At 31.7% G+C, this 138418-nt stretch overlaps 27 protein-coding genes, 1 long non-coding RNA gene and 2 pseudogenes across 40 annotated transcripts in view; 27 read left to right on the top strand and 3 right to left on the bottom strand.

The window, feature by feature from the left end:
• LOC126854615 (DNA excision repair protein ERCC-6-like) overlaps nt 1-3889 on the bottom strand; it is a 6304-nt gene extending 2415 nt beyond the window's left edge. The window contains exons 1-11 of one of the 2 annotated variants that reach the window (XM_050601541.1): nt 3724-3889; nt 3546-3637; nt 3119-3366; nt 2723-3036; nt 2560-2637; nt 2255-2384; nt 1922-2074; nt 1534-1661; nt 1067-1221; nt 551-865; nt 86-280 (exon numbers count right to left, since the gene is read on the bottom strand). In XM_050601541.1, the coding sequence (XP_050457498.1) occupies nt 86-280; nt 551-865; nt 1067-1221; nt 1534-1661; nt 1922-2074; nt 2255-2384; nt 2560-2637; nt 2723-3036; nt 3119-3366; nt 3546-3593 (1764 nt within the window). In that variant the 5' untranslated portion in view covers nt 3594-3637; nt 3724-3889. Of the gene's footprint in view, nt 1-85; nt 281-550; nt 866-1066; nt 1222-1533; nt 1662-1921; nt 2075-2254; nt 2385-2559; nt 2638-2722; nt 3037-3118; nt 3367-3545 lie in introns of both variants that reach the window. The other variant, XM_050601540.1, reaches the window with a different exon arrangement.
• Nucleotides 3890-4577: 688 nt separating this feature from the next.
• Nucleotides 4578-6617, bottom strand: LOC126854574 (protein Cep78 homolog). Its single transcript, XM_050601463.1, has 4 exons — nt 6174-6617; nt 5820-6007; nt 5329-5718; nt 4578-5243 (listed from the first exon to the last, which is right to left on the bottom strand). Exons 1-4 carry the CDS (start codon nt 6442-6444, stop codon nt 4818-4820), a joined length of 1275 nt encoding a protein of 424 aa, XP_050457420.1. The 5' UTR covers nt 6445-6617; the 3' UTR covers nt 4578-4817.
• A 2893-nt stretch (nt 6618-9510) lies between these two features.
• Nucleotides 9511-27740, top strand: LOC126854573 (high affinity cAMP-specific and IBMX-insensitive 3',5'-cyclic phosphodiesterase 8-like). 7 transcript variants are annotated; one of them, XM_050601457.1, is made up of 20 exons: nt 9511-10901; nt 13055-13150; nt 15161-15255; nt 19776-19835; nt 19969-20159; nt 20468-20527; nt 20601-20667; nt 20759-20926; nt 21153-21367; nt 21632-21786; nt 22350-22477; nt 22585-22692; nt 22817-23016; nt 23260-23538; nt 23809-23935; nt 24028-24165; nt 24442-24606; nt 24699-24828; nt 24908-24975; nt 25221-27740. In XM_050601457.1, the coding sequence occupies exons 1-20, from the start codon at nt 10799-10801 to the stop codon at nt 25287-25289; spliced, it is 2622 nt and encodes an 873-aa protein (XP_050457414.1). In that variant the 5' UTR covers nt 9511-10798; the 3' UTR covers nt 25290-27740. The 7 variants fall into 7 exon arrangements, with proteins under 7 accessions (XP_050457414.1, XP_050457413.1, XP_050457412.1 ...); XM_050601456.1 differs by having other exon boundaries at nt 9511-10552; nt 10721-10901; nt 24699-27740; XM_050601455.1 differs by having other exon boundaries at nt 24699-24975.
• Nucleotides 25856-38582, top strand: LOC126854575 (protein lethal(2)essential for life-like). Of its 2 annotated transcripts, XM_050601465.1 has the most exons (4): nt 29409-29537; nt 31193-31444; nt 36767-36988; nt 38194-38582. In XM_050601465.1, exons 2-4 carry the CDS (start codon nt 31193-31195, stop codon nt 38302-38304), a joined length of 585 nt encoding a protein of 194 aa, XP_050457422.1. In that variant the 5' UTR covers nt 29409-29537; the 3' UTR covers nt 38305-38582. The 2 variants fall into 2 exon arrangements, with proteins under 2 accessions (XP_050457421.1, XP_050457422.1); XM_050601464.1 differs by lacking the exon at nt 38194-38582 and having other exon boundaries at nt 25856-29537; nt 36767-37114.
• LOC126854576 (uncharacterized) lies at nt 37166-39306 on the bottom strand. The gene is made up of 3 exons (XR_007688124.1): nt 39126-39306; nt 38005-38117; nt 37166-37249 (listed from the first exon to the last, which is right to left on the bottom strand). It is a non-coding gene; the product is annotated as an uncharacterized LOC126854576 (long non-coding RNA).
• A 6218-nt stretch (nt 39307-45524) lies between these two features.
• LOC126854748 (putative odorant receptor 92a) lies at nt 45525-47409 on the top strand. Its single transcript, XM_050601758.1, has 5 exons — nt 45525-46321; nt 46493-46592; nt 46679-46789; nt 46967-47122; nt 47199-47409. The coding sequence occupies exons 1-5, from the start codon at nt 45525-45527 to the stop codon at nt 47250-47252; spliced, it is 1218 nt and encodes a 405-aa protein (XP_050457715.1). The 3' UTR covers nt 47253-47409.
• Nucleotides 47410-48287: 878 nt separating this feature from the next.
• LOC126854634 (putative odorant receptor 92a) lies at nt 48288-50098 on the top strand. The gene is made up of 5 exons (XM_050601567.1): nt 48288-49102; nt 49341-49440; nt 49575-49685; nt 49811-49966; nt 50045-50098. The coding sequence occupies exons 1-5, from the start codon at nt 48288-48290 to the stop codon at nt 50096-50098; spliced, it is 1236 nt and encodes a 411-aa protein (XP_050457524.1).
• Nucleotides 50099-51032: 934 nt separating this feature from the next.
• On the top strand, nt 51033-54940 carry LOC126854633 (uncharacterized). The gene is made up of 10 exons (XM_050601566.1): nt 51033-51209; nt 51563-51795; nt 51884-51983; nt 52167-52436; nt 52529-52570; nt 53145-53717; nt 53996-54228; nt 54308-54407; nt 54531-54800; nt 54878-54940. Exons 1-10 carry the CDS (start codon nt 51033-51035, stop codon nt 54938-54940), a joined length of 2061 nt encoding a protein of 686 aa, XP_050457523.1.
• Nucleotides 54941-56126: 1186 nt separating this feature from the next.
• LOC126854632 (uncharacterized) lies at nt 56127-57905 on the top strand. The gene is made up of 4 exons (XM_050601564.1): nt 56127-56911; nt 57197-57296; nt 57572-57727; nt 57852-57905. The coding sequence occupies exons 1-4, from the start codon at nt 56127-56129 to the stop codon at nt 57903-57905; spliced, it is 1095 nt and encodes a 364-aa protein (XP_050457521.1).
• A 2722-nt stretch (nt 57906-60627) lies between these two features.
• On the top strand, nt 60628-62903 carry LOC126854668 (odorant receptor 13a-like). Its single transcript, XM_050601604.1, has 5 exons — nt 60628-61409; nt 61632-61731; nt 61827-61937; nt 62148-62303; nt 62775-62903. Exons 1-5 carry the CDS (start codon nt 60628-60630, stop codon nt 62826-62828), a joined length of 1203 nt encoding a protein of 400 aa, XP_050457561.1. The 3' UTR covers nt 62829-62903.
• A 1803-nt stretch (nt 62904-64706) lies between these two features.
• LOC126854631 (uncharacterized) lies at nt 64707-71697 on the top strand. Its single transcript, XM_050601563.1, is given in 14 exon segments — nt 64707-65235; nt 65354-65453; nt 65693-65803; nt 66123-66278; nt 67993-68183; nt 68386-68485; nt 68606-68716; nt 68860-69015; nt 69996-70798; nt 70919-71018; nt 71107-71217; nt 71303-71332; nt 71334-71462; nt 71589-71697. Coding segments are annotated over 14 exon segments (2700 nt in total). The 5' UTR covers nt 64707-64708; the 3' UTR covers nt 71664-71697.
• On the top strand, nt 66068-69369 carry LOC126854669 (odorant receptor 45b-like). Its single transcript, XM_050601605.1, has 6 exons — nt 66068-66278; nt 67993-68183; nt 68386-68485; nt 68606-68716; nt 68860-69015; nt 69203-69369. Exons 1-6 carry the CDS (start codon nt 66204-66206, stop codon nt 69254-69256), a joined length of 687 nt encoding a protein of 228 aa, XP_050457562.1. The 5' UTR covers nt 66068-66203; the 3' UTR covers nt 69257-69369.
• A 678-nt stretch (nt 71698-72375) lies between the features above and the next one.
• On the top strand, nt 72376-76943 carry LOC126854611 (uncharacterized). The gene is given in 11 exon segments (XM_050601535.1): nt 72376-73178; nt 73517-73616; nt 73783-73893; nt 73981-74140; nt 74735-74752; nt 74879-75021; nt 75023-75663; nt 75963-76062; nt 76174-76284; nt 76450-76605; nt 76854-76943. Coding segments are annotated over 11 exon segments (2397 nt in total). The 3' UTR covers nt 76908-76943.
• A 518-nt stretch (nt 76944-77461) lies between these two features.
• Nucleotides 77462-79588, top strand: LOC126854613 (odorant receptor 22b-like). The gene is made up of 5 exons (XM_050601538.1): nt 77462-78270; nt 78598-78697; nt 78866-78976; nt 79103-79258; nt 79535-79588. The coding sequence occupies exons 1-5, from the start codon at nt 77462-77464 to the stop codon at nt 79586-79588; spliced, it is 1230 nt and encodes a 409-aa protein (XP_050457495.1).
• A 755-nt stretch (nt 79589-80343) lies between these two features.
• On the top strand, nt 80344-82205 carry LOC126854612 (odorant receptor 63a-like). The gene is made up of 5 exons (XM_050601536.1): nt 80344-81161; nt 81361-81460; nt 81577-81687; nt 81913-82068; nt 82152-82205. The coding sequence occupies exons 1-5, from the start codon at nt 80344-80346 to the stop codon at nt 82203-82205; spliced, it is 1239 nt and encodes a 412-aa protein (XP_050457493.1).
• A 1190-nt stretch (nt 82206-83395) lies between these two features.
• On the top strand, nt 83396-85482 carry LOC126854630 (odorant receptor 83a-like). Its single transcript, XM_050601562.1, has 5 exons — nt 83396-84195; nt 84501-84600; nt 84713-84823; nt 85005-85160; nt 85409-85482. Exons 1-5 carry the CDS (start codon nt 83396-83398, stop codon nt 85460-85462), a joined length of 1221 nt encoding a protein of 406 aa, XP_050457519.1. The 3' UTR covers nt 85463-85482.
• A 565-nt stretch (nt 85483-86047) lies between these two features.
• On the top strand, nt 86048-87926 carry LOC126854754 (odorant receptor 82a-like; annotated as a pseudogene).
• A 284-nt stretch (nt 87927-88210) lies between these two features.
• On the top strand, nt 88211-90163 carry LOC126854652 (odorant receptor 4-like). The gene is made up of 5 exons (XM_050601587.1): nt 88211-89253; nt 89464-89563; nt 89659-89769; nt 89885-90040; nt 90110-90163. The coding sequence occupies exons 1-5, from the start codon at nt 88457-88459 to the stop codon at nt 90161-90163; spliced, it is 1218 nt and encodes a 405-aa protein (XP_050457544.1). The 5' UTR covers nt 88211-88456.
• A 752-nt stretch (nt 90164-90915) lies between these two features.
• LOC126854629 (uncharacterized) lies at nt 90916-96391 on the top strand. The gene is made up of 10 exons (XM_050601561.1): nt 90916-91802; nt 92118-92217; nt 92304-92414; nt 92534-92689; nt 92757-92806; nt 94427-95176; nt 95720-95819; nt 95936-96046; nt 96115-96270; nt 96338-96391. Exons 1-10 carry the CDS (start codon nt 91006-91008, stop codon nt 96389-96391), a joined length of 2385 nt encoding a protein of 794 aa, XP_050457518.1. The 5' UTR covers nt 90916-91005.
• Nucleotides 96392-96821: 430 nt separating this feature from the next.
• On the top strand, nt 96822-98876 carry LOC126854832 (odorant receptor 82a-like). Its single transcript, XM_050601925.1, has 5 exons — nt 96822-97636; nt 97883-97982; nt 98081-98191; nt 98426-98581; nt 98826-98876. The coding sequence occupies exons 1-5, from the start codon at nt 96822-96824 to the stop codon at nt 98874-98876; spliced, it is 1233 nt and encodes a 410-aa protein (XP_050457882.1).
• Nucleotides 98877-99633: 757 nt separating this feature from the next.
• Nucleotides 99634-101712, top strand: LOC126854765 (odorant receptor 4-like). Its single transcript, XM_050601788.1, has 5 exons — nt 99634-100442; nt 100533-100632; nt 100848-100958; nt 101186-101341; nt 101659-101712. The coding sequence occupies exons 1-5, from the start codon at nt 99634-99636 to the stop codon at nt 101710-101712; spliced, it is 1230 nt and encodes a 409-aa protein (XP_050457745.1).
• Nucleotides 101713-102307: 595 nt separating this feature from the next.
• On the top strand, nt 102308-104321 carry LOC126854628 (odorant receptor 82a-like). Its single transcript, XM_050601560.1, has 5 exons — nt 102308-103095; nt 103452-103551; nt 103637-103744; nt 103927-104082; nt 104268-104321. Exons 1-5 carry the CDS (start codon nt 102308-102310, stop codon nt 104319-104321), a joined length of 1206 nt encoding a protein of 401 aa, XP_050457517.1.
• Nucleotides 104322-105321: 1000 nt separating this feature from the next.
• Nucleotides 105322-107354, top strand: LOC126854753 (odorant receptor 4-like; annotated as a pseudogene).
• A 525-nt stretch (nt 107355-107879) lies between these two features.
• Nucleotides 107880-109825, top strand: LOC126854550 (odorant receptor 4-like). The gene is made up of 5 exons (XM_050601414.1): nt 107880-108688; nt 108774-108873; nt 109047-109157; nt 109396-109551; nt 109772-109825. Exons 1-5 carry the CDS (start codon nt 107880-107882, stop codon nt 109823-109825), a joined length of 1230 nt encoding a protein of 409 aa, XP_050457371.1.
• Nucleotides 109826-110407: 582 nt separating this feature from the next.
• Nucleotides 110408-112423, top strand: LOC126854547 (odorant receptor 4-like). Its single transcript, XM_050601411.1, has 5 exons — nt 110408-111219; nt 111290-111389; nt 111535-111645; nt 112044-112199; nt 112370-112423. Exons 1-5 carry the CDS (start codon nt 110408-110410, stop codon nt 112421-112423), a joined length of 1233 nt encoding a protein of 410 aa, XP_050457368.1.
• Nucleotides 112424-113977: 1554 nt separating this feature from the next.
• LOC126854545 (odorant receptor 4-like) lies at nt 113978-116591 on the top strand. Its single transcript, XM_050601409.1, has 6 exons — nt 113978-114382; nt 114778-115217; nt 115743-115842; nt 115951-116061; nt 116135-116290; nt 116538-116591. Exons 1-6 carry the CDS (start codon nt 113978-113980, stop codon nt 116589-116591), a joined length of 1266 nt encoding a protein of 421 aa, XP_050457366.1.
• A 392-nt stretch (nt 116592-116983) lies between these two features.
• Nucleotides 116984-119642, top strand: LOC126854546 (odorant receptor 4-like). Its single transcript, XM_050601410.1, has 6 exons — nt 116984-117349; nt 117760-118196; nt 118754-118853; nt 118936-119046; nt 119126-119281; nt 119589-119642. The coding sequence occupies exons 1-6, from the start codon at nt 116984-116986 to the stop codon at nt 119640-119642; spliced, it is 1224 nt and encodes a 407-aa protein (XP_050457367.1).
• Nucleotides 119643-120254: 612 nt separating this feature from the next.
• LOC126854549 (odorant receptor 4-like) lies at nt 120255-122629 on the top strand. Its single transcript, XM_050601413.1, has 6 exons — nt 120255-120614; nt 121030-121466; nt 121766-121865; nt 121996-122106; nt 122177-122332; nt 122530-122629. The coding sequence occupies exons 1-6, from the start codon at nt 120255-120257 to the stop codon at nt 122581-122583; spliced, it is 1218 nt and encodes a 405-aa protein (XP_050457370.1). The 3' UTR covers nt 122584-122629.
• A 1282-nt stretch (nt 122630-123911) lies between these two features.
• Nucleotides 123912-126773, top strand: LOC126854627 (odorant receptor 4-like). Its single transcript, XM_050601559.1, has 6 exons — nt 123912-124421; nt 124988-125424; nt 125959-126058; nt 126145-126255; nt 126377-126586; nt 126720-126773. The coding sequence occupies exons 1-6, from the start codon at nt 124059-124061 to the stop codon at nt 126771-126773; spliced, it is 1275 nt and encodes a 424-aa protein (XP_050457516.1). The 5' UTR covers nt 123912-124058.
• A 413-nt stretch (nt 126774-127186) lies between these two features.
• On the top strand, nt 127187-135031 carry LOC126854533 (spatacsin). 5 transcript variants are annotated; one of them, XM_050601392.1, is made up of 23 exons: nt 127187-127321; nt 127678-128004; nt 128143-128309; nt 128393-128752; nt 128839-129645; nt 129714-129886; nt 129985-130262; nt 130334-130486; nt 130548-130748; nt 130823-131014; nt 131087-131206; nt 131282-131456; nt 131542-131765; nt 131850-132010; nt 132076-132394; nt 132466-132634; nt 132766-133131; nt 133213-133377; nt 133457-133605; nt 133710-133817; nt 133908-134201; nt 134270-134589; nt 134683-135031. In XM_050601392.1, exons 2-23 carry the CDS (start codon nt 127723-127725, stop codon nt 134882-134884), a joined length of 5385 nt encoding a protein of 1794 aa, XP_050457349.1. In that variant the 5' UTR covers nt 127187-127321; nt 127678-127722; the 3' UTR covers nt 134885-135031. The 5 variants fall into 5 exon arrangements, with proteins under 5 accessions (XP_050457349.1, XP_050457346.1, XP_050457350.1 ...); XM_050601393.1 differs by having other exon boundaries at nt 127202-127268; XM_050601391.1 differs by having other exon boundaries at nt 127202-127310.
• The last annotated feature ends 3387 nt before the right edge of the window (nt 135032-138418 follow it).

Here is a 138418-nt window from a genome sequence, read left to right as displayed (position 1 = left end):
ATAAAAGCAAGATTTATATAATATTATAAAGAATTCATTACTTTTTATTATAATAAAGTTTGTAAAGAGGAAAGAGGAGTCTTACAAATTCTCTGGTGTACAGGAACAAGTCTGGATGATTGCATATCTTTCTCAACGCTGACAATGCGATAAGAAATCTTGCTCTGTATCTTCCAGTGTCATGATTATTTTTCTCATGTAAAATAAAGGACACATCTTCCGAACATAGATACTTTTTATATAGTTTTTTCTGCTCGTCTGTTAAACTACAGAACAACACCTGAAGAAGAGAAAGCAAAAAGAAATAATTAATTTATTTCTATTCAATTAAGATATATATACATGTGTAAATAATGTATAACTCTATATATATGTGTGTATATATATATATATATATATATAAAAGACAAAGTTCATGTTTTCTCAAAAAATAATCTATAATAATAAGAAAAAAAATAAATATATTTAGAAAAAGAAAGATAAAAAAATGAGAGTATAAGTATGTCCATAAAAAAGATAAGACAGTTTTGTTAGAAGAAAATGTAAAAACCTGCTCATTTTTCTTTGGCAAAGTGAGATGATGCTTCACATCATTCTTCGTTCTTCGAAGCATGTACGGCGTGATGGTATCTTTCAACATAGTGGCTACTTGGAGAGCTGTGGCTTCTTGTAATGGTGTAGCATTCGCATAACCGCCACGTGTTATGGGAGTCGCGCAATGTTCCAGGAATGCAGGCAGAGTGCCCAATTTGCCAGGTAAAATAAAATCGAACAATGACCACAGCTCCTTCAGAGAATTCTGCATTGGACTACCACTCAACAGCAATCGATGTGGTGTCGAGAATTGCTTCACTGCACGGCTCACCTGCGAATCAATTGTTTGTTCTCTTGGTTATTATGAAATATATATTTTAATCGATACAAGTAATACTTGCATCTCTTTTACACATAAACAATTATTTGAAATAAACTAATATCATAAAACAAATACAATAAATGAATATATGTACAGAAAATGCAAAAAAAATGTATACTGAATTTCTCCCAATCTTAACAATTAAGTCACCTTTGCTTGCGAATTACGAATCTTGTGGCCTTCATCAAGAATAACATAATGCCATTGATTGGATATGAGCAAATTTTTGTGCCTGAGAACTCCATTGTAAGAAGTAACGAGGATTCCGCCGGTTTGCAAAGATTCTATCAGACTTTCTGGATCACCTGAGAATCATAAATATGATATGATTCTTTTATATTTATTTTTATAATTAATATGTTGATCGTTACTATTTACATCATATAAGAAATATAAATACAAATAAATATAATGGTATAACTAATATATATACAAAAATTATGAAATTGAAATAATTCCACCAAATTTTCTTTTTATATGGTGATAACTTCACTGTTACTCTAATAGTAATGTTTTCAATACGCATTTAAATTTTTTATTAAAATTCTTTAGTAAAATTAATTAACAAATCCTTCGATTATTATAAAATTGATCTTTTATGGTGCATTTACACTTACCATTGTAACCTCCAGAATGATGAAGTACAACAACTCTGAAGAAAGGCCACCAATCATGAAAATGTTTCACCCACTGTTCCATTAAAGTAGCAGGGCATACAACTATAGTCGGTCCTAATCCTCTGTGTCTATCAATTGTGCACGCAATATTTATTTTTTATTATTATTTAATATTATTTAACACATCTTTATATATAAATATTATAATAAATTTATATAATAAAACTAAAATAATATAGACATAAGATTAAATAACAAAAACAAAATAATATAGATATGTTCTTTTTTCTCTTTTTTTCAAGAAAATAATATTCTATAGATCTTGTATGAATTCTACATCACACACAATTTAAAAACCTGTTTAAATTAAGATAAATATATTTAATACCTTCCATTGTGAGAGAGCAATTCACTACAATCCAAACCAGCGAGAAATGCAATAACTTGTACAGTTTTTCCTAATCCCATTTCATCACCCATAAGGCCACCCAATTTACGACTGTGTAATTCCCAGAGCCATTGAACGGCGACCTTTTGATACCTGCACAAATAAAACATTTATAGATAGAAAAAGTGTATTATTAAAAAAAAATCATTAATCTTATATTAATTTAAATATCAAATAAAATCTAAATATTTATATATATATATATATATATATATATATATATATATATATATATATATATATATGCATATATTTTTGGTGTACGTATTTTACCTGTATAAATTTTCCCAAATACATTGTGGTACTTTAAAGATATCATTAATTTTGTGCATTGCTTCATCTTTCGGATAGCATTTTGTTTTCATTCTTTGCTTGAATATTTGGCTATTTCCATCATCTTGAGCTAAACATATTTAAAAAAATAAATGAGATTAATATATATAATAAAAAGAGTAACACGATATAAATAAAAATAATAAGATACCCATAATAAGAAATAAAAAAAAAATAATAGAAATAGAAATAATATGATAATGTTAAGAAAAATACTAATTTATTGTGTGGTAGAATATATATACTTCTCTTTGTGCGTATGTTTCCTGATTTAGCTGAAATTTTTTTCTTTTTAGATACACATGATATCTTATCTTCTGCATCTAAAAAATACTTTGTTATTTAATAAAAATATAAATATATATTTTTCAAATTTTCTTTATCAAACATATCAAATATTATTATTACCCGAGTTATCATCACTAGGAATGTATTCGCTTTCAGAACTATTGTCTATAATTTCATTTGTTGTGCTTGAGCAAGCTGCTTCATCTATAATTTGCAGAGTATTATTTTTTCTATTCTCATCAGCTTTAGATTTTTGGTATCTTTTATTTGTCTTTGTATCAATATTGGATAATTTTGCTTTTTTGGCTGATACTGAATGATCTTTGTCACAAGGAATCTTAGATACTTTTTTCAATTTTCTTTTTTGCTCCGCAAGAATAGCTTGCTGCTTGAAATACTTTTCAAGGTCTAACTGAGAGCCTTTATTGATACCTCTGGAAATATAAAATATGATTATATTTGTTTATCTCTACATACATACACGCTCATATGATAAATATATGAGAAATATTATACCTTTGTTTTTCCTCTAAAATTGATTGCTTAGATATTGCTTCAAAAGGAGTAATCTCTCCAGTTTCGACTTGCTTTTGCAATTTTGCCTTGTGATCCTCTTTGTCATCAATTTTCCCATCTTCTATGATATTCAGTTCTATATTATTCTTTTGTATTTCATCCACCTGCTGATTCTTTGATCTTGTAGCACGTTTAATATGTTCCGATACCTCTTGCAAAATACTTTCTTCTGTTTTGACAGACACTATCTGCAAATATTAGTGATATTATTTTACAAGATATAAAAAAAATTACATATTATTTTCCCAGACTATGTGTATATGAAAATAATTAATACCGGCAATTTTCACATTTTTCATATATCATTTTCTTAATATACTAATATATTATTTAGTACTACAAATCAAATTCAATATTATTTAATTACCTCTTGTAAATTATCGGGAAGTACATCATCTAGCATATTTTTCATCATGTTATTACCAATGTTCGACGCAGTACCATCATTATTAGTTGTTTCTGCCATAATGCGGGATAATATAATATTTCATAGATATTGCATATGATTTATACATTTATACGAACTTGTAAGTGCGAAATCATACATTTTGGTAGACATTCGTTTCATGTCGGATATAAATCACACATTGAAATCACAATCGATCGATTATTCGTGAAAATTGTCATTCCATATAAGTTTTTTGTATAACCACACTTTCTATGCTAATAATTTAGCTAAACATATCGCGTCTAATTATTGTGCATTTCTCATGATTGTTGATTCAAGAAATACGGTAGGTATATAGAACTCTTCATTATCAATAAAAAGCAGTTGGTAACGTCATCGTTCTTCGGATTATCGCCGGATATGTCGAGCTCAGTTGATCGCGATGATTTCTACGCGATATTGATAAGAATAATCTCATACTTTTTGTTACAGATGTCGTTACTTACATATAGTTTAGTTTATAGTTTTCGTATATAAATTTTTTTTTATTCGCGGATTCGTACATATACTAAAAGATATAAAGAAAATACATAAATATATATGTGCCATAGATATAAGATAATAATATAAAACTTTTTTTAGAATACTTTTAAATTTTTTTTCAATATCTATTTGAGCTTGTATGTAAAATGATTTGCTTTATATAATATTAAATATATAATATAAATGTAGGGAAAATAAGCATATAGACAATGTAGATATAAACATAAAACTTTTCAGAATACTTAAAAATTTTCTTCTTTTTCAAATAAAAATACTTATATTTTTATTTGTATAAAAATATTTATTTGTTATATATATCAAAAATATATTAGTTTTTAAAATATTAATTATATAAATAAATATTCATTTGCTCCGTAATTTTTTTCAATTTATTAAAATTAGCTTCTAATTTTCTAATCGTAATCTTAAATACAATCGATATTACAAAATAAACACATACAGGAGGCGTAACTACAAAAATATTTATTTATATATATATATATTTTTTTCAACTATACACTTATATCAGTTCAATATTAAACAATTAAACAACATATACAAATTATATAATTAACATGATTGTACAAAATAAACATTTCTAAAACCGTATTTTTTTTTTATTTAAAGAAATGCGGTTTTTATAATGTATTGTGAAAGAACAATTCTCTTCTGAACGACTGGCTTTAATTATAATAAACAGGTTTTTCCTCAAGATGTTTTTTCCATCTTTATTACTTTTCCCTGCATAGATATTTTCAATTCATTAAATGCATTTTGTAGATTTGCATAAACTTGCTTCTCATAACACATATTTGAATAAATAGAAGTTTGCATAGCAATTTTATTCTTAAGATTTCTGAGTTGGGGTTGGATTTTATGATACGCTTCTTCAAAACTTAAACGGCGATTTTTTTCCTTTATTAGAAGGTCACTTTTATTTTCTAAAATTCTTATTAAATTCCGATTGCTCTCGATCATAAAAGACAGACGTTTTTTCAATTTATCTGCATTGCTCCATTTGACATGATTTCTTTTTATTATATTTTGCAATTTGCATTTTGTATAATTTTTTCTTCTCGCCTTTTGTGTATATATTTGTAAAATACAACTACGTTGAATTCTCGAGTGGGAATGCTAAAACAGAAAAGAAATAATATACATATATATTATACGATCTTTTTAATCATTAATTGAAATGCGTTTCTCATTTTTAACTCACATTTCGATTTTCAGAAAATCTGTTTTCTTTCGATGTACATTGAAACATAGCAGTTCTTGAAATCAAATGTTGCATAGAAGCATGCTCACAGCTTAATCTTTTTTTCATTGATATTTTCTCTCTTTTACTTCTCCTCTTCTTCAGAATTTTGCGAATATTTTGCAATATATCATTAGACACTTCGTTATCTCTAAGATCAATATGTATAAGCACAGTGTTTGTTTGCAAAAACTTTAATATTATTGCTCCTCCATGTTGAGTAATCCCGCAATGTCGTAAACATAATGTTTTCAACCAGCTATCATTCTTCAGTATACGTGTCAATTGCCGCAAACCAATGTCACCAAATTTGTAATTTTTATCGAGTATCAGTACTCGTAGTCCTTCCGCCTAATGTACAAACGTAATGTAAATTATTTATTAAAACATTAAATAATATATCTATAAAAATACATCGTTTCAATAAGGGTAAATTTTTTTCTTATACGTACCATCGTTGTACGAACATTTTCTCGAGATAACATTATTTCCTTCCACGCATTTTGCAACAAATCCGCTTTTCTTTTTTTTAAGAACAATGATAAGTACGTAGCACTTCTATTAGTGAGACAACATGACGATAAATTCAGAGTATGGAGATTTGAATTATGTTGCAAATTTTCTAACAATGTGTAGCATCCTGTAGAATAAAATAGATACGTTGTAAATATGTTGCTGTAATTATGCGTTCCTTTTTAATTAATTAAAGTTTTATAAAAATATTTGAAAATTATTATATTTTAAATACACAAATTAAACTCATTTGATGTGTACTGCTTGAAAATAAATTGTTTACAATGACCAACCTGTATCACCTATTCGACATCTGGCCAACGACAAGTTTCGTAGATTTCGATTATTTGCCAAGCCATCACTGAGAATCCTTAAATAGTTGGCTGCCAAAGGGATGCCATCCAGTGCGAGGCTGGTGATCATCAACGAGTTCTCCAGGCAGACAGCAACAGAATGAACGAACCACCGTAGTAGAAAATTTGTATAGAAAACCGGCTGCTGTCGATCCCTTCGCGTGCATTTCCTGAACGTGCGAAAATGCCAATCCATTTGCCATTTTGCCATTTTGTAAATTTACGTATCATCGTTTATTGGCATTATTTTTAACTTTCCTTTGATCGCCTCTTTGTTGCGTATGTTACCTGAAAACTTAAACTTACTAGGAGTAGTATCGGTAAAAAATATAATTATAGTATTTTTTATTATGCTTTTTAAATACTTATATATTTCATTAACATAAACATTAATTTGAGAACAATATTAAAATTGTATAAAATGTAACTTAATTTTTTTTAACTAAATTTTATAAAAAATTTACATTGCGCTCTAGAGAGTATATTAAATTATTTTGCAAATAAGATGTGTATTTAAAAAATTACTTATATTTATTTTTTTAGTCATTATAATTTTATTTTTCATTTTTCAGAAAAAGCAACAAATTCTTTTACATAGAGAAATAAAATGTAGGTTTAAAAAATTGTAAAAAATTTAGGCACAGATTTTTTATTATACTATTATACTATATATTATACTATATTTATTGTAAATTGAATTTTATATCAAAATGATTTAAATATTACTTGAACAAAAAAAGCATGTTTTAAGATATATTTCTCTACTTGCATTTCTATATTTGAAAACAATTTTAATTATCAATATCTGCTAGTTAAAAAAAATTGTCTACAGAAAATTTTTGATATAATTTTAATATATTTTTGCGATTTACCATAATTTCATGAATTTCTCTTCTGTGTTCACTTTTTCTTTAATTCTTTTGTGGTGACATCGACTGTATACATAAATTTTGGATAGGCTTCGATCTTGCATTATACTGTTCAACAGCGGCGACCAATCTTTCAAATTTATATGTTCGACGCAAAATCGCAAACAATTTTTTTGCAGATGCATTTGTATTATTGGTAAAGGTGTCACATTTTTCTCGCGACATAGTACCTTAATTAAATATCACACGTCTCGTCAAAAAAATAAAAGAGTGCAATGTCAAATAAAAGTAATTAAGTTAAATGATTTATTAATTTCAATTTTACTCATTTGAGTTTATATACATAAATTTTTTTATTTTATTTTATATAATATTATTTTACTTATTAAAATTTTTTAAGATTTTATTATCAAGATATATCTTATTTCATTATAAATAAATTTTTTGATAATAATTATTGATAAGACTAAAATAATTAAATTGTAAAATAAATATCACATGTTTGAATAATCTTTTAATAATAACGAACCTTGTATGTCTGTTCAAATAGCCTACTAGAATCTTTCTCTTTCCAATTTTGCATAATGTTATTTATAATTTTACTTGATCACAAATTTTTACTTTAATATTCTATAACTTTCGTCGAGAGATATATGTTCAGAAAAATATGGAAAATGTCAATCACACGTTGTGAATGCACTAAGAGATCGATATAGTAGTATCGAACATTTGAATACGTACTGTTGACAAAAAGATATTTCAAATTTCATTCCACATATGCATATGTCATTAAATTCTTAGTTTAACTCATCGATAAAAGAATATAAAATATTAAAAAATATATTAAAAAATATGAATTATTAATGTAAAACATGTATTACAATATATATTATGCATATAATAAATAATATATATATTAATATATGTATGTGTATATACACAGAATGTTCCAGAGTTGGCACATCACTTGCTGACAGATGATAGATTCATGGAATTATTTGGTGGCAATTTTTTTCAATAAAATTATCGAGACATTAATAATTTTCGAGTCATAAGCGATAAAAAAAAAATTTACACGAATTAAGCTTTATAAAGTTAAAAAATTAACAAAACTACGTTCTTTAGTTAGTTATAGGTGAAGTTCACGTTAATAGAAAATTTTAATTTAAGGCTTAGCTACAAAAATATACAATGGAAACAATTATAAAAACTTATACACATTTTACAATTGTAATTATAGTATTCAATCGTTTTTATAAATGCATTTCGAGCTGAAAGAACACATTAACATACAAATCTAATTATTAAAAATAACAGATAAGAAGAAAAATACAAATACACAAACTTACGATAAGCTCTTGAGCAAAGATAACTTACGTCACGGAAATTCTAAAACAGCCCTAAATAGTTGCCTTATAAAACGATGCACTGTTAAGCGATTAAATTTACAGTGATAATTCCCTGATCTCTCGTATTTGCTACTCGCAAATTCTACCTATACTCCTTCCTCCTCTATTGTTGTATCAAATGATTAAACACACGTGTATCTACCTGTATATTAATCTCTTTATTTAATACTTAATACTACTGAAATATATATGCGTATCTCTCTTATTAACTAGTAAATTAAAATTGATGATGAAAAACATTTGAAAAGACTTTGAAGGAATGAGATACGCAGAGATTGCGAAGATATCTGTTCGTCCTCGGGAAATCGCACAATTTAGTCAGTGAGTGCGAGGCTATTGTGCTGTCTACGTCTGCGTCTGTCTTCATTAAAAATCTCATGCACACCTCAAAGCGCCGTGTCGCTTAACAATAGAACGCTCGCGATTCAAACCGTGAAACAGCGAAGCAGTGAAACCGCCGTCATTGTTCATCGTGATTGTTATGTGATGTTGCAAAAATTCTCGTCGATAAATTTTCGCTTTCATTTTATCGCCTTCACATTAGCCGCCAAATTACTTCATTCAAATACTAACGTGTCTGGCTAATTTTGTTCCGTATCTACTTCGTAAAGTATAAAGCAAATGATTTTTAAAAGAAAAAATTCTTGCGTAGTGCAACATCGCAAAATTAATCTTGTCAAACGTCATTGTCTTTTTCAGTGTATTTGAATAAGTCAAGAAATGCCGATAGACACGTTTAATAAATGTATGTATGTACGTAGGATATCGTGTCTGGCTTGTTATCATACTATTTTTTATTTTTGAAAAAAATTAACAGCTTTATTCTTTTCTATAAAAGTATCTCGAGATATTTTTATTTATTAAATAATAATTTATTTTTTTATAAAATTTATTTTTATAAAATTTTTTCTATTTTATCTTTTTATTGTTGTATGTAGAAATATATAATTATACATAAAAATTTATTAATATTATTCTAAACAAACTTTAATATGCTAAACAAAGGTTAACACATTAATATATTAACAAATAGACAAATATTTAGTAATTAAATTCATTATCTTGTTTATGATATATATTGTAAATGTATTGTTAGATTTATAATCAAAAAACAAAGTTAAATTTTTTCATTTATATAAAAAAATAGTATATAAAGATTTCAGAACATTATAGATAGATAAAATCTTTTACTTTTTAAAGATCTTCGCCTTTGAGCTTGTTGTGTCTGCTCTGCTTTAATTTGAAATTTTAATGTTTAAATGCCTGTATCTGGATGTAGAAACTGTATGCTTGCATTACTACGAAAGCAGTACCGCTGATAATTATGCATACACAGCACTATTTGCCTACTTCGTGCCCACACATCGCGTAATCGGACGAATTACATGAACGGCTATCTCGCGTAGAACGTTCTCCAATTGCGTACGTTGTGGATCGTGACTGCGAAGTGATACAGCTATTTGAGATGCGCCGCGAAACTTTTGAATTACGTGCAAACACTTTCGGTAGAGAAGATAAGATAAAACAAGCTGGGAAAATTGCGTGTGTGTACAATCCGAGACGTATGACACCGTACGTACAAATTACTATGCTTCGATCTTGATGCGCATTCAATGACAAATTAATTGTCAATGGTTGCGAGTAGAGTTTTCGCGATTTTCTCAAGCGTTATCACGTATCAGCGAGTAAACGTTTTATCTGAGTCTTTAACAAGTGTGCTTTGTGCCGATATTTGATTAATCGACTTGTAAATGAAATTCTAGTGATTGAAAAAAATCTCTGTTGACTGAATGTAAATTTTATTGGCACGTGTTTGTCTCATTTAATTGTGTGACTCTAATGAATCAATTTAACAAATTGTTTCGAAGTAATTCAAAAGCAGCTTTATTAGCACAATCTCCTATATGCACTTTAATTAATGTGAAATAGCTTGCTCGATCAATGTTTGGGTTATGCAAAATCAGTGCGCAGAGGATTGTTTCCTTTGGTCTCAAGATAAGCAAATTGATATGCTATAAGCATGAGCATGCATCTTTGCTTGGTAAGTACAGATTCTATTTAATAGCAATGAGTTTTTGTAATTTTTTTATTTTTTTTAAATCTCATTTTACTAAATTTTATGCAAGAGAAAAGATTCTTTTCTCTCAATTTTATTGTGATAGAAAGTAACCTAACAATACTTGTCGTTACTGTCATCAATGCCCTTCAGAATCTGGCCGGATACTTTTCGAAGTTTCCGATAATGCGAAAAAGGAGGTATTCGGCAAAGTGAGGATTCGTGTTAAAGATGGGAGGCAGGATTAGCATACAGTGCATTAGGGAGTGCATTAGAGGCAAAGTCGAGCAGGAGAAGACCATATCGGAAACTAGGAGTTCTCTAGTTACAAGCGGTAGGTTGTTTTTTTTTCTTTCTTCTTTCTTTTATTAATTAATTATTTTTTTTTTATTATGTCTTATATATACATTTTTTTTTAAAGAAAGAATTTATATTATTATTTTCAAAGCTTAAAGCTTGGAAGTTAGAATCTAAAGCAAAATATATAGATAATATAAAATTGAAAAGATGTATTCATGTAACAATGCAAAGCAATTTACAATTTACATTCTTTTATTAGAATTAAAGTCTCTCAATTAATTCTACGTTGCATTTATGCAATAAATTTAGATTTTTTTTTGTTATAGAAAATATTGTAAAAATAGATGAGAAAGATTGTATTTTTTGGGGGATTATTATTTAATAATTTGATAATATTCTACCATTATTTTATTTCATCGATTATACACATTAATTCATCAGTGATCAAATTCATGATTAATCAACGAATGGCATCATAATGACTGTGTATAAACCATATACGTCAATCTCTAGTTACATTTTTTTTATGCAAAGCTTAAATGCCTTCTTTTTCTGGCTGCATAATGTAATAAAATTTGCATATATTTAGCTCCTGGCCACACATGATAGACGACTGGAGAACGTCAAACATCAAAGCATAGCAATCTTCTCTCGAAGGTCGAATTCTGGGCAATTACGTTTTTGCTCGGTGTTTGCTCGCTGATCGCTTTAAAGATGTAGAAAGCAACCCGTCAAGAATTTATTTTTTAAATGACTATTTCTAGCTTTCTACTCGCTGTGTTAAATTAATCTGTATTCGCATATACATATGTCTTGGTGATTTAATCGATATAGCAAAATTTGTGTTTCAATCGATATGTTGTATTAAAAATTTTAAAGATCTTTGCTTTATCAATTGAAATGTAACCTTTGCTGTATCAATTGAAGGATCAAGATATATATAATATACAGGAAAAAGAGAAAATTTCATATTTTATTTTAATATTATATTATTTTCATTTTTATATAAAATTGTCATAAAAAAATAATTATTTATTAATTTAAAAATAGAATTTGCAATAAAAAATATATAACCATTTCCTTCATTATATATAAATAACATTATTATTTATTAAAAATAATTAGTATGTTTGCAATTATTGTTTTAATATTTAAACTATTGTTTTAAATGTTAGGCAAATTATATAATCAAACATTACGTCAGAAATGTTATTTTATAATCAAAAAAGCTGTCGCGTTTCAATATTTTTTTTTGACCAAACAAAATGTTATGTTATTTAAATTTTATTTCCTCCCTTGGCTTTCTAATAATATCAGTTGATATTAATAAAGTTAAACGATCACAAAGATTAGAGCATTACCGCACGTCCGTGTATCTTTCATGAAAGAGAGGGGAAAGGCGAGGTAGACTTCAGGTAACAGTCATTCTCCTTGACCTAGTCTACAGCTGACCACACTATACGTGTATCGGTTGAGGTCATCGTTCGAGACGTGAATTAATCAGATGTATGAATCCAGATAGCAACGCGACATGTTTCTAATTTTTCGATTTAGGAGTCTGAACGGCGCAACGTCGAACCGGAGTCGTGTAATATTCCATTCTCAAGGCTCTAGAATAAAATTAATTGCTGTTTACGTGAAATGATTTTTGTAATTCTATCTCTAATTTTTTATTTCTAATTCTATATTTAATCCGTACTTATATCAATAATTCTTCTTCAGATGTGCGAGAGCTACGTTATATCATTACTAAACTTATCAATCACTTTTATCGTTAGATATTTAATGAGCAATATTTATGTCTTAACAACCATAATTTTTTTCCAGATAATAATTTTCGTGCAAAGAAACGAGTTTTATTAGACATTAAGTCGCTATATAACCAATGTCGTTAGCTATTGTGCATGTTCTGCAAAGATTACGTAAACAGGCGTTCTATATGTATATTCGTTCCTCTTTATGTGATCATCGTTGTGACGCAGCTTACAGATTTTACACGCAGATTAGCCACATACAAATTCAGATATAGTCGATTTCAATGTTAAATTTTTATCATATTTATTATATAAATGCAGGTTAGGTACACTTGATCGATTATCGATTCTTTAGATAGTTTATCAAATGTTTTAAGACATTAGTCGCTCTAGTAGCTAGTGGCAAGTATTTATATATAGATATTATTTACAGATGCTACAGAGACTGACAGAGACGAAGAAAGTCCATATCTCGCGTTCGACAAGCGCCACTTTGTTGCCGAAGAGGACGATGAGAACGTAGCAAAACGTTAGTTACAATTAATCATTATGTAAATATTATTTAATATCAAATGTACATAGCCGAAAAGCATGATGCTCTCTCATGACGAGAGTGGCACTTATATTTTACGTAATCAAGATCGTGACCGGTTTTATATTTTATCAATATTAATATTTATACGCGCGTATCTCCCTTCTCAATTAACTAATTGAATTAATTTTATTAATATATTTGTTTAATATATTAAATGATGTGAAACTACTTAATTAATATCTACGATACTTTTGTATTCATTTAAGCAAATACATACTTTCTTGAATTTTTATCTTATCAGATTTAAGATTATTGAAGTATTTAAATCAAATGTCTATAGTACAATACACTAATTCTCTTTCTAATTAAAATAATTATTCTTAATATTTAATACTCCATATATAAATATTATAATATCTTTTTCTCTTTCAAGTTTAATAATCTATCTATATTCTGTATATTATTATTATGTTAATATTCTATATATTTTTTTACATTCATTATATATATATATATATATATATATATATATATATATATATGTATATATGTATTAATATTCATTTTTTTTGCAAATAGCATTTTGCTGCCAATTTATTTCAACATACAATTTTTTTTTTTTAACTTAATGTTTGACGTAATACTATAGTTTTGTGTCCGTGTATCGTATTTAAATGCATCTACAATATCTCTAGTCTCCCCGACGACGCTATCGCGTCGCTCCTCCGGGGCCAGTCACTCTCGAATAGAATTTTAACATGGTCGATTCGGTACTCTCGGTCAGTCGCTGTCTTTGGGCCGCAAATGATACATCGTTCGATATTGTACGTGTATATATATATATATATATATATATCGATCTCGCGATTTCAACGGCCGCAAACAGTGTCGGAAGAAATTGTAATGTCATTAACTGTGAAATCTCATGAATTTTGACTTTTTAGAGTGTATATGTTGTGAGCCAAATATATTGTTAAATGTGATGGCAAAAGAAAAATCAAATACTTGAAGAATAAAAATATTTTGCAAAAAAATTAATATATTAATTTCCGTGATTAATAATATAAAATCTATGATAAAAATGTTTTTTAATATATCTATTGAGATTTGAAATAATTAAAATTTATAAACATAAAAATAAAATAAAACTTACTTGATTAATGTGGAGAGATTTTAGTGATTTTTTAAAGGAATAATTTTATATAATAAAAGTTCCTTTTTTTTAATGTGTAAACAGTGATATATAACAATAACATAACGCTATCAAGTGTGACAAGAATAAATACAAAGAAATACAATTTCATACAATATAAAATCATGTAACTCTATGTAATTCAATGATTGCAAGACCGAAAACGTAATTCATGGCATCGCCGCCGAACAAATATTTTTTTCCAAGCGAGAATGAAAACAGTTTGGAAGATGAATTATTTCCAACTCATTTCTTCGGTGCGTCAATAAATATATTTAATTTTAAGCCCAACTTTGATTCTGTTAATAATTACAATACACATACGCGCTTATTATACCTATAATAATTTTGTTTTTATAGTATCCTATTAATAAAATGCATTTTCTTTAAAATAATCAAAGTAACTATTACTCTACTTTACCAATTAGATTCAATTGACTTTTAATTGCAATTAATGATACTGTGACCCATAAACCCCATAAGATATGCGTATTGAATAGACAACCTCATCCTTAACGAGCTTCGTCACTATAATTACTAATGCATTGATAACTGAATGTTAACTGATAGATTAAGAGCGCAATTAGGAAAAAAGAGTTCGATGTACTTGAATAAATATAAGAGTTCGATATACTTGTCGCTTCTAGAATTATGCAAAGCTAAGCGTAGCTCTAGAATCAATAGGCCTCCAATTACAAAGCTATGGTCGCGCTTAGCGACTACCTGTTGCCCAGAATTTTTGATTATTCACAAAACATCTCTCGGAGCGTAATTATAATTGTAACAATAAATATTTAATGAAATTGTTTCAGATAAGACAGATGTGCTTGATATTGTGGATAAAAAGTACGAAAAAACACTTTTCGAAGACATCCCGCATGATGAGAATGGCGAATACTTGACCATTGTAAGTTATATTATCATTTATTGTAGTAAACATAAATTATTTTATTTTTTATAATCAAATTGCATATATTTATATATAGGATAATTTTTTTATACTTCAAAGAAACTAATAAGCAACTTATTTTTAATGTTTTTAATTTATCTTTCTGCCCATTATTCATATATTAGCAATATGCAAAACTTTTAAGTTTTTTCTGTAAAATAAATCTTTAAGTTATAATATTATTAATAAATTATAGCATTAATTAAAATTATAGAGTATTATTATAAATAAATAAGTTTTAATTTTATATTAATATATAATACATTTTCTGAATATTTTCTATAGTTTCCTTCCCGATAAAACAAAAGATAAGATAATATTTTGTTGGATTTTTCGCAAAAGCAAACTTTTATTTTATCTAGCAAGCACGATGAAAAGTGATTAAAGACAATGTATATTAACGATACGTAACGTGACGCGTGACGTAGCTGTATGTTATCACGTTTTTATTAATCAAGCCTGTTATCTAAACTTCTTCAAATTTATAATCAAAGATAACAATCGCATAGGCATTGCTATTTTGTATGTTTTTGAATGCGGATAAGAAACAGATTGTTATATCGCATGGTCGCCGGCTTTTTCTTTTTTAACTTAATATCAATGATTTTTTAAACACATAATTACGCTTTACAGAAATGTAAAGTGGAATTATTTAATAAAAATTTTCTCGCAATATTATGTCTTTTTCTTTGTTTTATCGCGCGTTGCTAGTAAAATATTTAAAAAATAAATATATACGGAAAGAAATATTTATAATATAAAACTGTTATATCAAAATTGTTATAAAATATAAAGTTTTATAATTAAACATTTAATAGGTATTTGTGTTGTATAATTATTTTTATTATATTTAAAAAATTATAAACATAAACAATTTAATATTTACAATTAAACCAATTAAAATTACCGAAATTAATAATCATAAAGAAAGTATCGTCATATAATAATCTCTATTATATACATTCATCTAAATATTCTCTCTAAATGATGGTTTAAACTTGCTACTTTTAATCTGCAAATAAAACGTTATATCATCCTAACTTCCTTTTTATTTCTAAGTTTATTATTAAAATTTATAAAAAAATTTCGAAAAAAATTCTATGAAACAAAAAAAAAACAAAAAAAAAAAGCCATACGGAAGTGCGCGCATAAGTAGATCGAAAAGGGAAGCATGCAAATTGCCTTTACGGAGAATATTCGATTAGAGGAACGTAACAAGAAAAGAAAAGGCAAGGAAAAAAAAAGCGAGGAATAATGTAGCATAGGGTGGCCCTCGCCGTCAGCCCTCTCCGTTCTCATAGGACTTCGTTGTAAAACCCGCAATCAAATCCCTCCTCCCCGCGATTTATACGACAAAAACTACACGAGCATCGATTCTAAATATACATTGCGTTTTCTGCGTTTATTCGCTGACGCGGCCTTTCATCGAGGCCCTTTAAATAATTCGCTCGGCGTTTATCGCAAAGTTTCTCACGGGGATGATGAAAGGGGTGATGCTCGATCGACTCGATTGTCCTCCATTCTACGGCTTGATTAAATATGAAAATCGCTGGGCGCGTTTCGCAAAGTCGCGAGCATAAGCACCGGTTGAATAATTGATTCGCGACGCGCAATCGCGGTAAGCACGATTCCTCTCATTCGGTTGATTCTCTTCGACGAGTCAAGATCTGGCCGCTCCGTGAGCCCCGTCTATAGACAGGTGTCTATAGACTGTCTATAGACGCTTGTATCTCTAGGCAAACAGATTCAGAGACAGTTAAATGGAAAACGGCAATCGAAATCGACGAGATTCTCGCGATTGAGGTATGCGGATGTATCTCATGCAATTGTCATTATTTCGGGCTGTCCGGAAAGTGTCAGGTAAGAAAAGGTGCTAACCGGTTTCGCGTCATACATGTCGGAAAAACGGTCAAGCAAAAAGAAATCAATGACAAACGGTGTGACTTGCACGTCGCGTGTCTTCAAAGTGTAAAGCCGCTTCGCAATAAATTTTTTTCACTTTATTGTCGCTTCCCTTCGTGTTAATCGTTGCTTCTTAAGTGTGCTCGGGGCTTATGTACTCTCTATAGTCGAGTTCAGGTAGAGTGAAACGCAATCAGAGTTGACGCACGACAATTATTCTGATTGAACTGTGGACAGGGAGCGAGATAGATTTGATGTTTCGGGAAAGTTGAGAGAAGTTTGACGCTATAGGTTCAAAAGCGAACATGTTTTGCTAAGTTGAACGAGTAATTTGCGAGACAACCTGTTGACAGGACGCCCCACGAATTTTTTTTTGCACCGCTTCTATGTGATATAAATTTATTTTTTTATTTACTATTTTTCGGATCAGCAATCGATATCTCTATCGTTTTTCCCGATTTTTTGCAGATATTAATTAATAATAATTTAATAAGATAATAGAGTATAACTCATTTACTGTTACATTTACTTCCATAGAAAACAGTGATTAATACCTTGAAGTGACATGCGACAAATCGATAACATGACTACGAGTAACAGTTTTATCACAAGACATTTTTTTCGGACGCAGAACTTTTTCCATCTAAACACGAGCGAACTTTTCTACCCTTTATCTTTATCCAGCAATAAAAAAAAAACGGATATGAGTCTCGTATATTCTTCGTTCTAGCATTCGCTTTCTTTTTTGAATTAGCAATAGTCTGTTCGAAGCACGAAAAAGAGAATTTAATAAAACTTGATGCTTTAAACTGTCTAGAATAGACACGCAGTTACAGACAGATTGTAAAATTGCTTTATCTAATTTCATGTGCTATGTTATGAATCGTGATAATATCCAGAGGCAATCTATAATACTATATAATATATTATATGATGATTACATTTGTAAATTGTTAACGGTTATTTTTTAACATGACAAAATTTATTAAATTAAAAAATTATAATATTCATATGCATGTTATGTATGTGAAGTCCAATATAAATTTATAAAAAATTAATAAACAATATTGAAATTCTTTTTGCACTTAAAATTAAATTACAAATTTCACTTTTTATGTCATTAGAGAAAAACGTACATAAAATGCTTTAGAAAATAATAGATTAATCTTTTTCTTCAGAATAACAGCGAGAAAACACGTGTAATGTCATGTTATTCGAAGCATAGGATAAAAATTATGATATTGCTTATTTATAAACGCTTTTTCAGTCTTATCCCGACATCTCTGCTATCATTGTAGGAACTCTAGTGCGCCAGCACACAGCCTTATCGCAGATAGATTTTTGCTACGGACATATCGAGCGAATGATCTCCTTATCTCTCGATCAATGATCAGTATCACGATGATTGTCCCTTCAAACGTAATGTAATTTTCACAGTAGTTTGATAAAATTAATGATTAGTGTAAAATGTGTGAGACATTTATTGTAAATCGGTTTTAAAAAATTACGAAAAATGCATGCTAAAAATAAAGCATTAATTTATTTATTATGTCGGGGAGATAAATGTCCTAATAAAATAATTAATAAACTTCGAGCTGCCGATGTATCGTTATTCATGCAGCATACAGCATGATGTATCGTTATCTATGCAGTTGCTATTTTACTTTTATCCTTCTCTTTTATCCACGCTAACAAAGCATTAAAAAAAAATGAACAGACAACCGACTCTACCGGTGCTCTTCGTCTGTGGTGAGATCGAGGATAATGACATTGATAAAAAGGAATCGCAAACATGGTGCAGCGAAATTTTTAATATTATGTGCTGGCACATGCGAAAGAAATGGTCTATTAAAAATAGAATGCAACTGGCTGAATTAACTCCGCAACTAATAAGTAGGGTACGAATTTAGTATAAATATTGATACAATATTTTAACTTCTCTTTATACAATATTCATATTTTTTTTGAAATATAATAGATTAAAGAGATTGTGGTAGAATAAATAAATTATTTTTTCGTAAATTGTGTATGAAATATTCTATATAACGTGAATATTCAATGTGCAATAAAAAATATATATATTCTCATAAAAACAGTTAAAACTGCAATAATGTACCTCGTGGTTAATTAAACAAATTCAAGATCGGTCTTTATCATTTTGAAGTGTGTATACAATCAAATTAACTCGTTGTTTTATCGTCACATGTTTATGTAGGTTATAATAATACGATCTTACAATTTATTAATTTACTGCAAATGAAAGATCAAGTTAAGATCCAATTTCGTGAAAATGATAGAAATGTGGAAAAAACTCCACGCTCGCGTCGTCGAGCGCAAATTTACAAACAACTTGAATCGATATATCTGGATAAAGACAACCTAGTATGTATTCGGTGTATTGATATCAATGCATTAATATTAAGTCGATTAGATTCTTTGGTTAAATAAAAACATTACTCAACATACACACACGCAAATTATGGCAAAAACGTCGGTTATTTCCTCCACAAGTGTGTATTTTCTACCTGACATTATATATTTATTATTCAACTTCCAACATTATTCTATGTTTACAGAAGGGGCCTCAAGATTTCTGTGATTATTTATTGACAGCCTGCATACCCAGTATCGTAAACGTAAGTATCGCGATATTCTATTTTTGTGAATTGTAATAAGAGATACGGCTTTATAACATCTTCCGCCGAAGTGTGAGTATTGCATTTTCTTTTTCAATCTTTTATTAAATTATATGATTTCTTTATTGTGTAGGTACTATTAGTATTTAGAAAAGATGATCAACAAATGGATATACTCGCTAGTGCTGCAAGAAGATTGGGTTGGAGCGTGTCGATGGCAAAATATTTGGAAAAAGCGGTAGAACTTTTTCAAAATCACGCTCACGAATTAGTGATTATCGATCGTAGAGGACATCATGCGGATGAAGGCGATGCTATTTGTAGGTGCGTGTAGATTATTTAGATATAATATAATATAGGAATATATGCGTGAAAAATATATATGAAAAGAAATTATATAAAAATGGGAATAAAACTTTGAATAAAATTATTTGTATGTAGGGGAAGCGCGTAATAATATATTGAATTATCCGAATAATGTTTAAATTACAAAAAATATCAGGTTGTATTATTTGCGCATAAAATGACTTTATTTTATTAAAACAAATTTTATTATTTTTTACAATAATTAATTATTTAGATATATTTTACGATATTTTTTTTAAGTTATTTTGTAAATATATTAATTTTAGAGCAATCATATCAAGTCCGGCTTATCACAATTCTACCATAATAGCGCTTGTGAAGAAATCGTAAGTTTCACCAATAATTCATCTTTTGTATTATTTAAATTATACATTTATTAATCTTGTGTCTTTCTTACAGATACTTTATGCTCGATGAAAAAGACAGTATTGTGGCACTAAACTTGTTAGAAACAGGCTTTACTAGAGTAAGCATTTAAATCAATACAAGAAAAATATCATAAGAATTTTTTTCGATAAATTTGAGATATTTCAAATTTATTTTTATGTTTATTTTAGGCACTGATGGAATCTTCATATGAAAATATAATAATAAACGAATTAGTAGGGATATATACTAGCTCATTATTGCCGAGAACACAACTCTCAGCAGCGCATACATTATATGTGGCACTTGATGAGTGTCGCGATATGGTGCATGTGACTGATGATAAAAATATTATACAGGTATCATCAATAATGAATTGGAACTTTTAACAACTAAATTGTAACGTTCAATAATTTATCAATATATTTTCTTTAATTCGCAATATTTTCAATTAAAATAAGAAAATTATATTACTGCATGCATTTTATTGCATGCATTATATTTGTACAAGATTCATATTTCTGTAAATTTGAATATATGCGTATATAGATTATATAATTTCACATTATATATATATATTTTTAGTTTCAAAATAAAATCAGCGAAAAAATATTAGGATATAAAACAGAGGAAATGATGGGGAGAAATCTCTCGGAGATAATCTATTATGAAAATTTTCCTCTTATAAAGCAGGAATTGAGTAGAGGTCGAGAATTCGAAGGAAATATGAATTGTAGGAGAAAAAACAATGAAATGATTACGATTAATTGCAGAATAATTCCGTTTTGTATTACATTAAAGTACGTTACTAATCCAAACGTATTATAGATATCTTTTTCATTAATAAAATATTATTGTTTAGTATTTATAAATTTTGATAAAAATTATTTATACGTTAAAATTTTTAACATTTTAAATTATTAATATATAAAATATATTTATTATATAAAATACTATTATTAAATCCTCCTTCTTTATTCTCTCAGTTTTTATATATCAATTTTTCTATTATTATTCTATTATTAAAAAAAATTTTTTTCATCAATTATTATATCCATCTATAGAAAACCGACTCATTACATATACGTATATGACACTACGTATCTATCAGACAACTCAGCGCCGATAAGCCCTGTTGGTGATCCATCGCATCCTCCGTTCAAACCAAGCGTTTTAAATACGCGAAAACCCTCGGACGTCAGATCTAGTATAAGAGAAGGTAAAATACTTGTATAAATTATTAAATATTATTGATATTAATCAACTATATCAACAATAATTAACTGAATCAACCATTCAATTGATACAAATAATAATTATTTTTTTTAATTTAATATAATATTGTAATATTGTTTAATATAAAGATAAATAATACATAGAGATGCAAATTACGTCATCAGCAATATGTAGTATATATTTTTATATTAAAAAGTTATTGTGTTGTCATATCAATTATATTATGTCATTGTCATAAACATATCAAAAAAATTAATAATGTAAAACTAAAAAAAAAAAAAATCTATTATAAGTACCGAATGATAGGAAAGCTTTGTATGTCTATTGTTTTAGTATTAATCTGTATTGTTGATCTATTGGACCGTCAAGCATTTTATTAATATATCATATAATTACTTTAATAATTTTATACAATTATATTTTAATGCACATAATCTTAATCATTCTTAAAATGATTTAGAAATTATATCATATAACAATTTTTCATAATTCTAGATTCTAAAATTCACTGACTCTTTAATATAAAAGATCGTTCTTCTATCATAGGCCGCAGGCGATCTAGTTTGCAAAAATTGCATACTTTGCAATTAGAAGCTCCTATCACTAAAGTCATTTCGCTACTTTCAAATGCAGCTGCTGATACTAATTTGGAAACAGCGGCGCAGATCGATAAAGTACGTAATTAATTGCTGTGCTTATGTGACTCCTTATAATTATATTCAATTATGTTTATCAATTAAATGTATGTTGCGCATTGTTATAAGCCATCTACATCTTTCAGGCGATCAATATCTTAAAGACGACGGAACTTTACGAGCCTCATCTTAAAGAGGGTAGAACGACGTACAGTGATCCAATTGCGACGGATCTTGTTGGCGCGTTACTTGCAGTAAGAATTTTATTGTTTTTCATTTTGTATATAAACCGTATCATAATAAATGTAAATTGCGTATTTACACATGCAAGATTCTTCTTTTACTTTTTCCAATTTATCGATGTTTATTGTTTAATAGTCTCCGCGCACAGCATGGGAGTCCAGAAGATCATCGACAGATTCCGCGAGATTAAATTCCAAAGCTATCCCGCCGAGTCTGTTCAATTCGCACGTGCAGGTGAAGACTTTACGGGGGCCGCAAGAAATTGCAGAAATACTTGATAAGAGTCTTGACTGGAATTTTGAGATATTTAAACTTGAAATACTGACGGAGAAGAGGTGAACTATTAATGCATATTTTTTCACGATATATTGTAAGTTTTATAATTATTAATTTGTATCAGACATCATTATTTTTCACGACATATTTGATCTGAGATATATTTTATTTTCTCTTTAGAAATAATTTCTCACAGATTTTTAAAGTTTTTTTTTTGCATATATATATATATATATATATATATATATATATATATATATGTATATTGCTTAAATTGATCGTCATTTCGTTAAATGTTACAGGCCGCTTGTTTTTTTGGGATTGACAATCATGAATTTGTATCAAGTGCCCGCGAAATTAAATTGCGACGAGAAAACTCTGCAAAATTGGCTAGCCATTATCGAGCACAATTATAACGCGGATAATAGCTATCATAATTCAACGCATGCGGCCGACGTTTTGCAAGCAACTGCGAGATTTATGCAATCGGAGAGACTCAAGGAAATTTTGGAGCCTTTAGACGAAGTTGCTGCTTTAGTTGCCGCGGCTGCGCACGATATTGATCATCCAGGACGATCCAGGTAATTCACTTTCATTAAAACAAAATATATTAGCATAAAAGAACATTAAAATTTTTAATTTTATATAATTAGTTATATTTATATTTCTTTATAATTTATTTTCAAATTTTCACATTTGAAAGTTATTGAAAATTGTTTTTAGCAATATCTTTTGAAACTTTTTACCGAAGTTTTTTAGCAGAAATTTAAATAGCGTCTATCACTTGTCAAAAACTTTCAGTCTTAATATTAAATATATTGATTAGATCCTGAATTTAAATTCTCTTTTAGTCAATTCCTTTGCAACGCCAATAATCGCTTGGCAATACTTTACAATGATCTATCGGTTCTCGAATCACATCATGCAGCCTTAACATTTAGACTGTCATTATCTGACGATAATGTAAATATTTTTAAGGTAAGTTTTTTAGTACATATTGTATCGTAAATTTGAAAGTGAGTATGTAAAATAATCCGAAGATGTAATAATGAATTAAATATCTGATTTAGAATCTGGAGTCAGACGCATACAAACTATTGCGACAAAATGTCATTGACATGATTCTGGCGACTGAAATGACGAAGCATTTTGAGCATCTGGCAAAGTTCATGAATGTCTGCAGTGCGAGAATCGGCGATGGAGAGGAGGTATATATTTTAATTTTTGTATTAAAATTATTCAATATTTCCATTTTATATATAAACATATATATATATATATATATATATATATATATATATATATTATTTTATACATTATTACAAAGTTTTGTCAAACTGAGATTTATAATAAATTACTACGTTTATTCTACTGTCCATTATCTTTTTAATTATTGTTATGTTGTGTAGATAATCCAATATATGCAAGAAAAAATATAATATTTAATTAATTACAATTTGGCATAAATTAAATTTTTTTTGCAGTCTTATCGATCAGATTGTCTAGATATGTCCGTAGTATTGCAACCAGATAATGTAATATTAGTTAAAAGAATGATGATCAAATGCGCGGACGTATCCAATCCAACGCGACCGTTAAAGTGTTGCGTCGAGTGGGCGAAACGAATCGCCGAGGAATATTTTAATCAGGTGCATTAATAATAAAAAAAATATTATTTATTTTAAAAAAGATGATTCATTATTTACGCGTGCGTTTATGATAAATTATCGATAATTTTCAGACCGATGAAGAGAAAAAATTAAAGCTGCCAGTCGTAATGCCGATGTTTGATAAATTGACGTGCTCAATACCAAAATCGCAAATTGGTTTCGTCGATTATATCATCAACGATATGATCGAAGCTTGGGATGGTTTGTTTCTCTTTATATTATTTTTGCAGATTTCATTAAAAAAGATATTCCAATTTTTATTTTCCTGTTTACTTTACAGTATTTATCGACATGCCGGAGATGGTAGGCTATATGCGGCGCAACTACGAGAAATGGAAAGAATATAATGTAAGATATCAGCTTTCAATTTAATCTCTAATTTAAATACTTTGAAATAATTTACTTAATTTTATTTTATAATAATACTGTTTTTAAAAAAGTTTTTAATATTACATTTTATTTTGAAGAGTTAGAGAAAGATAAATATGTAATTGTATTTTAATATTTAAATATGTCATATTTTAAAATTTTCTCTTAGTTTAATTTTATATTTACTCACTAACATATCTTGTTTTAAATTGTATGTTTTATAGGAACAGGGTATATCTACTTTGCAGGATGTTGAGAAGCTACAACAACATCCCGACATGCAAATACCGTGATCATCTTAATGAAAAGCACGTCATTTTGTATTGCTTTTCGTTATATTAACGACTATGATTATTGCAAAAAACACACATGTATAGCATTTACATATTTAAAGATAGAATAGTGATATATTTATATGCTTTCAAATAATTTCTACGAAAACGTGTGTAATTCACCGTTTCTCTTAGACATGTCTCTCATACCTAACATATTTTCCTTATTTATATATAACTCCATTTTCCTCTCAATAACACTTGCCCTATTACTATTTTAAACAAACGTGACGCACATTAGCAAGATATGTATAGTATAAGAAAAGAAATACCTTTTTACATGTAGCTTCCGCGACTGTGTTACTTCGAATGAGATCTTTGCTGCGTTCGGTGTACGCTGGTCATTAAATTGTACATCTGGGAGCAGCTAGTAAATAAATAAGAATTTTCAAGGACATTGTGCATTTGAATCATTTGTAACCTTCTCATCGAGAATTTAATACTTCTTCTAATTTTGTCTGCGTTAAGCTTCGACGATATAGTGGCTACTTTGGAAGGATTGGTATAATTTAAATTGAAAAAAAGATTCACACACTAATGTATATCGGATTCCACTTTATTGTTTCTCTCTTAGCCAAAAAATGGTATCGGACCTATTTCTACACGCTGCATAAATATAAAATTAAATAAAATCAGATATAAAATAAGTATAAGCCGTATCAAGATGGAATTTAGTCAACAGACCATATATGATTTCGATTATTTCGAGTAAATTACAAATTTTTCATTTTACGTTAATACAAAAAATATACGCATTCGCTCTTTCCACCTAAGATTTCTCTGACATAACATTTTTGCATCTAAAAATAATAATTTTGTTTAATGCTGTTACAAACCGAGGAGAATCGATATAATAACATCAATAGTCCATCGAGTTACAAGCATCGGCCTAACGGATGATTACTGCCGCATTCATTATAAAGATTCTTATGTATGCTGATATATTATATATACACATACGCTTTGTGTTTACATCATAATATATTCCCTACGGGACGCGCATGAATAATCATGGTCGTTTTATCCAGTAAGTGTCAATATTTAGTTTTTTTTTATCCCTAGACAAAGAGACAATCAGAGTATCGAGTCATTTTTAGAGTTTTTTTTTTTTTTTATCTGAAGTCTGACACGTAAACATGGAACATTTCACAATATCTCGGAATAAGGATAGAGATAAGAGAATCTCTTAAGATATAAGATTTCTGTTTGAAATTTATCGATTAATTATTATTGTTCGTTGGATGTGGTATCGAGTGACAAATAGTATCGCGCGGTAAGTAGTACCGAGCGGTGTAAGTAGATAAAGTAATAACTTAATTACGAGCTTATCATTACTACTATAATGCCACATAATATGATTCGTCCGAAGAGCTAAGTATTACGCTTAAAATTAATTACTCGCGTTTCCTCCCGGTACACTTGCCACAAGTGCTTCGTCAAATCTATAATTTATATGAATTTGCGTTTTGCTTTTAGATATTTCTCGAATAAATAATTTTTCTGAAAATCAATTTATCATCGATATTATTTGTTTTGGTGTTTAAAATCCTTTCGCTTTTGATCAGTGAGATATCTCGATAATGATTATCCAGCTAAGATATATTTTTGATTGCGTGACTTAAAAATGCAAATGCATATTTTTAGATGTGGATCAGGAGCTATTTTCGTACTCAAGATTGTTTCATTAGCACTTGCCGCTGGTAGATGGAATTCGCGGAGTAACGAAGTAGTCTAGTATGCAACATCTTTATACCTAAGTATATTACTCTTAGCATTAATAGTGCATACACGTAAGTTTTACACTTTAATTTTTTTTTTTTTGGCGACGTGCACGTCATTTTTCATAATTATTTTATGGTTGACTTTTCCCATATAGGGGAAAGTTTATCAATCAAGCTTACATAATCCGCGCGTAGCAATCCACTTAAAATCGCCGTCTATATTGATTGTGGTTCATTATTCATTATTATATCGCGAAGCGATGCACGTAAAACTCATCTATTTCTCGTGCGGACGAAATGTGCTCGCGAAATTATCGATTAAAATAAATTAAATCTGAAGAATCCAAAGGTACTCAACGAGGTCTATACGAGAATCTACATCGTTAATTGTCGCGCAAAGCTAACATCAGTGTTAATCGTACAACTTTCCTCATACATATACATATATATGTATATTTATATATTAAACGAGAAAGAAGCAAATCGAAGGATATGTATCTTAAGAAAAAAAATATGCGTATAATCTAATATACTAAAATAACACACTTTGGGACGTAGCCCACATTTAATGAATGTGCTTTTAGCACTCTCCGTGTTTTCTAAACTTCTGATGACTCTTGTCGATGTAAATATTTATTACTCATGAGGTCAAAGTGTTTCTCATCTATTCTCCGATCTGCGTTTTATTCGTCGGTCATCGAAAAAATATCTCCAGCATTTGCTATGATTTGTAAATAAGCCAAACACAGACTCCTATATATTAGGGTAGACCGAGGTCAAAAGTAATATACGCGGTGAAAGTAACAACTCAAATATCTATATATACATATATATTGTAGATACATACGCGTGTGTTGTCATCGTATAAAGCTAAACAAGCTACAACCTACAACATGTCTCAGTACGTCTGCGGCTTAGTAGAAATATTTATATTAAAAGTTTAACATGCTCGGAAAAAGATACTTTATGGTCTCGAAAATATCTTTTGCCGATTGCGTTAAACTTTTAATATAAATATTTCTATTAATACGATTTCTATTAAACGATTTCAAGTACTTTTTTCATTTATATTTAAGTTTGGTTATTTTTGCATATTATAATGATTGTTGCTTATCCATTTTTGATATTTTATTATTAAAAATTTTTAATGGAAGTTCAAAAACAGTCGCGGACCATTGTAACATCATTGCCTGGAGTCGATAATAATATTTTAGTTTATTTTTGCTAACACAAAAAAACTGAATTTTAAAAGAATAAGACTTTATTTTGCTATTTCTTTTTTGTATAGAATATTTTAGTTTAATCTAAGAAGAATTATTATATAATTTCTGCTAATGTAAGAAAAATTATTATATAATTTGAATAATAACTTTTAATTTTGATTATTTAAAATTGTTACAATTGACTTCTAATAATGTTACGATCGACTCGGGGACGATTGTAACATTTTTCTTTATTTTTATTTTTGATTGATAATTTTAATCTTATTTACCACAAGGCTTAAATGTTACGATTTCCATAAAGTGAAGTGAATATGTTAGCTTGGGGTATCAAAAGTTTTTTTTTTTTCATTATAATAGTTTCTCCACAATCAAGTTCTAAAGTCAAATTGTTACTTTCGGTCCCGACCTATCCTACATAATAATATATAGAAGTATATAAGATATAATATATAGAAGTCTATGAAGCCAATCTTTAATTTAATCGTCGATCAAAAATTTCTTGGATATCTCTATTTCTCGTGATTGTAAAAACAATTAATTTAGAAAAACAATTAATTAATATCCCATCCCGTTTGGTGATGCAACTTTATTTCTCTAATTCGCTACAATACGGAGGATACATCTCATCTCGACGACGAGATTATGCGTTCTAATTCTTTCTTCGGATTTCCGGGTTATTTTTAAAACACAATTGTCTAAAATTATAAGCGATACCGTCATCCACTATTTTACGTCACCCCGCAATCGTGATAATTTAGAAGAGACTGCAAATTCGATGTCGCGAAAATAGAAAGATTCGATAACACATCGACGATGTGTGCTTAGACAGTCAGAGATAATGTCGCTGTCACAGACGAATTGCATCACGTATATTTTTTGTACATCATCGATTCACATCGTCAGATCTTTCAGTTTAGATAAGGTAAGTAGCAATACGATCGCGAGATGACAAATTGATGCAGGAATGCGATGAAATATGCAATTGTCACAGCGAGAATGTACGAAGTGGCTCGAGTTAACCGCAAGTATGACCGAGTCGGTTTTGATAGCCAAAATTCTGTAGCGCTCGTAGGAAGTATTCTTGGATGTATTTTTGGAGAGAATAGTCAGTGAACGTCACGTGACATTGTAGGAGCACGCCTCCGCATCGAGACGTCGACGTTGGTTATTTAAGATAGATCCGCGATTTGCATTGAATCAGAAAGCAGACGAAATTGTCTGGTGAACTTCGAGTTGACCGAACGCCTCTTCACGTTCCACGTAAGGTACGACAGTAGTGTTCTCGTTACGTTTTCTTTTCCTTTTTTTTTTTTTTCTTTCGCAAGTGTGTATCATTAAAATTCTCTCGTTATCTCGCCGCGTCCTCACTAGCCCATTAATAGCTATTATGAGTCTAATCGCTTAGCGTATAACTTACGATAATCTTAGATTTACTTAAATGTAACGTTATTCGTCTACGTCTCCATTTCTTTTGTTTCGTTTTTTTAGATCAGGATGTGAGCTTATTGGTACGTTTTGTGCGAAATAATCTTAAGCTAACGGTCCTTATGTCCTCGCCTTATGAAAATCTCCCCCACACCGAGTTACCACCGCGAACGGACGTCAAGGATACATATCCTTAATCAAAGAAGCAAGAAAGGGGGTGATCGTGAAGAATCTTAGCGCGAATCACATGATTTTTAATCTTCAATTTGATTATATTCGGTGATCGTAAATCGCGTGTGTGGATAACGTATGATGCTTAGCAAGGTTTGGGGGCGTGTGACTTTAAACTAGTACCTGCGCTGTGTCTGATTGAATCGTCATCGTTGTTCCATCGTCATAGTTGGTCGATACTTTAATCCCGATAATCTATTGTCTCGAGACAATTTCATTTGTGATTCTCTTTACGTAATCTTACGCGAACAGACTAGCTTTGTTGTTTCGAGCTCTCGCTTGGCTTATGACTATAGCCTAAACATTATTGAGTTTTTTGTATTTTTTTCGAGTCTCCGTGTCGTGAACAGAGAAACCGGTTTCTATGCGATCTAATGATAATCTCTCTTCCTTTCATTAGACGTTGCCTTTAATTCAGTCAATTCTATTATCGCGCGAGAGAAGTCGTATTTCGAGGTATTTAGTATCATCTATAGTGCTGTATTGCGTTACAAGATGCGTCAGAAGGTCGTTATAGTAGATTTATCTATTATCTGTGAGAAGGCAAGAATTTCAATGTGAGTGAAGAGCTTCTCGTAGGTGTAACGTTTAACGAAGGGAGAGTTGTCGATTTTTACGTACAGCACGTAACTGACGTATCGGTTAACGCGTTCTTACAATTCCCCTAAAGCTATCACTTAACCGACGAATAATCTAGAGTAATTAATAACGATGTATGCGGTCGAGAAAACGAGACTTCTCTTATTGTGATCTTTAGTTATAAATGCGTAGGGTATCTCACCAACGACTTATATTCGTCCATTCCGGAATGGATGACGCGGATTTCGATAAGTCTTTTATAAATCGAGATGTACTTCGGCCATCGTGTAGGATTGTGTAATTAACTTCTTTGTAACGCTAAAATTATGTGCCAATATGTTAATAGTGTTCCAAGTAAGTCCGAGAGATTAATTATTCTTAACGGTAATCCTAGAAATACCATACACGAGAGCTAATGATTTATCGCCTTTGTGCAGTCTAGCTTAATATTCTTAATATCTATACGTAGAATTAAGTATATATATATATATATATATATATATATATATATATATATATATATATGTAGTAGTAGTGTGATTCAATTGTCAAACTTCATTCACGCTTATTTCTCGCCCGGGACGCTTATATTTTATTTGTTCGTGTCTCCAGAAAAATCTATACTTCTTGTCTTATACGTTCGAGAAGAGCACCGGTCATTATTGATTGTTCGATTGATTCGCAGATGTCGATTGTGCCTCTAGTTTTCCGCGATTGGTGGGACGATATCGATCGTCCCGTCTCACGGCTCTTGAATCAACACTTTGGCACTGGCCTCCACCGAGATGACCTGATCTCGAATTTTACCGGTCTCGATTTCAATCGAGCCCCTTTACGCTCGATTTTAGGGAACACGTACTATCGACCGTGGAAGAACGTGACGCGTCAGAACTCGAGAGGATCTAGCACGATCCAGCTGGACAATGATAATTTCCAGGTTGGTATTTTAAGACGATTTTGCGCACAGAAATAGAATGTCGTGTGGTGCGATTAGATCAAAAGTGAAGTCGCATACTGCTTTTTGTGTATTTCTACGAGCAAAATAGAATTTTTAATCTGCAGCTTTTTTTTCTGTCTTCATCACAATAGATTAGCGAAATAATAAAAGGACTAAAGTGCCTGTTTTTAAAATTGTCTAAAATTTCAATTAATTTTATTAATATTTTACCAAAATTTTATTCGACGGAGATGTTGTGTCCAAATATCTTATTAACTTTGATATTATACGATTATGTTTTAATATCTTATGTCATAATAACAGTTTTATTAAAAATGATGTTGCCAGACTATTTTTGTATCGCTTGACGTATCTGAATCAGTACTTTTTAACTATCTTTGTTTGTTACCGTGTTTCCGTTTGCTAATTATTTTTAGAAATTTATTCAGTTTATTGCTTCGAGAAGTTTTCGTAGAATCGACACGGAAAATCTTAGATTAATTTATCAGAAAATGTATTTCTTTTCTTCTGTTAATCGTGTGCTCGTGCATATTACGTGACGTTACTGTGAAACGATTTTTTGCTATTTACATCACCAAACGATTTCTGGCTTAGTCTTTACATTCATAATAAAACATGAGAAATGATTTTAAATTAAAAGATTTGCTTTATAAGAGTTTTGTTGGTACTTTAATTATAATATTATTAAAGTTTGTCATTTTAATGTTCGTAATTGTCTTAGAATACGCATTTATTTCTATGCTGTTTCATCTAGTTGTGATTAAGTCTTGCGATCAGATGGGCTTATTAAACTCGAAATAACATCTTTTTGCTAAAATTAATGCAATTTGCAAGGGATGCCTCGTGATCCTGTATGTGTCAGTTCAAGATACTAATGATTGATTTGATCGGATCTTTTATTTGCATAGCCATTAATACGATAGCATTTTTTTTTCTTAGGAAAGTGTTAAAAGCTTACTTAAAAATACATTATAGGGCGGAAGTACTGCTGCAATGGTCCAATTCCATCTTTCGCAGAATCCTGCAGAAGCTGGCAGGATTTTGCGAAAGAAAGGAATTGGCCAGAAATTATTTAGAACAATAAGAAGTTCAAAGATTTAATATCTCCTTCTTAGGCAATAATCAATAATAATAATCGATAACACAAGTCACGATGTTAAAACGGTTATCTCAATTAATTTGCAATTCGAATCTCACCGCTAATTTCGCTTCGAGGATATCGTTATTCTAAATTGCTTATAATTTTTGAAGCCGCTTTTGCGAGTTTTTACAATTTCTGGAAGCAATTCTTCTATTTGCGTAATCTCGAAATGTGTCAGACGGAAAACTTTTTATTTTCTTGTCATATGTTCGGTTCGCTCGTTCGGCTTGGTTTCAGAGTGCGGCAAGAAAACGTAAACAAGAAGCAACGCGCGTTAAAATTATCATGGAATGTCCCGAACGCGAGTGAGTTAATATATTATTTTTAGATGTGTTTTAGAGCGTATTTTTATTCGTTATGAATAAGAGAATTGCAGAATCGCCTACGGCTATCGTGTAACCTTCCCTGACTATGGAAAGTTACGCGATAGCCGTCGCGATTCTGACACGACTGTCAACAAGTGCGATTTACGAGTCGGAGAAAAATTTACGGAGAATCGCGGTTCGGGATGATATGCACGCGATTAATATCTAGAATTAACACGCGCTGCGGATGTACCGATTATCTTACGCTGCAGTTATTCTAAAACACACACAATAGATAAGTCAAGAATCTCAAGAATCGACTGCTCTGTTGTCGTTGTTCGCGAGTATCGCGAATAGATTAGATTGCGCCTGGATTAGTTGCGAAAGGCATTCCTTTTTCTCAAAAAGATTCCACGAGGATAAAGTGCGTCACGTCACGCTGATTATTTGACGATTATTTAAATCTTCGACTATATCCTCGTGAGTTCAAACTGGATAAAACGTCCGCGAAATCCGCTGTACCTTACAATTCTCTGGATCACTTAGCTTCAGATCTACTGTAACTTAGTAACTCGACAGAAATATCGATCGTTAATTAACAATTTGTATTTATAGAAGTCGCCTAACTAGTTTCGAAATGCGCGTTTAAATTCATAAATTCGCAAAAAAAAAAAAAGAAAAATTATCGTGTTACAAATATTATTTATCTTATCTCGTGGAAGTTCGACGATATATCGCGAGTAAAATATAACCGGTTTATTGTTTTTGCGATAACTTAATCACGGCCTGAGGCGACGATCATTTTCTTTTTTTCTATAGTGGTTCTCTATGTCGAATACAAAATGTATAATTTGCCTAAACTCATGAATTTGCACGTCGTCGGTTCACCAAAATTACATTTATCGTGATTTTATTATGAATATAACACCGGACAGTTCTAAATTCATGAATTCAAGATTACTCTGACCCAATGTGTTATAATTACAAATTGCTTTCTGTTGAGAAAGTTCGATGATGTAACAGCGAGCGAAATGTGTAATCGGTTTACGCGTTTGTAACTTAGGCTGAGACACGACTTAAACTGACGATCTCTTTGTGGTTCTTTTTGGTGTTTATCATTCGAGCGCGGTTTGTATCGGACGCAAAATGAATTTTATATCGAATACAAAAAGCCTCGAGAGTGATACTTTACAAAAAAAATTACGATATATAATAAGTGTATACTTTTCTTGATACCCTTTTTTTATCGAAAAAACGTAGATCTCGTAGCGAATCGTAGTTAGATTTCGAAATCTAGAAAAGTCGCTGGAGATAAATGACAAGAGATGACGGGAGTGAATGATAAAGGAAAATAACGAAGAGGCGCATTCGTAAGAGGGAAAATAAAAGAAGAAGGAGAAGGGAAGATTGATTAAAGATTGGGGGGAGGAATGGGTTAACGGAAAAGATCAAAACGTCGCAAACGAAGGGTCTATTTAATAAGGCTCGAACGCTACTTTCAAAGGGGTCGACAAATCGGCCGTACGGTTATTAAAAATTAAAAATAAAAGAAAGAAACTTAAATACAAAGAAACTGAATGTAAGAGACGAAAGAAACGTAAGAAAAATCCACTAGATATGCTAACGAACGAAAAATCCGGAACACCAGAAGGCCCAAAAAGCTGATTTTGCTGCACCTGTCCGTATCAATGTCATGTCTCTAGCACACACATTACATGTAATTATGCCATTGTGCGTGCGACACGAGGTCGACGGGAGCCGGCAGCTCGATAATTTTTGACAGGATGGTGAGAGATGAGTGTTTGATCGGGACTATTTTCGCTCGGATTAGGATAAGTGGGTATTTTTCAACCTCTCTCTCTTGACGAGGGAGAGTAAATCAAATTGGAGAGACGACTTTTCCTTTTTTACCGGATAAGCTATTTTTTTTATCTATTATTTTTTTTTCTTTCTTCGAGAGACGCCGTTATCCTCCTCGTTCGCCGAAATGTTCTACGAAAAGTACGCGTATCAAAAGAGGGTGATCACGCTGCAATCTCCGGCCAGTCGCGCTAGTTTCAAAATCTTTATGAAATCACAGTTTCACCACAGTTCTGTTTTATCTCCGCTTCTTTAGTCTTTTTTAACTGTTTCTGTTTTATTTTTATTTTTTTTTTTGGTTATTTTCGCTCTTTCCGCGATATTTTTTCCTCGCGCGATCGCGCGTACGGTTTGCCTGCCGCAGTTCTGAAATGATTCTCTTTCCCGCTGTACTTTTTAAATTCTTGGTTCAAAATCGCACGCAGAAATCGCGCGCAGCAGCCACGGAATAAAATATGCAACCGAAAGAGTGGATTGTTATCGTTATATATATATTATCGTGTCGCGCTTAATCAGTCTTGTTCAATGAAAGAACCGAGACTCGTGGCGTCGTCCCGACGAGCCGATGCGCCCCCCTCCTTTCGAAGGGGGCGCAGGCTCACGCGAACGGACCTCAGGCCCCGGTCCTTCTGGCTATAATCTCTATATAAAAATAAATGCTTTTTTGAATACCCTCAACAAGATAGAATCGTACAAAATTTTACTTTTGTCCCTTTGTTTTTTTTTCTCTTACACGCAATCCTTTTTTTTTTATCTCTTTATTTGTACAAAATATGTCGCTCTGCGCGCAGCACTCGAGTCGACCGTTTACGGATCGGTTACTCCGTATAGCTTTTTTTTCCTCCTCTATTCGTTTTTTTTTTGATACTATTTTCGAAATGCACAGCCAATCATCCTCCACTAACTTACTTCGTGCTCGCGCTCATCGAGCTCCAGGATCACGCAGCATCATCTGGAGAAGCTCGATTCGTCTCTATTTTATTATCGTCGGTCGTTGAAGCTTCCTTGCTCTCTATGCCGGAGTGTTATCTATCTGATCTATTATTATTTTTTTTTTTTAAATGTTTGTATTTCGCAATTTTCTCATTCTCATCAAAAAGCAAACCGCTAGCCGCGAAAAGTATCGGCCATTACGGTCGCGATCAATCGCTCCCGCCACGACCGATGCGGCAATCACGATAAGTACAAAAAAAATCACCTACTTGTATGTGTGTATGCTCGTTTTTTTTGATCGTTAAAAAAAAAAAGGAACAAATCTCACACAAGTAGGTGCGCCTGGCAACTACATCTTCCCGATTTGCTTTTGTACCATTTAACGCGCTTTAACGCGCAATGATCTCTAAAGAGACGCGGTGGAATTACATATGAAAGAGTCGCGAAAAGTCGAAAAATAAAAGATAAAAAATGTCTTTTGCGACACGCTTGTTTGACGGTCGAGATGGATCTACAATATTGGCCGAATTGTCATTTTCATTCCTCGTCGTAGAAACTCCAACAACCGCGTCTGATCCGGCAGAACCGGCCCCGACGGTTTCCTAAACGCGGAGATGTAAATTAAACAAAACGCTGCTCCAAATAGTTTGCCGGAAACGATGCGCAAAGTAGCTTTGTGTGTTTTAATAGGATTTATATATGCGCTATGGACGCATGGCGTTCGAGATCCTCTTCCGAAGAAGAATTTAATTCAAAGGAGAAACACAAAAAACAAATGCTAATTTGCGAGACAAGAATAAAATTAAATTGCTTGTCTTATTGCTGAAATTTCAACCATAATTCTCGAAGTAAACTCGCTCAGGGAAATGATACTTAACTTGCACTCTGCGAATGCATGGCCAGGATGATGATGATGTGCGTTTGCGCTTTGCTCTCAGAAGAATGCGAAATTTCTGTCCTCGATGACGCTCTTGGAAAGAGGATCTTGAATGAAGCTAATAATTTCCGGGGCCTCCTCACGGGGCCGCGTTTTCTCTCTCTCTCTCTCTCTCTGTTCCGCAGGTGATACTGGACGTGCAACAATTCTCACCGGACGAGATCACGGTGAAGACAGTCGACAACTATGTTATTGTCGAGGCCAAGCACGAGGAGAGACAAGACGAGCACGGTTACATCAGCAGGCACTTCATACGCAGATACGTCCTGCCACCATCTCACGATCTCGTCAATGTCACCTCGACCCTCTCCTCGGATGGTGTACTAACTGTCACGGCGCCCAAAAAGGTACGACCGAGCCAAGACCCACGTTCACATTCGCCCTGCTCTCTCATCCGCGGACCCAACCGCGAACGAATAGAGCCCCTTTCTCTCTTTCTCTCACTCTTTCTCCCTCTCTCGTCTTTGTTATAGTTGCTGCGGCTTACGTTACATGTTTGAATTTTTTGCTTTTTGATTCCAACGTTTCCAATGCTGTGCCACAGTGTGCGGTACTAGAGGAGGCAGATGGTGCCGATGGTTTTGGATCAAACTACGAGTCTGCTCTAACTACAAAATAGAATATGACTCGTTAATGTACGAAATTTAGCTCGCAATGTCTGCGTGGACAAGGCATATTTTTTTTACATCAGTGTGCGTCGATTTTAAGGAAAGTTATATATTGAAATTTGATACAAAGCAAACGATAAATTCAAAAGAACAATAAGAATATATTAAAGAGCGTTTTCGTCCGGGTATACTTAAATCTCTTATTGTTAGTGTTCTTATATTTAAAAGCGATTGCTTTTAAATATTAAAGCTCAAATATCAAATTCTATTAAAATCGATGACACTTATCACTAGGCAAGTTTTTATAGATACAATTTTTCAGAAATAATATTTTTGTAATCATTTTTTATTTACTTTTATCATTTTGTTTTTATTTAAACGTTATTGTTAAATATCATTAAAGTTTAAAAATTGAGATTTGATTTCAAGTACATTCAATTATATGTAGAATCGTTTTTAATTACCCATATCAAAGGGAATTTTGATTCTAAGCAATATATAATATTAATAATATATGATTAGAATTATTTTTTTCAATACTTCTAATGTATAAAAAAAGTTTACATTATCGTAAATTTTTTTTCTATACCATCGACGTAAGAATAGTTCAAAGCCGCGCTTATTATACGCGCTTGTATGGCTCGCATTGATTTTAATAATCGTATTTTTATCCTTTCTAGTTCATTGTCCATAAGCATAATCCTATTATAACTTAATGCATAATATATTATTGTCCCTAGACTTTATACACTTACCTGTATCTCGAAGTTCTCTTCGCATATTTGTTCAAAGTGTAAAGGTATTTCGAACTCTAATTCACGCCTGTCGTCGCGTACGGATTGTTCAAGCACCGACCCCGTAGGGTGCACTAAAAAAAAACGCAAGCTCTTATAATTCGTTTATTTTAATTTCTAATAATATTTTTCTCGTGTTTCTTTTTTCAGAACATAACGCCAGCTAATACGGAAAGAGTTATCAATGTTATTCAAACGGGAGAGCCAGCTGCCAAACCGGTTCCCGTTGAAACAGCTACAACCATCACAACCGCCGACTAAAAATATCGTATTGTCTGAAACTTTCATTCCGTTATATTTTCTTCTTTTACTTTCTCCATTTTATTATTTATTATTTATTAATGAAATAATTTTGTTAAATGATATGATCGCGCCACAATTTCAACACAACGACGTTTCTTTTTAATACATTACAGAGAAATGTAATTTCTTAGCACATTGTAAAATAATATTTTGTTATGTCATATGAAAATATACAATGTAACATTATTTTGTTGCAATGGAAATACACGAGTTATCTTTATCTTAATATTTATCAATTAGAGTTGAACTTGAATTTAATTGATTCTTTTTCCTTGTTTCTTCTAAATCATAATTTATTGTTAAGAATATAAATAGTATAGATTTCTAAGAAACAGACAGTTAAATCACAGTAAAATTGACAATATTAATAACAAGTCTAATACCAGATAACATGACAATGCGTATAAAAATAGAATTAAAAGAAATTATATTTTTCAATTGTCATTGAAAAATATAATTTCTTAGCACATAATTACTTAAAAAAAAAAAAATATTAAATGTTCCAATATGTTCATCTTTTTTCATGTATTTTTCTATTACTTTTTTAATATTTTAAACAATTTTATAGCAAATAAATCATTTGTAATAATTCTCCTTCAAATTTCCATCGCAAGATGACCAAGGTCAAGCATGACGTCAATCATCTTTGTCACTGGGTCACAATAGAAGAGTCTAATCTACTCCGACTAACTTAATAGGTCAATAAATAAACTACGTTAAACTTGTAAGATGTAGAAAAAAAAAAAAAAAAAAGAAAAACCCAATGAAGGGATACCTACGGTAAACTGTCGCGCTCCGCACCTGGTGCCCGCTCGCCTACATTTTCCCGTGCCGGCGGTCTCGATGAAATAAGAAGCCCAAGTGTGTTACACTGATGGTGAAGGGTGAAGGGGTCTTCGGGTGTTCGCTGCTCCGAACTGAACCAGGGTTTGTTTACGAATGCGCCGAGCCGGGCCGGCCGGTTGCCTTATATAGGCGCGCGCGACGTGCCGCGTCGCATCGCAGCGCATGGAAGCTTCGAGAGCCTCTCGGTCACCGCCGCGCATAATGCGCAATAGCATGCGATCGCCCTTTTCGGGTGCAGGAAGGGCCCGTTGTCATTCGCGGTCACGATATTCGACATCGCCGGCACGAAATCTGTCGATCGGTACGTGTGTCGGAAGATTTTTTTCATCGCATGGCTGAGAAATTAACGAATAGCGAGTATTGATCGGCCCGGCCAAAGAGAGGTGACGGGACGGGGTTTCTGGCACGTTCTCTCCGACCGGGGGGAGGCCCCACCACAACACCCAACCCATACGAGCGAACAAAACGACGTACCATACCCTCCGCCGCCTCCGCGCACTATCATTAGCACGGTCAACCGGTATATGATATAATACTGCCTGCGTATCTTCTCGCTAGTCTGTGTGTATCTCGTTTATTTTGTATCTGGAAGAAAGATCTGTGTGTACGTGAGGATCGGGTAAAAAAAGAAATGATTATCTTTGGAGTCTATCGCGTAGTGAAGTTACTGCGCAGATGATTCCCTTCCTGTAGATGCGGACAATTCAAGGACAACCTTGGTTCGCCCTAGTTCTGTTTTTATTCATTTCTTTCTTTAATAGTAACCGGGCCCGCGAATGATTGATTTATATTGACTGGAGGATACATTTCTAGACCTAGACATGTGATAAAATTCGCATTCAGTCTATAACGCGCGATAATTCTTTTATCGCCAGAGACAAGGTCAGTTTCATTGATAAACAGATTAAAGACGAATTATTTTCAATACTTTACAAAGTATGATGGTAAAAACATAGGGAAGGGGTCGGCTTATATTGTGATATAATATTGCGACACATCGCATGCGTGCTCCACGTCGAAATGTTGAAACGCAATTTCTTCAGTCGGAGGTGTTCGCGGTGGGATTTCCGTACTGCGCAGGCAACCCGAATGGCCTTCTACCGTTCCGGCGTGCTTTTTTATCAGCTCTTGAAACGAATGACAGCTATTTTTACGAGATTTCGAGGCGCGGTCGAGGCCTGGCCGGCCACGCCACTCGACGTAAATTGCAAACATAAGAGAGAGCCGGAGTTGACGCACGCATGATACGGCGTGATAGTGTGCGAATCGGAAATTTTCATATAAATGCGAAATCGACGAGTCGACGAAAATTGGAGATACAAACATTGCGTAGTATCGTCTGTCAAAAGAACTGTCAAAATAACAAGAATGCGAAGATAATTTTCGCTCGCTGAGATCGTGAAGATGAACGGAATCACGCGGGAAAAATTAATCTCCTCGTATTCATCGAAGGAACGTCTTCAATGTTGCGAGCGTTGAGCTAACAATATAATAGCGTCGATACAACCGGATTGCATAATATTACGTTCGTTCCTCTTTTGGCGTATCATGTACCGCTCTATCGATTTCCTTTTCATATCGCTCGTTAGGCCGACCAACGCGTATATATATATATATATATATCTTAGCTATAAAGGCAGCATCTCTTTAAGCAGAACGCAATTAATGCAATTTTATTCAGGAATATGTAAGGGTAGCGCGCGCCAGATACTTATCTCTCCCTGCGAGATCGCCTTTTTGTAGGTCGCTAACAACGGCCAGCGGATTAGGCTCGACGGAAGGGTGAACGAAACTACTTCATACAAATATGTATACACAATGTACCGTGCGATATCTCGTTACATTCAGGTGTCATTCAGAACGGCGTAATGAAATGCGAAGATAGACCAGGTTGCCAACTATGTATGTTGAACGGTGCGTTGATCTGTGGGAACTTTCTCAACGACGTCTCTCTTTTTCCGATCTCGTGCAGGAAAAACATCGCTGACGTAATAATTTGCAATTAATAAGCCTTTCCAGGAATACATCCTTCTCCATCTCGCCGGATTACTGGAACAAATCGATGTACACAGTTAGAAAAAAATCGAGAACATATTATTTTCAATCTCAAGAAAACAGCTGATTAAAATGAATGATCGTCGATAAATGTCATATGTTTAATTCAGACTGTGAACAATATATATCTGAAATATTCGAATCTGAGTTCATCGTTTATAGAGCATATAGCTTGCAAATAAATTTACAACGCACGATACGGATATTAATTAGATACTTTTTATGCTGCTTCATATTCTGATTGTTTGGCCCACGAATAGTTCTCTGAGATTTAAGAGTATTATTACTATCGTCGAATAAACAGTTTCATCTCAAATATATTCTGTACATTTCCAGATATTTTTTATATTTTTAAATAAATTATATTTGCGCGAATAATTAATATTTATAATAATCATCTTTTTTTAAAGAAAAAAAAATTGTATTAGATATCAATATATATATATATATATATATATATATATATATATATATATATATTTATTAAATGAATTTGAGACAGATCATTAAAGGCGCAGATATTGAAGTTTAGAATGTTCTAGAACATTCGAGGTACAGCTGCAGCAGCTAATCGATAGATGCATGAAGCGAGTTTATAGATATAATGTATAGAAAGTGTGCGAGTATTTGTTGTCTCCGACAAACAAAATACACGTCCATTATATTTCCATCTCATCCATTATTCCCCTTCACAATTGTCTTTTACGATAAAAGTAGAAATTAAAATAAAAAGGAAGCAATTAATGATTACTGTCATAAGTATATCCTCGTAAAATGCTGCCTTTCATATAATCTTCGCAACTGATATTAATACTTTCAACTTAGAGATAGCAGTTATACGTGATAGTAATGCGAGAGTATAAATTTCTTTTTTAATACACGGTATATTTTTTTTTTTAACGTAACAAAAAAAAAAATATAACTGCGTAAAGTTAGAATGTTTTTCCTCACGTCCCGTTTATATTAAACCCGAGGAGTTGTTTATACATCGGCGCAAGATAATATCTCCATACAAGGACAAACAACTATTACGCAATAGGAATAAAAATCGCCCCACCCTAATCGGGCGCGCGCGCAAGCTTTATTCTGCGAGAGAGGAAAAGTCTACGTCGCAATATTCTCTCTTCGATCACTGCTATAAAGTTCTCCTCGCTGCCGAGAAGCATCGTGTTGGCCATCCCTTCATCAACTCGCTACATAAATAACGATCCAGGACAGCTTCGTGCTTCTTCGAGCACACGATAACCTGTCCTGCCCGTTGGACTAATTTTAGTTGTCGCGCTGGTAAAGCGTGACCTTGAACTCCACAGTCACGTCGGGTTGATGTTGCAGTCGGGGCGAGGTACGCACCCGGACAGCTCTGGCAAATCTTAAATTCCGGTCGCGCGTACTCGATCAGTCGGCAGGCAAGCCGGTTCGCAACGATCCGTCTATGACACTTGCGACATGACAATGCGTTGCAAAGTACGTATATATTATCGCAGGGTAGTTTCAATCCCAGGGTCCACGCAGGTGTGGATGCGGTTCGGCGCGGCGCGGCGTTCTCGAAACGTCTGTGAAACGCCCTGCTATCGATCGCATCCATGATCAGGTCCTAGCCACCGAGAGTATGTCGCTGGGTGAAGGTTGATGAACCCGTTGTAACATGATGTTTGGCCGATCGGTGCATATCCGAAGCATCGAATAAATCGCGGTCGGATCAGATGAACTGTAATCTTAGGAGATTAGGCATTAGGAATGTCGTGTGAATTGTGGAGATTTTTCTGCGTAATGTTATCCCATGAAAATTGCATTGTTTACTAATTAACAGTTACGAACATGTATATTTTATCAATTCTGTTGTTTCCGATATATGAATTATATAAAAATTTATTTTTGTATTGATTTCCTTTCATTACAATGTAAATACTTATATTTATCAGAACGAAGTTAATATCAGAAAGATTAAAAAAGAGACAAATTCGAAGGAGATCTTGTTATTGGTTTTTATGATATTATGACTACATATATATAATTTATACTAAATATAATTAATTGCAATCCATTGCGATTAAATATATTACATATCTATAAAAATTATAGTACAGATATAAAGATATACCTAAGATAAGAAAGAAAATGGAATATATATATATATAATAAAATTGATTGATGAATGAAATATATCTATACATATACTCACACCCATGCAATATAAACACATCACGTATATTGAGAAGAAGAGAAGATCTAAAAGTAAAGAAATAAAAATAAACAGAGAACTTAGCGTGGGTTCTTTCAATGTTCTGGAAATTTCCAACAAATGCACTTCGACCGTATTAGATCTCATCCATTAAGATGTTTATTTTTGAACTGCCAAGAAAGTTGAATCGTACTTTTCCAATATGACGTATATAATTCTAAGGAATATGTATAATAATATTGAGGAAAATAAAATTCAAAATAAACCTTTTAAAAATTTTATATATATATATATACACATTAAATACAATATATTAAACAGTATATTAAATTATTTTATATATAATATTAATAATATATAATAATTATATATAATATAATATTTCTAATATTTAAATAAAAAGGGAAATTGTTATTGTATTATCGTGTTTTATATCGTTATATCATGTTACATCCGCCATCTACTAAAGCTTAAAGTTACTCTAAAGAAACCTGACCAATAGATGATAATTTAAAGAAAGTGCATGTGATTCATAATAAATGTATATTTATCTATCATGTGTATTATGTAATATAAATAATACAAAACATAAATATAATAACATAAATATTCATAAACTTGATTAAAGATATTAATTATGTATATTTTAATTTATACAGAACACAAAATCAAAATTGTTAAATCTGAACTTTACTTATATCGTGAATGAATTATTTGATTAAGATTTTTCTTATTCATTATTTTCTTACTGATCCTTCCAAGCATTATATTTTAATGCAGAAGCAAACGTTTGTGTTAGATTCATGCTGCATTCAGTATAAGGATTCTGAAGAAATATAGAAATAAATAAATAATTATTTTTCCTTTATATATTTTTTTTGTAATAGTTTCGATAAGTTTATGTAAAATAATGTCTCTTTATTTAAAAATTATATGTAAATATAACAAGTAATTTTCTTTTTTAAGATTAATAGGCTGTTATAAATAGCCTATCAGCTGTCGTAAGACATGTTTCTAAATAAAAATAAAACATTAAAAATAATATTAATTGTTGAATTAATGATAGCGTTAATGGAGAAAACAAAATACAAAAATGAGAAGAAAAAAAAGTTTTACCGCAGCAAAGGAAATAGCAGCGATTGAGAGACCGAATCTGAGGACTATCGAATCTAATATGAAAGCATCGAGGATTCCACGTAGCATACAGTTTGTACAAAACACCTCGATTAATATAGCTTGAACACTATTGATCCTTGGATGAACCACTGTGACGCAAAAATATAGTTCATTTATAATGTTTAGCATGCTATAATGATAATAAAAACAGAAATAAAAACACTTTTGAAAGTCCATATCCTGTGGTGGTGCCAATAAACGATGACCCAGAATGTAAATGACGGAATCGATTTCAGATAAAATTTGTAAAAATCGCATACGCGTATTTTCATTGACATTCATCTAGAGCTTAATGAAACACTCGCTATTCCGATCGTCTTGCATAATAAAATAATGCGAACACGACAGACAACGGACAATAGACTTCCTGTCATCTCTATCGGAATTACTTCAACAACCTGCACTATAATCACTATAAATCGAGAAAAATTATAGCATCTTATCGATACGCTGAGTGCTCGCTTAAATCACTGCTTACGCGTTACATATATTCGAAAGTTTTTCAGTTCCACAATATCGCACTTTTTAAAAATTTTAATAGATATTTAAAATTCCATAAACGAATCAAACATCTTCAACTTGTCAATTCACGTGAATATATTTACGTTTTGAATCGATCGTACTGTGAAAAATACTCTACACTTTTAGATGACGTGTGGAGGAATAAAGCTCTGACTCAAAGAGTTCAAAGCCTATGCTATAACAGCGCATGCGTTGCTATCGAAATCGCCATGCATTTTTTTCTTTGCCATTAAAAGTTTCAATAATTTAAGCAGATTGCCCGGAGAAAATTGTTGCGAGGAAAGCGAACTTTGCACGCAGGCGCTCGCCGTTGGCTCTCGCAGGATATGTTCGTGTCCATCAGTCGTGGATGTACGTATAACGAAATAAAACAATTACGAGCTAAAAATTTTTAGCGATGTCGGAGAGAAGTGAACAAACGCTATTTCAAAATAATAATTACAAATCCGATACCGAATATGTGATAAAGGTAGCCAAGACCCTATTAACACCTGTCGGTATCTGGCCACTTTATCGAGGCACTTCCACGTCTGACAAGATGAAGAATTTTTTACAGACTGGAATAATATTCTCCTTGATGTGTTTTCTCCTTGTCCCGCATGTCATATATACCTTCTTCGATGCAGAGGATCTGACTAAGTACATGAAAGTCATAGCTGCTCAGGTGTTTAGCTTACTTGCCATTATCAAATTCTGGACAATGATCATCAATAGGGAAGGAATTCGATATTGCTTACAACAAATGGAGGTACAATACAGAGACGTGGAGTGCGAGGAAGACCGATTGGTGATGACAAAGAGCGCTAAGATCGGTAGACTTTTCACAGTGACGTATTTAGGATTATCGTACGGTGGTGCGTTACCTTATCACATAATCATGCCATTGTTGGCGGACAGAGTTGTCAAGGAGGACAATACAACACAGATACCTTTACCATATCTCAGCGACTACATCTTCTTCGTGGTGGAAAATTCACCATTCTACGAGATCCTCTTTGTATCGCAAATTCTAATCAGCAGCATTATTCTCTCTACGAATTGCGGTGTTTACAGTTTAATCGCCACCTGCGTGATGCACAGCTGCTGTTTATTCGAAGTCGTTCGTAGACAGATGGAAACAGTCCTTAGCAATGGCACCGATAATCTTCATAAACGGCTCGGACGAGTAATCCAATATCATACGCAAGCCATCAAGTGAGGAAGCTTTATGAATATCTTATGTTTCTATAAATTTATTGCTTTATTATTTCTTAAATTTATTAAATAAGTATAAATAACGAGGACAAAAAAAAAGAAAATGCGTCTATTATATTTCAATCATTTTAATTTTATTAATTTTATTAAATGTGATGAAATACATTATAGATTCGCAGAGATGATTGAGAAATCATTAAATATTGTTTTTTTATGCGAAATGGTTGGATGCACTATTATTATATGTTTTCTGGAATTTGGTGTTCTCAAGGTATTTCGGTTAAAAATTAATAGTGCAAATATAAATAATCCCATGTTTTTACGAAAACGTTTTATGTTAATACAAAATTATTTTAGGAGTGGGAAGACGGAAAGATCTTAAACACGGGCACATATTTTGTTTTAATGACATCAATATTTGTAAATGTTTATATTATATCAGCTATCGGTGATCGGCTTAAAGAAGAGGTAAAACAGAATAATTTTATACCAATTCATATAATTTATAAAACGTAATATCTATCTCGCCTATAGTCTTATATATAAAAAATTTTATATAATAAATAATCAAGCTTTATTTTTTTGAAATAATATAAGCGATTAATTGAACTATAAATATTAATAATTTATTTCTTGCTCATAAAGAGTGAAAATGTAGGGAAATCGTCATATTTTATCGAATGGTATAATTTGCCAACAAAAACTGTAGGCGATTTAATTTTGATAATGATCAGATCAAGCCGCCCGTCAACTTTAACTGCCGCGAAAATATTTGATCTCTCCCTTCAAGGATTCTGCGAAGTAAGTATTCGCTATAATATTTATTTAAAAAATTGACAATTAATATCCGCCACATATATCGTGTATATTTTTACAGGTTTGCAAAACATCGGCGGCGTATTTCAATTTTGTACGAGCAATGACCACATAAATTTACAATTATCATGTTGCACGATATTATCAGCTTATGTAATATATGTAAATTAAGTTGTTATCTACATCATCGCTTCAGATATAACATATCTCTCACTTTGTTTATTTAATGTAAGCAAATCGATCACCTCTCTGTTCAACAATAAATTACTAATAGTTACTCGAACAATGTTATATGTCATATAATTTCCATATACTTAATGTCTTTATCCATAATCTCTCTCCCCCTTTTCTTGGAAAAAAATTTATTCATATTACAATTATGAGTTATGTCTAACTTAACAATCGCGTAATACGTATTCTTTGTTCGGAACTTTTCTTGCGACATTATTATCTTTTCTTTTCAAAATTTTTACTTCGAATTCTGTGTAAGGGTTTGTAAATGGCGAATAATAAAAAACTACATGTTCTATAATCATTATGATTGCAAAGAAATTGTCAGGAGCAATTTATTTTCTAAGAGAGAGAATATGTTTCAATAAAATGATTTACTACGATGCAAGTGATTTGATACTGTTAAATTATAAGAGAGTTATAATTGTTTAAATTATTATTACATACCTGGATTTTTTATGTGACGATGATATAAAATTCTGTCGGAACGTTATTTTTAGATATAACTCAAAAATATAATTTATTCTTAATGTGCGCCAATGTATGCCAATTGTATCAAATAATATATATTATAATATATCCTTAGAAACACACACGCAAGAAATACTTTATATATTACATTTCACTTCGTTTTTCTGACTGATTATAGGAATATGTCATGTTTTGAGCACTGCACATTGTTGCTCTCACATAGCGCAGCAAAGCAAATCTTCCATCTTTAATCTTACAGCGCCTGCGTAATCATTGGAATTATGCATTTCTTTTTCCCATTGAAAATTGCAACGATTATCAGGAGATAGCCCCTACGCAAGTAAAAGTTCTGCGGAGAAGCAAACTTTCTACACGCAAGCGCCCATGCGATCAACTCCCATGCAACTCTTTTGATTGTTATAGTTGAAAAACAAAACGCAAAACAATTATGAAAAATGCGGATGAGTCGTCCACGAACGCTAGTGGGACGCTGTTTCGAAACTTTAATTACAAGTCCGACACGGAATATGTGGTGAAAGTCGCCAAAATCTTGTTAACGCCCGTTGGTGTTTGGCCCCTTTACAATATCGATTCCACGTTTGACAAGATGAAGTACGTCTTCCAGACGAGCTTCAATTTCAGTTTAATGTGCTTTTTACTTGTTCCGCATATCATTTATACCTTTTTCGATGCGGAGGATTTAACGAGATACATGAAGGTGATAGCCGCCCAGGTGTTCAGTCTTCTGGGTATCATCAAGTTCTGGACGATGATCATCAACAGAGATGACATCAAGTATTGTCTAGAGCAAATAGAGACTCAGTTTAGAGATGTGGAAAGTGAAGAAGATCTATCAGTGATGGTGAGACACGCCAAACTCGGCAGACAATTCACGATCATATATCTGGGATTATTGTATGGTGGTGCGTTGCCTTACCATATAATTATGCCGTTTTTGGCGGATAGAATTGTCAAAGAGGATAATACGACGCAGTTGCCTTTGCCGTATCTCAGCGACTACGTCTTCTTCGTCGTGGAGAACTCGCCCTTTTACGAGATCCTCTTCGTTGCACAGATCCTCTTTAGTACCATAATCTTATCAACAAACTGTGGCGTTTACAGCTTGATCGCAACTTGCGTGATGCATGCCTGCTGTTTATTCGAGATAAGCCGCAGACACATGGAAACTTTTTTGATCGACGAAACTGACGATCTTCACAAACGATTTGGGCAGATAATTATGCATCATATGCGAGCTCTCAGGTCGGCAAAGAATATGCAAACGTTTTATCAAATATATCATTAAGAATATTAATATATTTTATTATAATAGAAAGTAAAATATTTTAGTTTAATCACAAAGAAATTATTTTTATTACAAATATAATTGATACGCACGCAACATACATATGTGTGTATCTTATGATATTTGTAATTATTTATTTTTATTATAATTTATAATAATTGCTATTCCATGAAAAGTTATTTCTATCTATTACAGATTTACTGAAATGATTGAAAAATCATTTAATTTTGTCTTTTTATCAGAAATGGTTGGATGCACTATTATAATATGTTTTCTTGAATATGGTGTTCTTAAGGTATTTTGAAATATTTCTTGCGTTATATCGATTGATTTTCATTATTGTAAAATCTAATATTAAATTAACTTATATATATATATATATATATATATATATATATATATATTGCTTTTATAAATAATTTATTTCAGGAATGGGAGGACAAGCAAGTATTTGGTACAATTATATATTTTATTTTAGTGATTTCAATTTTGGTAAATGTCTTCACCTTATCATCTATCGGCGATCGTCTTAAAGAAGAGGTAGATATCAAATTATTAATATAATTAATTCTAAAAAAAGTGATCATATTAATATATTATATAACATTTAAATATATTAATTAAACATTTTCAATTCTTATATTTAATTTTATGCCATAAACAAGAGCGTAAAAATAGGAGAAACGTCATATTTTATCAACTGGTATGCGTTACCAGCGAAGAAGGTGAACGGTTTGGTCATGGTGATGATCAGATCAAATCGCCCGTCCTCATTGACAGCTGGTAAAATATTTGATATCTCTCTTCAAGGTTTTTGCGACGTAAGTAACTTCTGTCGTTTTTCATTAATTTGGAATTTATTCAAACATACTGCTCGATTATTTCACAAATGTTTCCAGGTATGCAAAACATCAGCAGCGTATCTTAATTTCATTCGAATGGTTGCAGAGTAAGACGCGATTGTCCTAAACATCATTCGCTGCAATATCGACTATTTCGCTCGAGATATATAAATTTTTTATTTTCACTCTATCACAAATATAACACTTATCATCTTATTCACATTTATCATTTAGCTTCATTAATATATCCGACATTAATGAATCAAACAATTAATAAAATATATTACTATATAACTGTTAGCAAAAATAACATTCAACATCATGATAAAAACAGCTGCGCTTTTCCCGCAGTAAGAAAGAAACGCGATTAAGATACAACAAAGTCGGCGGAGAACAACTTTCAGATTGTATAGAATGCTTCCCTCTGTTTTGCAGTTTTTCTTGGAACATCATTAATGTTCGCTCTGACCACAATTGAACTTTTCTCTCAACCTCAGTAAAACATTCTATAAAGTGCAAGTTAAAAATGAAGAGGGATCATTTTAATCGCTCTGATCGGAAAACAATCTCGCGCATGCTTACCGACAACCCTCTCAGCTTGACAGTCAGTCGTCGCTGAATTGTCATTAAGATTGCACTCGCGTAAAAGATCGCTGCATTTATGGAAGAGTTTAATCTTATGCAGAACGACAAACGGCTTTTGGATTTTCATTATGCTGCCCAGGTCAGCTTTTGGTTGTTAAAGCCGATCGGTGCCTGGCCACTGGAACAGCGAGCTACCAAAATAAATATTATTGTGTATAGCTTATCGATTGTTATCGCTATATTTTTTCAACTATTCATGATCATTCCGTGGATCATATGTATAATTACCGCTAAATGGAGCTTTTACGAGATTCTCAGGACTGCTTGCCCTCTAATATTTTCATTTACTGTTTTTCTAAGATACTTACTGTTGCTATTCCATCGAGATGAAATCAGAAAGTGCATCGATCATATTGTTGAAGACTGGCTTAACGTGGTAATAATTGAAGATCGCAAAATCATGCTAGCGAACGCTAAATTGGGACGCTTCTTTGGCATTATTTCCGTGGCGTTTATGTTCGGCAGCGGTATACCTTATACCTGTATACCTTTAGTGTTGCCATCCGTCGTTACAGAAGACAACGTGACGATTAGATCGTTTCCCAATCCCTCTGACTTAATCTTCTTGGACGTTCAGGTCGATTCAATGTACGACATTAAAATCTTTCATTCAAAGACATCTCATTTTTAAGTTTTTTTTTATTCATATTTTCCATCGTTTTTCTTTTTTTTGTTTTCTTTTATAAGATATATAAAATATATATAAAATTTTTAATTTTTTAGATATATATATATATATATATATGTCTTAAAAAAAAATTTTTTTTATAATAAGTTGATCACAGCTTTAATATTAGCAACAAATGCTTAAGAAATATATTGTGTTAATGTTATAATTAATAAGCACTTTTAATTTAAAAATAACTATATACAATTTGCAAATTTTAGAATTTTTTAGCAACTTTGTGTTCTTTTAACTATTACGTACAGGTCAGTCCAATTTACGAAATCGTATACATATTAGAAACTTTGTCATGTTGTGTTTTGTATACCGTATTTTGCGGCACTTGTAGTTTAACAGCTAAATTCGCAACTCACGCGTGCGGTCAGTGCGAAGTCTTGATGTATATAATTGAAGAGATAATCGAGGGTGGCGATCGAAACCGGGGTACTATCAACCAAAGGATTAAAACCGCTGTAACACAACATCTCCGAATACTCAAGTGAGTTAATTAACGGCATAACTGATTTAATTTGATTGTCATTTATTTTCCATTTACAATTTTCTGCAAATATTATATTAAATTTCAGATTTGTTTCTGATGTAGATAAAATATTGAACGAGATATGTTTAGCGGAATTTATAAATGCTTCGTGTAATATATGTTTACTTGGTTACTACGTTATCATGGTATGTCGATTAATTTTGCAATAACACATTCAATATTTTGATATTTTATATTATTAGCTAAAAGAGAGAGATAATGTATAAATATACTAATTATTATCTATATATATATATATATATATATATATATATATATATTATCTATATAATCTATTAATTGTTTATTTTTAATCTTATTACGTGTAGGATTGGCACAATCAAGAATCGATGCTACAAATTTTCGTCTATTTCCTTGCCTTCGTATCTATCATTTTTAACATATATATATTTTGCTATATCGGCGAACAGCTTGTAGATCGATACCAGAAAATAGGTATTAAATGTTATATGATAGAATGGTATCGTTTACCACAGAATAAGGCGCGTGATTTGATTTTTCCGATGATTATGTCAAATTATCCGATTGAACTTACTGCTGGAAAAATGATAACAATGAGCATAAGCAGTTTTTCTAATGTGAGTATGCTAATTTTTATTATTATTGAAAATACCTCGATTTATGTGTATCAATGTCATAAATGCTGATGCTGTCATATGTTGTACTTTAGATTTTGAAAACGTCGATGGCGTACTTTAATTTAATTCGCGAGGTTGTCTCGTGGGATAATATATAAATGTGTAAAAATGACAGAGAAAATTTTCGAGAAAAAGTATTTAAAAATATAAAACATCGCGCGAAGATTATTAATATTTTTAGAAATATGCGAGCTATCTGCTAGGTAATATATGTAGTTAAATGTAAGATTCGAATCATATAAAAATAATGCAAAGCACAGAGTTATGTAAAAACTTTTACACGCAATATGTGTTGTAAAGTTTTTCGAAAAAATATCAGAAAATATCAGTATTAGTAACGTTGACAACTTTGCGATTATCCTTGGACAAAAGTTTCCGTCGATGCCACATCATCGCTGTAAACTCCGCTCAACCCTTCCTGATTTATTCCACAGTCGCAGCTGCTGTTTCCCTATAAATCGACAACATTAAAAATGCAAATTACGAGTCATCAAAGTCACGACTTTTTACTCGCGGGGATGATCGGAGAAGTTCATCGAACGGGCCGCGCATGCTTCGTAATAGAAATCCGCACTAAATTTTTATTTCGCGATAGTAAAGATCGAGCTGGCAGTAACGTAACATCGAACAAAAATGGTTGATCAAAAGCAAAAGAGCGCATTCGCCTCCGATATAATGAAACAAAATAAATTTCACGTCTCGGACTTTTATTACGCCGTCCAGATAAGCATTTGCCTGCTGAAGCCGATCGGTGCTTGGCCGTTGCGACAGCAAGCTACCAAGGTAGAAATTATCGTTCACGGTTTATCAATCGCCGTTGCCACGTTCCTTCAGTTCTTCGCGGTCACCTCGTGGATTACATGTATGATTATCACAAAATGGAGCTTTTATGAGATTCTCAGAACCGCATGTCCGCTAATATTTACAATTACCGTTTTTCTGAGATACCTACTGTTGCTGTCCCATCAGCATGAGATCAAATCGTGTATCGATCGCGTTGCTGAAGACTGGCGTAACGTGACGATAGCCGAGGATCGTGAGATCATGTTAGCGAACGCCAAGTCAGGACGTTTCTTCGGCATCATTTCCGTGGCGTTCATGTTCGGCAGCGGTCTACCTTACAACTGCATGCCTTTAGTGTTACCGCCTATTGTTACCGAAGACAACGTGACGATTAGATCGTTTCCCAATCCCTGTGAGCTGATCTTCTTGGACGTCCAGGTCAATTCAATGTACGACTTTAAATCCTTTCAATCGCAGACTGAAAAGTTACAATTATATCACATTTTCTTATAATTATCATAATTTTCTCCTTTTTTGTTATAAAAGAAAAATCCAGAGAGATTTAAAAGTTTTTTTATAATAAATTAATTATATATTCTTAGCGATGCTCAATTATATTCGGCTAATGTTATAATTTTTAATAAAACTTTTAATTTTTAAAATAATTATGTATAATTAGCAAATTATGATTTTGTATTTTTAATTATCACATACAGGTCAGCCCAGTTTACGAAATCACATACGCATTGGTAGCTTTATCGTGTTTCACTGCGTATACCGTATTCTGCGGCATTTGTAGCTTAACAGCCAAATTCGTTACTCACATATGCGGCCAATGCGAGATCCTGATGTATATTTTCGATGAATTGGTCGACGGTGGTGAACGAAATCGTGGTACCGTCGACCAAAGGATCAGTACAGCTATGGTACATCATCTTCGAATACTCAAGTAAGTTGATTAACGTAACATAAGTTGATTGCATAATTAATTTGATTTGCAGTTATTAAATTCAGTTATTAAATTTCAGATTTGTTTCTGATGTAGATAAAATATTGAACGAGATATGTTTAGCGGAATTTATAAATGCTTCGTGTAATATATGTTTACTTGGTTACTACGTTATCATGGTACGTTAATTTAATTGCAATTTTATTTCAAAATTTTACTATTTTTATTAGGTATAACAAAAAATATTTATCATTATATAAATAAAAAGAAAGTATTTAATTTATTTATTGTCTAACATATAGGATTGGAATAATCAGGAATCGATGCTACAAATTTTCGTGTATTTCGTCGCCTTTATATCAATTACGTTTAACATATATATATTTTGTTATATCGGCGAGCGAATCGTAGAACAATGTCAAAAAGTAGGCATTAAGTGTTACATGATTGAATGGTATCGTTTACCACGGAATAAGGCGCGTGACTTGATTTTTCCGATTATTATGTCAAATTATCCGGTTGAGCTTACTGCCGGAAAAATGGTGAAGCTAACTATGAATAGTTTTTCTAATGTAAGTAGACAAAATTACATTGTTGAAAAGAATTTAACATTATAATTGTTCATAATGTTATTCGTTATACTCTCTAGATTTTAAAAGCGTCAATGGCATACCTTAACTTACTTCGTGAAGTTTCCTCGCAAGATATGTAAATATACAAGAGCTATCTTTACGATGAAATAATTAAGAAACATAAAAGATTGCGTGAAGATTATTAATATTTTCAGAAATATGTTTAAGAATTATGTAGTTCTTGCTGAATCTTATACAGATAGTTTAACATTAGATTGAAACATATAAAAGTAATGCATAACAGAGTCGTATAAAAAAACTTTGACGTTTATATTGTAGAATTGTTCGACGTAAATATTAGAAAATATCACAGAATTACGTGTTAATAACTTTGCGACAATTATCTACGGGTAAGAATTTCTATCCCGGTACACCATTGCATTAAATGCAATCGACTGTGCCTACCCTTTTCCTATTTATTTCAACAACTACGCTGTTTCCCCCATAAACTTAACTTTATTATAAAATGCAAATTACTAGTCAAAGTCGCGACTTTTATTCGCAAAGAATGCACAAGTTCATTGAACGAATTTTGCGCATGTTTCCGAGCAGAAAAAAAATTCGCGTAATTCTAGAAAATATATATATTAATCTTTCGGATATCTATATAAATTACTTACTTTTTAATTCGATGCACGTGTTAATACAGCATTTACAAACAAATAAATTATTTCTTTTTTAAAAAATATAATGATTATATGAAATAAGATTTAAAAAAAGTATAAGCAAGTTGGAGGAATAATAATATTCCAAAGCATTACATTATCAGCATATTGAAAATATGAATGATCTCTCTGATAAAGTTAAATAAAAATTTTATTTATCAATAAAACGCGATATTATTAACAATAGTATCTTGATAAAATCAAAGTGCAAAGTTTCCCTTATTTTATTTTTTGAAAAATAAATGCTCTTAAAGTTCAAGTTACAAAGTCAAAGTTTCCATGCGCGATACAAGTAGAGAAATCACATCGCGTGCGACATCAACCGCAGAAACTGCTTTCAATAACTACTGTGCTTCCCCTACGTAGTTCTTTAATTTTTAATATACGCAGGCGCAAGAGTGGATTGATAGCGTCTTTTACTGGGACTGTAACGGTCACCAAAGAACTTGAATTCTGACTTGTCGTATATTCATTGTTTTCGTCGCGTGATCGTAGAATCTTCTCTGTCGTTCTAGCATTATTAAAATTATCAAAAGCTGTTATGCTCTGTCTTTTATATTTTTAAAAATATTACAAATTGTGATTATATACGATCATTAGGATGATTCACAATAAACATTATCAAGAGGACGTGAAATACGTCGTCGAGCAAAGTCATGTTGTACTTCGCATGCTCGGTATTTGGCCATTGACCGATAGACGAGCAAACACAATCGAGAAAGTTACAAATATCGTTTGTATAATTATTTGCTATCTTCTTCTCCATTCTGATATGGTACCGGGCGTTTTGTATTACATATTTGTCGATGATGGAGCGCGCGAACAGATGAAGATGCTGCCACCGATTCTATACTCAATCATGGCGATCGCTAAATACAGTAATTTGATTATCCACGAGTCTAATATCAGACGTTGTCTGCGACACATCGAGGAAGATTGGAGGACGATAATTATCAGCGATGCGCGAGAAGTGATGCTGGACAAAGCCAAGACCGGAAGACGACTGTTTACCTTGTGTTGCACGTTCATGTATTGCGGCGGAATCTCTTACAACACAATAGTGCCGTTATCAAGAGGAAGTATCGTTACCGATCAGAACATCACGATCAGACCGCTATCCTGTCCCGGTTATTACGTTTTTTTCAATCCGCAAAATAGTCCCGCTTACGAAATTGTCTTTCTCCTGCAGTGCCTCTGCGGTCTCGTCATGTACACGATCACGGTGGCGATTTGCGGCCTCGCCGCGCTCTTCGCGCTGCATGCGTGCGCCCAGATGGAGATTCTGATGCGTTTGATGGAGGATCTTGTCAATGAAAACGAATTTGGACAGCGAAAGGTTGTTGCAAAACTGGCAGTCGTAATCGAACATCAAATAAGAATACGAAAGTAAGTCTTTAGTTTTATTATAGCACGTTACTTTTTGTTGACACGTATCTAAATATTAAATACTGAAAATATAAGGACCCTCTCGAAGCATCTATTATTTTTTAATTACAGATATGATATTTATTGAGATTAACAATTTTTTATTATTATTGGAGTTGTGTTTAAAAAGTTGTGCATATTTATATTTTTTTAAATATTAATATACATATATATATTTTGATATTTTCATATATATTCTTGTTTTTTATTTCTGAATCGAAAATATATTTGATAATTACGTTTTAGTTTCTTGCAATTGGTGGAGAACACTTTGCGCTATAGTAGCTTAGTCGAAATATTGGGGTGTACCATAATCATATGTCTTACGGGATATTGTATAATAATGGTATGAGAAAAATAAAATGCAAATAAATACATTATATTTAGGTGCATAAATACGCGGACCGTGAATATAAATTAATTTTATTCCCAGGAGTGGCAGGATAGAAACGTAGCTGCTCTGTGTTCGTACATTACAGCTACTATGTCCGTTATTATTAATATTTTTATTTTATGTTATATCGGAGAATATATAAGGACGCAGGTAATTTTGTGAATATTTAATAAAGACTTTTTATATATTGTTTTTTTACGCAAAGTAATTATAATTATCCACGATAGGCAGAAGAAATAAGCTGGACTTCTTGCACGCTTGACTGGTATCGTCTTCCGATAAGTACGGCGCGAGATATGGTATTAGTGATAACTGTTTCGAATGTTTTGCCACGAATTACCGCTGGAAAATTTATTGAACTGTCTTTTAAAACATTTGGTGATGTAAGCGACAGACTTAATATAAATAATTTTTTTTTAAATAATAATTTACTAGTAATTCTGCAATGTTTTATTATAAGTTGTAAAAATTAATTGTGATTAAAGATATAAAAAATTGATATTTCAGGTAATTAAATCTGCTGTAATCTATTTAAACATGCTTCGACAACTAACTGAATAAATGACAAAAAGAACTGGAGAATTGGTGATAAATTTCTATCTAAGACAATCTATATTTAATTAATATTGTTGAAAGAATTATTATTAATATTATATATAACAAAAATAAATAGTAATATATATATATATATATATATATATATATATATAATTAAATAATTTATTTTATATATTTTCTACACTTTTTTACAGAAAATTAGAGAAAAATAGAATCCAGATTGTATTTCTCTCACTCACATCGTTACAAGAAAACTTTCCCAGAGCGTTAACCTTTTTGTAATTTTCGAGAAAACCTTTCCTTCATAGAGACAAAGAAATAAATGCAACATCCTTTTAAAAGTTCATGCACACGCGATATCAATGATTTATCTGTTACGTGGCTTTACGCGATTGTTTCAACATGTAAGCGCATGCGGATCGCAAGTTTTCTTGAATCGTATAAAACGGATCAACTACGATCAGTGGCGAGTAAACGCGCGTCGCTTTACTACCGCGTAGATCAGCTTCAAGACATCCACAAACAAAAATTATTTGAACATAAATTGCGTTAGCCAGTTTGTGTTTAGTCGGTTAGACATGTGATAGTATCTACGCATAAAATTCTAGTTTTATAGACGCTCGAAAGGATTTCGATGCTCCTTGCTTTTTACATTCTTTTCATTTGTGAATTAATCCCAGCGATTATCTACATAAAAACTACACAAAACTGGAAGTAACAATCACCATATTATTCACAGTAATGGCCAAATAAGCTGCTGTTCAGATGAAAAAGTGAGAGACTGTCTTGTGCAGATGGAGAACGAAACAGCAAGTTCAAGCGAGTTCATCACGACGTCATCATCAGCAGGATCAGAACTGACAGATGTTTGCTTCTATAGTATGTGATATATTTATATAGTCTACTGAAATGTTGTTTCAAACGATCACTGTTACAGCGCTGAAAAAATATTTTTATACATGAGAAATATATCCCGTATATTATAAATACAAATGTACTTGATCTTACGATTCAGAGGCTTACCGTATCCTGACTTTATTTTGTTTGACGTGCAGGTCAATTTCACCGATTAAAAAAATATTCGTGTTTGCAGTTCTTCACAGAATTCGTCAAATATGGCAATAATTCTGGCAATGTGCAATCTCACAGTCTTCTTCATGATGCATTTGCGCAGCTAGACCTATTTGACTTTAATAAAGAATTTATTAAACACACTTAAAAAGTTAAATAAGACATTGTGAAAATATTTTAAATCAAAACGCGTAAGTAAATCAATTTTTCTAAATGTTTTGCACAAATTTGTCACTTTCAATAATACCATATTTCGCTACAAGTCAATAATTTTAATGTGTATATAATAACAATTAAATAAACATAGATATAATTATATTTCTAAAAGATTAAATTCTTGTTTTTTTTTGCGTTATATTTTAATTCTTGCAATGAATGCAGAATAATATACAATATACGAGGCTTATGGAATGTATTATAATTGTTTTCTAAAATATTTAAAATTATTATTGTGCAAAAATAATTATGTAAAGTAAAAGTAATTAGAGTGATATAAAATTTAACAGGCAACATGTTGTGCTTCTTGTAATAATAATCTTATAAAAATAATCTCAGAAATATTTAATGAAAAAATATATAAATATTTATATACATTGTGTCGAATTTACAGAAATAAGAAGACAACAACTCTGTAAAATTCATATCTCATTGGATTCACATGAGTTACTTTCAACATATTTATCTTTTGCCTCATCAGCAAACAACTTTGGACGAAGGTACGTTGAGTATTCGGCAAAAATATTCAATTGTCGCAATAATTATTTTATCTACCTTTTATCGATGCGATTAATGAAGTAAGAGATATGTAATTATTTTAATTTATTATTTGTGTGTGTAACTCAACAAGGGAAAATAGTATTAACAAGGGAAAATGGTATTAACAATTGCACATTAAAAATTATACAACGTAATCAAAACTTCTACTTACCTATCAACATCGCAGTTTCTAAAAGCGCAAGTTACAATAGAGATATTAACAAAGTCAAACCCAAATATATAATTAAAAAACTTGATAAACGTTGATATGTCAAAATTTCAGGGAAACGATTTGCTGCTTTTAATTTTTGCTCCTCACGCAACTACAAGTTCAACAAGTTCATTTTGCTTTTCCGAGCACTTATCATCGATCAGATATCGTTTCTATATAAATGTACTTCACATATGTAATTTCATATTTATTTATTTCATCATATAGATATAAATTCATAATTATTTAATCCACTGATGTTATGCAAAAATGATGTTATTTTTCTGTCATTTTCTTTTACTTTTTACATGCAATCATATCGAAATGTTCTTTACTATATAAGCGATACTAGTATTACGTATCGGTCAACGTTCTGATAAATGCAACCCCAAGGTTTCATACAGAAAGAAACAAAGTTATAGTCTATTATATTCCAGTATTTAAAAAAAGATGCACATTGGCAAATAGAAATGTAGACTTTCCATGGGAAAGCAATACCGATCCTCGCTAGTGAATGAGTTGGCTCTTGCAACAACTCTTCTTCCAACTCTTCCGCAACGTTTGAATTTTTAAAGCGCGCAAGCGTAAGCGAATAACGAATTTACCTTATCGACAATTTTTTTTCGCAACGAGTCAGTCGTAATCCAATTTCCGTATAAATATCACCCACAAAATTAAGATAGAAAGATGCTACACAACCAACATTATCAAGATGACATCATGTATATTACACAATTAACGCGTCAGGCTTTGAGTTTACTTGGAATCTGGCCATCTTTCAACAGAAAAAAATCCATCGGCCAAAAAATTCGGAAATTCCTGTTAATCTCAGGCTCTTATATTCTTCTCTACTGCGTTCTAATACCCGGCCTCCTATTCTGGTTAATCGAGAAGAGAACGCGCGTCCGTGTTCAAACAATACCTCTGATTTTTTATGGTTTCATGGCTACAGGTAAATACAGCATTTTGGTATTAAGCGAGGGACGCATCCGACGTTGCTTGAAGCATATGGAGGAAGATTGGAGGATCCTTTTCAGCATAGAGGCAAGAGATTCGATGATCGAATCTGCAAAGATTGGAAGACGCTTGGTTACGCTTTGCGCAGCTTTCATGTATGGTAGCGGATTATCCTTTCGATCGATTCTGCCATTCGCCAAGGGAAAGATTGTCACCGCGCAGAATGTCACAATCAAACCTTTACCCTGCCCTGCTTATTTGTTCTCTTTCGATATACAAGTCAGTCCTATTTATGAGACGGTTTTCGCGATTCAATTTTTGTCCGGCATAGTTACTTATTCGATAACGATCGGTATGTGTGGCCTTGCGGCTGTCTTTGTGATGCACGCTTGTGGTCAATTAAAAATCTTAGTGGATCTGATGAGAAATCTCGTCGAAGTGCAAAGGGAAGAGACTCAAGAGTTGGATAGGAAACTTGGTGAAATAGTTGAGCATCAAATAAGGATACGGAAGTGAGTGTTTTTAAATTGTAATTTTTCTTAATTCTCTATTTTGATTTGAAATGGCTTAATAATTATTTATTAGTATTAATTAAAAATTATTGACACTTTATTATTGGTACTAACATACATTAAGTACTACAATTATTGATACATATTCTACATATTCATATTTTCTATACATATAATTAATATTATTTATTAATTATTTTTTTAACATCATTGACATTTCAGTTTTTTGCGATTGGTAGAACATACCATGCAACAAGCATGCCTGATAGAATTAGTGGGTTGTACGATAATTGTTTGCCTTTTGGGATATTTTATAATAAAGGTTTGTAATGTTTATATATTTCCGTAAATTATATATTCTCTCGATAAAATAAAACAAAAAATATAAGAGAAAATACGAAATATTTACGTTTATAGGAATGGGAAAATAGCAATTCAATAGCAATGTGCTCTTACTTTATTACACTTACATCTCTGATGATAAACATGTTTATGTTTTGTTATACCGGTGAACAGCTTAGTGTTCAGGTACATTTGTCAACACCAACCTATTAAATTTATTAGCAAACGAAATATTATATATTATAGTATAATAATGTTATACTTAATTTATTTTCTCTACATAATTTATTTTCTCATTAAAGATTGTATATGCTTTTTATAAAAGAATATATTGTTGAAAAAATTTATATAAAATTATGTTGAAATATAAAATGCTTAAATGTCAATTGATGACAGGCGGAGAGAGTAGCTAGTACATCGTGCGAGCTCGAATGGTATCGCCTTCCGGACAGAAAAGCGCGTGGGATTGTGCTAGTGATGATTATGTCGAACTTACCTACCAAAGTCACCGCTGGAAAGATCATGGAATTGTCATTCAAGACATACTGTGATGTAAGAACGTTCATACTCATTTATTTTTTCAGAAATCTGCAATAATTGTAATACACATGACAGTTGAACATATTATTAAATATTTATTTTTATAATATAAGTAAATATAAATATAAATATAAATAAAAAAAATATATGTGCATAATATAATGGAAAAGACAGATACAGCAATCAAATACTTTCTTAATTTATATATTTGGCATTAATTATACATTACATTTTTTATGTATGGTAAACAAGTTACTAAGAGAGTTCAATGCTATTATTCTCTATAATAATATTAAATTAAATCATTTATATATAAACGACACATATACATTTTTAATTGATATTTGTCTCACATATTTGCATGGATAATATCATTCATATATGTTTTATTTTTTATTTGCATTGAATATAATTATTTTTCATTGAATTACATTAAATCATGACAAAATAATAAATAAATTATTACGGAATGTTGTATTTTAGGTGGTGAAGACAGCTGTGACATATTTTAATATGCTTTTAAACGTAACCGACTGAATTATTTTCTGTGCTGTATAATTTTTATTTTTATCATTAAAATTATATATGAATACGGACAGCAACATTATCAAGTAAACTTATAATATAAATGTGTCAGATACAAAAATTTTGTATAATGTACATATATATATTTGCATGATGTATCTCGATATAAATATATATCTTCTATAGAAGAATGCGTGCAGAAAGTTTTCTGATATGAGATACGTTAAATTTCTTTTAGAAACCCGCGTGAGATATTAAAGTAGTTATTTAAGTTATACAATTATTATTTTATCATTCTAATAATGTATAACAATTTAAAAATATTCGACAATATAAATATAATTTGACATTTGTCGAGAAACGTACCAATATTGTGCTATACGTTGACTTTTACATGTGATCAAAGTATATAAAATCAAAACATCGTAAAAGAGTACGGAGCTATTATTATCGGTCAATGTTCGATAAATACAATCGGAAGTTTAAGTACAGGAAAGAACAAAGTTTTAAAGCCATTTTTAGTTAAAAAAGAGATACACGTTGACGAATAAAAATTCTATTCGTGGAAAGCATAATCGTAACCTTCGGTGAGCAAGTTGACTCTCTTGAAAAACTCTCCTGCTTTTAAAATATCTTTCTCACGCAATCATTTCAATCTTTAAAGCGTGCAAGCGTAAACGGAGCGAGTTTATTTCATCGATCATTTGTTTTTCAACTGCGAACAGTCGTGATTCAGCTCGCATTTAAATTTCACATTAACGCTAGCAATTTGCACGATAGTTGGTGTTCAAGAATAATTTTTAAGAGAAAAAATCGCAGAACATTCCCCAAACGTTTCTTCAAAATTTTCAAAAGAAATGCGGCGTAACAAACGTTATTAAGATGATATTATGTTTATCACACAATTAACATGTAACTAATTAACATGTCCTTCAACAGAAAAAGAACTATTATTGAAAAAATGAACAAGTTTCTATATCTTACGCTCTTCTCTATTCCGTACTGATTCCCGATTTCTTCTTCTGGATACTCGAAAAGAGAACATATGTCAAAATTCAGACGTCGCCTCTGCGTGAAATATTAGTAGTCAACAATCTCGTTTTTCACTGCTGTCATCAAATAGTTTCTTTGCACAACATTAATCCTCTTTTGACTTTCATCGGGGGAACTTTCTTTCTCTACGATAAAAAAATTATCAATAAATCTGCGTGCAACCCCTACAAAAGTTTCAACACATGCAACATTAACCATCTGCTTGACGTGGCTTTTCAATAAAATTAAAACTGTCACTTCTTGATCAGCGATCGCAAAATGTAAAAAGAAAAAAAATTGATGATTGATTTTCCTGGCTGCTACAAAAGTCAATAAACGTAGACGAGTAAGAATACTTTTCATGGAAAACCATCGTCCCTTGGCAAGTGACTTCATTTACAAACTTTACTGCTTTTATTTCTCTTCCTCACGCAACGTTTGAATGTTTCAAACGCGCAAGCGTATACGAGAATTGAGTTGGCTTTATGATCAGATTTGCCCTTCAACGGTCAGTCGCGATTCCGCTCGCGTCCAGTATTAAACGTAGCTTACGCAACGGATGAAGTTCGAGAATATAATAAAATATTTAAAATTTATCGAAAAAAATGCCGCAAAACGAGCGTCATCAGGACGATATTTTATACATCACGCAACCAACTCGCAACATTTTATGTGCACTTGGTGCCTGGCCGTCCATCGGTCGAGAAAGATCCGTGCAACCGCAAGCTTGCAACTTTCTCCTGATTTGTGTCACCTACACTCTTCTTTCCTGCGACCTTATACCCGGTATCCTTTATTGGCTGATGGAGGAATCGACACGTATTCGACTCCAGACGATTCCTCTTCTTCTCTACGACCTTATGTCCGTCAGTCAATACAGCATCTTTATATTTCGCCGTGATCAGCTGAGGCAGTGTTTGAAGCATGTCGAGGAGGATTGGGAGAGCATTATTAGTGTGGATACGCGTAACATTATGATGAAATCCGCAAAGATGGGCAAACGCCTAGCTACAATCTGCGGAATTTTCATGTACACTGGTGCCTTTACCTTTCGAACTATCCTACCGTTATCCCACGGAAAAATCATCACCGATCAGAATATTACAATAAGACCTCTTGCCTGTCCGGGTTATTTCTTCTCTCTCGACGTGTACGTCAGTCCTATTTATGAGATACTCTTTACAATTCAATGTTTAACAGGTATTGTTATGGTTTCGATCGTGATAAGTGCATGCGGCTTTACAGCGATTTTCGTGGTGCATGCTTGCGGTCAGCTGAAGATCTTGATCGATTTGATGAGACGTCTGGTGCAGGAACCGTGGAGAGAGGAAAGTGAAGTGGATGAAAAGTTAGCTCAAATAGTCAAGCATCAAGTAAGAGTTCGTAGGTAAGTCTTCAATTTTTGAACGTTGCGCTTTAGTAAATTAATTAAAAAAAATATGTTTTTTTTTTCTTTTACATTGATGCAAACAATGTTAAACTTTTCATTGATAATTGCATTTCAGTTTTTTAAAATTGGTACAGCATACTCTGCAAGAAATATATTTGATAGAAATTATGGTGAATACAATAGCCATCTGCCTTTTATTATATTTTATGATAGTGGTTCGTAAGTCGTTTATAATAAATTTTAATAAAAAAGTTGATTAATTATTTGGGCATAATATATACAGATAGAATAAATGACAAAAATTCAATATTCACTCGCAATTTAAAATTCTAATATTCATTTATTATTATTAATTTCAAATTTTCGTATGACGATGCATGTTTCAGTAACAAAAAGATATTTTAAAATTTGCAACTAGCTAATAATCTATGCTATATGACATTTATACTTGTAGGATTGGCAAAGTAAGAATATAGCAGTTTTATGCACTTATTTGTTAGGCATTGCAAACGTGGCAATTCATATGTTTATATTTTGTTATACCGGTGAACAGCTTACCGGTCAGGTAAGCTATTTTATGAATATTAAAATACTCGATTTTTAGGACTGACAATTATAATAAAGTTTAATAGTACTCAATTAAATGACTTATTTATTACATAAATGAAATTGCATACTTTCAATTTTAAGAGAATATTTTGTAAGACTTATTATTATACATACATTAAAATATATACTATATTTTTATGAAATTTTTTAATTAAAAATATAAAGAAAATATATAGAAAAAATGTGTGTTGCACTACCTTTGAAATAGCAAATAAAAATTTGATGAAAACAAATTTTGTGGCCATTGCTACGTATGTGTGATAAATCAACAATAGGCGGAAAAGGTTGCCATTGCATCGTGCGAACTCGAGTGGTATCGTCTTCCGAACAGGAAAGCACGCAGCGTTATATTACTGATGATTATGTCTAATACACCAACCAAGATTTCCGCAGGAAAATTTGTCGATTTGTCACTCAAGACATTTGGTGACGTAAGTAAAAAAATTAAAATATGTAAATTAGGATGTTTGATTTATATAGGTCTGCAAAAAAGATCAAAGCAGATAAATTTTTTTTTATAAAGCCCTTTAATCCAAGTCTATCTCATCATGCTAATTATACAAATATTAAAAACAATAAATTATTTTATATTTATAAATATATATATATATATTTGTTGGCTAAAATCTTTTTTTTTTTTTTTAAGCATTGTGTAACATATTGTAATGAAAATTTTTATAATGAATTTATCAAAACAATGATCAATTAAATATGTTTTAGGTCATGAAAACATCTGGAGCATATTTTAATATGCTTCGAAGTATAATCGAGTAAATATTTAAATAATCGAGATTATGATGTAAACTAAATATACTTGATTATATATTGAATCACTATACACAGAGTCTATACATAGAGTCGAATATATAAAATTTTAATTCTACGTAAATATAAATGTAAAATATTTATCACACACATTAAAATATACATATTTTATTGAAGAATTTATATTATAATTCGTAAACCAGTAAATATTGCCGGATGAAAAAAATATATTAATCTACCAAATAACATTTTTACTATAAAAAATATCTCTGCTATTCGAATATACTTTTTTTAACGCTAGCAAAAATGACATACACACTTGTGCAAAATATATTATTATCTGATAAATCAAAGGCTTATAATATCTCATCTATATAGCTGCAGAACGTTGAGAATATTTTCCAATATTTCTTCTAAAGAGACTGTTTGTGAAACAATTACATTGGTATTAACCAGAAATGTCGATGAACTGTTGACGGATAAGAATAAATTTCACGGAAAAGTGTCGCTATAATTCACTTTATTTTCAAACTTTGCTATGCTTTTAATCTTTCTCGAGAACTCTAAGCACTCATTATTATCCATACGTTTGACTTGTCAATCGCTCGGAACGCAAGCGCACTTTACGCACCGAGTTATGCTCAGACTAAACGATAGCTCGGCTGAATCAGTGATGAAAAAGCACGCGTTTTATCATTACACACATCCTTTCACTCATATCACGTTTCGAACGATAAAATCGTGCTATTCGATAACGTTGTGCTCAGAAAAGTATTTAATGGAAACTTAAAAATGTTTGCAAATAAAAATTATGAAAATGATATAAAATATACCATACAATTAAATCGTTTTGTTTTTCGTCTACTGGGTATCTGGCCGTGCATGGACATCGAGCCGTCACTTTTCGAAAATCTCAGCAAAATCGCGCTCATCCTAGGCTGCTATTTACTCCTCGCCTGCGAGTTAATCCCGACAATCTTGTATGTAATTAATATCGAAAAACGTTCTCGCGTCAGATTAAAACTCTTATCGTCCGTGATGTTTACGATATTAGCGGTCCTCAAGTACAGTAGCCTGGTGTTTAGCCAGAATCGAGTGAGAAACTGCTTAATACGAGTGAGAGACGATTGGCGAAACGTCGCAAGCGCGAGCGCTCGTGAATTCATGATTGACAAAACCAGAACCGCGAGACGCTTGCTTCTCTTATGCGGTTTATTTATGTACTCTTCCGGCTTGTACTTTCGTACAGTCGTGCCATTGAGTAAGGGAAAGATCATTAACGATCGGAACATTACGATCAGGCACTTGCCATGTCCGAGCGATTTCATTCTCTTCGACGGGCAAATTAGTCCCGCTTACGAAATCATGTTTTTTATACAGTTCATTTCCGGATTTATAAAATACACCATCACAGTGGCTATCTGCAGTCTCGCCGCGCTCTTTGCTATGCATCTTTGCGCACAGTTGGAAATATTAATGACGTTAATGAACAATTTGATAAACGAGCCCGAAGAAAAGAATCTGGATAGTAGACTGGCCGTGACTGTGGAATATCAAAATAGAATGAGAAGGCAAGTTTTACAGTATCTCTATCTCATTTATCATAATTATATATCTATCTGCATTCTTTTTTTTTTTATTCATAAATTTTCTATGAGATTGAAACATTAATTTTTTTTTTTCATTTTATTAGCTTTTTATGCTTTTTTCTAATATATTAGATCAACAAAATTTCCTAATGAAAATCCATTTTTTGCGCGCGTCCCTTTATAGTTTCTTACAATTGGTGCAGGATACTTTGGAATATGCGAGCCTATTAGAAGTGATGGGATGTACGATAATTGTATGCCTTTTAGGACACGATATTCTGACGGTGCGCTTAAATAACTAATGATAAGAAGTTCGCACGATTTTAAATTCGTGTAAAATAATGTATACGTTGTTTTATTGTTTGCATGTGTAAAATTTATATAAATAATTATTGACTTTACAGGAGTGGGAGGATCAAAATGTTATAGCTATGTTTTCATATCTCGTTCTATTGACATCGATTGGATTCAACATTTTTATTTTTTGTTTTATCGGTGAACAACTCTCTGTAGAGGTATGTAAATTATATTACAAACATATTATACAAGTAATATTGTGTAAATTGAGACACAAAGAGCGAGACATCAATCTATTAAGGAGCTTTATTTTTTCGATTATTATTTGTATTCATTTGATGTATTTTGCTGGTAAAAATAGGGAGAAAAATTGGCACTTACGGCGTGTACATTGGCTTGGTATCGTCTTCCGGATGCGAAAGCACGAGCACTGATTTTAGTCATAGCCATGTCAAATATTCCTACGAAACTTAAAGCTGGAAAATTTATTGATCTTTCTATCAAGACATTCGGTGATGTAAGTAATAAGTTTATTGGTAAAAAACAACTTTATATAAACTTAATTATTTTATTAAAAATTTGGTCTTTTTTAATATAATACTGATATAATACATAAAATACTGATTTACGCTTTATAAAAAGACTAGGTATTTAAAAAAAAAGTGATTTTACATAAAAAACCTAACGCATATATTATATTTTAGGTTGTTAAAACTGCTGTTACATACTTGAATCTTATTCGAAAAGTAATGGAATAAGTAATTCTCAATGTTATATATGATGCACATTTCCTTTTAATCGTAGATTGTTATTCAGTAGAACTATTTATTATTTAATAGAAAAAAGTAGTGCATTAAAAATATTATACAAAATGCAATCAACTTTTTCTTATTACAAATGCATATCCTTTAATATTTTGCGGAAAATATGAAATGTCTAATTTCAAATATATTCTATTTATAGAATAATACATTAATATGGTAATATCATTATGTGTTCAATTCTTTCAAACTTTTTTTTTATTTGAATAACTTGGAACGTATGAAACAGAGAAATTAATGCAAATTATCGTACAATTTTTGTCTTAGTTTCTTAAAAATATAATTATGAATACGTCTTCCGTATCTAAATTAATTGTTGTTAAATGATGAAATGATGAAATGATTCGATATTTCATTTAGAACACGGAACACGTGCATCGTCATCAAAAAAGATCAATACATTTTTTTTCAATGTATACTTGCTATTTTTTCTCTCTATTTTCTCGTGCGTGCGGCTTTCTAAAGTCGGTACACGTTCGTAACTTTGTGATATATCCTTTCTCGAACATCCTCGACGTTTGTAACTTTTCCATGATTTATAAAAGAGAAGGAAGATTATGGGTAATAATCGCTATACCTCTACTATCGATTCCACTTCTCTTCCGCTTTCATCAAAGACGCAAGCGCACCGCCGTTACATTTCCCGCTTCAATCAGTGTGTTGATCGGTTCTCTAGCAACGTTTAGATCAAATGGACCGTCAAACAAATACTTTTTATCGCAATGACATCAGACGCACTGTGCAAGTAACGCGCTGTGTTTTAAATTTGATCGGCGTATGGCCATCGCAAGACGATTCGTCCGCCTTCACGATCGTCCGGATAAAGATGCTCAGAATCCTGTGCCAGGCTCTACTGTATTTCATCTTCGTGCCGGGAATACTGAAAATGTTTCTCAAGGAGACGAACTCTCGTCGTCGCCTCAAAATGATCAGTCCCATGTGCAACTGTCTGATGGGCGTGCTGAAGCACGCGGTGTTAATTTGCCGAGGCGACCGCATCAAGGACTGCATCAGGCACATCGAGGAAGATTGGAGGAAGGTGAATCTGACAGAAGACCGCAGGATTATGATGAACAATTCAAAAATCGGCCGCAGCCTCGCAATTCTCTGTGTAACTTTTGTCTATGTCAGCGGTTTTTCGTATCGCACAATAATGCCTTTGTTACGCGGGGTTATCACTACGCCGCAAAACGTAACGATCAGACCAATAGGACACGACGGTTATTACGTGTTCGTAGACCCACAAAAAACACCTGCTTACGAAATTATCTTCACAATTCAGTATTTTTGCGGAGTCGTGCAGTACTCGATAACCAGTGGTGCCTGCAGTCTGGCAGCTCTTCTGATACTGCACGCCTGTGGCCAATTGAAAATTCTTATCGCCAGGATGGAGGATCTCACGGAGATCAAACACTTTCGTGACAAGAACGCGAATCGGAAACTGGCGGCTGTTGTGAGGCAACATATCCGGATTAAAAGGTAATACAATATATCACGCCAAATAAATTGCATGCGAGAAATTTTCAAATTAATATGCCGCTTTGTAAATATAAATGAGAAATTAATAAAAATTAAATACTTTCATTAATATCGTCTTAGCTTTTTAAGCAAAGTAGAGGAAACTTTGCAATATACGTGTCTGATAGAAGTGGTCGGATGCACGTTCATCTTGTGCCTTCTCGGATATTATATAATAATGGTACGCGATTTATTTTAAATAAATATGATATGAAAAATCGAAAATGTCATTAACAGTGCAAAAAATATTTTTCATGCGCGTTTTATAGGAATGGGAAGATAAAAATGCGGTATCTATGACGATATACACTATACTTCTAATAACATTCACCTTTAATATTTTCATATTATGCTTTATTGGCGAGCTTCTCACGGATCAGGTTATAAATTATAATAATAATAATTACTTACGTTAATAAAAAGATCGAAAATCGTTGATTGGTTAATAGAGCAGTTTCATTATAGAGCATGAAAATGTACATTATTTCCTGTACATACTCTCAATTGGTATCGCATCCCTCACAAAACTGCTCGCAGTCTCGTTTTAGTGATCGCCGTGTCTAGTATACCTGTTAAAATCACCGCAGGAAAATTTATGGATCTATCTCTCAATAGCTTTGGTGCCGTAAGTGTTTCCATTTCGTATATTTCTCATATGTATAGTTTGAAAGATTACAGAGAAAGCTTTGTCTCGTAAATCTTAATTAATCACGAAATATTGAATCAAACATACAATTACGTGTTATTTTAGATCGTACGGACATCGGTAGCGTATCTAAATATTGCGTGCAACCAGCATTTAAATAGTAAAACAGCAGTTAATTAAACAAATGTTAGTAAAATCATCCGTAGAAAATCTAAACTCGAATCTATATAATATTCTGTCGAATGTAAATAGCACCGTTCGTAGCATTAATTAACGCAGGCATAAACATTTCCAAATTTTTTTATTCTCATTTTTACTAGACTTGTATGTAAACTTATTTTTTTTTTTACATTTGTGTACCTTTATATAATTATTTTATAATTGTAGCTTACAATGTATAATTAAATGAGTATCAACTTAACAAATTTCTTATAAACAAGCGATAATGATTCGTGATGCTTTACTTACATGCATATTCTTCTAAATCGTAAATTTAAACTTTGGAAATTACCGTATGGTGGCACATATAACGGTCTTCCCTTTGTTCCCCAACACCGCAAATGTGGTACGCTAAATTCGCAATCTTGTATGCCCCTTTATTACGCGCAGCCGTTATGTGCACGCAAGCGCATTGTTCTGCCCATTGTTGTTTCTCCCGAAAGAGAGAAACCATCTATCATTACACACAGCTCTGTTCAGTCATGCTTGAGCTTCTAGCTCCATCTGACCATCTGTTGTCCGTTAACTAGAAGTACAGTAACGTTGTTGACAAAATTAATGAAAATTCTCAAGTGTCACAAAAAGACGTGGCAAGCGCAAAATTCGAGATCAAACTCATTATGTAAAGTTTCAGCTTTTTATTTTCTTAACAAATATTAAAATACTATCAGAAATGAATCTAATCACAAGACGCTCGTCGAAAACGATTCGAGCGAATGAAAATCATTTCAATTATGCGGTGCAAGTGACTCGAGTTATTCTGCGAATGATCGGTGCATGGCCGTTCTCGAGATTTGCATCCAACGCGGAAAAAATTGCGATCCGTTTGCAGCAAGTTGTTTGTTATTTTTTATTTGCGTTTATTTTTGTGCCAGGTCTTCTATTAGTTTTTTTGAAGGAACACGACTTCAAACGGAGGGTCAGAATGATGGGACCGCTTCTGAATTGTTAGATAGGTTGTATGAAATACAGTCTATTCGTTTATCATGCGAAAGAAATCCAATCGTGCCTGGAACAGACACGACAAGATTGGCAGAGTGTCGTCAAATACAGCGATCGGAAAATGATGCTATCCAAGGCGAGAATAGGTCGAAAGTTTGCCATCTTCTCCGCTGTCTTCATATACGTCGGCGGGTTGTCTTATCGTACCATCATGCCGCTCTCGAAAGGACGAATGTTGACACCGATGAATACTACGGTAAGAGCTCTCGCGTGTCCCAGTTACTTTGTCAAATTCGACGAGCAAGCTTCGCCGGCGTACGAAATTGTCTTTACTCTGCAATTCTTTGCGGGGTTCCTCACTTATTCGATGACATGCGCCGTGGCCGGATTAACGGCGTTCTTCATCATGCACGTTTCGGGTCAGCTGAGTGTTTTGATCGGTAAGCTGCAGCATTTTAATATAATGGAGCCCGAGGATCGGACTGTCGCAATTTTGTTGGCCGACATTGTGGAACATCAAATAAGAATAAAAAAGTGAGTCTTTAAAAATAATTAAGTGAAAAAAAGTTTTATGCAAATAAAATGTTCTTTCAAATTTTTATTAAGTGAAATGTCAGTCATAAAATATAATTGATAAAAAATTGTAGAATTCATATGACTATGTCCCTGTGTATCTGCAGTAATTTCCTTCAAATTATAATTATTATTAAAAAATATTATTGGAAAATTTTTAATATATTGGAAATAATAGATTATAATAGACTTTTATTTCTAACATTTTATTAATAACATATCAATATTGTAATAATATTATAAACAGAAAATTGTATAAATGTTATCAATTATTAATGATATGAATTGTACATTTACAGTTTTCTGAAACAAGTAGAGGAAGCTATGCAATTTATATGGTTAGTGGAAATAGTAGGGTCTACTTTACTCTTATGTCTCATAGAATATTACATTATTATGGTAATCATAACAAATGCTTTCCATGAGGTTTTGCCAAGATTAATCAGTTTGATGTTGATAATTATCAAAGAGAAAATAATTAATACAATATTCATGGATAATTAAAGTTTATTATTATAATTATAAATTTATGTAATAACATTTATATATTATGTTAATTGTCTAGGAATGGGAAAGTAGCGATTCTACAGCAATGTTAACTTTTTCTGTGATGCTCATATCTTTCACTATTTCCATTTTTATTAATTGTTATGTCGGTCAACTTTTGACAGATCAGGTATCGAGCGACATTTGCATTATTTTTGCTGTGAAAAATAGTCACCAAGAGTATTGTTCAAAAATATATAATCGATAACTGTGATAGAGCATCAAGGTTGGATTAATAACATCTACGATGAATTGGTATCACCTTCCGCATAAAAGAGCTCGTACTTTAATCCTGATAATGGCATTTTCCAATATCCCGGCAAAAATCACCGCAGGAAAAATGATAGAGATGTCTCTACCCACATTTGGTAACGTGAGTATAAAAGTTCCTTGTTTTTATTTGCCAGCTTTAAACCACGCAATTTGTTTTGTTACTTTATAGATTATCAAAACATCAGTGGCGTACTTTAATCTGCTTCGAAAATTTATTACGTGATTTCATATCTTCGACAAACCTTTCATGACTTCACTTAGTCATCATAATAGTATGAAATACTTTAATTTGTAATTGTTATTATCTTTGACACAAATGGACAAGATTTGCCAACAAATATTTTTATATCTTTTTAATTTAATTTTTCCAATTTAATCAATAAAAAATTTCATAAGAAATTAAAGATATCTAATTAATTCACTTATTAAAAGTCTTAAGATTAAATATATAATAATTATCGTACGAGTATAGCCGTTTATTTCATTAATAATTCACGTTGATGACACTATTAATTTAGCATAATCTGTTTATAAGACTCATGATCTGACAAAAAATAGTACTTTTGTAAACCAAAAAAATCGCCCTTGTAAAAATCGATTCTATAATTACTTGTGGTAAAAAACCGCACACACGCAAGCCGTAGTTCGAACGTCTAACTGCACCGAATCATGGTTGCGAAGATGATTCACCGACGCAGACGCAAAAGTGTATATACATAATGCAGCTGGCAAGTTTCGTCGTAGTTTCTATCAGTCGTGATCGTGCAATCGTCTCGCAAACAAATATCGGGAGGGGATTCGTTTTTCCACGCCATTCCTTATTATGGAATCCGCGGGTTTACACAATTCTAATTATGAGGATGACATAAGATATACCGTGCAAGTGCACAGGCTGATCTTGGGATTGATCGGGGTGTGGCCGATTTTTAAAAAAGTCCAACTTCGAAAGAGACTTTTGAAGGTAGTTCTCCGGACGATGTGCTGGCTGCTTCTTGCTTTCCTTCGACCTGATACCATGGGCACTGTACATGTTTCTGATCTTGGATACCTTCAAGAGCAGACTGAAAATGATCGGTAGACTTTGCTTTTACAGTATGGTATTCGCCATGTATTGCACGCTTATGTTACGGGAGGATAATATCAGGGAATGCGTGAAACACATAGAGAAGGACTGGCAAAGTGTCCGAAATGCGAACGATCGTAGAATTATGCTGGATCGGGCAAAAGCTGGACGTTTCATTCTGATTTGCGCTACGATATTCCTGTTCACCAGCGGTTTTAGTTACCGTCTGATACAGCCGATAATTCGCGGCAAGATCGTTGTCAATGGGAACATCACTATCAGACCGCTGGTGCAAGGCGATTACTTTATTTTCTTTGATCCGCAGCACAGTCCTGCTTACGAGATCGTATTTTCGATGCATTTATTGACCGGTATTGTCATATATATTACTATGGCAAGTGTTTGTGGCGTTACCTCGTTGTTTACTATGCACGCTTGCGGACAACTTGAAATGTTGGCCGGTTGGCTGAAAAATTTGTCAAACGAGGATCAGTGGTCGAAGAAGAATCATGCCGTTGCTCGAAGATTAGCGATAATCATTATGCATCATATAAAGATACGTAGGTGAGCAGCTAAAATCATTGTGCATCTTGTGGTAATTTTTGATTCAACTTTTCTGCAATTCTAATTTTTTTATATAAAAAGGTCGTGATAAAATTAATTGTTTTATGCTTTTCAACATCAGTTTTCGAAATATCTGTTAAATATTTACTCATTGCCAAAAAAATTGACATTTATTTATCTATCTTGAGATTATTGATCTTTCACGATTTAAGATTTTTATAATAAAAATATTTTGTCAACTTAAAAAAAAAATGTTTAACGTATGTGTAATAATAGAGATTATCGGATTCGATTTCTAGATTTTTACATCGCATACAAAACCTCGTAGGAGAAATGTGTTTTATCGAGATTATTGGCAGCACATTAATATTGTGTTTGCTAGGATATTACGTGATAACGGTACGCAAGATAGTAATAATATTTGTTAATAATTAATTTTTTAGATCGCATGCAGATTTTTAACATATATACTTTAATTTTTTTTAATAAAATAATGCGTTTTATATATAGGGATGGGAAGGGAACGATGCTCTCTCCTCTTTAACATATGCCGTAATGCTCACATCTTTTACCTTCAATATTTTTATATTATGTTACATTGGAGAAATTTTAAGTAGTCAGGTAGGGTACATAGATAACAGAAATATGTACAGGTACAACATCAAATTTATTTATAATTGAAAAAAATATGTTAAAATAAAAATAACAAAAATACACAAAAAATTATTAATTTATAGCAAGACAAGAAATATAATAATAAAAAGCTGTTCCTTATATTTTGCACAGCGAAGTAAAGTATACATAACTTGCTGCACAATTGATTGGTATTGGCTGCCTAATAAACAAGCTCGTCATCTTATCCTAATGATTGCCATGGCTAATTATTCTACGAAGCTCACGGCGGGTAAAGTGTTTGATCTTTCATTCAGCAGTTTTGGTGCCGTAAGCAATTTTATCTCTTTTGCAATATGACAACAGAGAACATTTTTTTTTATTATGATTATGATTAAATAAAATTTAATAATATATATATGTAAAATAATTTATTTATATAAAATACATAAAATTAAAATTATTATATAATTAAAAACGTATTATTGCATGTGTAAATTAGTTTTTCTTTATGAATGCACACTTTTATCTCTAAACATATATATTTTATGCATATAAATTTTATTTAATCTTTTTAGGTTATTAGAACCGCCATGGCGTATTTAAATTTACTGCGGACAGTTACTGTATAATCGCGTAATACGATATTAAGTATACGTAAAAAGTTGTGCTTATAGAATAATATTATATAGAACATTTATAATTCAAATTCTTATATGTATTCATCCAATTTGCTTTTTCCAAAATCCTTTTAACTCTTCCGGAGATTTTTACTATTCTCAAACACTGATATATCCGTTCACTTATCATTTAAAAAAATTATAATTTATGCTTTAATTATTTATCAAAAAATTACTAAAATTAATAAAATGATTATACACATTGTAAAATAATATGCTATAATAATTTTTAAGCACCATCTTTTACAGCCTGTTCAACAACAAGTAACAACATGGACTATACAATATAATCTACAATATATCTACAATATATAGTGTTAATCAACGTTACACTCACATACAAATGTAGAACTTGCATATATCGATTCTTTTTTCCCCTTCATCGTCTTATATTTCTTGAAAAAAACAGCGCAAGCGCTGAAGAAAAAAACGAGCTCTGCTGCCTTTTCCATCGCAGACATTGTCGTTCAATAGACGTGCGTAGACGTCCGATAAGAGTCATGATCATGTCGCGCTCTTTCCGCGTATCTCCTACGCACAACATCGCGTATAAACAGGACTGCGAGTATAGCATTCAGCTGAATCGCTGGTTCCTGAAACCGATCGGCGCTTGGCCCGGGACCGATATGTCGATCAGCATCGCGGACAAATTGCTGTCGCGCTGTATCCAATTCATCTGTCATTCTTTGATTGCCTTTACCGTAGTGCCCTGTGCGCTGTACATCTTATTCGAACCGGACGTGCGTTTGAAACTGAAAGCTTTCGGCCCGATGATACACTGGCTGATGGGCGGCGCGAATTATTGCTCATTGCTGTTTCGTAGCTACGAGATACGCAAGTGCGTGGATCACATGCGCGACGATTGGCAGGTCGTAAAGAGAGCGTGCGATCGCGAAGTGATGCTGAGGAACGCCAAGTTCGGCCGATTTGTGTCCGGTTTTTGTGCAGTCTTCATGCAAGGTGGCGTCTGCTCCTACAGCATCATTACCGTTCTGACATCGGTGATCATTCGTATCGACAATGTCACCGTAACGATGCATCAGCTGCCGTGTCCGTTCTACACGGAGCTAGTGGATGTCAGATACAGTCCGGCGAATGAGATTATAATAGGCCTTCAACTACTGTCGACTTTTATAGTCAACTCCATCACGGTAGGCGCATGCAGCCTCGCCGCAGTTTTTGCTATGCATGCCTGCGGCCAGTTAAGCATTCTGATGATGAGACTAGACGAACTTGTCGATGAGACGAAAGACAAACGTGAGACCACGCATCGGAAACTGGCTGCCATCGTGGAGCATCATTTACGTGTACTAAGGTAATATTGCTAAAATGCGGTAAATCTTTAATAAGGTTTGTATAAAATTTAATGTTTTTAATTTTTTCCATAAATAAAATATACGCATTTTGAAATATTTGAGTAATTGATATAATGATTCATTTTAAAATAACTTTTTTTATTTTTACTATTTAATCGGCTGCACAATATTGTCAATTTAAAAAAAAATTATTCACATTTAAATTTTTCTATAAAACTTATCGTAATAATATTTTTTTTACTGTATTAAATTATTCTGTAAAAATATTTGAGATGCTATAAACAGTTTATAAAAAATAATATTTTCTCATACTGTTTTAATTTCAGTTTTGTATCACGAATAGAAACAATTATGCATCAAATATGTCTCGTCGAGTTATTGGGATGCACGACTGATATGTGCATGCTCGGATATTATACGATCACGGTATGAAAAAATTTCGAATCAAAGAAGCGCAATAACTGCAAAATATAAATGTGTGTGTTTATTGTGGCATATTATATGTATATTACGAATATTTTTTCATCATAACATTAATAATATTGAAATTATTCCTTGTTTTTTTTTTTCGTTTATATATATTGTTATTTACAGGAATGGGAATTGCACGATACGAAAAATTTGCTTACATACTTCACTATATTTGTAGCTATGTCATGCAACGTTTTTATATTTTGTTACATAGCTGAAATCCTTACTGACCAGGTAGCTGCATCGTAGATATAGATATAGATATAGATTTTTCTCTTTTAGCTTATTAGAGCTTTAAGTATAATTATGATATAAAAGTATAGATCACATACACATAGTATTTGTCAAATATAATTATAGTGTCAAAAAATAGGCGAAATGGCGTACATGACGGAATGGTATCGGTTGCACCATAAAATTGCGCTTGACTTGATCCTAATAATCTCGAGATCAAATGCCGTCATAAAAATAACTGCCGGAAAAATGATACAATTATCTATTGCTACTTTTGGAGATGTAAGTTCGATAATAGTTCGAATTTATGTTTGATAATTTATATTAATAATTTATTAGTAAAATACAATTTTAAAATTAATTAATATCAGCAGTTTTCCATAACTTTTTTTCGTAAAAACTTGATTTCTCCTCTAGTTCATTTAATAGATATTATATTATAAAACATTTATATTATTTTAAATCTTTCGTTATCATCAACACATGCCTAAAGATTTATACATATTATTATAAAATATATTAAATTATATAGATCCATCACAATCATAATTATTTCAGGTAATAAAAACAGCGTTTGCATATTTAAATATACTCAGAACGGTAGCAATGTAACAAAGATATGTATATATAACATGTAAAAGATTTTCCAAAGAAATAGATCAAATGTAATATTTACTGAATTTATATTAATAATGAAAGTAGAGTTGATATAGATAATTCTCGTTATATTAATGAATACAATTTTCATCCCACATAATAATATCATTAAACAATATATACACATGTGATAGTATTAATTATTAATGAAGTAATTATTATTAATAAACACATTTAATTATATACATCAAAAACAAATAATATGATATTGTTTTCATATTTTTTTTCTTGCATAGCTAATATCAAAAACACTCGTCAGACAAAAAAATAATCATTACATTATTGTGTGCATTCAAACTAACTTATCAAACTATCGAAAAGATCATATTGAGAAGAAAAAAATTGTATTGCCTTTTATCCTCATAAAATAAAAAGATATTTTGATTTTACTTCCGTAAAGACTATGATGGATCTTTCGATCCACGGAAGACTCCCTGGATATAGCTACACGTGAAAAATGCAAATTTCATGTATATAATTCATGAACAGCAATAGACATAATTCGAGAGGAATAGTATTCCCTCTTATCATCTCTTATGAAAGTCAATATGACTATAAAATGCACCCTTCATCGTCCTGATATAACTGACCGCATGAATACTTATTTCTCGGAAGAGAAGCTACGCGAAACGGCGCAGTCGTATTTAACTTCCTGCGCTTGTATCTTTGCACAATCCTGTCAGTAGCTAGCAAGCTCCCGCGCTTTAACAATGTACAAGAATCCTACGCAGAATTCGAACGTCGTCACGACTGTCTACGATTATGAGAAAGACGTGCAGCTGAGCATTCAGCTGAATCGTTGGATACTGAAGCCGATCGGTGTCTGGCCAAAATCAGCAGAAATCTCTTGGATAGAAAAATACGTTTATATGCTGGTAAACGTGATTTGCACCAGTCTCATTGGTTTCCTGTTCATACCCTGTGCTGCCTATATGGCGCTCGAGGTAGAGGACACTTATAATATCTTGAAGCTCTCCGGACCACTGAATTTCTGTCTGATGGCCGTTATTAAATACTCCTCTCTGATCTTCCGCGAAAATGATATCCGTAGAGGTATCCAGCATATCGAGAAGGATTGGATGAACACACGGTATTACAAAGATCGGATTATCATGATTAGGAACGCAAAGTTCGGCCGTCGTCTCGTGGCGATATGCGCGTTCTTTATGTATGGTGGTGCTGTGTTCTATTACCTCGCCATGCCATTCAGCAATGGTAAGGTCACGGAGGATGACGGAAATTTGACATATCAGCCTCTGGTGTATCCGGTCGCCAGAGTAATCATCGACGCGCGATACAGTCCCATCAGCGAGATCTTCTTCTGGATGCAGTGTTTGTCGGGTTTCATCGCGCATTCCATCACCGCGGGTGCCTGCAGTGTAGCCGCCGTATTCGCGATGCACGCTTGCGGCCGCTTAGAGATTCTAATGCAATGGATCGAGCATTTGGTAGACGGAAGGGAAGACTTTCGCGGCAATTTGGATGAGAGAGTGTCGATGATTGTGCAGCAACACGTTCGGATCATACAGTAAGTCATTTCGCCACTCAATATAATACAATCATTCATTATATTTTACATTATATTTGTACAATTAGAAAGTATGAGTCATGGTTGATTTAACGCCAACTGGCTAAGAGTTAATAATTTAATTTATTAATTAATATTAAAAAAAAATTATATCTTTAACATAATCCCACGCTATATGTATAGCATCCTTATCTTTCAGTTTTATATCGCTAACGGATAAAGTACTACGTGAAATATCTATCGTCGAAATTGTAGGATGTACGTTAAACATGTGCTTTCTTGGATATTATATTATCACGGTATGCATATCGTACAAGAAGTACGTACCGCCAAGCGCGCATCATCCACTTCAAGTAACATCGAAGATTATTTGCGATGATACGTGCATTCAAATAAAAATATCTTTACATTGCAGGAATGGAATATTAAAGAGCCTGCACATTATATAACATACATTATTATCCTCATATCTCTTACATTCAATATTTTCATACTTTGTTACATTGGCGAACTTGTTGCCGAACAGGTATAGTTTTTATTTTCCAAGTTTTTCTGCACCTTTGATAAATTTAATGACAAATCTTACAATTATATCTTTATATAATATATTCATAGAAAAAATATAGTATTTATACAATAATAAAGTTTATAGAAAGGCACGCACATTATTAAAAAAAAAAAAAAATTTATCGATAAAGATAAATACGTTTATGAAAAAAATTTTACTAAAAAAATAATCTCGTGCAAACAGTGCAGAAAGATCGGCAAAGTTTCATACATGATTGATTGGTATCGTTTACCAGAAAGAAAAGCTCTTGCTCTTGTATTAATGATTGCTATGTCCAATTCGTCTGTCAAATTTACTGCTGGAAATTTATTCGATCTGTCCCTTAATACCTTCGGTGACGTAAGTAGTGCACAAAGTCAATTGTTATTGAATTTATCAGTGAATAACATACATGATTTAAATATCGTTCATCCAATCTATAGGTAATTAGAACCTCGGTCGCCTATTTAAATATGCTACGTACATTAACTTCGTAAAATCTGTCACATATGTAGAAATTATTGCAATTGTAGATTTAAAAAAAATATTAATTTAAAATTCGATCTACTATTAAAAAAAAAGAAATAGATAAAGTATATGTATACAAACGCCATTGTAATAAATTGAAAAATTTATGTACCTATATGTATATTCAGAAATATTTGTATAAAAAATCTAATGCGCTTTCTACATTTTCCTATCAAATTTGAAAGCTAATTTAATTCTTTATAATTTTTATTTCGGATTTTGTTAAAAATATATATACTTTTTCTGATATTTATAAAAATGTATAACCGTAGAAATATAACCGTGATTTCATTTTTCAACGCTAATTTTTTAAGAAAACATTTTTCGATCAATGTTTATACAAAATTTTTTGTTCAGAATTAAATTTCCTATAAAATCTCAAAATCTGGACGTGATAAAATGATAGAAACGTCTCTACCCACATTCGGTAACGTGAGTGTAAAAGTTCCTCGTTTTTATTTGCCAGCTTTAAATCACGCAATCTATTTCGTTATTTCATAGATTATCAAAACATCAATAGCGTATTTTGATCTGCTTTAAAAATTTATCATGTGATTTTATATCTTCGACGAACCTTTTATGATTCAGTTACCATAACAGTATGAGATTAATCTGTAATTGTTGTTATCTTTGACACAAATGAATGTGGACTTGAACAAAAGTTTGCCAATAAATTTATATTTTTTAAATTTAATTTTTCCATTTTTATCAATAAAAAATTTTATAAGAAGTTAGACGCAGAGATTTCTAATTAATTCACTTATTAAAAGTTTTAAGATTAAATACTAATAATTATCACACGAATATAGCAATTTCCTTTATTAGCAATTCACTCATATGACACTATTAATTTAGCATAATCCGTTTGTAAGACTCATGACAGAAAATACTATTTTCGTAAACCAAAGAAATCGTCCCTTGTGAATCGATCTTGTAATTACTTGTGGCAAAAAAATCGTGCACACGCAAGCCTTAGTACCGAACTTTGAACTGCGCCGAACCGTGGTTGCGTAGGTGATTCATCGACGCAGACGCAAGAACATATGTACATGATGCGGCTGGCAAGTTTCGTCGTAGTTTCGTCTGTCAGTCGTGATCGTGCAATCGTCTCGTGAACAAACATCGGGAAAGGATTCGTTTTTCCCCGCCAGTCCATATCATGTTCGAACCCGCGAGTTTACACAATTCTAACTATGAGGATGACATAAGATATACCGTGCAAGTGCACAGGCTGATCTTGGGATTGATCGGCATGTGGCCGATTTTTAAAAAAGTCCAACTTCGAAAGAGACTTTCGAAGGTAGTCCTCCGGACAGTGCGTTGCTTCCTGCTGTCCTTCAATCTGATACCATGGGCGTTATACATGTTTCTGATCTTGGATACCTTCAAGAGCAGACTGAGAATGATCGGTGGGCTCTGTTTTTACAGTATGGTACCCGCCATGTATTGCACGCTTATGTTATGGGAGAATAATATCAGGGAATGCATGAAACACATAGAGAAGGACTGGCAAAATGTTCGAGACGCGAACGACCGTAGAATTATGCTGGATCGGGCAAAAGCTGGGCGTTTCATTCTGATTTGCGCTACGATATTCCTGTTCACCAGCGGTTTTAGTTACCGTCTGATACAGCCGATAATTCGCGGCAAGATCGTTGTCAATGAGAACATCACTATCAGACCGCTAGTGCAAAGCAATTACTTTGTCTTCTTTGATCCGCAGCGCAGTCCTGCTTACGAGATCGTATTTTCGATGCATTTATTGACCGGTATTGTCATATATATTACTATGGCAAGTGTTTGTGGCGTTACCTCGTTGTTTACTATGCACGCTTGCGGACAACTCGAAATGCTGGCCGCTTGGCTGGAAGATCTGTTAAACGAGGATCAGTCGAAGAACAATTATGTCGTTGCTCAAAGATTAGCAGCGATTATCATGCATCATGTAAGGATACGTAGGTAAGCAGCTGAAATCATTATGCATTATATGTTAATTTTTTATTCTTTCTTGATCTTTGACTTTTCTACATTTTTAATTCTTTTTTCTACAAAAAGTTGTAATAAAATAATTGTTTTATGCTTTTCAAGTTCCCAAATATCTGCCTGTCGAATATTTAACTCATTGTTAGAAAGATTGACATTTATGGGATTATTGATCTTTCACTATTCTCAAGATTTTCATAATAAAAATATTTTGTTAACTTAAAAAAAAAATTTTTTTAACGTACGTGTAATAATAGAGATTATTCAATATCGCTTTCTAGATTTTTACATCGCATACAAAATCTCGTAGGAGAAATGTGTTTTATCGAGATTGTTGGCAGCACTTTAATATTGTGTCTGCTAGGATATTATGTGATAACGGTACGACAAGATAGTAATAATATTTGATAATAATCAAATTTTTAGATCGCATGCAGATCTTTAACATATATACTTTAATTTTTTTAAATAAAATAATGCGTTTTATACATAGGGATGGGAACGGAACGATGCTCTCTCCTCTCTAACATATGCCGTAATGCTTACATCTTTTACCTTTAATATTTTTATATTATGTTACATTGGAGAAATTTTAAGTAGTCAGGTAGGGTACATAGATAACAGAAATATGTACAGGTACAACATCAAATTTATTTATATATTTTTGTCTATAAAAAAAAAATATGGTTAAATAAAAAATGACAAAGAATATAGAAAAAAATTATTAATTTATAGCAAGACAAGTAATTTAATAATGAAAAAGCGTTCTTTATATTTTGGCGCAGGGAAGTAAAGTATACATAACTTGCTGCACAATCGATTGGTATTGGCTGCCTAGTAAACAAGCTCGTCATCTTATCCTAATGATTGCCATGGCTAATTATTCTACGAAGCTCACGGCGGGTAAAGTGTTTGATCTTTCATTCAGCAGTTTTGGTGCCGTAAGCAATTTTATTTCTTTTGCAATATGACAATAGAGAAAATTTTTTTTATTATGATTATGATTAAATAAAATTTAATAATATGTATATATAAAATAAATTATATATATAAAATATATAAAATTAAAATTATTATATAAATAAAAACGGATTGTTGCATGTGTGCAAATTTGTTTTCTATATAAATGCACATTTTTATCTATAAACATATATATTTTATGCATATAAATTTTATTTAATATTTTTAGATTGTTAGAACCGCGTTGGCGTATTTAAATTTGCTGCGGACAGTCACTGTATAATCGCGTAATATTAAGTATATATAAAAAGCTGTGCTTATAGAATAATATTATATAGAACACGTACTTATAATTCAAATTTCTAAATGCAATCTAATTTTGCTTTTAACTCTACCGAAGATTTTTACTATTCTAAAACACTAATATATCGTCCAGCATTTATTATTTACATTATTTAATGTAATTCATAATACTTTTATATCAATTCTCATTATATCAAGAAACATGTTTCTCACCTATCAATAATCAATCTATCATCGCACGATATATTTATTTCATATTTTATCTCATTATAATTTTAAAATAAAAAATGTTTAATATGTGTATATTTTTCAATTATAACATTGTAATGAAATACATATACAAAACATACCATTTATAAATATATCTAATATTGTGTTAAGAACAATTTTGTCGGACAAGTTTGAAGAGACTGTAAGTATCGATTGTATGTATTCTATCTCTCATTATTAGACAGATGGTTCAGTAATTTTTTTCGCCCTGTTCGATGTATATCCGCGCAAGCGCTGATATGCTTCCTTGAAAAATGCAATAAGTAATAGTGATCAGTAGTAGTGCGTCTTCCGCGAGTTAACCATGAAGAATATCTCTAGCAAGTCTGTCGTGGAAATTTACAGAAAAGATAACGATTACAGTCTTCAATTGAATCGTTGGTTCTTGAAATCAATAGGAGCTTGGCCAGAATTATCGACAAACTCGATCAAAAATATTTTTATAAAAATTCTGCAATTCACGTGTCATTCTTTAATAGCTTTCGCTGTAGTACCTTCTATACTATATATTCTTTTCGAGGAGAATGATATCCGCCTAAAACTCAAGGCTATAGGGCCTACGAGTCACTGTCTCATGGGCGGTATCAATTACTGCTCGCTTTTGCATCATAGCGATCGGATACAGAAATCTGTCAAACATATGGAGACCGATTGGCGTATGGCGAAGAGAGAGCATGATCGGGAAGTGATGCTGAAAAACGCGAGAATAGGTCGCGTTATAGCGGGCGTTTGCGCGCTGATCATGTAGGGTGTTGTTGTTTGTTACAACTTAGCGAGAGGAATGTCACGGATAGTCGTGATCGTCGGCAACGAGACGATTACAACAGGTCGCTTACCATGTGCGTCTTTCAATAAAATTGTGGATACTAGAATCAGCCCGATATACGAAGTCGTACTGGCGCTGCAATGTCTCTCCACTATCGTGGTGAATAATATCACGATTAGTGCATGTGGTCTCGCCGCTGTTTTCGCGATGCACGGTTCCGGCCAGCTTAATGTAGTAATGTTGCGTCTCGAAGAACTCGTCAGTGAAAAACAAGAGCTCTTGCATTTAAGACTGGCAAATATTGTGGAGCATCATTTGCGAGCATTGAAGTAAGATAAAAGAATCATCAAAATTATATACAAATCAATAAATATTGTTATATTTGAATTTTTACTGACAGATGATCTCGCTTGCGCGTTTAAAATTGGTTTTGTACAAAATGCAGTTTTTGATAATTATAAAAGTATTAAAAACTATAAGATATTGAAGATATTACTTTACTGCATTTTTTGCAAACATAACATTTTATATTATATATATTTGCAGAAAATAAAATATTTTAGAGTTAAAAAATATTAAAAATATTAAGAGTCTTTTGCCAGCTATTGTAAATGTATCAATTGCAGATTTCTTTCACGCATGGAGATAATTCTGCGACAGATATATTTTGTAGAATTAATTGGATGTACATTTAATTTATGTATGCTAGGATATTACACCATTACGGTACGCTATAAAAATTTGAAAAAGAAAAATCTATGACAAATTGCACATATCCATTTTTCTATTTTGATTTTAAATGCTAATCAATTTGCATATCTTCAGGAATGGTATGAAGAAAGTACGAATACTATAATAACATATATCATGATACTCACGTCGATGATGTTCAATATTTTCATATTTTGCTTCATTGGTGAAGTTGTAGCGGATCAGGTAAAATAAGCATTTTTATATCAAAGTTCTCATTAATTCGTCTATAATTAAAATATTTCAATTCTTGATTCGTCATTGATTCAACTTTTGCGATAGTGCAAAAAAGTCGGTGAGGCAGCTTATATGACTAACTGGTATTATTTGCCACATAAGACTGCCCCTGGTCTAATTTTAATAATTTTGCGATCAAGAATTGTAATCAAAATGACGGCTGGAAAAATATTTCACATGTCTATTCCAACTTTTGGTGTTGTAAGTCATTACATACGATTTCTATAAATAAAACTGATTAAATTTATAAAATTTTACATGCTACAAATATGCAACAGATAATATATAATAGAAATTTATATAAAATATAATATTTGTAAAATCTATGAAAATATAAATTAATTATTGTATATATTAAACATTCCAGGTTATTAAAACATCAGTTGCATATCTAAATATGCTTCGAACTTTAACTACGTAAATTCTGCGTAACAAAATAGAGTTATTTTACAATATATTCTATATATAGACAATGTAAAGTTTTTATATGTGCATATTATATTATATTATGTACATATTATAATATATAATATTTTAAAGAAAAAAAAAACATTCTTTTTAAAAAAAGAAAAGCCTTACGCATATAATACACGAATAGCAATACATATATGAAATCAGGAAGAAGAATATTCTCTTTCTTCCTCTTCTAACAGACAATAACTATAAAATGTACCCTACAATACATAACATACCTGATTGCTTGACTGTCTTTATCCTGGAAGGGAAGTTACACCCCATTGATATATAACCGCATATTATCTTCCGTTTCATACAATGAACTGAAAAACTGCAAGTATTAATTTCGCACAACCAGTTAATCGTTAGCTATCTTTTCTATCCCCTAAGAAACAAACTATATGGCCGCGCAGGCGCTGCAGTAACTACTGATATTGAAATGCATTGTCAGTAGTAAAGATCAGTATCTGACGCGCCTTTCGCGAATTAAACACAATGCGTTTGTCTCACAAATCCAAGGAAGATGTTTATAAACGAAATAACAATTATAGTCTCCAATTAAATCGTTGGATTTTAAAGTCGATAGGCATTTGGCCCGAATCACCTACAAGTTCGATTATCGAAAAGATTTTATCAAAAATTATAAGAATAGTATGTTACTCCTTAATAGCTCTCACTGTCATACCGTCTATCTTGTATATACTTTTTGAAGAGAAAGACTTTCGTTTGAAACTACAAGCTATAGGACCCACGAGTCATTGGCTCATGGGCGGTATGAATTATTCCTCCCTATTATATCAAAATAAACAAATACGTAAATCCATCGTGCACATGGAAACCGATTGGCGTATGGTGAACAGAGACGACGATCGGGAAGTGATGCTGAGAAATGCGAGAGTCGGTCGCATTATAGCAGTGGTTTGTGCATTGATCATGCAAGGTGGTGTTCTCGGTAATAACGTGGCGAAAGGATTATCACCTCTGATCATGGTTATCGGCAATGAAACAATAACAATTGGTCGCTTACCATTACCGTCTTACAACAAAATCGTGGATACCAGATTCAGTCCGATCTACGAAATCCTATTTACGTTACAATTTATTTCTGGCATAATAGTAAATAGCACCACGGTCGGTGCGTGTGGTCTCGCTGCAGTTTTTACGATGCACGCCTGTGGTCAGCTTAACATAGTGATGTTGAGACTCGAGGAACTAGTCGAAGGAAAACGGCACGAAATTGTAGTTACAAAAAAACTGGCGAATCTCGTCGAACATCATTTGCGGACATTAAGGTAACACTTATAATTGATTATTATATATATATATATATATATATATATATATATATATATATATTTATAACTTTCAAATATATACAAAAAACTGCGATTTCAGGAATTTCAAAAATCTTGAAAAATCTAAAAACTAATTTGGATATAAATATTTAATTTTTTTTTTTTAAATGTGTGTATATATAATTACTGCTAGTGTATCAATATCAGGTTTATTTCGCGCATGGAAATAATTATGCGTCAAATTTGTTTTGTGGAATTAGTCGGATGTACATTCAACTTATGTATGCTTGGATATTACACTATTTCGGTATGTTCAAACACATGGAAAAATGAATATGTGACGAAGAGAAATGCTTATTACTTTTTCAGATTCTATTAAATTGCAAACATTGTATGTTTCAGGGATGGCACGAGGAAGATACAAATACTTTAATAACGTATTTAATTATTTTTATGTCGATGATGTTTAACATCTTCATTTTTTGCTACATCGGTGAACTCGTTACGGAACAGGTAATTACATTCATATTATCATGTTTCTTTCATCGTTTTTTTACTTAATAAATAATATAATAAAATGAAAATATTGTCAAAATTTTAATTTTCAAAAAACTTAATTTTACAACAGTGTAAAAAAGTGGGTGAGGCAGCTTATATGATAAATTGGTATCAATTGCCGCGTAAAACTGTGCTCGGTCTAATTTTAGTTCTTATACGATCAAGCATAGTTATCAAAATCACTGGTGGAAAAATATTTCATATGTCAATCGCAACTTTCGGTGATGTAAGTGTTACGAAGAGTGCTTATACGTCACTTTTTAACTGAATAAAATTCAAATGAATTATCTTCCAGGTAATTAAAACATCTGTGGCATACTTGAATATGCTTAGAACTTTAACCATGTAAAAATATTGTATACTAAAATGTAAATTTCAATATTTAATGCATAATAAATATTTTGCTTCGAAAATTAGGAAATTAGGAAATAAAAAGTGTTGCATATTATGTATTTAAAAATGCATTTTTAAGATGCTATGACTTATTAACTTTCTCGCTTGCACCTAATATATGTCTACAGTTGCAAATGGCGGTGCAACAAGTAGTGATTATCGATTAGTACAATGTCCTGTCTCTCAAAACATGCAAACTTTTTCATAAAGAAGATTCTGTTACAATTCCGTTAATTATATATCCATAAATTTCAATATTTTAATATTTTATTAGAAGCTAGACGGTGATAAAAATATATTATATGTTCCATATAATATTTGTCATTAAAAACAGTCCACAGAGTTTATTTGTGGTCAATTAAACCATTAATTTTATTCTAAGTATTCTTATCTGCTATACCTGAAACGAGGAGATTCGAATAAGACACGTGCCTATTATATAAATAATTAAAAATATACAAGAGAAAATACATATTCTTTAACGAGAAAGATCATTATGCGAATAAACAATTCATCGTGTTTAACGTAACATTTACGTAATTAATATTTGATAGCACTTATTCAATCGTTTTCTACCTCTATTACTCTTGTACCGCATATTACCCTCAGTTTCCATGCAACAAACTGGGAAAATCGAGTATCGATTTCGCATAATCAATCAACCGTATAATGTCTTTTCAATCTCCTGAAAATTAAATATATGGCGACGCAGGCGCTGCCGTAACTACTGCTTGCCGCTGAGACGCGCAGTCAGTAGTAAAGATCAGTAGCTGACGCGCCTTTCGCGGATTAAGCACAATGTATTTTTCTCGCAAATCCGAGGTAGACATTCACAAACGGGACATCGATTATAGTCTTCAGTTAAATCGTTGGATCTTAAAGTCAATAGGCGTTTGGCCTGAATCATCCACGAGCTCGAATATCGAGAAAATTTTATCAAAAATTCTGAGAATAACATGTCACTCCCTGATAGCTTTCACTGTCATACCTTCAATATTATATATTCTTTTTGAGGAAAAGGACATCCATTTAAAATTAAAAGCTATAGGACCCGCGAGTCATTGGCTTATGGGTGGTATAAATTACTGCTCGCTATTATATCAAAATAAACAGATACGTAAATCCATCATGCACATGGAAACCGATTGGCGTATGGCAAAAAGAGAGGACGATCGGAAAGTGATGCTGAAGAACGCGAACATAGGTCGCTATATAGCGAGCACTTGTGCGCTGATCATGCAGGGTGGTGTTCTCGCTTATAACGTGACGAGAGCAATATCACCTACGGTCGTGGTTATTGGCAATGAAACAATAGCAATTGGGCGTTTACCATGCCCATCTTACAACAAAATCATTGATACCAGGTTCAGTCCAATATACGAAGTCATATTTACGTTACAATTTATTTCTGGCATAGTAGTAAATAGCACCACGGTCGGTGCATGCGGTCTCGCTGCAGTTTTCACGATGCATGCCTGCGGTCAGCTTACTATAGTGATGTCGCGACTCGAGGAACTCGTCGAAGATAAACGGCGCGATATTATAGTTCAGAGAAAACTAGCGAATCTCGTGGAACGTCATCTGCGAGCATTAAGGTAAGATTTGTAATTAATATATGATTTATTGTTATAATTTATTATTGTATAAGTTATTTTATTTTATTTTTGTTTGAATCTAAAGACTCAAGTCATAAACAAATAATAAAATTTTTTAAAATCGTAAAAAGGAATCATAAAAAATATAGTATAATTGACCAAACAAATGTATCTAACTGAGAACTTTAGAAACATGTAATACTTAAATTAAATTGTTATAAGATAATAATTATTTTTAACAAAAAATATTGGGATAAAAATATTTAATTTTTATTTTTTTCAAACGTACACTTACTGATAGTATATCAATATCAGGTTTATTTCGCGCATGGAAATAATTATGCGTCAAATTTGTTTTGTGGAATTAGTCGGATGTACATTCAACTTATGTATGCTTGGGTATTACACTATTTCGGTATGTTCAAACACATGAAAAGATGAATATGTGACGAAGAGAAATGCTTATCACGTGTTCAAATTTTATCAAGTTGTATGTTTCAGCAATGGCATGAGGAAAGTGCAAACACTTTGATCGCATATTCCATTGTATATGCGTCGATGATGTTTAATATTTTCATATTTTGCTACATCGGTGAACTCGTTACGGAACAGGTAATTACATTTATATTTTCATTTTTTCCCTCATTTTTTTATTTAATAAATAATATTATAAAATTAAAATATTGTTGAATATTTGATTCTCAAAAATTATTTATTTAATTTTACAACAGTGTAAAAAAGTCGGCGAGGCAGCTTATATGACAAATTGGTATGAACTACCGCGTAAAACTGTGCTCGGTCTAATTTTAGTTATTATACGATCGAACATAGTTATCAAAATCACTGCTGGAACAATATTTCATATGTCGATCGGAACTTTCGGTAATGTAAGTATTATAAAAAGTGCTTATATTATTTTTTAGCTTATCAAACTTCAAATTAATTATCTTTCAGGTAATTAAAACATCTATGGTGTACTTGAATATGCTTAGAACTTTAACTATGTAAATTTTATAATACAATGTGAGTTTTATTTAACATATAATAAATATTTTGTGTATTTTAAAGTACATTTTTGAAATGCTATAATTTATTAGCTTTCTTTGTCTTTTATTTTACTCATGCAATTTAGGTATTTATAAATAAAATCAATCTTTTTTTTTATATAAGAACAAAATAATTTTGTGTATGATAAACAAATGTTTGTAAATGCAAATCAAGTATCGTATATTCCACAATTCTGTACGATCGCGTATAAAACAAAATGCACTGCACACGCCGCACATAATTTGTGTCTAATATATATCTATAACTGCAAGTGGCAGTGCAACAAGTAGTGATTATCGATTAGCACAATGTGCCGCCTTTCGGGTCGTGCAAACCTACCTATAAAGAAGAATCTGCGCAATCGCATTAACTATTCTGCTTACTGTGCCGCAGAAAGGCGCGATAACAAAAACGTTGATGATCGATTTTTCACGTGTTTTACACGACGAATTATGATGATATCATTGATAAGTTGATGTAAGCTTCGCATCATTATAAGAGGCATCGTGGTATAATATCCAGACAAATCGCTGATTCCTGAAACCACTCGGCGCTTGATCGGAATCGCGTGTAATCACCGTTAAATAAATTCTATTGATTATTCAGATAACGTGCTATGTTCTCATATGATATTTTCATTTAAAAGGAAAATATCATTATTTCGTATATTACACTCTATTGCACTTTTGTATAACACACTTATGAATTATCTAATTTAAAGAATAAGAATGTTGGCATAAAAATGATGTAAAATTTATTAAATGTAAAATTAAAATCTTTTCTATAAGATTTACTTAATTTAATCTCTACCTTACTATTTTTGTTTATTTCAGGTATTTAAAACATCTGCAATATATCTTAATATATTTCATACCATAACTATGTAACTATAGTATATGTAAAAATTGAAAGCAAATTAAATCACATACAATAGGAAATGATTTAAAAGTCATCAGCTTTTAATAATATTATTTGCTCATTGATAATATGTATAATAAACGCTTATAAAATATTAAAATTATCATAACATAGAAAGAGCAAATTAAAATGCATAAATAATATTCCATATATGAATACGTACAGATACATATTTTTGATGTGGATTTTAAAGATCACGTGAAATGAAAATTGTTATTTTATCCTTTTTAAGATCTGCCACATCATTGTTATTGTTAGAATAAATTAGAATTCGCACACCAATTTCAAAGAAATGTTATATTGCATTTTCTTCCCCCTGAATATAAAGCACTATCAATTTATCCAAAAAATCAATTTTTAAATTAAAATAATTCCACAATATTTCGATATAATACTTCATGTATCACGTATGATAATCATACATAAAACTCTTTGATCGAGTTACTGATTCATTGTCAGCGAGATAGATGCATCCGAAGCAACCGAAGCAACAAGTCTGTGACAGCACTCTTCAATCGATCTGATTTATTTCGTAGTAGACTATCTTTTCGCGCAGACGCCACAGTGACTGTTGCTACAATAGTCGATTAGTAGTAGCCGTTGTGCCGTCGCGTAGTCACAATGTGTCGTTCGATGACTAAAGAGCTGCACGATCACAGTGTACAATTGAATCGGTGGTTTCTGAAACCGATAGGCGCGTGGCCGCGATCCACCACAACTTCGAGCAGCGAGAAAGCCGTCTCTCGCGCTCTAATATTCATCTGTTATTTTTTAATAGCTTTCACGGTGGTGCCGTGCGCGTTAAACATCATTCTCGAGGAAAAGGATATCGAGCTGAAACTCCGTGCCATCGGTCCACTGAGCCACTGGCTCATGGGCGCAATGAATTATTGTTCCCTGCTGCTGCGTGGCGCCGATATACATCAATGCGTGCGACACATGGAAATGGATTGGCGGATCATCAGGCGATCGCGGCATCGCGAGATCATGGTGAGGAACGCGAGACTGGGCAGATTCGTGGCAGGTTTCTGCGCGATATTCATGCACGGCGGCGTCTTCTCCTACAGCATCGTGTCCGGGATGACGACGGTGATGGTGTCGATCGACGACAATCGGAGCGTCCCGATGCTCCAGCTGCCCTGTCCGTCGTACAGCAAATTTGTGGATGCCCGATTCAGCCCGGCAAATGAAATCGTCCTAATAATGCAGCTGTTCTCAGGTTTTATAGTAAACTCTACCACTGTCGGAGCTTGCAGCCTGGCCGCCGTTTTCGCTATGCATGCGTGCGGTCAACTCGATATTTTGACCTTGCGTCTAGATAATCTCGTCGAAGGTAAAGATGCGAAAGAAAGTGATACGGCTCAGCGGAGGCTGGCCGATATCGTGGACCATCACTTGCGTGTTTTGAGGTAAATCTAGGGGATTACGCGTTATGTATATATATTTAAAAATAAAATATTCAAAAATATAATTTCAAAGATGTAATCATAATTGTCTAAATGTCTATTCAGTTCAAATACGATATCTTTTTATTAACAGATACTTTTTATTGACAAAAAATTATTCCCCCTTTTATTTATACGAGTAAGTCGCGAGACTTATATTTGAACATTTAATTTTAATTTTGATATTAAAAATTATCTACTTTTATTCCTTCTCACTCGTTTTTATTCTCATGAGCTATTAAAATTTTTGGAAGCTGAACTGTCCTTCCTTCTGTATCATTAACAAAAATTTTGGAGCATCTTTTGATTAATAAAAAATTCTATATATAGCGTCTTACAAAAACCTCCAAAATTACATATCTTTATGTTATTTATAAATTTTAGAATATTGTAAAATAACTTTTCCTCTTGTAAATAAAATTTTGATTATAAACTATTTAAGACAAAACTTTATAAAATATAATAAAACATTAAAGATTTTTCTAATTTCTTCAAATTTTAATTTAGGTTTATAGCGCGTATCGAAGATGTTATGCATCAAATATGTCTGGTAGAATTAGTTGGATGTACGTTTAACTTATGTATGCTTGGATATTATTCAATTACGGTATGCTAATCATCTTAAAAGGTGAATACGTATATAATCACAATCACAATCTCTTAAAATCTCAAAAATTTTTATCTCAAAAAAAAAAAATTCTCAATTTATTATAATCTTTTTAGTGGTGGAATAAAATTGATGCAAAGAGCATAGCGGCATATATTATTGTATATATATCGATGAGTTTCAATATCTTTATATTTTGCTACATAGGTGAAATTTTGACGCAACAGGTACAAAAAAAAAAGTGTGAATTAGCACAAATATTAACGCATATATTTTTAACAGCCATATTTATTAGTGTAAAAAAGTCGGTGAAACAGCGTATATGACCGATTGGTATCGCTTACCTCATAAAACAGCTCTTGGATTGATCCTAATTATATCCAGATCGAGTGCTGTGATCAAAATAACTGCTGGAAAATTAATTCAACTTTCCATTGCGACTTTCAGTGACGTGAGTATCACCGAATTCTTCTTCAAGCATTTTCAATAAGTTATCAAGTATGCAATCATTATTCCAGGTTATCAAAACATCCCTCGTCTATCTAAATATCTTACGAACTGTTACAACGTAAGCACGAATGCGATCGTAGAGATTTTCGATATATTTTTATCTCTTTATTTGTATAACGTTTTTAAAATAAAGCCACACACAAACATAACATATTATTTATCTGTTATTAAGAAATTTAATAAAATTTTTCTTTGCTGAAAATTTTTCTTCAATGTCTGACGTATTGAAAATCACGTCTTTATACACAACGAAAAGAAAATTGACAGAAAGACTTACCTTATCCGTCACATATGTTTTCCACGTGTTCTCCATTCTTAAACAGTCAACGTTACATTTCCACGAGCAATAATTATCGATCAGACATGCGTCTCTCTCGGGAAGCACAACCCCCTGCGTGCGTTCACCAAAGATTCGCGCAGGCGCCCGTTCGAACATAATTCCAGTACACCACTCATCACGGTCAGTCCAAGATGCGCCTTCGCGAAACAATCATGACATGCTCCGAGCATATGTCAACGAGTATCAAACTTACACACACAACTTACAAAAAGAATAACGATTATAGTCTTCAACTAACTCGTTGGTTTCTGATGCCGATCGCCGCCTGGCCACGAGCACGCACATCGACGACGGAGAGGGTCTCTTTGCAGGCGCATATTCTCGCTTGCTCGTCCCTTATAGCAATTGTCATGATACCGTGTTTGTTATACGTCTCACTAGAGGAGAAAGACATTCAGATAAAACTGAGCGTTATGGGTCCGCTGAGTCACTGGATTATGGGCACGATTAATTACTGGCTGCTTCTTACACGCAGCGACGATATCAGTAAATGCGTACGACACATGGAGATGGATTGGAGGCTGGTACGAAGGATCGACGATCAGGAAGTGATGCTGCGATACGCCAAGATCGGTCGTTTTATCGCCGGATTCTGCGCGGTGTTTATGCAGAGCGGAACGTTTCTCTTTGTCGTAGCCAAAGCGATGACATCTATTACCATCCTCGTGGGCAACGTAACGACGTCCATGCATCCGATGACTTGTCCCATTTACAGCAAATTTATCGACACGAGATTTAGTCCCGCAAACGAGATCATGTTGGTCGTGGAGCTACTATCTTGTTTTATAGTAAATTCGATTACGGTAGGCGCTTGCAGTCTCGCTGCAGTTTTCGCGATGCATGCTTACGGTCAACTCAATATGCTATTCTCTTGGTTAAATAATCTCGTTGCTGACGAGGATAAGGGAAATGAGTATGCTGAACAGAAACTGGCTGCGATCGTGGAGCATCATTTAAGAGTGCTGAGGTACTCTATTTAAGTCAAGATTTCCGATTACAAGATATAAAGATTTTCGATTACAATTGCTCGTTTGCCATATTAGATAAAAATTTTATTTAATAATCACACTGTAACTAAATATTTCCGTACAAAATAAGATATTTTTATTTTTATATTTTATATAAAAAAAATGCATGTATATTTATGTTGAACAAAGTAAGATATAGATATTTATTAAAGAAAATCGTGTTGGATCTCATGTATATGTTTTAGTTTTATATCGCGGATGGAAAATATTTTGCAACATATCTGTCTCGTGGAATTGGTGGGATGCACGATGAATATGTGTTTACTTGCATATTATTCTATTACGGTACGCTAAAGACTTAAAAAGGTGAATATATGTTATAGAAATTTTTTTTTAGTCTTTTTATGTATAAAATTTTTAATGTTTTTTCTCTGATTTCCTAGAATTGGAGTGATTTTGATGCGGCAAAAATAACGTCATATATTATTGTATATGTATCTATGGCATTTAATATTTTTATATTTTGTTATATTGGCGAGATTCTTACGGAACAGGTAATATCTTGAATTTATAATAAATTTTTAAACATTGAAATTATTACATACTTATATATATATAATATATTTTGCAATTATTGCTTAATTATCTAACATTTCATAAACTGCTGATTGCATTTAATTTTTTTTCTATCTTTTCTAATATATTTCTTATAGTTTTTTCCATTTTTTATATATAAGAAAATATATATAAAAAATGCAGCTTTAAAATACTTTTTTTTTATTTATTAGTGCAAAAATGTCGGCGAAAAGGCTTACATGACCAATTGGTACGATTTACCGCACAAAACTGCCCTTGGTCTCATTTTGATAATAGCGCGATCGAGTAATGTTATCAAGATAACAGCCGGAAAATTATTTCAATTGTCTATTGCAACTTTTGGTGATGTAAGTAAAACGTATATATTGCACTTATAAATGAGATATTGTATTAATAAAAGTTTAATACATGTTTTTACACTTTATATATTTATAAATTATTACAAAATATTCCTTTACATCTTTCTCTTCATTTATGATCTTTTATTGCTTCTGAGCGATGTTCACTCATTTTTAATGCTGACGCTCATGCTTTAATGTCAAAATGCAATTAATTATATCGTAAATAGGAAGGAAGACCTTCTTGTTTCAGGTAATTAAGACTTCTGTGGTATATTTGAATATTTTAAGAACAATGACGTAAACTAAATAAAGTTTAGAAAATATAAATACATTTTGTATAGAATGCAAATGTGATATGAACAATAGAATAATTATATAATAAATAAAATAAATCACATTATATACTATACTTATATAAATTTTTTTCATGATAACATTTTAAAAGCACAACAATATTGCATTTTGCAATGTTAAGAAAAGATTATTCTGGTATTAAAAATATTAATATTTTTTATATAAGATATATATTATATCATATAAAAATATTTAACTTTTAAAACTGCGACAACTAGTTTATATTACAAAAAATATTGTGTATTTTTTTTCTAATTAAAAAACATATTTCATATAAAATAAATATTTTTTTAGGCAAGATTAATATATTATAATTGTGACATGTATAATATATTATAGTTGTGACATATATATTATTGTGACACAATAACTTTCTTTATATAGATAATTTATTTTCTATTGCTTTAAACTTAAAAATTAAAATATCGAAAGAAGCTTAGTATTTTACAAAATTTATACTCACTTCCGCGAAAGTTTCCTCACGTTTCTTATATAATGCGACATTTCGTCAACTGACGGAACAAAATACTGGTCACGAACGATTATCGATTGTACATGCAATTGTCCCTCTCAGGCAAAAAGTACATAAATGTAAGTGTTCGTTAAACTTTAGTAGAAGTTGGCGCAGGCGCCTGTTGGAACATAATCATTGTCCGAAGCATTGATCACTGCGACAGTGCGTCAAGTGCATCCGTGAAGTAATCATGACGAATCCGAAATCTGTGCCTAAAAATGTCGATTCTAAAAACTATAATGATTACATTCTTCAATTAAATCGATGGTTTCTCAAGCCCATCGGTGCTTGGCCGCAAACAGACGCGTCAGGCATTGTCTGGAAGATCGTTGTGTTATTACAAATTTTTATTTGTGTAACTATAGTAACGTTTATAATGGTACCGTGTATGTTGTACATGTTATTAGAAGAGAACGATATCAAGTTAAAATTGAGCGCGATGGCACCACTGATTCACAGAATTATGGGCTCGGTAAATTATTGGACGTTGCTAACACGCAGCAATGATATTCGCAATTGTATAAAACATATGGAAACTGATTGGAAGCTCATACAAAGGATCGAAGATCGGGATGTGATGCTGCAACATGCCAAGTTTGGTCGCTTCATCGCCGGAATCTGCGGCGTGATTATGCAAGGAGGTACATTCTTATTCAGCATAGCCAAAGCGATGAAAACTGCAACTATCGTTGTTGACAACGAGACGTTGACGATGCATCCGATGACGTGTCCGATTTATAGCAAGATCATCGATACGAGATTCAGTCCGGTGAACGAAATCGCACTGATTATACAGTTCCTGTCGACGTTTATAGTAAGTTCCTCTACTGTCGGTGCTTGCAGTATGGCTGCTGTCTTCGCGATGCATGCTTGCGGTCAACTAAATGTATTATATACATGGCTGCACGAACTTGTTGGGAGCCAAAAGGAGAGAAATCATATAACTAACAATGAGAGAAAATTAGCTATTATAGTGAAACATCATTTGAGAGTGTTGAAGTATATTATTATTACTAATAAAAAAAAAAAAACATTTAAAAGCAATTTGTTAGAATATATTTTATAAACAAACATGTGTATACATTTTAGCTTCATATCACGTATAGAAAGTATTATGCATAAAGTCTCTCTTGTGGAGTTGGTGGGATGCACGATAAATATGTGCTTACTTGGATATTATTGTATTATGGTATGCTAAAAATATACGAAACTGGATCTCTTATTGCACACTCTAATATCTTTTTTATTTGCTCATATAATATTCGAATATTATAAATTAATTACTTCTAATATTATTTTTTATATATGTATATCACTTATATATATTTCATTATAATAGGTACAAGAAAATGTAGATATCTTTTATTTTTAGACAATAGACAAGTCTGTATTTTAATCTTTTAGGCTTGGGAAACGGTCGATGCAGCAAAAATAACATCGTACGTTATCGTATATTTGTCAATGGGATTCAATATTTTCATATTTTGTTATATCGGAGAAATTATTACAGAGCAGGTAACATACATATAGATTCAAATCAAAATAGTTTTATAAAATTTATAACCAAATTGTAAAATATATAACATTCTTATCGTTATTTTATACAAAAGTATGATTTTTTATTTTTAATCAAACTATAGATTTTTTTATAAATTTTTTTAACATCATTTTTTATTATTGAAATTATTAAATTTTTCATTACTTTAAAATGATTTAAATACATCTTATATTGATTTTGGTAGTGCAAGCATGTCGGAGAAATGGCATATACGACTAACTGGTATAAACTACATCACAAAACTTCACGTAATCTCGTTTTGATTATTGCACGATCGAGTAATGTAATCAAGATCACGGCGGGAAAATTATTTCAATTATCTATCGCAACTTTTGGTGACGTAAGTAACACATATACGTATATCGTAATAATAATCTCGTGTTAAATAATAATTAAAATAAATTGTGTTTTTCGTTATTATGTTAATTATAAAATTACATATACACATATACATATTTATATTGTATATACATATATGTAATTATACATATTATTTTAATGTACGTTACCTTCAAACATTATATATATATATATATATATATATATATATATATATATATATATATATATTCAATTAATTCAATATTTCAAATTTGTTAGTTTTTAGAATAGTATTATTTGTGTATAAATATTTGAAAACAAACACTGTTGTTTCAGGTAATTAAAACTTCTGTAGTATATTTAAATCTTTTACGAACGTTGACTATGTGATAAAGAGGATAAAAAGTGTGTACAAAATACATATAGAATTACATATAGAATAAATATATGAAAAAATATATTCTCTTAAACTATGATAAAGATCAGTATTTATTAAATTTTCTCTGTTATCCATTATTATTTTCTAATCTTATTAAATTTTAGTTTCATTCTACTTTCTTTTTTTGAGACTGATCGATACACGCGCAAGTTTTTAATATTGCTCAATTTCTGGTTGCCATTTTGAATTAATAAAATTGACAAATAAAATATAATAGATGCTGTCAATAATAATGCAAGACATTTTTCTTACATTCTTCTAAATAAAGATGCGGAAAGTAAAGCATCATAGAATTATTATTTCAACAAAACAGTGAACTACTTGCGTGACCCAGCTGTTATTGTGCACAATCAGCTGTCTGCCGCGAAATAAACTCACTGCTTTAATACGCTATCACCGTAAATATCGATTCCCCAAGAGACGCGTGTATTATTTGAAAGTATAGTCGGCAAAATGCGCACGCGTTACTCTATGACTATCGCTCATCGTTTTTTTGTTTTCGGATAATCATTCGCTCAATCGTGTCCGTGCGCTTGCGAAGCGAACATGAAGAGTTCCCAGCAGAATGTTCCGATCATATTTGATTACATAAAAGATACGGAGTATAGCATACAGCCAATTCGTTGGCTCCTGAGGCCAATAAGCATCTGGCCAGTGTCGTCCATCAAGGAAAAGATTCTTTCGATGGTGCTATTGCTAGTATGCGTTTTTCTTATCGTCAGTACTTTAATACCTTGTGCATTGGCTACTTTTCTGGATGAAACCAAAGACGTAGAGGAAAAGTTACGCGATTTCGGGCCTCTCAGCAATTGGGTGCTCTCAAGTCTCAAGTACTGCATGTTGCTGACGCATGTCGGTGACATACGTCAATGTATCAAATATATCGAATTAGATTGGCGTGCCGTGACGAAAATAGAGGAGCGAGAAGTAATGTTGAGAAGCGCCAGGATCGGTCGCTTCATCGCGATATTCGCCGCGACTTTTGTGCACTGCGGAGTGTTCTCCTACAGTATCTTCCAAGGAATGACGTTGGAGTCCGCCGCTGATAACGTATCAGTGCATTCTCTGCCTTTTGCGTTCTACGATAAGATTCTGGATACCACGACAAGCCCGGCGTACGAGATAGTGTTTGCGATACAATTCTTATCTACGTTTGTAGTAAACTCTATAGTGGTAGCTACATGTAGTATCACTTCCGTCTTCGTAATGCATGCTTGTGGTCAATTAAAGATTCTGATATCCTTGTTAAATAATCTCGTCGATAAGAATGAAAAGAGAGACTTTTCGCAGCAAAAATTCGCAATTGTCGTCGAACATCATTTAAAGGTACTTAGGTAAGAATTGAATGAATAAATTAATTAGTTTTTCTTTAGTTTTTTTAATTTCGCAAAATTTAAGATTGTGTTTTACATGATAGTCTTATTTAATTATTAATTAGATTTTTAGTAATTTTTTTTTTTGTATATGTAATCAAAACAGATTTACTTTTACCTTTTGCTTTTAATTTAATAAAAATACACCAAATATTGTTTAATAATATATTAATCTTATTGAATAAATATGTTCTAATATATGCATCTTTATATACAATATAATATGTATTAATAAATCATACAGATGTATATGAAAAAATATATGCAAAGAATTAATTATTATAATGCTTATTATGTATTTCTAAATACATTTTTAGTTTTGTGTCTCACATAGAGAATATTACGAATGTTGTTTGTCTCGTGGAAATAGGGGGATGCACAATGCATATGTGTCTCTTGGGCTATTATTGCATTTTGGTAAGCGCACATCATGAAATTCACAAGTAATATTTAACACATTTGATTTATCTATTTTTTGTATAAATTAACTAATCTTTTTCAGGAATGGAACCAAGACACTAAAGGTTTAATTGCGTATGGTATAATATTGATCTCTGTCACTTTCAATATTTTTATATTTTGTTACATCGGGGAGATCCTTTCGGAGCAGGTAATGTCAGCGCTGTTATATAAAAAATCAGAACTTCAAAGATTTTTTTGTGATTAATAAGAAATCGTATAATGTAGAGCAAAATAATTAATTTTACATATGAGTTTTATTAAAATACTATACTGTCGCGAAGATATTTTCCGATTTAATCAGTAACAGGTATATAAAATGCGTTATAACAGTGCGATCAAGTTGGCGAAACCGCCTATATGACAAATTGGTATCTATTACCTGGAAACAATGCCCTCGGTTTTGTTTTGATAATTTTACGTTCTAGCATCGTGGTCAAAATCACTGCTGGAAAAATGATCGAGCTTTCTCTTTCTACTTTCGGTAATGTAAGTATACGAAAATGTATTTCCAAATTCAGATAGATATATAGCACTTAGCACAGACATTTTATCCAACAGATATATAATATATGTATATAAAGATTCTTAAAAAAATAAATGAATTATTTAAAAAATTAATTGTTAACTAAATCAATTTTTTATAGCAACAATATGATTAAAAATTGTTTCAGGTAATTAAATCTGCATTAGCATATTTAAACATACTTCGTACTCTTATTACGTAAATATTAATAATTTTTAATATATTAAGTAGAGCATGTGAATAGCAAATACTAATCTCTTAAATAATTAAATAATAATGATATTTCTGGAAGAATATTGTATAATATTTTTGTCTGTTTTCAAAGTAAAATTTAGACACTTTGCTTGCTCTTTTAAATTTGCAATGTACAAATATATTAATATATTATAATGAATAATAGATTATATATACAACTTTCTAAAAATTGCATAAATTTTGCAGAATAAAAATATATCATAGTCATGCAACTTATAGTTATATCACAGAATTTTATAAAAATAAAAATGTAATATGATTTTACTGTCAGATAGAAAGCATCAATAATATATTTAAATGTACTCTAAAAACTCTTTAATATTTTAATATTAAATATAAATAATTTTTCAAATTTGATTTTATAGACTATTATATTCGTTAGATATATAAAAGTATTTCGTTTATCAAAATAAATCGAGCTTCATTCACAGCATTGTTCTTACATTTTTTTTTGTCGAATATGATTATATTGTATAATTAGAACCATTACCATACCGTATAACTTCAAGAAACATCTCTGTCAACCTTTCGCAGAGAAGTTTGTCTTACACTTATTACATTTACTATATTATCATATATACGGAATAAGATGATCGTCGAACAAGAAAATCTACTGTCTACTGTTCATATCAGAAAATATGAAGCAGGAAACAAAACCTGGCATACGCATTACGCATTCCCCCTCAATCATAAATAATATCCTGAGAACTCTACTTTGTGAAACTCCCTTTTCACATCCCCGAGAAGACTTGCACGCAACACGCAATAAAATTCCAGAAACTAGAACCTATTGAAGATCTCATTAATAATAAAATGGCAAAGTAGGAAGGATCAATTGCGTTTATACACGGACGCACGAGTGTCCAGAGACGGAAAATGCACATGCGCGTGATCAGTCTGCTCGTTGTCAGTCAGTTGTGCGTGTCGTTACGATTTAGTCATTCATCATGTACGATCATTCTCTCGAGTCCACGATAGACGGTTGGAACTATAGCATCCAGCTGAACGCTGGTTCCTGAAACCGATCGGCGCCTGGCCTCTGACACTTTGCGAAACCACGACGGAGAAGATCAGCTGCGTGATCTTGTCGGTGATCAGCTGCTTCCTGATATGTTTTCTGCTCGTCCCATGCACTCTCGGCACTATTCTAGTAGACGCCGATCTCGATATGAAGATCAGAATGATCGGGCCAATCAGTTTCTTCCTGATGGCCGTGATAAAGCAATACATTCTCATCGCCCGCGGCGATCGCATCAGCGAATGCATCCGACATATCCGCGCGGATTGGGATCGAGTCAGGCTGGGTCACGAGAAGGACCGCGAAGTCATGTTGAACAATGCCAAGTTTGGCAGATGGCTTTCTTTCGTCAGCGCGGCCTTCATGTATTCCGCTGGCTTCTTTTATACTACGCTGATGCCGCTCTGTGCAAAAAGAACGGAGATAATCGATAACGAGACGGTGAGATTGCTGTCCTTTCCGATCTACCGTGGCCTCCTCGATCCACGGACCACTCCGTCCTTTGAGATCGCTCAGTTCACGCAGACTCTAGCTGGTTACGCCATTTACACGCTCACCATCGGTGTCTGCAGTCTGGCCGCGGTATTCGTCATGCACGCTTGCGGTCAGTTCCGGATTCTCATGCTAAAGATGGAGAATCTTGCGGACGGAAAGGAAAGAAATAGCGCAAAGACGCCTGAGGAAAGACTCAGCGACATCGTGAAATATCACATTAGAATATTAAGGTAACGTGCGCATTAACTTTCGTATTAATGATGTCTTATAATCGCGACTGACGTGATGCGTGAAGAAAAATATATGCAAGCATAAGAGAAATTATAATCACAAATTTTTTTTTACGAAATATCAAAATTCTAATATAATTTTGAATTAAATATATATATATATAAAAATAAAAGTCTTATGCAGAAAAATTTCGAGATTTCTCAATTATTACAAACAATTATTATGAATAAAATTGAAGAAAATATTTCGGCTCTTTTTTCTACAGTTTTTATATAACTTACAGTTTTATAACTCGCACCGAAGGTTTATTGAATGAGATTTTCTTCGTGGATGTAGTGGGATGTACGCTCAATATATGCTTTTTGGGATTTAATATGATGACGGTACGAAATATAATCGCGAAAAACATTTTAAGTAGATGAATAACATAATATAAAAAACTATAACAGTTTCTTGTTCACGACATTTTGATGTTAGCCTTTTAGGAATGGGAACATCGTGAAACTTTAGGAACAATGACATTCTGCTCGTTACTCATATCCTTTACGTTCAATATATTTATTCTTTGCTATATTGGAGAACTCCTTGCCGAACAGGTACTTTAATTACATAATACAATCTTTGTATTTAGTGCAAAAAATTGTGATTTTTGTAATTTCAAAGTACAATCATGCAGTCGTCTAATCTGAGAACTCGAACAAATTAACGCAAATTTAATTTTTCCGATTAATCATCAATTTTTTCAGAATGTTTAGTTATATTAATTTTATTAAATTTGATTTTATAAGAAAAAATACAAATTTTTCATTACATCACGAAAGCCTAATGTGATATAAATAATTGTGCTAAATGTGTTGTGAGAATTATTTTCTACAGAAACCATCAATCTAATTTTTTAATAGTGTACACAAATTGGCACGAAGACTTACACGATAAACTGGTATTATTTACCAAATAAAAGTGCGCTCGGTTTAATATTAGTAATGAGTATGTCCAATGCCACGATCAAACTCACAGCAGGAAAATTTATGGAGTTATCTTTGGCCAGTTTTTGCAGCGTGAGTAGATAACGATAGAATTATTTATCGCGCGCATAATATAAATGTAAGACAAGAAACATTTCAGATTGTGAAAGCAGCCGTGGCCTACCTGAATTTACTTCGTACTTTTTACGTCTGATACGACGTGGCATTATTATTATCAAACGTAACATTAGCGCAAATACAAATTAGATATGCGTTAGCAAATCAATAAATGATTTTCAGTAACTTACCATTTATGTAAACATAAGCTGAAAATAAAAAAAAAATAAATTTAGAAAATTGACAAACATAATTGAAACTGAATTTAAAAATTACATTCACAATAAAATCTAAAATTATAGATTGTGTTATAATTAGATGTTGCGTAAAAAAAATACGACGTGATTCGATGTACATACTTATTTATTATTTACGATACTTTACGCACTATGGAAATAAAAACGCATATATCCGCGAAACTATGTTAGAACTTGTCGTGAACTTCACTTCCCTACGCACTTTCAATCATCATCGAACCCTCGGACATGCAATGACCGGGAAAGGGAATAACTCCTCGCATGTATCTCCTGACTTTGTTACACATGGTAGACATAAATCGTATATGCACGCGATCGCGGAATCATTAATCCCCGCGCTTGCGTCGCCTCGCGGACGTTGCGACGCCGCCGTCCGCGTGCTTCATTCATTCAGTCAGCGTTTATTCCCTGCGGACGACAGTATGCACGATCGATCCCGACTTCCGGATAAGATATATAATGTACATTACAAGAATGATATACGTTACACTATGCAGCTATGCCGTTGGATTCTGAAACCAATCGGCATCTGGCATCTCGTTTACGACCGTTCGTCGCAATATGAGAAACTGATTTCGGCAACGCTGATCTTCGCATGCTTTTCCGTCTTGTGTTTCGTGCTCGTACCTTCCGGTCCATACACTTTACTTCGCGAGAAAGATATCAATGTTAAGCTTAAACTCTTCGGTCCGGTTGGCTTCTGCCTGACTTCCGCGATAAAGTATTGCTTTCTCGGAATGCGCGGTACGGCGATTGGAAAGTGCATCAAGCATGTCGAACATGACTGGCAGGTGATTCAATATCAAGATCATCGCAAAATGATGCTGAGGAACGTACTAGTGGGCCGCAGACTCACCACATTGTGCGTGATTTTTCTTTACACCGGTGGAATGTCTTATCATACAATTATGCCGCTGTCATCTAGAATGAAAGCGAACGATAACTACACGAATAGACCATTGGTTTATCCCGGCTACGATATTTACTTCGATCCTCAGGCAAGTCCCGTTTACGAGATCGTCTTTTGCTTACATTGCCTATCCGCTATTATTCAGTACAGCATCACGACGGCGGTGTGTAGTTTGGCAGCGATTTTTGCGACGCACGCTTGCGGACAGGTGCAGATATTGATGACGCTGTTGGACGATCTGGTAGATGGTAAAAAAAATAAGAACACTACCGTGGACAAACGTCTGACTTTAATAACGAGGCATCACGTGCGCGTGCTGAGGTGAGATGAAAATGGGAAAAGCGTCAGAAGAATTTCGATGACGCGTGTTTTTAAATTTTCCAGTAGATTCATGACGCGTTTCTAGATTTACGGCCGATGTGGAGGAAGTGTTACATGAAATATGCTTGATGGAACTGGTAGCTGCAACATTGATTATATGCTTACTCGAGTACTATTGCATGATGGTGAGAAGAATGTAATAACCAATGTCAAATGATGTTGACATTGTTTTTCTCTTTATTCATATAATTTCTTATATTCAAAGTTATAATAGCAATGAGAATTATAATGATTAAAAATATTTTTCTTTCTTATATTGATAAATAATAACTATGTAATTGTACATTTGCCTTCTCAGGAATGGGAAAATAGCGACGCCGTGGCAATCTTTACATATTTTATTCTACTGATATCTTTAACGTTCAATATTCTAATATTTTGTTATATCGGCGAGCTCATTGTGGAAGAGGTATATATATATAATGTTTTATATATAATAATATTCCTAACAATAAAAAAAAATAATTCTTTATTCATGTCTTGTTTGTATGAATAAGCAATAATCATGACAGAACTCTAGCATTATTACAATCATATTACAAATTAAACACAATTTTGCAGATTATAATGAATAATTTAATAGTATTTTTTATAATATGTAAAATATTATATATATATATATATATATATATATATACATTTATTAGTATAGCAAAATTGCTTCAGCCGCGTATGAAGTTAATTGGTACGACTTACCTGGTCATAAAGCTCTCGATCTCGTATTGATCATCACGATATCTCATTATCCACCCAAGCTTACGGCTGGCAAGTTCTGCGATTTATCCCTCAATACTTTTAGCACTGTAAGTCTAATATAGAGTATTATTTTGTTAATATTTCAATAATTATTATAATTTATTTCTATCCATATTTTTTTTGTAGGAAAATTATATATTAGAAATATATATATATATATATATATATATATATATATATATATTAAAAAACATATTTTATGTTTTTAATTGTTATTATTACATTAATAGTTTCATGTGTCTCTAAAACTAATACTATTATTTTCAGGTACTTAAAACGTCCGTAGTGTATTTAAATTTGCTTCGGACAGTTACGCAATAAAACATTTTTATATTAGTTAATAATTTAATAGCATTTACTAGACTGCTATTAGTCAAACAAATATTTTAGTAAAATAAAATTATGATATTATCATTATATATATATATATAATAAAAAATATATGTAACAAAAATATATATTATATTCAAAAATTATATGCTATATTATAAAAAAGATTAAAGAAAATATGCATTTTGCAATTGTATTTTAAAAGACAAATACATAATGTTATATTATATGTAATGATTGTATACGTAATATTTTAGAAGTCGCGAAAACGTATAATTTACAACGATGCGTTGCGCATTTGAAAAATATTGAAATTATAAATTATATGCGTACTATATTATAACTTGTCATGAACTTCAGATCTCTTTGCATCTCTTTCTCTTACACATTACAGCACCCTCCGATGAGCAATGACCGTAGAAAAGTCTATTGTCTACGTATGTATGGTTTATCACACATGACAGACATGAAACGCACGCGGAATCATTATTCTTCGCGCTTGCGTCGCGTTGCGAACATCGGGACGCCGCTGTATGCGAGTTTCAGTCTTCGTTGCACCTTACGGGCGACAGCATGCGCGATCGATCCCAACTTCCAGAAAGCATGGTTGAGCACAATGCACATTACGAGCACGACATACGTTACACCATGCAGCTATGCCGATGGGTCTTGAAACCGATCGGCATCTGGCACTTCATCTACGGTCATGCGTCGCGAAATGACAAGCTCATTTCCGTAACGCTGATCGTCACGTGCTTCTCCGCTCTGTGCTTCGTTCTGATACCTTCCGGATTGCACACCTTGTTCTACGAGAAGGACATCAACATCAAAGTCAAGCTCTTCGGTCCGGTCGGTTTTTGTCTGACTTCCACGATCAAGTATTGTTATCTCGGTATGCGCAGCGCCGCGTTCGGAAGATGCATTCGGCACGTCGAAGATGACTGGCGAACCGTTCGATATCAAGATCATCGCGAAATAATGATGAAGAACGCACTGATTGGCCGCAGACTCACCATGTTATGCGCGATCTTCCTTTATACCGGTGGATTGTCTTATCATACAATCCTGCCGTTATCTTCTAGGCAAGTCGACCAGAACATCACGCACCGACCACTCACCTATCCTGGCTACAACCTCTTTTTCGATCCTGAAGCCAGCCCAGTTTACGAGATCGTGTTTTGCATCCACTGTCTGTTTGCGCTAATCACGTATAATATCACGACAGCAGCGTGCAGTTTAACAGCGATTTTTGTGTCGCATGCTTGCAGTCAGCTACAAATATTAATGACACTGTTGGATGATCTGGTCGATGGAAAAAGGAACAAATATACTACTGTGGACAAACGTCTACGCAGTATAGTGAGACATCATGTGAGAGTATTGAGGTGAGCAAAAAAATACGAAGATGATCTGAATAGATAATGAGGCACGGCCAAATACGTGATACACTTCCAGATTTTCCACTAATGTAGAAGAAGTGCTACGCGAAATATGCTTAATGGAACTGGTGGCTTCCACTTTGATTATATGTTTACTCGAATACTATTGCTTAACGGTAAAGAGAATATCATATTATAGTAATAGATATCGTTGTCATAATAATATAATAGTTTTCTTTAAGTTGCACAAATTCTAATTTGAAATTCATTGAACAAGTTTTGTCGAATTTTATGAAAGTCATGTATTTTTTACTTTCTCAGGAATGGGAAAATAGTGACGCTGCAGCCATTTTAACCTATTTTATTCTATTGATTTCTTTTACATTTAATATTCTAATATTTTGTTATATCGGTGAACTCCTCGTGGAACAGGTAAATCTTTATATCTTTAAGAATGAGACAATTTTTCACGGATTTATTTTTGATTATATTATGTGCATCATTCTATTCAATAATTTTAAAAATTATACAAAAAATTATAAAGTTCATTATTGTTTTATATTTTTAAAACAAGTTTTTAAAAATGTATTTTACTTATTTATTTTCTTTTAGTTGTTGAATTTTTAAGCAAAAATAATATCATTATATATGTGATCATCACATATATTATACATATAATTAAATGCAACATAGTGCAATTTTAAAATTAATAATATGTGATATCTATAACGATATTTTAATATAATTTTGCACGTTCATCATCAGCACAAGCATTATTAATTTTCCACATTAAGTGTTATAAATATATTAATCTTTTGAATTTTCATCAGTATAGTCAAATTGGTTCAGCCGTCTATAACATTAATTGGTATGATTTACCTGGAAATAAAGCTCTTAGTCTCGTATTAATCATCACGATGTCTCAATATCCGCCTAAACTTACAGCTGGCAAAATTTTCGATTTATCTATTTATACATTTGGTGCCGTGAGTTTTTGCTGAAGTTAATATTAAAATTATTATATCACAGTTAATTTATTCTTATATTCTTTTCTCTCTTAAAAACAAGATATACAATATTGAAGTATACTTTTAAATTTCAATCTCATGTTAAGTATATTATTTTTGTTGTATTAAAATTTTTGTTACTCTTTCAGGTACTTAAAACATCTGTGGTATATTTAAATTTGCTTCGAACAGTTACACAATAAAAAATTATTATATTTTTTTATTATAGTTCATAATAGCAAGAATTTGCTATAAAAATATATTTTTTCTCCTAAATATTATATATATATATATATAAGAATCGATAATAAATTAACATATAAATGTCACATAAATCTTTGTTTCATCAATCATAAAATATACCTAAAATATTAATATTAATAAATAAGCTTATAATATTATCATCATAATTTCAAATGCCCATAGCAAAAAATACATGATTATATATTTAAAAATTAGAATTTATTATCATATTTATTATCATAGATAAAGATGAAACGCACGCGATTCTGAAATCATTAGTCTCACGTTTGCGTTACATCAAAAAATTGTCGTATTTCAGTCTTCGTCTTTCGCATTTCACGAGTCAGTATTAAGGTGAGTAAAAAATTGCAAAGATTGTTTACAGATAGATCATAACGCGTTTTCAGATTTTTGACAAACACTTCTAGATTTTTAGTCAATGTAAAGAAAGTGTTATACAAAATATGCTTAATAGAACTGACTGCTTTTATTTTGATTATATGCTAACTTGAATATTATTGCTTAACAATAAAAAAAGTCATTGCGACAGATTTCAATATAATAATAGTATAATAGTCTTTCTTAAAGTTTTGCACAAATTATTGTTTTGTTTCTTACTAAACAACATTTGTCGAGTTTTGTGATAGTTATTTATTTATTATCTTCTTAGAAATGACAAAATAATGACACTATGGCCATCTTGCCCTATTTCATTTTATTGATTTCCTTTATATTTAATATTCAGATATTTTGTTATATCGGCGAACACTTTTCGTAGAATAAGTACTATTCACAATATTGTTGAAAATAAAACTTGCTATACAAAAGATGAATATTTTTATTATCGCGTAAATTTTTAAAGTAAGTATATTTTTTTAAATGTACTTTATTTATCAGTAATTAAATTCTTACATCATGTTCTTAAAAAAACTGTACATGAAAGTATTTATTTAGTTCAAACAAAAAAGACTAAAACATTGCTGCAATTTCTCTTTCATTTTTTCACAACTTTGCAAAATGATATACTTTACTGTGCATAGATTAATCAAAAAATATTCAAAACCACCTACATTTATTTTTGTGATGCGGAGCAACCATCGTTACAAGTGAAAACATGTAACTAAAGCTATACACCTCTCCGATCAAATCGATTTTTCAGGACATGCATGCTTCTTTCTATCTATGCCATTATCGAAATATCTCGATGTCTATATACGTCATATTTAGGCAAATTTTTAATGCCATTTTATTTTATATTACAGTAAATTCTTTTTTATATACACGTTTAAATATCAAATTACATTCTTAACAAAAATATTAAATATATGAAGAAATAAGTTTTTCCAGCTTATTATCTTCATGAACGATACAATAAGTGTTCTAACGTTCGAGATCACACAATGTTAATCGCGTACAATCAATTCAGACAGACTGTTCGCAGTATTCTAAAAGAATACTGCTACTACTACTACTAGAGAATGAACGCAAGCGCATGTCCGGTGACCTTGCAATCAATGCTACGCGTACGGCTCGTGCAGTTTTCAACAAACATCATCATCGTGAACATGCCAAGTGCAAGACAAGACGAACACGACTCCAACTATCGGCGAGACATTCGGAATGTTTTCAAACTGAACAATTGGATTTTAGGCTCGATCGGCATCTGGCCAGTCGCGATTTGCGGTATCGGACGATACGCGTCTAAGATTGCGATCGCGATCTGCAATCTCGCGTTTAGCTTCGCGTTAGTGCCGTGTGCCTTGCACATCATCTATGACGAAAAAGATATCATCATGAGACTGAAGCTATGCGGCCTTCTGGCCTTTTGTCTTACCGCAATGACAAAATACTGCATCCTCGCGATACGTCGTCCGAAGATACTGCGTTGCATCGAATATGTGAAGAACGACTGGTGGCAGGTTGGTAATATAGAGTAACATGTCAAAAGAATGCGTATAACAACGTATTAAAAAAAGATTTAAATTCACGCGTAATTCATAATTAACATAAAATAAATTCATAATTAACATGCACGTAATTGAATAATTATATCATTTGAATACATGATGCTCTTATTGTAAATTAAAAAATATGCATTCATTTCATGCATTTTTATTACAGCGTTATAATTGTTATATTAATACAATATAAAATAATAGAAGCGGAATGTGCGATTAATTAAATTTTTTTTTCCATTATATATACAATAAAATCAGACGTTCGGTTTACAGAGAGAAAAGCAATTGCTACACTGCTAAATTCGTAAATAATAATTCTTTATCTGATAAAAAAATTATTAGCATTATTGTGACAGGTGACGTTCAGATCTGATCGCGAAGTGATGCTGAAGTACGCTACCATTGGTCGCAATCTAACGATTATCGGAGCATCGTTCATGTACACTGCCGGCATCATTTATTACATGATACTGATACCATTTTTTTCCGAGCACAAAGTCAACAATCAAACCATCAGACCGCTAGTATATCCAATTTACAGCAAATTTCGCCACTCCCAAATTAGCCCGGTATACGAAATTGTGTATCTAGCTCATTGCGTGTGCGGATACACCATATATTCAGTGACAGCTGGTGCGTACGGACTTGCCGCTTTATTCGCCACTCATGCATGCGGCCAGATCGAAGTAATCGAATCACGATTAGAAGATCTCCTAACTGGTGAAAGATTCAAACAAAGTTCAAAAATTCATCAACGAATCGCTTCCATCGTAAAGGATCATGTTCGAATAATAAGGTAAGATTTTGAAATAACGGCTTATTAATATTTGTAATAATTCATGAAAAAAACCGTAGATAAAAAAAATTTGATAATTTGCAGCTTAAATTATAAATTATAAAAAATTATATACGAATATATATATCCGTCAACAGATCGGTATATATAAACATAGTTAATTTAGAGAAAAAAACATTCTAAACGAAATGAAAAAATTAACATTATTTCAAAATATTTTATTTATATAATTTATTTAATTTTTATCACTTTATAGTATGAATATAATATAATATATGTAACAAAGTAATGAATGAGCAACAGGTGGTCTCAAGAAACCTCCAATACGTTAAGCAGTTCTGTCATACATAGGCTATAAGCATGCGATATTATATATCGTGTGCGAATGATTATATGTGCTACGTACTTATACTGTATGGAAGTTGAAAGAGAAAGAAACAAGAGAAAAATAGAGTTACATTACACTAAGAATGATTGAAGCAATGCATCTATTTTCTTCGCATGAACTAGAGTAAATTATTCCAGGTTTGCAATTGTGGTGGAAGAAGTTTTGCAAGAAGTATGTTTAGTAGAGTTGACTAGTTCTGTATGCACGATATGTCTGCTCGAATACTACTGTATAGTGGTGCGTTAATGTGTATATATATATATATATATATATATATATATATATATAATTAATAATGTATAAAAAATCCATATAAAATTATATTTTCTACTTACAATTTAATAGGATTGGCAACAAGATAATAAACTTAGTTTGGCAACTTATTTTCTACTCCTTGTTTCCTTCTGTTTCAATGTATATATATTATGCTACATCGGCGATCTTCTCGTGGAAAAGGTACATTTTTATTCGGTAATTATGCAATTTAAATTTTGATCGCATATTGAATAATTTGCGATGAATATTGCAGAGCAGTCAAATTGGATATATTTGCTATATGATTAATTGGTATCAATTATCGCCAAAATCAGCTCGCAGTCTTATCTTGATAATTGCTATGGCAAGCCATCCCATAAAAATCAGTGCTGGTAGAATGGTAGATTTATCATTATCAACTTTTGGAAATGTATGAAGTATTATACATTTATACATTATAAATAATTCTAATTTGGAATCTGAAATTACTTTCCAATAATTAAATAAGATAAATGCATGGAAAATAAATTAATATTTATACTGCCTTTGCATAATCTAACACAATCATTTTGTTATATGTAGCAATTTTGATATTTAGATAAAATTGTAAAAAAAAAAAAAATAATAAATTATGGCTGTAAAAAAATCATTATTTTATAAAAATATAATTGTTCTAGGTATTAAAGACTAGCGTGGCATATCTGAGCTTCCTGCGAACGTTAGTGATGTAAATATTGTATAATCGAATTATGTGACATATATCAGAAATTTATGGAAATGATCTGATATATATATATAAAGTGATTATTTTGAATTTTAGAGCTTATCTGTTTGCAGCGTAGTATCTTTTAATGCATATAATACGATGTTAATAGAAGAATACAAAAATTACTTTACTCTTTATTACTTTTATTATTATTATACTTACTTTTTTTTATTAATCATTGAAATTGTCGGAAATATACTTTGCGTGACCACTCTTCTCGGTTAATAGCATATATGTGATGTCTTAGACAATCGGCAAACGAAAAAACTATTCCAACGCAAGCGCAAGCGCAACTTTGTAATCAATGTCCGCCGCGTCCGCCTCGTCCAGTCTTAAGTGAAACTTGTCATTGTGAACATGACAAGTGCACTCCGCGATAAAGCCGCGATATCGCAGAACTTTAGCTATCAGCAAGATATTCGATACATTTTCAAATTGAATAACTGGATCCTAGGTTCGCTCGGTATTTGGCCAGTTGCGATTCGGGGAATCGGACAACATGCATCTACAATTGCGATCGCGCTCTGTAATCTCGCATTAGCCTTCGCGATAGTGCCCTGCGCCCTGCATATCGTTTATGACAAGAAAGATATTACTATAAAGCTTAAATTGTTTGGTTTACTGGCATTTTGTCTTACCGCCATGACGAAATACTGCATTCTCGCGATACGTCGCCCTAAAATACTGCGCTGCATCGAATATGTGAAGAGCGATTGGTGGCAGGTCGGTGTTATTTATACTTAACATAACATTGCATTAATGTGCGGAATTCACATTATGAAGTATTGAAAAATGCTTTGAGTAATAAAAAAGAAATAATAATATTGATTTTAAAATAATTCGATTCTTTCGAGTTGATTATATAATTCTTAATGTTATTTAAATACAATGTAATTACTTTATGTAATATATTATAACATAGAATAAAAAATTGTGTTATATTTAAATAAATAATAATAGTGAGGAACAAAAGTTAAAAATGTGCGGTGAAACAATTAAGATTTTCTTTCTATCTGCATTATATTAAAATTTCGATTTAAAAAGAAAAAAAAAAATAATCGCTAAACAGAGTGCAAAATTAGTTGTAATTTTTCGTCTATAAATAAATAAAATTGCTGGCAATACTGTGACAGGTGACACTTAAAAGTGATCGTAAAATGATGCTGAAGTATGCTGCCACCGGTCGCAATTTAACGATAATCGGCGCATCTTTCATGTATACAGCCGGCATCATTTATCACATGATTTTGCCGTTCTGCTCCGAGCATAAAGTTAACAATCAAACCGTCAAACCACTCGTGTATCCGACTTATAGTAAATTTCGCCACTCCCAAATTAGCCCGGTATACGAAATTGTGTATGTAGCTCATTGCATGTGCGGATACACCATATATTCGATAACAGCTGGTGCATGCGGACTGGCAGCCCTATTTGCCACTCACGCATGTGGTCAGATCCAAATGATTATAACGCGATTGGAAGATCTCTTAGATGGTGAAAAATTCAAACAAGGTCACAATGTTCATCAACGAATTGCTGCTATCGTGAAAAATCATGTTCGCGTAATAAGGTAACATTTTAAAGTAATAACTTATTAAAATTTCATATAGAACAATTCAAGCAGAAAAAAATAAAAACTAATGATAAAAAATTTAATGATTTGTAATCTAAATTATGAATAATAAAAAATGTATTTTACGACAAACTATTTACACTATTTTGCCTTTGTAAAATTTTTACAACTCAATAAATATATTTATATTTGGCACAAAAATACTATTACTATTTCTAATTTAATCTCACAATGAAAAATATTGTTATATAATTGTATATCCTCAATATAATATAGTTCAGTTAATTCTTATGATTATATGACGAATATACTAAGAGACACATGCAACAGGTGGTCTTAACGAGCGGCCAATACGTTCTGTAGGCGGTTCTGTTTTGTGTCAGATAATAAGCATACGCTATTATATATATATTCGCCTACATATGTTATATATACGTAATGTAATAGTTAAATATATAATTATATTAAAATAAGACACACAGACGCACACAGAATAATACATTCAAGTTTCTTTAAATTTCTCCGTGCATAGCAGAATGACTAACTTATTCCAGGTTTGCGGCCATTGTAGAAGAAGTTTTACAAGAAGTATGTTTGGTGGAATTTACTAGCTCTGTATGCACGATTTGTCTGCTCGAATACTACTGCATATTGGTGCGCTAATATGTGCCACATTTAAAAAAAAATATTATTAAAGAATGCTGTAAAATTATATTTGTTATCTATAATTTGACAGGATTGGCAACAAGATGATAGAGTTGGATTAGCGACTTATTCTTTGCTCCTTGTTTCGTTTTGTTTCAATGTATACATATTATGTTATATCGGTGAGCTTCTTATGGAAAAGGTACATCTTCGTTTTTTTAATCAATTTGCTTAATTTCAATCGCATGTTGAATAATCGTTTGCGGTTGATTTGTTTGCAGAGCAGTCAAATTGGATTGATATGCTATACGATAAATTGGTATCAATTATCGCCAAAATCAGCCCGCAGTCTTATACTAATGATCGCCATGGCCAGTCATCCCATAAAAATCAGTGCCGGTAGAATGGTAGATCTATCAATATTAACATTTGGAAATGTGAGGCACTTTAAATACATTAATGCATTATAATTCTAATTCAAAATCTATATACACAAATCTATATACATTCAAATTTAAAATAAGATAATAATTCTATAAAAAATAATATTCCCAAAATAATTTAAATAACAGAATTATTCAACAAACACGAAAATTATTATGCATTTTTGCGTAATAATATAACAGTGAATTTCATTCTTTCATATTTAGCAACTTTTAATAAATATTTAAATAAATTTCAAGAAAGTAATAATTAATAAATTACAGGTAAAAAAAAGAAATTGATTTAGTATGATTTGTTTAGGTATTAAAAACCAGTGTAGCATATCTGAGCTTCCTCCGGACGTTAATTATGTAAGATATGATTGAAATTATGTGAAACAGATATACAAAGAGATTAATTTAAATTTAATGTGGCTTACCTATTCAACATATAGAAGATATCTTGGTATATAAAATAATATATAATATTATGTATATAATATTATATAGAATAACATGTGTGCTATTTGATGTTTATATATCCACTTTCTTTTCTCAATTAATCATTCTCATTGAACGATATATGCATTAAATAAACAATTATAATCTTTTTATTATTTTTTACATAAAGAAAGTAAACAAGTAATTTAATCTTGACATTTAAATAAAATTACAAAATGTCAAAATATATAATTTTTTTTCTAATTTAAAGAAACTAATTTATAGATTTATTTCTTTCATTTCTTAAACAATTAAATTCATGTAAATATATACAAAACAGTGGAAATGTTTATTCCATTTATAGAATTGTTAGAGTAAAGCACTATGCACGATCACTTCTCGATTAATAACAGGCACACAATCTGTCAAACTATCAATATGCCAAAGAACGTCTAATAATAAGCGCGAGCGCGTATCCAATAGTCTTGCAATCAATATATCGCGCATTCGCTTCATTCAGTCTTTAGCAATATTTGTCATCGCGAACATGTCAAGTGCACGCAAATCTGTAATGCCACAAAACTCCAGCTATCAGAGAGATATTCAATATGTCCTCAAGTTGAATAACTGGATTCTATGCACAATCGGCCTCTTGCCATTCACGACCCGCGGCATCGGACGATACGCATTTAAAATCTTGATCGCGTTCTGTAATTTTATAATAAGTTTCGCGATGGTGCCCTGCGCCCTGCATATTCTCTACGATCAAAAAGACATCACTATAAGGCTTAAACTATTCGGCTTGCTGACATTTTGCCTTACCGCGATGACGAAGTATGGCTTTCTCACGATACGTCGTCCTAAGATATTGTATTGCATCGAATGTGTGAAGAGCGATTGGGTGCAGGTCGGTGTTATTATTTAACATAATGTATCGTGTTAATTTGCAGTGCTCATAATGATATAAAATTGATAAATAGTTTGTGTGAAAAAAGCGCGACTATGTGATGTTTATTTAAAAATTATTTAATCTACTGAATCTAGATCTAGAATTATAATATATAGCTGTTTACAAAGTGTGTCTATTTTGTGCAAAATTTTTCATAATTATATTTAATATAACTGTGAATTTTTTTAATATAACATTTTAAAATAGAAATTTTAAAAACGCTTAAAAAAAGAAGTATAAAATTTTATTCTCTTTTTGCATTGTAAACTAAAACTTTAATTAATAAAGGAAAGATAATCAAAAGATTGCTATATTAATATATTGCAATCTTTTATTTATTGACAAATAAAAATTAGCGGCAATATTATGACAGGTGACGTACAAATCTGATCGCGAACAGATGTTGAAATATGCTGCCATTGGTCGCAATCTAACGATAATCGCCACATCAATTATGTACACTTCTGCTTTCATTTATTACTTGATTTTGCCGTTTTGTTCCGAGCATAAAATCAACAATCAAACTGTTAGACCGCTCGTGTTTCCGATTTATAGTAAATTTCGCCAATCCCAAAATAGTCCGATATACGAAATTGTGTATGTAGCTCATTGCATGTGCGGATACACTATATATTCGGTGACAGCTAGTGCGTGCGGCTTAGCCGCCTTATTCGTCACTCATGCATGCGGTCAGATTCAAGTGATTCTGTCGCGATTGAAAGATCTTGTAGATGGTAAAAATTTCAAGCAAAGTCCAAATGTTCATCGACGAATTGCTGCCATCGTGAAAAGCCATGTTCGAGTAATAAGGTAACAATTTAAAATGACACCTCTCTATATAATAATTTATTGATTTAAAAAATTTAAGATTACAGTTAAAAAATTTTAATAATTTTATATTTCAAAAAATAAAAATGTTTTTAATTATTGAAATAACACTTTTTATAAACTTCAGTTTGATCAAAAATAAATCCAATTTCAATATGAAAGTATTTCTGAAATTAAAATCACACATATCATTAAAAAATTAATAATTCTATTTTCCATTTGAGTGATAGTGAAAATAAACAACTGAGATATCAAATACAAACTAAGATAATTTATTCCAGATTTGCTGCTGTGGTGGAAGAAATTTTGCAAGAAGTATGTTTAGTAGAACTCAGTAGTTCTCTATGCATAATCTGTCTGCTCGAATATTATTGTATAATGGTGCGCTAACAAATATATTATTAAAAATAGAATTCTTAATCCTATTTAAAAAATATTCTAATTCTAAATCCTCTTTAAAAAGCCTATAAAATTATTTGCTAATATATATTTGCTATTTATGATTTAATAGAATTGGCAAGGTAATGATAGGATTGGTTTAGTGACTTATTTTGTGATCTTTGTTTCATTCTGCTTCAATTTATATATATTATGCTATATCGGCGAGCTTCTCATGGAAAAGGTACTTCGTTTTTCCAGTTACGCAAGCTTAATCTCAACTACGTGTGTTTAATTTGGAGTTAATGTTGCAGAGTAGTCAAATTAGATACAAATGCTATATGATTAATTGGTACCAATTATCGTCAGAATCAGCTCGCAATATTATATTGATAATTGCTATGGCCAGCCATCCCATTAAAATCAGTGCCGGTAGAATAGTAGATCTGTCATTGATGACTTTTGTAAATGTAAGACATTAATAATATTTATACATTATTATTCTATTCTCTCCTAAACTTACTTTCACAACAATTTAAGATAAATTATAATACTGAAAAAAAATAAATACCCCCAAAATTATTTAATAGTATTATCTTACATAATAATTTAGTAATAAAAAATACAATATGTAATTAAAAAAATATTATTTGAATATATTTTTTAGGTATTGAAAACTACTCTGGCATATCTCAGTTTCCTACGAACGTTAGTAATGTAAATACACTTAAAATTATGAGATATGTATAAAAGGATTTTAAATTGTTAATATTTAGCTAATTTATTAAAAAAAAACGTATTAGACGTAGAGAAAACGTAGAGAATTTATATAAAATAATATTCAAAATTATAACTATTCACTTATTCATTTTCCTTCTAATAATAATTGTCGTTGCATTGTACATACATATATCCATCACAAAAATATCACGTTTGCTATGTAACAGGTGGTTCTATACGAATCAGTAGGCGGTACCTATATGCGCATCAGATGATGCGCGGACTATAAGCATGCGCTATTGTATATTAGTCTACAATTGAATATGTTATACATATATTTATATTATATAGTAGTCACTAATAATTTTATTTTAACGAGCACAACAAGCGCAGCTATTGCTTATTAATAGTTCACTATGTCAGTCAGTTTGAAAAGATATAAAAAATATAATATATGAAGGAAGACTCTCCTTCTTATCTCATTCTAACATACTACACTTGTTTATTTGGTAAGAAGATATCGGAACATTACATAAGAATTTTGCAAGAAAAAATAAGAGTAACATCATTGTGTTTCGTGCGATTTTATAAAAAATAATATTCCAAAAATTATATTTTACAGTATGTTTATGTCAGAATATAAAAATAGATTTTATTCAAAAGCTAGTAAAAATTATAGCAGAAAAATTTTGAAAACTATATTATTTCAGCAATCTATTTTTTTCAGGCATCGAAAACTAGACCATCAATTCGCTACGAATGTAATATAAATTAATGTAAATATTAATAATGTAAACATAACTAAAATTACAGATATATATAAAGATTATTTCGCATTTAAGAGAGTATAAGACAATAACATCATACAAAGGTTGCACGAAACACAGTGATGTTACTCTTGTTTATTTGTTAATGTTCTGATATCTTCCTACCAAGTAAACATGTAAAATGTGTTAGAAAGAGATATGAGATTCTTCTTTCATATATTATATTATCTTTTCAAACTGATTTGTATGGCCCAAAAACAAAAACTGCGCTCGTTGCGTTAGTTAAGATAGAATTCTTTCTCAGCTGTTATATAATATAAATATATAATAATATACCTGTATAATGTTTAATACATATAATATCATATTATACAAAATAATTATTACGCCAATATTACACACACACAATTTTCATTATTTTACCACAACTTTATGTCAAGGTCTTTAATTTGACGAAAAATAAATAGAGAAAGAATAGAACGAACAATGCAGAGATGAATTTAGACAGAAAGACGCAAGTGGTTTTTCAATTTAAAATCACCGGGATGTAAGGTACATCGTACACGACCACTTCATGATTAATCGTACGCACGATCTGTCAGACTGATGACAGATGAAAGGTGCGAGCGCAAGCGCATGTCCAGCGACCTTGCAATCAATGCTACGCGCTGGCCTCGTACAGTCTTAAACGGAACCTGTCAACGTGAAGATGAGGAATTCAGAAGACGACCAGGCGACGTCGCCAAACGTTAATTATCAGCGGGACATGAGATATGTGTTTAAACCGTGCAGCTGGATCCTCGGTTCCATCGGCATCTGGCCAGTCGCGTTTCGCGGAATCGGACAACACGTGTCTAAGATCGCGCTCGTGCTGTGTAATTTCGCGTTAGGCTTCGCGATAGTGCCGTGTCTTCTGCATATCATTTATGACGAGAAAGACCTTAACATAAGATTGAAGCTCTCCGGATTACTGGGCTTCTGTCTTACCGCAATGATGAAATACTGCGTACTCGCGATACGTCGGCCTAAAATATTACGCTGCATCGAGCATGTAAAGAGTGATTGGTGGCAGGTCGGTGTTGTCGATATATAAAATTTTTCAAGGTGTTAATGGGCAGAATTTTTCACGAAGTGACGATTGATTTTTTTCTCTTCAACCTGGAAGAATACGAGTTTGATTAGAAACCGTTTAATCTTGATTTTGAAATAATATTATTTTTCGCATAATATTTTTCAATCTCTGCATAAACATCACTCGATTTATTTTATATCATTGCAATATATTTATTTTATATCTAGCCATTTTATTTCTACATTTAATTTGATTAATGTTAATTAAAATTTCTTTCTTGTCAAAGATGTTTAAGAATATTAAGAAAAATATTAAGAATATGATTTCAATAATTATTTTAACACAAGATTACGCGCTGTAGCTAGTTATTTAAATCCGCATTTTATGCAACGACAGGATTTAAATTAAAAGTCATATATTTTTTCATATTCATCAATCTGATATACTAAAGCGAATCTCGTAATTTCGTTTTCGAATGTTCTCTAGTCATTTCATAATTTGCAATAAATAGTGATTGCTGTCATTAATTCGCCTGGCAAATAGGATTACTGGCAATACTGTGACAGGTCAAATTCAAATCCGATCGAGAATTGATGATGAAATATGCTACCACTGGTCGTAGACTGTCTATAATCAGCACGACTTCCATGTACATCGCCGGCTTCATTTATCATACGATTTTACCATTTTGTACTGTACATAAAATCGGTAACGAAACCATCAGACCGCTCGTGTATCCAACTTACAGTAAGTTTTATCAGACCCAGATGAGCCCGATATACGAAATAGTGTATCTGGCTCATTGCGTTTGTGGATACACCATGTATTCGGTCACGGCCGGATCGTGTGGTCTAGCTGCGATATTCGCTGCTCACGCATGCGGCCAAATTGATATCATCGCGTCTCGGCTTGAGGATCTTCCACGCGGCAAAAATTTTGAGCGATCATCCGATGTTAATCAACGAATCGCTGCCATCGTGAGTGGTCACGTTCGAATATTAAGGTAACATATTTTGCGCTATGAAATTAAGAAAGCGTACTATTTTTTTCAGGATTTCAATATAATTGATAAAGTTCTATTTCTTTTTCTCAAATTAATTTAAAATTTTGAATATGTTTCAAAATAAGTCTTGGTAATTATAACATTCAAAATGATAAAATGAATAAAATAAGATCAGTTCTCGTACGTAAAGAAGTTTTCCGTATTTTATATGTATGTACATACATGTACAAATCTTTTTTAATATTGCAATAAATATATTTAACGAACCTCCAATGTATTTTAGGAGGTGGTGAGTTGCATGTCTGACGAATTGTGCGCAGTCTGTGAACATGAGAGTTGCATCTTCATGCTCTTAAATGCATAACTTTTACATATACTCATTACGTATTCAAATAAGTGCAGAGAAGTGCACAAAATTTATTTCTTTAATTTTTCATTAAATAGAATTGTATATATTTATGTACTTAAAATGATGGTAAAAATGATAATAGTATATAAAATTTCTAACTTGCAAGCAATGACAATCTGTTTCAGATTCTGCACTCTCGTGAACGAAATTTTACAAGAAGTATGTTTATTGGAATTCGCCAGTTCTATATTCACAATGTGTTTGCCCGAATATTATTGCATAGTGGTGCGCTAATATACATTTAAAAAAAAATTTTTTTTTAAGCACGCGTAAAAAATTTTATACTAAATAATCTATTTATAATTCGATAGGATTGGCAAGATAGTGATACAGTTGGACTGACAACTTACTTTCTGCTTTTTATTTCATTCTGCTTTAATATGTATATATTATGTTACATTGGCGAGCTACTCATGGCAAAGGTACATTTATTTTTTTTTCGATTTTATGTAACGATTTTTATTTAATTTCGATATTTCCATGAGCTATGTAGCAAAAATGAAACACAGGATACATTGAATTTTTCCGCGGATGATTTTTCAGAGTAGCCAGATTGGTACAATGTGCTTTATAATCGACTGGTATCAACTGCCAGTAAAGGCGGTTCGCAGTTTAGTGCTGGTGATCGCAATGTCAAATCGTCCCATAAAGATCAGCGCTGGAAGTATGATAGATTTATCGCTGGCGACTTTTGGAAGTGTAAGAAATTGTATATGTGATATATATACAAAATTAATTCTTGTCTCGATAGTTGTAAATGAAATAAATCAATACCCCAAAATTATTTGAAGTACTTATACTTTTTTCATATTCTTTTAATAAGAAACTAAAGTTAATAAACTAAATCAGAATAAAAAGTATATTTATTAATATAACTTTTTATTAGGTGCTCAAAACAAGTCTGGCGTATCTAAGTTTTCTTCGAACTTTAGTAATGTGAATATTATTGGAGTATTGTAACAATATATAAAGAAAAAAGAATATATAATATATCATCTTCTTTACAATCTTAGAATCTTCATAGATCAAATGTGAGCATTTTAATAAGATAACAATTAATTTCTAATAAAATATATTTAACATATTATTTTTAAGAATTAATTATTTTTCAAAAATTTTTTGTTTTAAAATTATAAATGTCCACGTTATACAATTTTATAGTAATATATAATTAAGAAAAAGAAAAGATATTTAAAGAAATTTAACATTAGAAAATAATACAAGTTCACACACCACAACATAATAATATCCTACTGTTGCTAAATGTCCTACATTTGCCCAATAGGAATTACATAGTAAAATAAATATATCAGCTGATTGCTGTTGACTTTTATCAACTGCTGGTTAAGTGTTGTTGTCAGATAGACACAAGACACTAGTGCTTTCCACAAACAGAAAATGTGAATAATATCCCAAATAAACACGTGTAACTCGTGTAAATAAATAATTATTATTCGTGAGAGCTTGCTATAAAAATGTGAATGCAATGTATCGAAGAGTATTTCAATTTGTCTTTTATTCTTATTTTACGTAACCTCTATTATTCATTTTATATTTATTTTGTGTATAATAAAAATCCATTAATTTATTTAACAAAAGATTTCTATACAAAAAAATTTATGAAACTAAAACATATTATAAAAATGAAATGGAGATGTATATAATAATGTAACAAAAATAATTAAATGTGATTTGATAATTCAATATATAATCTTACAATGTAAACAAAGTATTTTTTTAATAGTTATATATTTTTTTAAATTGTACATACTATAAAAGTTTGTAGGAAGACTATAATTTCCTATTTTCAATGTTTACTAAATAAGATTTTTAATTGTATCAAGATATCAGTGTATTAATAAATCATTGTGCAAATACATTGATACAAAATGTCTGAGAAAAAGACCATTGGTGGTATTCCTGTGGAGAGTCTAACTGGAGAATCAGCTGCTATATGGTCTGGCTGGCGTACATTGGGAGACAGAGAGCTTGTGAGAGAAGCTTCCGCTAAGGGAACCCATATTAAACTAGCACATAAATGTCTTGCGTATAGAAGACACTGTTCTATAGAACAAGCATGTATATACTTCAATGAAGAAGTAGAAAATTGGGTCAGTGAGTTATTAAACAAAAAACAAGTTTATAGAGCTTCACATATTCTAAGGAATATGGTACGTATCATATATATTACATTAATCTAATGTATCTTTTTCTTTTGAATATAAATAATATAACTAATAATATTTCTAAATGACAGAGTAAAAAACAATAATGATATAATATTTATAATAATAATCATTCTGTTATAGGGAAAGGACTCAGTAGAATATATTTTTGCTGTTTCTACAAAGAGCAAAGATTCAGCTTTAAGAAATTATTTATGTGAATACATGATAAATGTTAAGGGATTTAGAAATGAATATGTCATAGCGTGGAGCATAATTAAGTCTATTATAAAGCATGAAGAAAAATACAAGTAAGTTTATAAAATTAATAAAAAAATAATATCTACTAGATATGATAAGAAAAGGATTAATAAAAGTTATTTCCTTGCTTCAGAATTCAAAATGGATTAAGTTCTTATATATGTATAGATGATATAATGAAACTATCAGAGAATATTAAACAAGCCTTATGCACTGAATTATATTTCTCTTTGAATGACCCACAGATTTTGGGAAATATATCAAATACTATTTTGTGGGATTATTTATTATCTAACAATAAAATTAATGCAATAAGGCTATGGATTGATGCAAGATGTGAGAATCAAGATATCTTGCAAAAATCAAATGAAATTGATCATCATTTAAAATCGTTATTTATAAATTTAAATATTACATCAGATATGATCGAATATATAGATTCTTCCAATGCTAGTAGCCTTATAAAAGATTTAACTAAAGATTATTTATCCAGGTATGTAAATATATAATAATATCCGTTTAATGTATCTGTATTATTAATAATAAAAACTAATAAAAAATGTGAATTTATTATTTTAGGTATGGTATATATACAAAAAAAGAAAAGAATGATTTTAAATTAATATTAAATCGTTCTTTTGGCTGTGGTACAACGTTGGAAGAACTTGATACAATATTATCTCTACCTTTTTGCAATATTGATAAAACGGAATTTTTGCGAAACGTTGATCAACAATTGTGCCTTACACACTGCTCGCAAGAATGTCACACTGAAGAAGATAATTTAAAACTAACACAATTATTTAACGTATTAACTGAGATGTGTAACGCTAAAGATCATTACGAAGATGCATTAATACGTGGAATAGTTGAATCGATTAATTTTATCTCTGACGATTTTAATGCCTATCTAAAAACAAATTATTTAGCAAGCTTGACATTAATATTTTTACGATTTTCCCAAATGAGAAGCGCCTTAGATAATGAAACGAACACTTCAGAGAAGAGTAAACTAATGAGAGATATATTTACAAACAAAGTTGTTTTAAAAATTGGTGAGCATGTCATTTCCCAAGAAGTCCTTCAGTTTGCGCTCGCACACATACCAAATATGCAATGCATCATTGAAGACCAAACTGAAAAAGATGATATTACGGTGTATGAATTATTAGACGGCTATAAGAATTTAAATGCAAAACAATTTTTCAAGTGGCGCTTCAAAAATGAGCCCATGCCTGCTTTCACAAATGAAAATCTTATTAAAAAGTATGGACATCAGGAAATATTGACATATCATTATTACTTGAAAGAAGGCAGGCCAAATATGGCTGCATATACTTTAGAATACACTCAAGCTAAATTACTCGGAAATGTATCATCTCAAAGGTTCGTATTTTCAATGAGAATATTTATTTTTATCATTGCCCTAGTTTAAATAATTAAAATTATTTTAGAAAATTCAAAGCGGCTGTATACGCGCATATTCTCGCTTTGAGAAATCTAGATAAATCTGATATCGTATGCAGCTGTATTGTTTTTATTGAATTATTGAAGATTGATTCGAGCAATTTACGATTGCACGTTACTGTGGCAAACTATGTGCAGGAGCAACTAAATATTTCTATAGGTGAAATATTTTATAACTTTAACTATATACGCGATTACGATGCGCACACTTAATATTTGCGAATAAAAATGTTTTATATAATGTTCTTTATTCTACAGGAAATTTATTGGAAAATGTAGTGTATAAAAACCAAACTGATCTAAAATCCGTGATGTCTTATCTAGAACAAAGTTTCCAAAAACACTTATTAAACAAAATCTTAACACGCAATGATGAGCAGTTTGTCGAAGCATTAAAAACATGGGACATTATCGTGCGCTTTGCACAAGTTCACAACTGTGTACTACCCGATATATTGTTGAAATATTTGGCAGATCATGATTTATGGTTCGAGTTCGTTGCAGTCAGTCACATATTCGCTTATCCCATAAATCAGGTACGTTGTAAAACAATGTAATACTGATTAAAATAAAATCTATTAATCTTAATCGCGCAATCGTGTATTAGGTACTGGAAAACGTCCAATTATTTAATAATGCGAGCATACAGGAACATTTATTGATGTGCTTCAACAACAGTAAACTTAGCAAATCTGAACCATGTAATGAACAAAAATCCCGTGATGCAAGGCAATCAAGACAGCGTAAAGTTGGAGAAAATGTAAGAACGTTGCTTGTTAATTTTAGTTTTTTTAGTATATAATCAATATCATTTTCCACAGGAATCTCCAGCATCCAGTTCATCTGGAACTGATATAAATGCAGCCGATACAGAACATACTTTTAATTCAACTTCCTTAGATAATGATTTATGGTCAATTATATTAAATTGTCATCAAAGTCAAGACCCACCCGGGGCATTAATTAATGCATCTCGTTCAAACTTAATGCCTGTATTGACTATTTTGGCTACGTGTTACGAGGTATTATCTTACATTAATTAATAATAATAAATTTTACTAATTTTTCTTCATAATAAAAAATGTCACGTTTGCAGCCATCCTCAGTAGCAGCATATTGTTATTGTTGGATGGTAATATCAACAAGAAGAGAAGACATACTTTTCGATTACGCGGAATGTGTGGAACAACAAATATGGCCTTCTGATAAAGTATCAGACTTATTAAATAAAATGATTCAGTGTGGTTATATTAACACAGTTAATCGAGCTTACAAAATTTTCATGCCTGTAAGTTCAATTAATGTAATACGCAATGGTGGCCAAGAATTTTTTATTGTAAATAGTATTAATATCTTGCAGGATAGCATTTTGAATGTATTCTTCGAATTTATGATGCAAACAATAAATTACAGCGAATTTAAGGATAGTCAACAATATTTAATGGAGTTTAAGTTACAATGTTCCTCGCTTAAATCCAATGTATGTATAAAATTAAAATGAAATAGTTCCACTATACAAGCTGATTCATACAACATTATTTTTATTACTTTTAAGAGAATCATGGACTGGGATAGCGCCCATTTTACATATCTGAAGAATTTATATTGGATTGCAGTTGTTGCAATGCGATGCATTGTCACAGCACTCGGTTATGGCTTTCAAAGTACGCCGTTACGAATCAAGTTTCTCGAAACGCTAATAAAATGTGACTTCTCTGCAGATTTACCAGGTAAAACGTGCATAATTCTTTATTAATTAATTTGTGTCACATAATTATTCGCAATAACTTGTAAAATTTATTTTATATGTTGCAGTGGCAGTACCGGATTTTCAATGCTTGTTGGATATAGTAAAACTTTTGCAGAAAACCGATACAACATTAAATTTTAGAGCCATTACTATAATCGACAATGTACATAATTTTGATTCAGAGATTCAAAGATGCATTAACGACTTAATAGCAATCGAGGATTATAGCGTTGCCCTAGAATTAGCATGCCGCGCTGGATTAAGTTCATGTGAAATTATATTAGCTCAAGTAATAATTTTCGAAGTATTTTTAAGAAATCAAATAATATTTCATTATGCATTTTTTTTTTAACATCTGCAACATTATTTTCAGTATCGAAATACTTTTAAGAAATCTATAAATATGGATGGCGAAATAAATTCTGTTTTCTGGACGCAATGTGCTGAAGATTTCAACAAATATAACGTTCCATCTCAAGTAGCAGTTGAGTTCTTTGTCGAACATGCTAAGGAAGTTATATCGCATAAAGAAAGGTGAATATTTCGTACAAGGGATGCTAATTCTAAAGTACACAAATAATCAAATATTTTTTCTTTAGATATGAAATTTTAAAATTGGCTTATGAGACATTAAAAAACACTGAAATTGAGCAACAAACTATCGATACTCTGGAAATGGCAATGTGGAAATCATGTATTTTAGCTGGACCTGAAAATGTACAATTTAATTGTAATGATTATATTTTTAATAAATTAAAAACAGAGTTACTATCTGGTTTGGATAGATTACAAGTTGTTTGCTCCTTGATTGACGAAGGCGAAAAAAATTCTGTAGAGATTTTAATGAATAAATTACTTGATCTGGGCAAACTCGATATTGCTTTACGAATAAGCAAGATGTTTAATTATAATCACAAAGTAAGTAACATCTTTTACTTCCAAGTATAAAATATTAAATATTAAATATTAAAAAAATTTTTCTTTTATAGGATTTGCAGATATTGATGCTGTGTTTAAGTTTAGCAGAAGGCGAAATTTCACCAACAGATTTAACTGTGCAACAAAAGAGTCTCTTGGAAGAAACGAATAAAAACAAGCAACAAAAATATGGCATTTTGCGTAATCGCGGCTTACAAAGATTTTCTTCATCGTCATCCCGTACGTCTTATTATTATCTTTAACGTTGATAACATTTTTTTATATGCTTCATCTGTCCAAAGATATTTTTCAGTTCTTACATATAATTAATATAGTGAAGAAATATATCAATATATATTTTATTTTTACAGTAAATACAGTCTCATCAACTGCAGAAAGCAGCAAGACAAACGATACAATGATCATTAATAATCACCAACTCCAAATGGAGTGTATTTCAATCCTAGAAAAATTGTCAGAAATACTTAAACATGGAAATGATATATGCCTGAGAATTATTTCGCGTTATAAACTTGCTATACGCTTAGGGAAAACATATCAATCATTATTGTTGCTGAACAATCCGATCAAGTTTTTGCGAGAAACCATGGAAAGTAATATTGAAAATAAATTTGAAATTGCTAATAACATAATAATATCTTATAAAATTAAGACGGAAGATGTGGCAATATTTCTAACCGAAAATATTACAATGCACATAAATCGTGCCATAGAAGGTAATTAAAAAAAAAAAATTACATTTTATTCAAAAAATATTATTTTAATATTAAAAATAATAATATTGTCAATTCCAAAAGATGGACAGGAAGATTCTATTTTTATTTGGGGCTATTCTATGCATTCACATTTTCATTTAATAATGGAGCTTTGTAACGATACTTCATTATTAGGCTTAAAATTGTTTAAGACAGCACAATCATTGCTGGGAAGATACATTAGCACTCATGATGAAAAAAGGAATGGTAATTTTTTTTTTCACTATTAAATCATCCTTTTAAAATTATAATATACATATAAATTTTTATGTATTACATGTTACAGTTGCAGGATTAAAAATTATAGTGGAACTATTAATAAGATCGCACGATTGTTTCACGACTTCCTGTAATATGGAAGGAATAGCTTCAGTATTACGAAAATGCCAGAGCCTCGCAAATATGTTACAAATTTTTAAACACTGGGCATTATTAGTATGTTAATTAATATTTTAGCATTTACATTGTTTTCAGCATTACATAATTTATTAATTATATTAATTCCATAATTTATTTAAATTCTTGTTGTTTATCATTAGGTACGTCTTGTAACTGGCGTTGGGCGATTTACCGAAATGAATTATATATTTCAAATTTTAAAAGAAAACGATCAATTTGAATCTTTATTGGGACAGGGCTTGGATAAGGTATTTTTGTGCCCATGCGATAAATTGCAAGCGAACGCATACTTCTTTTTTTTTTCATGAAAGATATACATTTTTTTTTTAATCATACAGGTACCGGGTTTAAAAATGGCACTATTAGAATTTCTGAAACGTCAATGCCCAGACGATAAAGAGTTGTTTACTTTAGTGGCGCTCCATTTCCGTTTGTACTATGAAATTGCACTCATGTGGGAAAATGAAGCAAAAGAAGTGATTTCAAATTTAATATCTGATATGTTAAAAGAATACGGAAGAGGCGTAATTGGTCTTCCAGTAGAAATAAAATTCACTCGAAATGACAATATCCAAAAACAATTGCAACTGGCTGTAACAAATTTTACTCATGCCACTCAATACTATTTACAGGTAAAAACATAAAATTATCATATATATGTATATTTTCAGAATAAAAAAATTATATATTTTACTTCTAGGATAAAAAATTAAATCTTGCTAACCAATGTGCTCATCAAGCTCAACTTGTCGCTCTTCAAATCGGACTACTGCACTCGTTACCGCAAAATCAGCAAGCAGTATGCCTATTAAATCTGAAAAGTGACGAGTTGGATAAAATACTGTCTGAATTCTTGAACTTTCCTCAAGCTCTTATTGTTACTCGCGCTTATAATCATCACACGGATTGGGCTAATCTTATTTATCATCATTGCGTTCTTAAAGGTGAGACGAAATATCTCAAAGAATTTATGATGATAAACAATCTAACGTCTACGATTGTACAAGATTGTGCGCGTAGGTGAGTTTACTGCAATTAATATATATATATAACATAAAAAATCTAATTTTTATACATAAATAATTTTCTTAAAAATATTGTCATTATTTTTAGGTACTGTTTGGAAAAAAGTATTACTCATTCCATGACAAATAATATGAAAACTCTAATTTCTGAATTATCAGATGTCGAATGTAAATACAAGTTAGCTAGTCAGCTTGGCTTTAAGGATATTGTGGAGGAAATGCTCAATAATCCTCTAGTGGGCGCCTATTTAAAAGATACGATTTGGAAGAAAGGATATGCTACTTCATAATGTAAATAATATTAAAAAAAAATTCAACACAATCATAATCCGATAAAAATTGTAATCGAAACGCTATGGTTAATTGTTCTAAACTTTCCTGTTATTGCGAGTAATATAATTTTGTACTTAGCAAAAAAATAAATAATATTGATATTATGTATCCTGCTTTATGATTAATCAATTTCCTCATCATGAAATTACTAAAAAAAATTAAATTATATAATTTTTTATTAAAAAATAATTAAACAGTATTGCATATCATAATACACTAAATCATATCATGTATTGATAACTTATTACCACACTTAATAATATATGGTTTTATGATTACACCGGGTGTGCATATATTAGTTGGTTATTTTATCGATTTAAGAATTGGAAGAAAGCATGCGTAAATACAATATACAGAAAAAGTAAGCGTCAGTAGGTAATACGGTTCATTACTATAATAATTCTTTAGGTATCTTCTATCGCTAAAAGTTATTACTTCATATATTTTATGTACTATCTTTTGAAGGCTATTTATCTATCATAGTTAATTTTTCGGCTGCTTTATCGAAAAAAAGCAACAACAAAAGATATATTAAAATATGGTATCCTTTGTATAAAAGATGATTTAAAAATATGATGATTATTTATATTATATGCTGCTTTCATAATATGTAATGATCACAATTGTAAATACGATATACACAATTATATTTAAAAATAATAATGTATTATTGCAGATATTACAGATATGTAAAATATTTCTCTGTAAAATGTTTATTTTTATATTAATAAAAATATTAAAGTTTAGTAAAAGAATTGTGTGTTTATAAAAAAATCTTTTCATAAAATTTAATAAATATAATTAAATAAAAATAATTGATTAATTTTTTATATAATGAAAAATTATATATATTATAGAAATAGAAATATTCATCATTTTAAAGCACGAAAAAAAAAATTATTTTAATTAACATAAAAAAATGACTAGATGTATCATTTTTTAAAACATGCTATATTTTTTTGCAAATTTAGATCCTGACTTGTAGCGCGGTGCTAAATTTTACTTGCTAACATTTAACGTTTTCATGAGTTGGTTACTTTTAAAGATAAAAATCACATATTCGCGTGAATAGAAAAAAAATATAATATAAAATGAATAAGCATTTATTATGCAAAACTTGTACTAAAGTATCTGTGTATATAAAATTTTCAGTCCATATTTTGGTACATATGAATTTTTTCCGCTCAGGAAATTGCTACGCTATTTTATTTTATTCCGCATCATCCTTTCAGGCAAGAGAGAACACAATGTCTGAGAAATGATCTTTTGAAGACAGAAGACATGCATTCAAAAAGACGAAGTTTTCTTCGATGTATGATTTACTTTTATTTGCAACTATTTGCTACGAGTGGAAAATATGAATGCACACACGAATAAACGGCAGAAAAATATCTGACAATTTCACTTACCAAGTACATTTACTATAATATCGTTCTCGACTTGCAAATCGCTCGAGTTTTAGTTAACATGTACGTTTAATATAAGATATAGAACTATCTTTTCTATAATATGAAATATATATCAAACCGATTCCTTTTATGACTATAACGAAACGGTCATGTGGGATCTCTTCCTCTTCGTAAAAAAAAAAAAAAAGAATAGCCCCGAATCTCATTAAATCAAAACCTCGTTCTTATATCATAAAGATAAATCGTTACGAACACTGTGCTCGTATCTCATTAAAGATTCAGCACACGGACACAGTCTATGGCATATATAAAGAGCAAATGTTCTCCACGGGAAAATTTGCGTATAACGTCTAACGTGGGCCATGTCTTCCCGTTCACGCTCGGCAAAAGCCGCTCACCGCGCGTATAATTTCGGTATTTATGGGATTAATGCCTCTTATGCGTGCTCCTTCTATGTATACGATACCCGGGGAGATAGGTTTTCGATAGATCGATTAGACCAGCTGGCGCGCGGGCACGCGCTCCTAAGCCGCTTATGTTGATGCCGGTCCCGAAAACTTTTGCGCTTTTTTGGAAATTCGCGCGCGAGCACCGTAATCCGACAGGCGCTGGCATTAACGGTAATTTCGAGGGAATGGGGTGATAATTGATTTCGTAGGGGGCACCGATCAAGATGGGCTGTCCCGTTGTGCGTATATACACGCGTGCGTAATACACGCGTGCGTTAAATGCACGCAACTGTGCCGCGTGTCTCTGTCACACGACATATCTAGGACAAGATTACGTTTCTCGACGCATCCTTTCATCATATTATCCTTGCATGCAATGAAGAATATCGAATCAAATTGCGATATCTGCTTATTTTATAAAAAACATAATGTACTATGACAAATCAATGCGTTAAAAAAAATAAGACTTTGTGCAAACATAATCAAATACACATATTAACTATTGAGTTTTATTTTCTTCAACAAAATTTATTACGTCTTTCGAATTTCTCAAAAATAGATGGACATCTAGTTCAATTTCTATTTTATTATATCTTCTCCTATACGTTGTAATAAAATTTAAAAAAAATTCTTTGTATCAAAAATTCTAAAAAGATATTTGTAAATCCGAGATAAATGCTTTCTCTCTCTCTCTCTTTCCTAATTGTTTAATAATATAACTGCTGAAAAATCTGTTCTCAATATTATTTAGCGTTAAATGTGATATAAATACTCGCGTCTTAATATGACATAAGACCATGCATTTATCGATACATTAATCGGATATTACAGTCTAATATAAAGTTAATAGCATCAATTACTAGAGTGCCTTCTACTATGAAGTAATTAATGAAACTCTATGGTAATAACAATTACGCCAACGTGCTTTATCCAGGTAAAATAGTTAAGATAGTTTCAGCAGCCCCAGCTATTCTTTTGTAGTTATCATTAATGTAAAGAAAAGGCGAACGCGTCACATCTTAGATAATAAAGTTTAATTTAGCATCCTATATGAACACGAATAACCGATATATCGATCTCATTGTGCAACCATTGAATATCGACGCATAGGCTTGCGATAAAGTGCGATAGGCACGCATGAGTATGTTTATTGTTAGAGGATGGTTTAATAATGCGCGTCGCTATCTAATTCACGTTGCATTATAGTAAAAATAATATTTCATCGAAATGAGCTTTCATTACGAATCGCTAATAAATTTTCACGTGATTGTCAGGATAATTTGTGGATAATTAACAGATACAATCGAATGCGCAGGCAATTATATCAATCATAATATCGCATTCTCTCTATCGCAGTAATTTTTTGTATCAATTCGATTATCGCCGCGCAATACCTGTATCGTTGGAGCGAACAGAGATATTAAAACGATTCTCTATTTTTGACGTTTTTATGGACGGACATTCGGACGAAAGGGGCGTAATTCTGACTTATGCCAAGCATTTTGCCAAAGAGATCACAAGTTATAAATGAGACCCATATATCGAGGGATTACAACCCGCTTGATGCGGTATTGAAACGAAGACCGGGCGGCCTGAGCAAACAAGTCGTCGACAATTCGCCGACCTTCAGGTC

The sequence above is a fragment of the Cataglyphis hispanica genome, chromosome 14, assembly GCF_021464435.1.
Source record: "Cataglyphis hispanica isolate Lineage 1 chromosome 14, ULB_Chis1_1.0, whole genome shotgun sequence".
Lineage (NCBI taxonomy): Eukaryota > Metazoa > Arthropoda > Insecta > Hymenoptera > Formicidae > Cataglyphis > Cataglyphis hispanica.
The sequence above is the reverse complement of the archived record's forward strand: the minus strand, read 5'-3'. Positions and strand labels throughout refer to the sequence as shown.

Coding starts and splice junctions, on each gene's coding strand:
- LOC126854574 (XM_050601463.1), bottom strand. CDS start 6,444: ATGGCAAAATGGCAAATGGATTGGCATTTTCGCACGTTCAGGAAATGC. Junction 6,008..6,173: donor ATGTCGAATAGGTGATACAG/GTTGGTCATTGT, acceptor TTTATTCTACAG/GATGCTACACATTGTTAGAA. Junction 5,244..5,328: donor GATTTTCTGAAAATCGAAAT/GTGAGTTAAAAA, acceptor TTTCTGTTTTAG/CATTCCCACTCGAGAATTCA.
- LOC126854573 (XM_050601456.1), top strand. CDS start 10,799: ATGGGAGGCAGGATTAGCATACAGTGCATTAGGGAGTGCATTAGAGGC. Junction 15,256..19,775: donor ATGGCGAATACTTGACCATT/GTAAGTTATATT, acceptor CTATGTTTACAG/AAGGGGCCTCAAGATTTCTG. Junction 23,539..23,808: donor GATCATCCAGGACGATCCAG/GTAATTCACTTT, acceptor ATTCTCTTTTAG/TCAATTCCTTTGCAACGCCA.
- LOC126854575 (XM_050601464.1), top strand. CDS start 31,193: ATGTCGATTGTGCCTCTAGTTTTCCGCGATTGGTGGGACGATATCGAT. Junction 31,445..36,766: donor TGGACAATGATAATTTCCAG/GTTGGTATTTTA, acceptor TCTGTTCCGCAG/GTGATACTGGACGTGCAACA.
- LOC126854748 (XM_050601758.1), top strand. CDS start 45,525: ATGTCGGAGAGAAGTGAACAAACGCTATTTCAAAATAATAATTACAAA. Junction 46,322..46,492: donor TATCATACGCAAGCCATCAA/GTGAGGAAGCTT, acceptor AATACATTATAG/ATTCGCAGAGATGATTGAGA. Junction 47,123..47,198: donor CCCTTCAAGGATTCTGCGAA/GTAAGTATTCGC, acceptor ATATTTTTACAG/GTTTGCAAAACATCGGCGGC.
- LOC126854634 (XM_050601567.1), top strand. CDS start 48,288: ATGAAAAATGCGGATGAGTCGTCCACGAACGCTAGTGGGACGCTGTTT. Junction 49,441..49,574: donor TTGAATATGGTGTTCTTAAG/GTATTTTGAAAT, acceptor AATTTATTTCAG/GAATGGGAGGACAAGCAAGT. Junction 49,967..50,044: donor CTCTTCAAGGTTTTTGCGAC/GTAAGTAACTTC, acceptor AAATGTTTCCAG/GTATGCAAAACATCAGCAGC.
- LOC126854633 (XM_050601566.1), top strand. CDS start 51,033: ATGCTAGCGAACGCTAAATTGGGACGCTTCTTTGGCATTATTTCCGTG. Junction 52,437..52,528: donor GCATAAGCAGTTTTTCTAAT/GTGAGTATGCTA, acceptor GTTGTACTTTAG/ATTTTGAAAACGTCGATGGC. Junction 54,801..54,877: donor CTATGAATAGTTTTTCTAAT/GTAAGTAGACAA, acceptor TATACTCTCTAG/ATTTTAAAAGCGTCAATGGC.
- LOC126854632 (XM_050601564.1), top strand. CDS start 56,127: ATGATTCACAATAAACATTATCAAGAGGACGTGAAATACGTCGTCGAG. Junction 57,297..57,571: donor CGGGATATTGTATAATAATG/GTATGAGAAAAA, acceptor TATCCACGATAG/GCAGAAGAAATAAGCTGGAC. Junction 57,728..57,851: donor CTTTTAAAACATTTGGTGAT/GTAAGCGACAGA, acceptor TTGATATTTCAG/GTAATTAAATCTGCTGTAAT.
- LOC126854668 (XM_050601604.1), top strand. CDS start 60,628: ATGCTACACAACCAACATTATCAAGATGACATCATGTATATTACACAA. Junction 61,410..61,631: donor CATCAAATAAGGATACGGAA/GTGAGTGTTTTT, acceptor TTGACATTTCAG/TTTTTTGCGATTGGTAGAAC. Junction 62,304..62,774: donor CATTCAAGACATACTGTGAT/GTAAGAACGTTC, acceptor GTTGTATTTTAG/GTGGTGAAGACAGCTGTGAC.
- LOC126854669 (XM_050601605.1), top strand. CDS start 66,204: ATGATTATGTCTAATACACCAACCAAGATTTCCGCAGGAAAATTTGTC. Junction 68,486..68,605: donor TAGGACACGATATTCTGACG/GTGCGCTTAAAT, acceptor TTGACTTTACAG/GAGTGGGAGGATCAAAATGT. Junction 68,717..68,859: donor GTGAACAACTCTCTGTAGAG/GTATGTAAATTA, acceptor TGGTAAAAATAG/GGAGAAAAATTGGCACTTAC.
- LOC126854613 (XM_050601538.1), top strand. CDS start 77,462: ATGTCGCGCTCTTTCCGCGTATCTCCTACGCACAACATCGCGTATAAA. Junction 78,271..78,597: donor CATCATTTACGTGTACTAAG/GTAATATTGCTA, acceptor TTTTAATTTCAG/TTTTGTATCACGAATAGAAA. Junction 78,977..79,102: donor CTGAAATCCTTACTGACCAG/GTAGCTGCATCG, acceptor ATATAATTATAG/TGTCAAAAAATAGGCGAAAT.
- LOC126854612 (XM_050601536.1), top strand. CDS start 80,344: ATGTACAAGAATCCTACGCAGAATTCGAACGTCGTCACGACTGTCTAC. Junction 81,461..81,576: donor TTGGATATTATATTATCACG/GTATGCATATCG, acceptor TTTACATTGCAG/GAATGGAATATTAAAGAGCC. Junction 82,069..82,151: donor CCCTTAATACCTTCGGTGAC/GTAAGTAGTGCA, acceptor TCCAATCTATAG/GTAATTAGAACCTCGGTCGC.
- LOC126854630 (XM_050601562.1), top strand. CDS start 83,396: ATGTTCGAACCCGCGAGTTTACACAATTCTAACTATGAGGATGACATA. Junction 84,196..84,500: donor CATCATGTAAGGATACGTAG/GTAAGCAGCTGA, acceptor ATCGCTTTCTAG/ATTTTTACATCGCATACAAA. Junction 84,824..85,004: donor GAGAAATTTTAAGTAGTCAG/GTAGGGTACATA, acceptor ATTTTGGCGCAG/GGAAGTAAAGTATACATAAC.
- LOC126854652 (XM_050601587.1), top strand. CDS start 88,457: ATGCGTTTGTCTCACAAATCCAAGGAAGATGTTTATAAACGAAATAAC. Junction 89,564..89,658: donor TTGGATATTACACTATTTCG/GTATGTTCAAAC, acceptor TGTATGTTTCAG/GGATGGCACGAGGAAGATAC. Junction 89,770..89,884: donor GTGAACTCGTTACGGAACAG/GTAATTACATTC, acceptor ATTTTACAACAG/TGTAAAAAAGTGGGTGAGGC.
- LOC126854629 (XM_050601561.1), top strand. CDS start 91,006: ATGTATTTTTCTCGCAAATCCGAGGTAGACATTCACAAACGGGACATC. Junction 91,803..92,117: donor CGTCATCTGCGAGCATTAAG/GTAAGATTTGTA, acceptor TATCAATATCAG/GTTTATTTCGCGCATGGAAA. Junction 95,820..95,935: donor TTGGATATTATTCAATTACG/GTATGCTAATCA, acceptor TAATCTTTTTAG/TGGTGGAATAAAATTGATGC.
- LOC126854832 (XM_050601925.1), top strand. CDS start 96,822: ATGACATGCTCCGAGCATATGTCAACGAGTATCAAACTTACACACACA. Junction 97,983..98,080: donor TTGCATATTATTCTATTACG/GTACGCTAAAGA, acceptor CTGATTTCCTAG/AATTGGAGTGATTTTGATGC. Junction 98,582..98,825: donor CTATTGCAACTTTTGGTGAT/GTAAGTAAAACG, acceptor TTCTTGTTTCAG/GTAATTAAGACTTCTGTGGT.
- LOC126854765 (XM_050601788.1), top strand. CDS start 99,634: ATGACGAATCCGAAATCTGTGCCTAAAAATGTCGATTCTAAAAACTAT. Junction 100,443..100,532: donor CATCATTTGAGAGTGTTGAA/GTATATTATTAT, acceptor TATACATTTTAG/CTTCATATCACGTATAGAAA. Junction 100,633..100,847: donor TTGGATATTATTGTATTATG/GTATGCTAAAAA, acceptor TTAATCTTTTAG/GCTTGGGAAACGGTCGATGC.
- LOC126854628 (XM_050601560.1), top strand. CDS start 102,308: ATGAAGAGTTCCCAGCAGAATGTTCCGATCATATTTGATTACATAAAA. Junction 103,745..103,926: donor GGGAGATCCTTTCGGAGCAG/GTAATGTCAGCG, acceptor GCGTTATAACAG/TGCGATCAAGTTGGCGAAAC. Junction 104,083..104,267: donor CTCTTTCTACTTTCGGTAAT/GTAAGTATACGA, acceptor AAATTGTTTCAG/GTAATTAAATCTGCATTAGC.
- LOC126854550 (XM_050601414.1), top strand. CDS start 107,880: ATGCACGATCGATCCCGACTTCCGGATAAGATATATAATGTACATTAC. Junction 108,874..109,046: donor TCGAGTACTATTGCATGATG/GTGAGAAGAATG, acceptor TTGCCTTCTCAG/GAATGGGAAAATAGCGACGC. Junction 109,158..109,395: donor GCGAGCTCATTGTGGAAGAG/GTATATATATAT, acceptor TACATTTATTAG/TATAGCAAAATTGCTTCAGC.
- LOC126854547 (XM_050601411.1), top strand. CDS start 110,408: ATGCGCGATCGATCCCAACTTCCAGAAAGCATGGTTGAGCACAATGCA. Junction 111,220..111,289: donor CATCATGTGAGAGTATTGAG/GTGAGCAAAAAA, acceptor ATACACTTCCAG/ATTTTCCACTAATGTAGAAG. Junction 111,390..111,534: donor TCGAATACTATTGCTTAACG/GTAAAGAGAATA, acceptor TTACTTTCTCAG/GAATGGGAAAATAGTGACGC.
- LOC126854545 (XM_050601409.1), top strand. CDS start 113,978: ATGCTACGCGTACGGCTCGTGCAGTTTTCAACAAACATCATCATCGTG. Junction 115,843..115,950: donor TCGAATACTACTGTATAGTG/GTGCGTTAATGT, acceptor ACAATTTAATAG/GATTGGCAACAAGATAATAA. Junction 116,062..116,134: donor GCGATCTTCTCGTGGAAAAG/GTACATTTTTAT, acceptor TGAATATTGCAG/AGCAGTCAAATTGGATATAT.
- LOC126854546 (XM_050601410.1), top strand. CDS start 116,984: ATGACAAGTGCACTCCGCGATAAAGCCGCGATATCGCAGAACTTTAGC. Junction 118,854..118,935: donor TCGAATACTACTGCATATTG/GTGCGCTAATAT, acceptor ATAATTTGACAG/GATTGGCAACAAGATGATAG. Junction 119,282..119,588: donor CAATATTAACATTTGGAAAT/GTGAGGCACTTT, acceptor TGATTTGTTTAG/GTATTAAAAACCAGTGTAGC.
- LOC126854549 (XM_050601413.1), top strand. CDS start 120,255: ATGTCAAGTGCACGCAAATCTGTAATGCCACAAAACTCCAGCTATCAG. Junction 120,615..121,029: donor TGAAGAGCGATTGGGTGCAG/GTCGGTGTTATT, acceptor ATATTATGACAG/GTGACGTACAAATCTGATCG. Junction 122,107..122,176: donor GCGAGCTTCTCATGGAAAAG/GTACTTCGTTTT, acceptor TTAATGTTGCAG/AGTAGTCAAATTAGATACAA.
- LOC126854627 (XM_050601559.1), top strand. CDS start 124,059: ATGAGGAATTCAGAAGACGACCAGGCGACGTCGCCAAACGTTAATTAT. Junction 124,422..124,987: donor TAAAGAGTGATTGGTGGCAG/GTCGGTGTTGTC, acceptor ATACTGTGACAG/GTCAAATTCAAATCCGATCG. Junction 126,059..126,144: donor CCGAATATTATTGCATAGTG/GTGCGCTAATAT, acceptor ATAATTCGATAG/GATTGGCAAGATAGTGATAC.
- LOC126854533 (XM_050601392.1), top strand. CDS start 127,723: ATGTCTGAGAAAAAGACCATTGGTGGTATTCCTGTGGAGAGTCTAACT. Junction 128,310..128,392: donor AAGCATGAAGAAAAATACAA/GTAAGTTTATAA, acceptor TCCTTGCTTCAG/AATTCAAAATGGATTAAGTT. Junction 134,202..134,269: donor CCACTCAATACTATTTACAG/GTAAAAACATAA, acceptor TTTTACTTCTAG/GATAAAAAATTAAATCTTGC.